Source organism: Salvelinus namaycush, chromosome 7 (assembly GCF_016432855.1).
Source record: "Salvelinus namaycush isolate Seneca chromosome 7, SaNama_1.0, whole genome shotgun sequence".
Lineage (NCBI taxonomy): Eukaryota > Metazoa > Chordata > Actinopteri > Salmoniformes > Salmonidae > Salvelinus > Salvelinus namaycush.
In genome coordinates this window covers 53,350,102-53,494,280 of record NC_052313.1, presented here as the reverse complement: position 1 = coordinate 53,494,280, position 144,179 = coordinate 53,350,102, and the positions used below count along the sequence as shown (strand labels likewise).

The following is a 144,179-nucleotide window of genomic DNA, read 5'->3' as shown; positions in this document are numbered from 1 at the left end:
CATATACCATGGGTATGACAAAACATTTATTTTTACTGCTTAGTTACGTTGGTAACCAGTTTATAATAGCAATAAGGCACCTCGGGGGTTTGTGGTAAATGACTAATATTATTGAAGACTTTGGTGAATATAAATGACCAATATACCACAGCTAAGGGCTGTATCTGATGAAATCCTATCATTATCAATCAGTATGACATGGTGTTTGGACATTGTCTTACGCTCCACGTTGAGTTTGACCTGCGTGCGGTCGTGTAGGGTTTCACAGCGGTAGGTTCCGCGGTCAGAGAGGTTGAGGTTGCAGATGGTCAGGCTGCGTTTGCGTCCGCTCTGGCCCAGGGTGTGTCGGGGTCCTGGCTGGATGACCACACCCTGCCTCATCCACTGGACCTCGCCCGTGTCCAGACTGACCTCTGTTTCCATGGTAGCGTCTCCGTACTCCTCGGCCATCACCGCCTCCATCTTCTTAGTGAAGGTCACCTGAGCTTCTGGATAACGCCGGAAGGACAAAACATGACTGTTAAAGGGATGGTTGACTAAGAATACACATTTGTATGGTAATTCACTTACTTAGGCTTTGTTTAAGTTATTTATGTAGGTATGTTGACTGAGAACACTTTCTCATTTACAGAAACAACCTTGTGAGAGTCGCCTGCTCCCATCTGACACTCAGGTCAAGCTAAACAAGTGCATCTCAAGTATTTGAAAGTATTTGCCATATATATTTGACCCAGGTCTGCTGCGGACTCACCCTGCACTTTGAGGGTGGCCTTGGACACGTTCCCCTCAGCCTCCACTGTGATCTTAGAGGAGTCCAGGACCTGACAGCTCTTGATCACCATGGTGTGACACAGGCCGTTCTGCGTCGCCTGGAAACGGGCACCCATGACGACGAGCTCGCCGTCCATCCCCCACACCAGCTGCACGTCCTCTGGCGACACCACGCACTTGAAGGTGGCGTCCTCTCCCTCTAACACCATGGTGTTGTGGAGCTCTGTCAAGAACTCTACCACGCGGGGCACTGGGGGGAGGAGGGGAAAGGGAGAGAAGGAAAGAAAAACTAATGAAGGGCTCAAAGGTTTGTTGATTCATTTAATTAGGGGTATTAATTCTGGGCTGGAACCACAACCTGCACCCATTTAGAGGGCTGTACTACTTACTCTCGACTCTGAGCCTGGCGGCGGTGCGGTCGTCCTTGGACTCGCAGGCGTACTCCCCCGTGTCCTCCCTGGTCAGCCTGTGGATGGTCAGGCTGCGTTCCACGCCGTCGGCCCGGATAGTGAACCTCCGGCTGGGGACAATCTCCACGCCGTCCTTCAGCCACTGGACATCCGCCTTGGGCTTACACACCTCACAGCGTATGGTCACCATGCCGTCCGCATGGGCCACGGTGTCGTGGAGCGGCTTGGCAAACTTCACCCTCATCTCTGAGACCACAAGTGAGAGAGAGCTGTTAAGATTGGTGATACCTTCTATCGCCCTCCGAAACCCCATTCATACTGCATTCTTTCAACCCCACGGTGCTTTACAAGACTTTAGTCATTCACAACAGCTTGTCATTCACAACAGCATTTTTCTGTCACCTTTTCTTATTGGGATTTGGCTTATAACATCATATTAATCTCTGTTGGTTAAAGAAACACAGTGCTCCCCCCTGATCTACAGCTACTATATAATTAGATAAAGACAGAATGGGAACATGGAAGTTAAAAACCTTTGACTAGCAGACTGAAATGCATCTCGTCTGTGTTGGCGTCTACTGTGTACTCTCCGCTGTCCGACCGTCTCAGCGGGTCAATGGTGAGGAACCGGTTGGCGCCGTCGACCCCCGTGTGGAAGCGGTCCCCTATGACGGGCGTCCAGTCCTTGAGCCAGCGAACGGGAGCGTTCTCCTTAGACACGACCCCCATCAGCGTCACGCTCTCTGCCTCGTAACCCGTGATGATGTTCACTGCCTTTTTGTCTACGAAGATGACGGGGGAGTCTGGGACAGAGAGAGAGGGAGAGAGAATAAAGAATGAGGTGTAAAAGGTTCACACCCTGTAGTATATAGTATACATTTTAAAGTTAAAGTTCATTCCACTGTAGACAGGGTCTCGTTTTGACTTAAGTTGATCACTCTTTTGTTGCTGAGAATTTTCCTGCACAAAAGGTTTCTAAAGTGTGTAATTTCCACTTTAAAATGTCAGAATTGATTTCCACGAATGAAAAATGTATCAACTCCTACAAAAAAATAATAATAGTTATAATCCACATCATTCACATTTCCTGTTTCTGCAGGATTATTTTCCTGTTGTAGCGAACTGGCTCAAACTAAGATCCTACATCTGTAAGACTGTAAACACCCTTTTGTCCATATAGCCAAGCCAATTACCTTGGATCTTCACCATGGTGACCATCTTGTCATCGATAGCATCACACATGTACTTCCCAGAGTCGGAGGGCAGGATGTCAGAGAGGATGAGTTTCCTCAGCGTGCCGTAGCTCTCGATGTAGGTCCGGTCATCGCTAGTCAGCTGTCTGTCGTTACAGTACCACTGGACAGGGGCATTGGCCCGGGACACCTCACAGGCCAGGATCAGGTCGTCCCCGGCAACCATCTCCTGGTAGTCTGCGTCCTCAGAGTTCCCCAGGATGGTCACTGGAGGCTCTGGAGAAGGAGGAAGAGACTTACGTTTTTTTGTTGATTTAAATCAGATGCAGTTTTCATAGGTATTATCAATATGTTAACAGATCCACCTTGCCCTCTGAAAGGCTAGGAGGAATTATTTTCACCATAGTGCTTAGTTTTACACCTATCCGATCCTCTAAGATCTCTACAAGTACATAGGGGTAAGGGGTAGGGGATGAGAGGTAGAGGTATGGGGTAAGGGTTAGGGGATAGCAGATAGGACTTGATTTGTGATTAAGTGATTCTTTACCTTGCACAGTGACATGGAAGGTGATGTTGTCATCTCCAGCATCAAGGAAGTAGTCTCCGCAATCTTCCAGCTCAGCGTTAAGGATCACCAGGGAGCGGAACGCCCCTTCTTCCTCCTCACAGAACCTCTCGTCCTCGTTTAACCGGCGGCCATCTTTGTACCACTTAGCGACGGCATTGGCCCTGGAGAGTTCACACTCCAACTCGATGTCATTAGAGGGCAGGGACTTGACCTCTGTCTTGACTTCTGACCTATTCACGATCTTCACTGGGGGCTCTGGAGGGAGAATGTTCACATTTGGAGAGTGAATTCCATTTGAATTCAGTCAATTTAGGACATGAAATCCTCACTTCTTCATATATTTTTAAATTTTTGCATTAGTATTTTTATAATCTCCTGATTGAATTCAAATGGAATTTTGTGAAAACAAAGTACCATTCACCTCCAACCATCTCTTACCTGACACCTTGACCTGGAAGTCGATGAGGTCATCTGAGGCAAGACAGGTGTATTTCCCAGAGTCCCCCGGGGCGGGCGTGCGGATGGTGAGGCGGCGGATGAGTCCATCCTCAGTGATGGTGACATCACTGCTCTCCTCCACCTCTCCTCCATCCTTCATCCAGATCACCTCAGCGTTGAACCGTGACACCTCGATCTCCAGGACGATGGGGTCTCCAGAGAAACAGTCCATTACGTCAGACATTGTTTCAGAGCGCGCCAGCTTCACAGGAGGCTCTGAGAAGAGGGGATTTATATGGTTCATTTCTATTCTTTGAACAGAATATTGCAATATGGGAAATTAGCAGACAGCAGAAAGCAATACATCAAAACAGCATAATATAGATACCTAAAATCTAACTTATTTATAAGAAATCATAGTGAACAGTTATATTAATAATATTATGTATGTCCATTCATCTCACATAGTTGAAAAATACAAAATCAAAGATTGAAATACTTGACCCTGACATAACTAAACCTCTTACGCTGAACAGAGTTAGTTCACTGACCACATACCTGTAATAGTGACCAGCCATGTGACCGAGTCATCCTCTGTGTCACACACATACTCTCCTGTGTCCTCCACAGTGGTCGTGGGGATGACCAGTGTCCTGTGGGCTCCCTGGACCTCCAGGATGAGAGAGGCACTCTCCTCCACCTCCAGCCCGTCTCGGTACCACCGTACCTGGGCATCAGGCTGGGAGATCTCACAGCTGAGCTCCAGCCTCTCAGAGGTCGGGCTGGTCAGCTCCAGCTCAGACTCAGTGGGGGAGACGATTCGCACCGGAAGCTCTGAGAAAGGGAGAACAACTTGCATTTAAAAGGAAGAGATTAAAAAATATATATATATTTAAATAGAAGTTTGGATATGAAATAGTCTGACATAAGATTAAATTGTGTAATAGTGTACAAAAGGTAAATTAAATAGTTGTCTTCTGATAAGGGGGATTGGTTTGGTAGGAGACCCCAAAAAATGAAACGATTACACTACCACTCAGAACAAATGAACCAGGAATGGAACCTTGGAGTATCTTACCTGTGATGGTGACCTGGAAGAACACAGAGTCTCCATCCGTGTCGCAGACGTACTCTCCGGAATCTTCTGCCGAGCCGCAGAGGACGGTCAGCCTCCTGTACGGTCCCTCGGACGTCAGCTGGACGTTCTCCATCTCCAGGACCTGAAGGCCGTCCTTAAACCAGTGGACCTCACCGCTGGAGCGGGACAGCTCACACTGCAGCACCACCTGCTCAGAGATATGACCCTCCATAACCACGTCCTCCTTGGGCTCCACGATCATCACTGGAGGCTCTTGGTTTCAACAAGGGAAAAGGAGCATATGAATGAGCATATTCTACCACCAGGATAGGAGAATTGAGGTTTGCATCATCATCAAAGTCTCATCTTTGCTCAACACAATGGAGTCAACTTCACCGGTAACATGACATGAAATGTAGGCTAGTGTACAGTACATACCTTTGATGTTGACAATGAATGAGAGGCTGTTGTCTCCTGATTGACAGCTGTAGGTTCCTGCGTCTGAGGTCTCAGCACAACGGATGATCAGTCTCCTCAGGGTGCCCTCTGTTTGTATGGTGATGTTATCACTGGCCTGGACCTCAATCCCATCCTTATACCTGGAGGAAGGTCATGACGGACAGGACAATGAACCTTCAGTATTCTTGATTAGTTGAATCAGGTGTGATGGTGCTTGGCTGGAACAAAAGCCTGAACCCAACTGGCCAACACGGCTCTCGCAATTGTTGAAACTTCATAATAAGCCTACTTATATTTTTTACAGTCTGAACATGATCAGATCCCACTAAATGAACGATAGTCTAAGCAGAAATGGCATCCAGGATAATGACATCCAGTTTGTGTTTCCTAGCGGTGTGTATGTTAGTTGTGTACCAGGTAGCGTTGGCGTCCTCTCTGGAAACCTCACAGGTGAGAACCACAGGATCCAGCTCCATGGCAGACTTCTGGAGCTCCTCCTCAGGGACCTCACTGAACTGCACAGGGGGACCTGGTGGGAGAGGGGGAGAGGGAGGTTGGATGGTTGTGGTTAGAGTTAGCGTTTGGTTGTGGTTTGGAGGAGGAGGCTTGCTGGGTTGGAGGGGTTGGAGTGAGTAGTGGAGTATTTGTTACAGAGTGATCAAACTAAGCATGCTCTTCAAGAGGTTTGTTCAGATACATATCAAAAAGATCAGGACAGTGAGTGAGAGGAAGGAAATGGGGGTGAAAAACAGGTTAGAGAAGACTAAGACTAAGATTTTTATGAATAATGACTAAAATATGTATACATTTGACTTAGAAATATAACTAAACAGAATACTACTATATTACTGTATGGATGAATGAATCTTATTATAATCATAATGCTGAATATAATCTGTTCCTTGTTAGAAAGAATGGAGTTATCTTCAGACAGGCTGGAATGATGCGTTCCTTACAGGAAATTCTGTCTCTACCCAGGGAGGGGAGAGACCTTGGGTTGGTTGCAGGTTGTTTAACAGGTGGCAGACAGTAATGTGAGAATGCTAACTGTACTGCCATTGTATCCGAGAGGAGGAAGGACATTTTAAAACCTATGACATCATTATTATTATATAACCTGATGTAAATTGTACTATGATCAGTACTCTCGAGAATAAACGCTATTGATTGATTGATTTTGAGACTGGTTTCTGTCCATTTTATGCTAATAAGTATCTTACAAATTCTTATGTATGGGCAGAGTGTTTTAATTGAATTGGTTGCTAACATATAGGAATTAAATTCCTTTAACAATTTTCAAACTTGCATTCGTTTTAGAACAGAAGCCACCACACTGGGTTACAGGACCAAGAGAATCCTGTCAATAACAACAACAACAACAACAACAACAACAACAGAAGATGACTTGCCAGCACAGAGGAAGTACAACACAGTATTAGGATTCCCTCAGAGAAAACACAGAACAACGATCTCCGTTGTTCACCTTTGACCTCCCCCTGAAACACACTGACATCATCAGCTGTCGGACACATGTAAACGCCCGAGTGGGAGAAGTCAGGCGATTGGATAATCAGCATCCTTGTATGCCCATCCTCCTGAAAGTCTACACCAGGCAGGTTGAAGATCTGCTCGCCATCTTTGTACCGGTAGACCTGGGCATACGGGTCTGATAGGTCACAGTGGAGAACGATGGGCTCGCCAGCCTCAGCGGCATTGGTCCTCTCCTCTTCAGGGAGGTGGGAGAACATGGCTCCCGCAGCTAGGAGTGTTATGGGTGATTGGTTAAGGTGGCAGATATGGGATGCTCAGTTAGCTTGGGTGATCGTCAGCGTGAATCAGTATGACATCATGGCTGATGGTTGAATAAATTCATGTGAAATTGTGAATTCAAAGAGATGGTCAAATTCTGAAAAACCTCCAGTATAGAAAGTTGATGTTTATATGGAAAATGGAACATTTCTGGTTGAGAGTGCATGTTAATGATCTCCATGACGACCAAACATGACATACAGCAACTCACCTTCAACCTCCACGTTGAATTTGATGACATCACCCATCGTCTCGCATGTGTACACGCCAGAGTCGGTGAACTCAGCCGATTGGATAACGATCCTCCTCATGTTGTCTTCTGATTGGATGTTGAGGCCGTCTGTCACCTGTAGCTCCACCCCATCCTTGAACCAGCCCACCCTGGCTGAGGGGTGGGACACCTCACAGTACAGGACCACAGGGTTACCAGTCTCCACCCTCTTGTTACTGTCTGACTCTGACATTGGGCTGAACTTCACCACCGCAGCTGGAATGGAATCATTACCAAAAGATATGTACAAGCAGTATTCAGTATTCTAATATCATGCAATTGCATATCATTACAGTACAAACAAGCCTAATGTAAATGTTAAAACAGTCCTTGTTATAAGGCCTCCTCAATACAGATTGTCTAGCTTGACGCCATTATCATGTTATTTCTCTTTACACTCCACCGTTCTCCAACACCTACCTTGAACCTTGAGAACCGCTGAGTCTCTGACTCCGTTGGCGATGAAGGTGACCTCTGCCTCGTGGTCTTCCACCTTGGTGCTGTGGATTACCAGGGAGTGCTGTGTCTTGGCCTGTTGGATAGAGTAGTGTTGGGTATCCTGTAGCTGGGTGCTGTTCAGGAACCAGGTGCCCGTCACCATCACTGACAGATCGATGGAGAACAGGGCGTCCTCCCCCTCCGTCACCTCACAGCCCCGGAGAGGGGTCCTGATCTTGGGACCTGGCACTGAGAGGTGAGAGTTCAAAACTAGTGACATCCAATGAATTTCCATAGCTGCAGGGTACACAAATACCCTAGTGCATGACAGCCTTTCATCCCTGATCACATCAACATGGTTTCTCTCCAATTCAGCACTCACCAAGATGGACGACTTTAGGGAACTCCACGTGTCCACTACGACCATACTTATTGATGCAGCAGACGCGGAAGCGGTAATCGCCCTCGCACGGCACGCTGTCGCCCATGACCTCTGCGGAGGTCGCCATGTCGGAGGTCGCACACCTCAGCCACTCCTGTGATCCCACTTCCTGTCTCTCCAGGACATAGACGGAGCGCGTGGTGGTCTGGCTGGTGGGGGCCGGCTCCCAGGAGAGGAGCACGCTGTTGGGCCTGTCCACATCCATCTCCACCCCCACTGGACAGATGGGAGGGCTGTGTCTGGCAGCTGTGGAGAAAACCGAAACAGGGGGAAAGGTAAAAAGTAGGTGAGCAACGGTTACCGTAATGCTTGTAGCCTGTCGTACGTTTGTTAGTCTCTAGCAGCTACATTAGGATATGTTGCACAGTATAGCTGGAGTTTTCACCATACTGCCGTTCTAGTCCTTTCGGATCTACATGGGTAAATCCCCCAAAAAGTTAACTGTAAACTGTGTACGTGATGATAAACGTTGATTTGATTTGGAAAGTCCCTAAGTAAGGGGCCATGGGTCACTTTGGTCGACATCCACCTTACCTTTGACTCTGAGCCGGGATGTGGTCTTGGATCTTCCCACAACGAAGGTCACGACCCCAGTGTCCCCGTGGCAGACGTTGACGAACACCAGGATGTGGGTTTTACCAAAGGACTTGAGGATAGTCTGGTGGCTCTCGCGTAGCTTCAGGCCATCTTTGAACCAGTGGACATCCATGTTCTCCTCCTCTACCTCCACACAGAACACTGCGTTCTCCCCCTCCAACACGTCTAGTTTTCGAGGAAGTTTTTTAACAATTGTGCCTGTGGGTGAGAAAGAGAGTTGAGGGTCATGTACTGTATGGCTGTATATCCTGGAGAAAAATCATTGGGTTTATAGAAAATAATTTCAAAACATAAAAAAAAACAAAAAAAACTTTTTTTTCAATAGTTCTGATGCTCAAAAATGTCTTTCCTAGACTGTATTAAATGAGTGAATGATACACTGCCATACTTCTTCCATACTATAAGACGCCTACCTACCTTTGACGGCCAGCTCAGCGATACTCTTCCCTCCATCAGGCATCTCACAGAGATAGACCCCATCGTCGTCTGCTCCTACATCTCGGATAGTGAGCCTGCGCCTGGTTCCTTTCTGCTCTATGCCGTATTTACCTCCTGGCTGCAGTCTCTGGTCCTCCAGGTACCAGGCAGTAGGGATGCCCTCATTAGGTACCTCACACTCCAACACAGCCATGCCTCTCTCTTTCACCTCCACGTCTTGCAGTGACCGCCTGAACCGCACCGCTGGAGCTGCACACGGGTGGAAAGGGAGGTAGTTGTGGATTGGTTTATACACTGTCTGGAAAACATATTGCGCTATGTCTCTGTGTAGTATTTTTTCAGTGCTTTAGGCACATTTTAGGTTGTTTTTACAATGCTTTACACACATTTTAGGTTGTTTTTACAGTGCTTTAGGCACATTTTAGGTTGTTTTTACAATGCTTTACACACATTTTAGGTTGTTTTTACAGTGCTTTACACACATTTTAGGTTGTTTTTACAGTGCTATAGGCACATTTTAGGTTGTTTTTACAGTGCTATAGGCACATTTTAGGTTGTTTTTACAGTGCTTTAGGCACATTTTAGGTTGTTTTTACAGTGCTTTAGGTACATTTTAGATTGTTTTTACAGTGCTTTAGGCACATTTTAGGTTGTTTTTACAGTGCTTTAGGCACATTTTAGGTTGTTTTTACAGTGCTTTAGGTACATTTTAGATTGTTTTTACAGTGCTTTACGCACATTTTAGGTTATTCCAGTCATTGGTTGACAAGGTATAACACATTTCCTGAGCTCATGAGCACATTTCATGAGCACATTTCATGACTTATGCTATGATTGACTGCAGGATTTCAACAAACAGTAATTTCAACTACATTTCAAGTAAACTTTTAGGGTTATTTCTACCAATCTATCGACATTGCTGTGGACTTTGGCCATGGTCAACATGGTCAACATGGTTAACAACACAGCAGAAAATCTGTATTCAGGACACATACAGGACACATACCTCAACTCATGATTCAGTCTCTAAATATAGGGACACACGGAGGCAGTGGGGTGGGCAGGGGAGACATGCAGGAGGTAGGGAGAGAAGGAAAGCCAGGGGGAGAGGGGAAGAAGGGAAGCTAGGGGAAAGAGACTGGGGGGAGGTAGGGACACACAGAGGCATTGGGGTGGGCAGGGGAGACATGCAGGAGGTAGGGGGAGAAGGGAAGCTAGGGGGAGAGGGGAAGAGACTAAGGGGGAGGTAAGGGTAGGAAGAGGGAGGTAGGGTTAGGAAGACTCGTGTTTATCTCCCCCTATCAAGACTCTATGGCAATAGCTCCCTGGTAGATTGGGGATGTGGATGCCTAGACGAGACAGATACCATTTAATTTACATAGCCAGCTGACTCAGTGTGCTGTGCTAGGGCTGGATCACCCTGGGATTATCCTATAATGATGACTAAACAATTACCAATTACGAGGGTGACTCAACTGGGATCTTTTAGCAATGCATGTCCACAATCTACTGAACTCTCTATAGAGCAATTAGTTGTGACAGCTGAAGATCTAACTCTCTCTCCATGGCATTTCTATGACGTAAGTAACATTGTGGCAAACCCTCATGCTAGATGAGGGTTTGCCATAATGTTATTCCTTCAAAATGATGATCAAATTAGGCAGGTGAGAGCATGCTTTCATCGTCTCAATCAAACCTGATTGTTGATCATCATGGCGAAGGAATTAATTAAGGAAAGAATGATGGTACAGACGTAGGATCTTAATTTCTTTAACCTTCATTTAACTAGGCAAGTCAGTTAAGAACAAATTCTTATTTACAATGACGGCCTAGGAACAGTGGGTTAACTGCCTTGTTCAGGGACAGAACGACAGATCTTTACCTTGTCAGCTCAGGGAATCGCTCTAGCAACCTTTCGGTTACTGGCCCAACGCACTAACCACTAGCCTACCTGCTGCCAAACTTTTGACCACCCTGTTGCAGGAGAACTTTCCAACAATGCAGGAAATTAAAAACTTGTAGTGTATTTGAGGTTTAAAAAAGCTTCTGAAGTTTGTAATTTCCACTTTGAAATTCAAGACTTGATTTTTCCTTATGAAAAATGGGTCATCCCCGACAAAAATGTCCATTAATTATAATCCACATAATAATTCACATGTCCTGTTGCTGCAGGATTATTTTCCTGCTGTAGCAAACTGGCTCAAATAAAGATCCTACATCTGTAAGAAAGAAAAGAAAAGAGAAGTCCTGAAACACTGCTAAAGCCCTACCTTTGACCGTCAGGTAAACTGAGCTGAGGGTGTGTCCCAGAGCGTTGGACGCAGCACACACGTACAGCCCTGTGTCCTGATGTTTACAGTACATCACTTTGAGCGTGTAGTAACCCTCTCTGTCCTCAAACAGAAGGTGACGCCTCCCAGCCTCTAGGGGCGCTCCGTCTTTCTTCCAGATGATCTCAGGCTTAGGTTTCCCTGTCACGAAGCAGCGGAACTTAGCATGTTTCCCTTCTGACACCGTAAATTTCTTCACATTGGCAGAGTTCAGATTGGGCTCGTCTGGCTGTCTCGACAAACCGTGTCTTCCCATCCTGTGCCTCATACTACGAGGTGATGTCTGCCCGTTGCTGTACCCATTTGACGTGGACGCCCCGCTCTCCTGCCGTTCCGGGACGAGCTCCACAAGCAGCACCGCGCCCGCCAGCGCCCCTCCCTGATTGTTATGGGCTCTGCAGGTGTAGACACCCCCGTCGGGCATCCGCGTCCGAAAGATCTTCAGCTGGAACCAGCCTCCGTCCTGGCTGCTGACGTTGAAGTGGGCGCTCTCGAAGATGTCGCTCAGCTTCTTCCCATCCTTCTCCCACACCACCTGGGGCAGAGGGTTGCCCGACAGCTTACAGGAGAAGGCTGCGTCCTCGCCCCGGTCCAGCCTCAAGGAGAGGGGCTTGATGAGGAAGTGAGGTCTGTCGTCTGACAGCAGGGGCTCCCCTTCATAGCGCTGCTTCTTTTTCTCCCGCTCACTCCCCTCTCCCTTTTCCTTCTCTACCTTTCCGCTCTGTTGGTCTACCTCTCCACTCTGTTGGTCTACCTCTCCGCTCTGTTGGTCTACCTCTCTGCTCTGTTGGTCTACCTCTCCGCTCTGTTGGTCTACCTCTCCGCTCTGTTGGTCTACCTCTCCGCTCTGTTGGTCTACCTCTCCGCTCTGTTGGTCTACCTCTCTGCTCTGTTGGTCTACCTCTCCATTCCTCTGCTCTACCTCTCCATTCTGTTGCCCTCCATACTCCCTGTTCTGTTTCCTTCTAAACTCCCCATTCCGTTGCCCCCCTAACTCTCCATTCTCCAGCCTGGTTTGCTGCACCCTATTGACCTCTGTCTGTTTCTGTACCCCTTCCCGCTCCTGACTGTTCCCCTCCACCTTCAGTGTGGCAGGGGCGCACGTCTCACCGACGGTGTTACTGGCCTTGCAGATATACTGGCCTGCGTCCTCCAGCCTGACCCCAGTGATGTGTAGGAAGTAGGCCTGGCCCTCCTCCGACAGCCTGTAGTGTCCCTCTGACAGGATCTGTACATTCTTCTTCTCCCAGACCACCTCAGGACGAGGGTCGCCACCGATCTTGCATTGCAGGACGGTGTCCGTGCCACACTGTGCCGCCACGGGGCGCGAGTAGCCCAGTACACGGGGGGCACCACCGAATATGTCCATGTTGGCTTCCTGCGTCTGTCTCAATCCCTTCTTCTCACTCTGATGGGCAAAACAAATGGGGTCCGTAGTAGAAGTATCTTGTTGATTGTGTCACACGGTTGTCTCTACTGCATATCAATCTGCAGAGAAGATATGAGTCGTAGTAAATTAATAATACAGTTACTACATAACTCTCACACTGTATCTAGTGATGTCTTTTATACGTAATTTAGCAATAAGGCCCGAGGGGGTGTGGTATATGGCTAATATACCACAGCTAAGGGCTGTTCTTACGCACGACGCAACGCGGAGTGTCTGGACACAGCCCTTAGCCGTGGTATATTAGCCATATATCACAAACCCCTGAGGTGCCTTATTGCTATTATAAACTGGTTACCAACGTAATTAGAGCAGTAAAAATAAATGTTTTGTCATACCCGTGGACCTTACAGTCTGATATACCATGGCTGTCAGCCAATCAGCATTCAGGGCTTGAACCACCCAGTTTATAATGCCTTATATACATCCCATCAGCTTTGTCTTGCAAGAAGTACTATAGCCTTTCACTCTGAATGTTCTGCATCTAGTGGACAATGTATTCACTGCTTTGTGATAACAGAAGGACATTGAATACAGCTCCAAGCTGAAGGACAGTGCTTTCTCCTCAGTCTAGTGGTGTTGACCCAGTAAAACAACCCATGATAATGCCTCTGAGAGTAAAGTGGAGGTTTGAATTGACAGTAAAGTAGCGTCTCAGTCAGAACCGAACAGACCACAGCCCTCCCAGCTGGTGCTGTAGCTCAGCCAGAGGAGTATTTCAAGTAGTCTGTCCAAATAAAGACCCTGCCTGGAGGCCTTGTGTCAGATAACAGAACATCCACACAGTAACATGCAGTATGTACACCTTTACTCTCCAACATAAGAGTTACTATATACTAAAGGGAAAATATGATACCTCCTGGGATTTTTGGATTACTGTTGATGTGCTACCTTACCTGAGTCACAATCTGAATGCCCACAGGGATTGGTATCAGGAAAAGGGAACTCTAGAAATGCCTAATACTTGGTGTCATTGTTGCTATACTAGTAACCCCATATCAGGTTCAGCTGTAGCCTTACAGATGCATTGTGGTGCAGTTGATGCTCTTATAGTTTGTCTGTAGCAGCTGTAGGGTTCATCTCTGGCAGGCAGGGGCTATTTCCCAATACGGAGATAACTCTCTCTCTCTCTTACATGTGAACACATGGCATTTGAGACTGCAGCCAATGTGTCTAGGTGCTGCAGTATATTCCCTCCAAAAGGCTGTCCCACAGTACATTCTACTGCATCATTGCCATTGACCCAGTTATTTATTTGGTTACCATGGGGGCAAAGATCCTGTTGATAAAGAAACTCTTTTATCGACTTCCAGTGTTCTCCAAGAGTTGCTGAATTTCCTCTTCACTCTCATAGGTGAGGTGAAATGATACACAATCCGCGTCGCTTAAATAATGATACAATCGTACAAACTATGATAATCAGAAACTTACCAGTGATTCCAGAGTGACACTTCCTCTGTTCCACATTGACAATATAGCCCACAAATTAAAGCCACTCTTCAGAAACTCCTCCTGATTGGAATGACTTTTGACCCAGGTGTAAGTCTGGTTCAGCGTCCCTTAAAATGGCCGCCGTCTGCTCGGTCCGGTAGGGATATGTTTCCCGCTCTCAGTGGTTTGCTGCAGTCCTGCTCTCTCACTAAGACAAGAATGTCTCTCAAGATGTCCTTACTTAATAAAAGCTAAACGAGTGTCTTGATCAACTTCAATCCTCTGTTCCAAACAGCATCAAACAGATCCACAGCTCTCAAGGCTCGTCCTGTTGCTGTATCTGTCCATCCAGTGAGTTGGCTGTGGCTTCTGGAACTGGTGGGGGTCTGGAGCTCCTGTACAGGGACCACACAATCCACTCTGACTGCCTGGTGGTTTGTGTCACCCGGTCCTAAGGCGCCCGGTGTGTCAATGTCAGGGAGAGAGGGAGAGAGAGAGAGAGGGGGGAGGGAGATGAACAACCGTTAAATGCTTGTGCAGCTGCTACCCTGCCGCTGCTAACCGCCCCTAAAAATACTACAGGTTTTGATGACAGCCAGTCAGATAAGTCTTGGCCCTCCATTCACAGACCCTACAGGAGCTAAAGATAGACAGAAGCACTGAGCAGCACTGCTCTGTGACTGATCAATCAGCTTCCTAGAGATCCTCTGTTTAATCTCCACAGAGGACACCCCACCTGCCAAGACAGTGACTCCCGGCATCAAGCACACTAGCTCATCATCCGTAAACACAGATGATGTATGATGTGTCATAGACATAGATGTTTAAATGTACATTCTGGAAGGGCAGTTGATAATTGCTGAGCTCAAACTCTGCTTATAAACTATTTGTGAAGCATTTAACCTTTCACTGCAGTGAAAATCAGGGTCACACAGAGTGTTTCTTGGTAGTCTTAAACAAATCTACTTTGAAACAAAAGTATACACCTCACACACATGGTTATGGGCTTAAAAAAAGAAGACACCTGTACCATGTCAGATATAGAGTTGAAATGTATTACATTTTGAGTTTGCATCTCAATTTGACACTTTATATACATCACAGAAGACTGAAATATAACAAAACTGTTATACATAGAAACACAAGTTTATTAATTATGAAAAATATGAAAAACATTCCAGCCAGGAGGCCACTAGGTCATTAGACTGCAGGAAAAGCTACGTAGGCCTACATAAATAACTAGACATATAGACAGTCAATCATTACTAACACCGCATATGCTATGGTAATGGCCTCCCCTATCAGTGTCTGTCAGCCCCCACGCCCCCACGCCCCCCATCACCAGCCCCCCTGCCCCAGCCCCAGCCCCATGCCACCTCCTGCCCCCCCAGCCCCAGAGCCTCTCTCTGGGTTAGCAGACATAGACTAGAGGGTGCTTGTAGGATAGTGTTGTTCGTCAAAACCCATTACCATCCGGCATATCAGAACTTCACCACCACCAGAGTGACCACCCGAGTCACCACCCGAGACTGCCATGACATCTGTTTCATAGAAACACAATACATACAGCTGGTGTTGTTTCATGGAAACACAATAAATAAAACTGAGGTCAGTGAAGCACTTTGAATTGTTGAAGTAGCTACAGCTTAACTACTACAACACGTACTAAGGTACCACCACAGACATATCAAATATGTTCTATTGCACTACGGATGAGTCCATGAAAGTCTACATGGCATGGAGAATCCTGTTTGTTTTACACATTAAATTTATATAGGAGCAACAATGGGACTTTCCTTTCTTCTGTCCCATTCATGCCAAAATCAGTAAACTACAAACTCTATGCTTGTATGTGAGTGACTGGGCCCATTACAACAGTTTGACTACAGTTTGTATGGTGAGTGACTGTGCCCATTACAACAGTTTGACTACAGCTTGTATGGTGAGTGACTAGGCCCATTACAACAGTTTGACTACAGCTTGTATGGTGAGTGACTGGGCCCATTACAACAGTTTGACTACAGCTTGTATGGTGAGTGACTGGGCCCATTACAACAGTTTGACTACAGCTTGTATGGTGAGTGACTGGGCCCATTACAACAGTTTGACTACAACTTGTATGGTGAGTGACTGGGCCCATTACAACAGTTTGACTACAGCTTGTATGGTGAGTGACTGGGCCCATTACAACAGTTTGACTACAGCTTGTATGGTGAGTGACTGGGCCCATTACAACAGTTTGACTACAGCTTGTATGGTGAGTGACTGGGCCCATTACAACAGTTTGACTACAGCTTGTATGGTGAGTGACTGGGCCCATTACAACAGTTTGACTACAGCTTGTATGGTGAGTGACTGGGCCCATTACAACAGTTTGACTACAGCTTGTATGGTGAGTGACTGGGCCCATTACAACAGTTTGACTACAGCTTGTATGGCGAGTGACTGGGCCCATTACAACAGTTTGACTACAGCTTGTATGGCGAGTGACTGGGCCCATTACAACAGTTTGACTACAGCTTGTATGGTGAGTGACTGGGCCCATTACAACAGTTTGACTACAGCTTGTATGGTGAGTGACTGGGCCCATTACAACAGTTTGACTACAGCTTGTATGGCGAGTGACTGGGCCCATTACAACAGTTTGACTACAGCTTGTATGGCGAGTGACTGGGCCCATTACAACAGTTTGACTACAGTTTGTATGGTGACTGACTGGGCCCATTACAACAGTTTGACTACAGCTTGTATGGTGAGTGACTGGGCCCATTACAACAGTTTGACTACAGTTTGTATGGTGAGTGACTGGGCCCATTACAACAGTTTGACTACAGCTTGTATGGTGAGTGACTGGGCCCATTACAACAGTTTGACTACAGCTTGTATGGTGAGTGACTGGGCCCATTACAACAGTTTGACTACAGCTTGTATGGCGAGTGACTGGGCCCATTACAACAGTTTGACTACAGCTTGTATGGTGAGTGACTGGGCCCATTACAACAGTTTGACTACAGCTTGTATGGTGAGTGACTGGGCCCATTACAACAGTTTGACTACAGCTTGTATGGCGAGTGACTGGGCCCATTACAACAGTTTGACTACAGCTTGTATGGCGAGTGACTGGGCCCATTACAACAGTTTGACTACAGTTTGTATGGTGACTGACTGGGCCCATTACAACAGTTTGACTACAGCTTGTATGGCGAGTGACTGGGCCCATTACAACAGTTTGACTACAGTTTGTATGGCGAGTGACTGGGCCCATTACAACAGTTTGACTACAGCTTGTATGGTGAGTGACTGGGCCCATTACAACAGTTTGACTACAGCTTGTATGGTGAGTGACTGGGCCCATTACAACAGTTTGACTACAGCTTGTATGGTGAGTGACTGGGCCCATTACAACAGTTTGACTACAGCTTGTATGGTGAGTGACTGGGCCCATTACAACAGTTTGACTACAACTTGTATGGTGAGTGACTGGGCCCATTACAACAGTTTGACTACAGCTTGTATGGTGAGTGACTGGGCCCATTACAACAGTTTGACTACAGCTTGTATGGTGAGTGACTAGGCCCATTACAACAGTTTGACTACAGCTTGTATGGTGAGTGACTGGGCCCATTATAACAGTTTGACTACAGCTTGTATGGTGAGTGACTGGGCCCATTACAACAGTTTGACTACAGCTTGTATGGTGAGTGACTGGGCCCATTACAACAGTTTGACTACAGCTTGTATGGTGAGTGACTGGGCCCATTACAACAGTTTGACTACAGCTTGTATGGTGAGTGACTGGGCCCATTACAACAGTTTGACTACAGCTTGTATGGTGAGTGACTGGGCCCATTACAACAGTTTGACTACAACTTGTATGGTGAGTGACTGGGCCCATTACAACAGTTTGACTACAACTTGTATGGTGAGTGACTGGGCCCATTACAACAGTTTGACTACAACTTGTATGGTGAGTGACTGGGCCCATTACAACAGTTTGACTACAGCTTGTATGGTGAGTGACTGGGCCCATTACAACAGTTTGACTACAGCTTGTATGGTGAGTGACTGGGCCCATTACAACAGTTTGACTACAACTTGTATGGTGAGTGACTGGGCCCATTACAACAGTTTGACTACAACTTGTATGGTGAGTGACTGGGCCCATTACAACAGTTTGACTACAGCTTGTATGGTGAGTGACTGGGCCCATTACAACAGTTTGACTACAACTTGTATGGTGAGTGACTGGGCCCATTACAACAGTTTGACTACAGCTTGTATGGTGAGTGACTGGGCCCATTACAACAGTTTGACTACAACTTGTATGGTGAGTGACTGGGCCCATTACAACAGTTTGACTACAGCTTGTATGGTGAGTGACTGGGCCCATTACAACAGTTTGACTACAGCTTGTATGGTGAGTGACTGGGCCCATTACAACAGTTTGACTACAACTTGTATGGTGAGTGACTGGGCCCATTACAACAGTTTGACTACAGCTTGTATGGTGAGTGACTGGGCCCATTACAACAGTTTGACTACAGCTTGTATGGTGAGTGACTGGGCCCATTACAACAGTTTGACTACAGCTTGTATGGTGAGTGACTGGGCCCATTACAACAGTTTGACTACAGCTTGTATGGTGAGTGACTGGGCCCATTACAACAGTTTGACTACAGCTTGTATGGTGAGTGACTGGGCCCATTACAACAGTTTGACTACAGCTTGTATGGTGAGTGACTGGGCCCATTACAACAGTTTGACTACAGCTTGTATGGTGAGTGACTGGGCCCATTACAACAGTTTGACTACAGCTTGTATGGTGAGTGACTGGGCCCATTACAACAGTTTGACTACAACTTGTATGGTGAGTGACTGGGCCCATTACAACAGTTTGACTACAGCTTGTATGGTGAGTGACTGGGCCCATTACAACAGTTTGACTACAACTTGTATGGTGAGTGACTGGGCCCATTACAACAGTTTGACTACAGCTTGTATGGTGAGTGACTGGGCCCATTACAACAGTTTGACTACAACTTGTATGGTGAGTGACTGGGCCCATTATAACAGTTTGACTACAGCTTGTATGGTGAGTGACTGGGCCCATTACAACAGTTTGACTACAGCTTGTATGGTGAGTGACTGGGCCCATTACAACAGTTTGACTACAGCTTGTATGGTGAGTGACTGGGCCCATTACAACAGTTTGACTACAGCTTGTATGGTGAGTGACTGGGCCCATTACAACAGTTTGACTACAGCTTGTATGGTGAGTGACTGGGCCCATTACAACAGTTTGACTACAGCTTGTATGGTGAGTGACTGGGCCCATTACAACAGTTTGACTACAGCTTGTACGGTGAGTGACTGGGCCCATTACAACAGTTTGACTACAGCTTGTATGGTGAGTGACTGGGCCCATTACAACAGTTTGACTACAGCTTGTACGGTGAGTGACTGGGCCCATTACAACAGTTTGACTACAGCTTGTATGGTGAGTGACTGGGCCCATTACAACAGTTTGACTACAGCTTGTATGGTGAGTGACTGGGCCCATTACAACAGTTTGACTACAGCTTGTATGGTGAGTGACTGGGCCCATTACAACAGTTTGACTACAGCTTGTATGGTGAGTGACTGGGCCCATTACAACAGTTTGACTACAGCTTGTATGGTGAGTGACTGGGCCCATTACAACAGTTTGACTACAGCTTGTATGGTGAGTGACTGGGCCCATTACAACAGTTTGACTACAGCTTGTATGGTGAGTGACTGGGCCCATTACAACAGTTTGACTACAGCTTGTATGGTGAGTGACTGGGCCCATTACAACAGTTTGACTACAGCTTGTATGGTGAGTGACTGGGCCCATTACAACAGTTTGACTACAGCTTGTATGGTGAGTGACTGGGCCCATTACAACAGTTTGACTACAGCTTGTATGGTGAGTGACTGGGCCCATTACAACAGTTTGACTACAGCTTGTATGGTGAGTGACTGGGCCCATTACAACAGTTTGACTACAGCTTGTATGGTGAGTGACTGGGCCCATTACAACAGTTTGACTACAGCTTGTATGGTGAGTGACTGGGCCCATTACAACAGTTTGACTACAGCTTGTATGGTGAGTGACTGGGCCCATTACAACAGTTTGACTACAGCTTGTATGGTGAGTGACTGGGCCCATTACAACAGTTTGACTACAGCTTGTATGGTGAGTGACTGGGCCCATTACAACAGTTTGACTACAGCTTGTATGGTGAGTGACTGGGCCCATTACAACAGTTTGACTACAGCTTGTATGGTGAGTGACTGGGCCCATTACAACAGTTTGACTACAGCTTGTATGGTGAGTGACTGGGCCCATTACAACAGTTTGACTACAGCTTGTATGGTGAGTGACTGGGCCCATTACAACAGTTTGACTACAGCTTGTATGGTGAGTGACTGGGCCCATTACAACAGTTTGACTACAGCTTGTATGGTGAGTGACTGGGCCCATTACAACAGTTTGACTACAGCTTGTATGGTGAGTGACTGGGCCCATTACAACAGTTTGACTACAGCTTGTATGGTGAGTGACTGGGCCCATTACAACAGTTTGACTACAGCTTGTATGGTGAGTGACTGGGCCCATTACAACAGTTTGACTACAGCTTGTATGGTGAGTGACTGGGCCCATTACAACAGTTTGACTACAGCTTGTATGGTGAGTGACTGGGCCCATTACAACAGTTTGACTACAGCTTGTATGGTGAGTGACTGGGCCCATTACAACAGTTTGACTACAGCTTGTATGGCGAGTGACTGGGCCCATTACAACAGTTTGACTACAGCTTGTATGGTGAGTGACTGGGCCCATTACAACAGTTTGACTACAGCTTGTATGGTGAGTGACTGGGCCCATTACAACAGTTTGACTACAGCTTGTATGGTGAGTGACTGGGCCCATTACAACAGTTTGACTACAGCTTGTATGGTGAGTGACTGGGCCCATTACAACAGTTTGACTACAGCTTGTATGGTGAGTGACTGGGCCCATTACAACAGTTTGACTACAGCTTGTATGGTGAGTGACTGGGCCCATTACAACAGTTTGACTACAGCTTGTATGGTGAGTGACTGGGCCCATTACAACAGTTTGACTACAGCTTGTATGGTGAGTGACTGGGCCCATTACAACAGTTTGACTACAGCTTGTATGGTGAGTGACTGGGCCCATTACAACAGTTTGACTACAGCTTGTATGGTGAGTGACTGGGCCCATTACAACAGTTTGACTACAGCTTGTATGGTGAGTGACTGGGCCCATTACAACAGTTTGACTACAGCTTGTATGGTGAGTGACTGGGCCCATTACAACAGTTTGACTACAGCTTGTATGGTGAGTGACTGGGCCCATTACAACAGTTTGACTACAGCTTGTATGGTGAGTGACTGGGCCCATTACAACAGTTTGACTACAGCTTGTATGGTGAGTGACTGGGCCCATTACAACAGTTTGACTACAGCTTGTATGGTGAGTGACTGGGCCCATTACAACAGTTTGACTACAGCTTGTATGGTGAGTGACTGGGCCCATTACAACAGTTTGACTACAGCTTGTATGGTGAGTGACTGGGCCCATTACAACAGTTTGACTACAGCTTGTATGGTGAGTGACTGGGCCCATTACAACAGTTTGACTACAGCTTGTATGGTGAGTGACTGGGCCCATTACAACAGTTTGACTACAGCTTGTATGGTGAGTGACTGGGCCCATTACAACAGTTTGACTACAGCTTGTATGGTGAGTGACTGGGCCCATTACAACAGTTTGACTACAGCTTGTATGGTGAGTGACTGGGCCCATTACAACAGTTTGACTACAGCTTGTATGGTGAGTGACTGGGCCCATTACAACAGTTTGACTACAGCTTGTATGGTGAGTGACTGGGCCCATTACAACAGTTTGACTACAGCTTGTATGGTGAGTGACTGGGCCCATTACAACAGTTTGACTACAGCTTGTATGGTGAGTGACTGGGCCCATTACAACAGTTTGACTACAGCTTGTATGGTGAGTGACTGGGCCCATTACAACAGTTTGACTACAGCTTGTATGGTGAGTGACTGGGCCCATTACAACAGTTTGACTACAGCTTGTATGGTGAGTGACTGGGCCCATTACAACAGTTTGACTACAGCGTTGACATATAACCACCACATTCTCAGACCATAGCGGAATGTCCACCACAGCCAATTCACAAACACTCGTCATCAGAGGAAGATGACCCCCGGAAGGTCACATGCTGTAGCTTCAGGATCCACTCATTTCATTAGGATGACGATTGTTGAGTGACACACTTGACAACCCTCTCCACGTTGACCCTATTGGGTCTAAATGGATCCACCATCATCATCATCCAGCTATTCCCTGATGTCTGTCTTTAGGGGTCTTTAAAGGTTGGCCTAGATCTTGGTTCTATATCTTAGTGATATCTACAATGTGGTATATGATATAATGTGGGATATGATATAATGTTGTATATGATATAATGTGGGATATGATATAATGTGGTATATGATATAATGTGGGATATGATATAATGTTGTATATGATATAATGTGGGATATGATATAATGTGGGATATGATATAATGTGGGATATGATATAATGTTGTATATGATATAATGTTGTATATGATATCATGTGGGATATGATATAATGTGGGATATGATATAATGTTGTATATGATATAATGTGGGATATGATATAATGTGGGATATGATATAATGTTGTATATGATATAATGTGGGATATGATATAATGTGGGATATGATATAATGTTGTATATGATATAATGTGGGATATGATATAATGTGGGATATGATATAATGTTGTATATGATATAATGTGGGATATGATATAATGTGGGATATGATATTATGTGGGATATGATATAATGTGGTATATGATATAATGTGGAATATCATATAATGTGGGATATGATATAATGTAGTATATGATATAATGTGGTGTCATGACGTTGGCCTGTGGGTAAGGTTTATGACCCCCCCCCCCCCCCCCCATAAATACCTTTCTCCCTTCCCTCTCTCTCTGACTCTACTGAGGGACTCATGAATAGCCTTTGTTAAACATAGAGAGTCTGGGAACATCAAACAAGTGGAGGGAAAGGAACCATATTTCGGTAATATAACCAGTTGAAAATATGCATTGGTACTTAATGAATATGATGTCAGTTCGGTTGTCATCTGAGACATTATGACTGATGACAGGATGACATAAACTGTATCTGGGAAAGTCTACACATTATAGTTATCAGTTTCACATGGAATTGTTGTGCAATTTAAATGCAATTTAAATGAAACTATTTGTGAAAAGATTAAATGTAATTTTAGCTTCCAAATGAGAGAATTGGGTTTTCATAAGATTAGAGCTCTGCTCAATCAGTGGCCCGCCCCTGTGAAGAGACATGGGTTATAAACTATGAAACACACCCTTCTCTCCCTCCACTATATAAGCCCTTGACGAAAATGCAACCTTCTGTTCCGGGTACATTAGAACGACGGTCCGATGTCAGAAGGATTCAGATAATAACTACAGAACGAAGCCAACCTCAGCGTGAGCTTTGGTTGCGAATGGTATGAACTTTGAACTCTTATTCGCTACAGAAGTGATACCTCCTAGCCGTTGAGTTAGCAGCGGCCGCTGTAAACGTGGGATAGGAGAGGACAGACAGAGTATCCCGTCTACCACACAACGACAACACTACAACGTATCCCGTTCACCACCAGAGACACTCTTCAAAGGACAAAGGACTCTGTTGGGCAACACGGCCAGCGGCTCCTGACTGACGGACGGCTCTGGCGGCTCAGGACAGACGGGCGGCTCAGATGGCGCTGGGCAGACGGGCGGCTCAGATGGCGCTGGGCAGACAGGCAGCTCAGATGGCGCTGGGCAGACGGGCAGCTCAGATGGCGCTGGGCAGACGGGCAGCTCAGACGGCGCTGGGCAGACGGGCAGCTCAGACGGCGCTGGGCAGACGGGCAGCTCAGACGGCGCTGGGCAGACGGGCAGCTCAGACGGCGCTGGGCAGACGGGCAGCTCAGACGGCGCTGGGCAGACGGGCAGCTCAGACGGCGCTGGGCAGACGGGCAGCTCAAACGGTTCTGGGCAGACGGGCAGCGCAGGCGGCGCTGGGCAGACGGGCAGCTCAGACGGCGCTGGGCAGACGGCAGACTCTAGCCTGCTGAGGCGCACAGTAGGCCTGGTGCGTGGTGCCGGAACTGGTGGTACCGGGCTGGGAACACGCACCACTGGGCGAGTGCGGGGAGCAGGAACAGGGTGTACAGGGCTCTGGAGACGCACAGGAGGCTTGGTGTGTGGTGCCGGAACTGGTGGTACCGGACTGGAGACACGCACCACTGGGCGAGTGCGGGGAGCAGGAACAGGGCACACTGGACTCTCGAGGCGCACTATAAGCCTGGTGCGTGGTACCGGCACTGGTGGTACCGGGCTGAGGGCACGCACCTCAGGGCGAGTGCGGGGAGAAGGAACAGTGCGTACAGGGCTCTGGAGACGCACAGGAAGCCTGGTGCGTGGTGTTGGCACTGGTGGTACTGGGCTGGTGCGAGGAGGTGGCACCGGATAGACCGGACCGTGAAGGCGCACAGGAGCTCTTGAGCACCGAGCCTGCCCAACCCTACCTGGTTGAATGCTCCCCGTAGCCAGGCCAGTGCGGCGAGGTGGAATAGCCCGCACTGGGCTGTGCTGGCTAACCGGGGACACCATGCGTAAGGCTGGTGCCATGTACACCGGCCCGAGGAGACGTACTGGAGACCAGATGCGTTGAGCCGGCTTCATGGCACCTGGCTCGATGCCCACTCTAGCCCGGCCGATACGAGGAGCTGGGATGTACCGCACCGGGCTATGCACATGTACAGGAGACACCGTGCGCTCTTCCGCATAACACGGTGTCTGCCCGTACTCTCGCTCTCCACGGTAAGCACAGGAAGTTGGCGCAGGTCTCCTACCTGACTTCGCCACACTCCCCTTGTGCCCCCTCCCAAGAAATTTTTGGGGCTGCCTCTCGTGCTTCCTACCGCGCCGTCGTGCTAACCTCATTCGCCGGTATCCCTCCTCGCACTGCTCCAGCGAATCCCAGGCGGGCTCCGGCACTCTCTGGATCGATCGACCAACTGTCTATCTCCTCCCAAGTGGTATAATCCAGATTCTGCTGCCGAGCTAGCTCCTCAAAATGCCACCTCTCTGCTTTCGCTGCCTCCAGCTCTGCCTTGGGGCGGCGATATTCCCCTGGCTCTGCCCAGGTTCCTTTTCCGTCTAACTCGTCCTCCCAAGTCCATTTTTCCTGACATCGCTGCCTCTCCTGCTCCTGCCCGTTGCCACGCTGCTTGGTCCTATTTTGGTGGGTGGTTCTGTAACGGCAGATTTCCTCCTCTTCGTCTGAAGAGGAGGTGTAGCAGGGATCGGACCAAAGCGCAGCGTGGTTAGTGTTCATCATGACTTTAATTAAGACAATAAACGTGAACACTACAAAATACGAAAACAACAAATGTGAAAAACCGAAACAGTCCTATCTGGTGCAAAGACACAAAGACAGAAGACAACCACCCACAAAAACCCAACACAAAACAGGCTACCTAAATATGGTTCCCAATCAGAGACAATGACTAACACCTGCCTCTGATTGAGAACCATATCAGGCCAAACATAGAAACGGGAAAATAAGACACACAACATAGAATGCCCACTCAGCTCACGTCCTGACCAACACTAAAACAAGGAAAACACAAAAGAACTATGGTCAGAACGTGACAATAATGTGGTATATGGATATAATGTGGGATATGATATAATATGGGATATGATATAATGTGGGATATGATATAATGTGGGATATGGATATGGAGATATGAGATAAAGAATGTTTATTTTTACCTATCATTGTTGCATGTAGGAAATATCTATCTGACAAAAGGAGAAACCATAGTTTATATGATTTTGCTTGTTTGTTAAAACAATGACCCACCTGTCCATGTAAGGGGGCTGGTCCCTCTGACATTCTCCCTCATGCAGTCATCTCTAACCAGCTGCTGGGTAAGAGGACAGTCATAGGAATGAAAAGCATAGTGTTAGATTCTGTTCTGAGATTCTATTTCAATATCAAACAGCAGTATGAAGGTTCATCTCTTCACAGGTCAGTCATGATCCCCTCCATCCAAAATCAACAGCAGTCAGGGATGTAAATTAACTTTCTTAAATCGGGAGCACTGAATAGTGCTCTAAACTTTAAAAAGTTAGGAGCAAAAAAAAGAGAAAAAGAGATTGATTTCAAATAATGAAGATCTACCATTTGGCCATGAATTATCTGAGTTTGTTTGGCTTGACAGCAATGGAGTAGGCAAGAGCACAAACAGATCTGGGGCAAGGCTGCCGCTAGAGACAAGTGGTTTTCTGCATTTACAGGTGCAACCATAACTTTCGCAAAGATGTTGTTCTCTAGTATGTGGTACTCATTCTGCATTCATAACCAAGTGGGAAGGTGGTATTTACCACATAAGACTGGAAAAAATCCAACTGGTAGTTAAAACTGCAATATGTAACTTTTTGGGCAACCCGACCAAATGCACATAGAAATGTGTGTTATAGATCTGTCATTTTCATTGAATATGTTCTATGTGCCCTATTTCTATGCTCCCATTCTTCATTTTCGTTGTTGTGTCTTTTACTTTTTGTTTTGTACACAAGCTTCAAACAGCTGAAAATACAATATTTAGGGTTATGGAAAATATATTTCACAGAGGTTTAGATGGTACAATGATTCTCTACACTATACTTGATTGTTTGTCACATAAACAAAAGTTTAGCTAATTATTAGAATTTTAGCAACCAGGAAATGGCAGAGCGATTTCTGCAAAGTGCATCTTTAAATACTAGTGGTAAACTGATCTATCATCTCTGAGCTCTGACTTCTCCCACATGCTGAACTCTGACGTCACCTACTAAAGAAATTACCTCAATAACAGTATTTTCGACAGTTAAATGCAACAACAAAACATTATTTATAAATAGCAATCTATTAATATGGTTTTTGAACACTACAATTTGTTTACAAGCATGATAGCTATACTTTTAGTTTATGATTGATGCAGCTTGTTGGCCATTAGCAAATCGCCATTTCTCAGCGAGTTCAAAGCAGGTGAATGCATCCAACTAATATTTACGACTTCACAACTGGTAATTACCACCTTCCCACTTGGTTATGATTGCAGCATTAGAGACTGTGGTAGGCCTAACGATGCCTAATCAGCCTTGCCAGTGCTCATGGTTGTCATAGATGCAAAGAGACCACTGCTGCAGCTACCTCGCTCTCCAACCAAGGTGCATGAAATGAGGGTCAAACATAAGTGAAGAGGAAATTCAGCAACTTTCGGAGGACAATGGATGTTGAGAAAAGTGCTTATTTTTATTTTTAATGTAAAAACTTGTTTTGGCCCTTCCCTCTTTGTTTAGAGATAATGTGTGAATTTAAGTATGCTAACGTTACCTCTAATTCTCTCACTCTCCCTCTCCCTCCCCTCCCAGAGGACCTGAGCCCTGGGACCATGCCTCAGGACTACCTGGCCTGATGACTCCTTGCTGTCCCCAGTCCACCTGGTCGTGCTGCTGCTCCAGTTTCAACTGTTCTGCCTGTGGCTATGGAACCCTGACCTGTTCACCGGACGTGCTACCATGTCCCGCTGTTTTTGACTCTCTCTCTCTACCGCACCTGCTAACTCTGAATGCTCGGCTATGAAAATCCAACTGACATTTACTCCTGAGGTGCTGACCTGTTGCACTCTCTACAACCACTGTGATTATTATTATTTGACCCTGCTGGTCATCTATGTACATTTGAACATCTTGGCCATGTACTGTTATAATCTCCACCCGGCACAGCCAGAAGAGGACTGGCCACCCCTCAGAGCCTGATTCCTCTCTAGGTTTCTTCCTAGGTTCCTGCCTTTCTAGGGAGTTTTTCCTAGCCACCGTGCTTCTACATCTGCATTGCTTGCTTTTTGGGGTTTTAGGCTGGGTTTCTGTATAGCACTTTGTGACATCGGCTGATGTAAAAGGGGCTTTGATTGATTGATTGACATGAAGGAGGCCTGTAGATATTTAAAAATGGCCTCCCGTGATGTGATTACCAATCACCTCAGGTTTTGTATCCCCATTGTGATTGGTCCCTGAACTCACCGGAGGCAATTTTGAAATATATAAAAACCTCACCTTCATTTTCTTCTGTAAAAACCAAAGAGAGTCAACCTTGATGAAGGTTAGGTCTGAAACCCGTAGGTTTTATGTTTGACAACAAAGAAACTATTTTATCAACATCCAGTGTTCTCCGAGAGTTGCTGAATTTTCTCTTTACTCTCATAGGTGAGGTGAAATTATACAACGTATCACCTTTGCACACAATGTGCGCCGCTTAAATAATGATACAATCGTACCGGACACGAAACAACTATATGATACTATTAAACTTTTCTTGCTAGCAAATGGCAAAAAATATAATTTTATAATTCAATGTTTTATCATGACTATTTTTCTAGGCAGAGTTGGACAGGTGTGCTAAACACTCTATCCCCACTGGCAGCCTCATTCTAACTACACTTGTCAGAAAGAGATACTATGGCTATACTTCTGGCAGAAGCACAGAGAGGGTCTCCTCACTTCCCTGTAGTGAGAGAGTTATAGAACTGCTGTCCTTATCTGTGCAATGTTTGAAATAAAAGACATGTCCAGATCAGGTTTTCCTTTCTGTTAGCCTCTTGTTCAAAATTCCTTTGGTAGTTCTTGATTGAGTTAACAGAGTCAAAGCATATAGACCCCTTATTTGATTGTAAAATAAAATGCCTTTCACTCGGGACATGTCCCGCCACACACATTCTGAAATTGCATTTTTGTCCCCCCCAGTTTTATCATTGGAATGTGATACAAAACGAGGCAACGATGTGCTTTAGGACCATGTGGACGCCTCCGAGCGGTCGGGTAGGCTGTTTGGAATGTTTATCCTACTGGATAAAAAAATATATATATTATACGTTATACTAATAACGTTCATATGCAGTCACAGATTAAGTGGCACCTTGAAAATGTCACTTCCTGTGCTTTGACTGCCCAAGTTTTGGAGGAAGATGGATGGAGTCTGGCTCTGAAATGAAGGCCCTAGAAACACAACGCCTAGATACACACCTCCAGGCTACATAGCTGAGCAGCGTGGTGAAATCTCTCTGAAAGACGAGTGGACCTGCCTGTCTACGTGTGTGGACAAGATTGAGGTCGAAATGAGGTACCCGGAGACTCAGAGTTTCAGACGTGCAAGCTATCTAACCTAACACAGGAGTAGACTAGTCATTTAAAAACTCATTGTACATGGTTCACCTCTCAGAAACGTCAGGCATGTTCTGGCAGCACTCTAAGATTACATGATGACCTTGACATTTTGTGTGAGTTTCGTTGGCTTACTGAACTAAATGACAGGCGAGGAAAATTGGCTGCGTTTCGAAATACCTGACTTGTTAACAACCGTGACTGTGTTGACCCTCCTCCTGAGAGGAGAGTGAGAGTCATTATGGCTGTCAGTTATGTGTCTTGTTTCCTGCACTTCCCTTTGGGATAAGATAACTATTCCATTCTATTCTATTCCATTCTATTGTATTCTATTCCATTCTATTGTATTCTATTCCATTCTATTGTATTCTATTCCATTCTATTGTATTCTATTCCATTCTATTCCATTCTATTGTATTCTATTCTATTCTATTGTATTCTATTCTATTCTATTCCATTCTATTGTATTCTATTCCATTCTATTGTATTCTATTCCATTCTATTGTATTCTATTCCATTCTATTCCATTCCATTCTATTGTATTCTATTCCATTCTATTGTATTCTATTCCATTCTATTCCATTCCATTATATTGTATTCTATTCCATTCCATTCTATTGTATTCTATTCCATTCCATTCTATTGTATTATATTCCATTCCCTTCTATTGTATTCTATTCCATTATATTCCATTCAATTCTATTGTATTCTATTCCATTCTATTCTATCCTATTCTATTGTCTTCAATCCTATTATATCCTATTAAATTCTATCCAATTTTATTCTATTCCATTCCAATCCATTCTATTATATTCCATTCCATTCTATTCTTTTCCATTATATTCTACTCCATTCTATTATATTCTATTCTAGCAGCTCAAGCCAAGCCAAGGGTAGGATTGCCCTCTACTGACGAAGAAACGCCATCACTGATCTATTGGTCAGCAGATCTGACCACACCACACATAGTACTGTAGCTAGCAGTGCAAGGCTGAACTACGCAACCTGCATACAAACTACATAATGTACAATTAATAACATGGGCATATGATGTCCGTTGACATAACATGAACCATATTTAAAATTTGCTTGAACCACATCAATCAATGCCACTCTTTAGGGATTGGGAACTCCCTCTTGAGGAGCAATTCAACTGGCCATACAGTGCCTTCGGAAAGTATTCAGACCTCTTGACTTTTTCCACATTTTGTTATGTTACAGCCTTATTCTAAAATCGATTAAATAGTTTTTTCCCCCTCATCAATCTACACACAATACCCCATAATGACAAAGTAAGACAGGTTTTAAGAAATGTTTGCTAATTTATAAAAAATAAAACCGGAAATATTATTTACATAAGTATTCAGACCCTTTACTCAGTACTTTGTTGATGCACCTTTGGCAGTGATTACAGCCTCGAGTCTTCTTTCGTATGGCACTACAAGCTTGGCACACCTGTATTTGGGGAGTTTCTCCCATTCCTCTCTGCAGATCCTTTCAAGCTCTATCAGGTTGGATGAGGAGCGTTGCTGCACAGCTATTTTCAGGTCTCTCCAGAGATGTTCGATCAGGTTCAGGCTCTTGCTGGGCCACTCAAGGACATTCTGAGACTTGTCCTGAAGCCCCTCCTGCGTTGTCTTGGCTGTGTGCTTAGGGTTGTTGCCCTGTTGGAAGGTGAACCTTCGCCCCCAGTCTGAGGTCCTGAGCGCTCTGGAGCAGGTTTTCATCAAGGATCACTCTGTACTTTGCTCCGTTCATCTTTCCCTCAATCCTGACTAGTCTCCCAGTCCATGCCGCTGAAAAACATCCCCCACAGCATGATGCTGCCACCACCATGCTTCACCGTAGGGAATGTGCCAGGTTTCCTCCAGACATGACGCTTGGCTTTTAGGCCAAAGAGTTTTATCTTGGTTTCATCAGACCAGAGAATCTTGTTTCTCATGGTCTGAGAGTCCTTTAGATGCTTTTTGGCAAACTCCAAGTGGGCTGTCATAAGTGGGCTGCCACTCTATCATAAAGGCCTGATTGGGGGAGTGCTGCAGAGATGGTTGTCCTTCTGGAAGGTTCTCCCATCTCCACAGAGAAACTCTAGAGCTCTGTAAGAGTGACCATCGGGTTCTTGGTCACCTCACCGACCAAGGCCCTTCTCCCCCGATTGTTCAGTTCTGCTCTAGGCAGAGTCTTGATGGTTCCAAGCTTCTTCCATTTGAGAATGATGGAGGCCACTGTCTTCCACTGTGTTCTTCAATGCTGCAGAAATGTTTTGGTACCCTACCCCAGATCTGACACAATCCTGTCTCGGAGCTCTACGGACAATTCCTTCGACCTCATGGCTTGGTTTTTTCTCTGACATGCACTGTCAACTGTGGGACCGTATATAGACAGGTGTTTGCCTTTCCAAATCCTGTCCAATCATTTGAATTTACCACAGGTGGACTCCAATCAAGTTGTAGAAACATCTCAATGATGATCAATGGAAACAGGATGCACCTGAGTCTCATAGCAAAGGGTCTGAATACTTATGTAAATAAGGTATTTCTGTTTTGAATTTTTTATAAATTTGCTAAAATGTATAATAACCTGTGTTCACTTTGTTATTATGGGTTTATTTTTTATTTAACCTTATTTAAGTAGGCAAGTCAGTTAAGATCAAATTCTTATTTTACAATGGTGGGCTGTAACATAGCAAAATGTTGAAAAAGTAAAGGGGTCTGAATACTTTCTGAAAGCACTGTATGTCTTCATTAGAGAATATTGGTTTCCACATGTAGGCTTTAACAGTATGGGTGGGTTGATTTAATGCTAGAGGGACAGACTCACTACACACTGCACACTGTACACTCACTGTCTGTCAGCTAAGCAGCTTTTCCTTTCTCTCTGGGTGGAATGCAGGGTTTAGGGGCATGTGTTATATGCCATCATGTCTCAACATGGGGACATGTATAAGCCAACTAAATGCTGATAATACAGTTTTCCTGCAGCCTTTGATTAGGTTTAGTCAAATGAGTCTTGGTGTACAGAAAGCTAATTGAAGAACTTGCATATTGTGTAAATAATTGTTTGAATGTGCCCCAGGTTAGCTTACCTGATTTTGAAAAGTATGTGGATATCATGAAGTCATAAAAGGCGCCAAATGTCAGTGTGTACATTATGTATTTTAGATTGGACCTGTCAGTCACGGAGGTTTGGATGAATCTACCAAATCGTAGGACGCTTAGGACCCAGGGGAAAATCCCGTGGATAAATTTAGGTTTTGTCCATAGCGCCCGCGAACTAACGTTTTACTGTAGATTATACTGTCAATTCTGTTTCGGTACTCAAGGTTCCGTGCGCAGGCAGAGAACTCACCTTGGAACTGTGCAAAGGCTGCGTAGCGTACCTGCCATTAATTCCAACGACACTGTTCTAGGACGGAGACAGAGATGCCCAAATGTGCATGAACCTTTTAGCTTTTTGCCTACCAAACAGAAGGACTTATTTTACGCAAATAAGCGGAAAAGCATGCCTTGTGTTGACAGGTGGTCGTTGGGTCTGCATACCTGCGTACTTCTGCTGGTTGTCACACGGACAGAAACTCAAAGGACAGGTAAATATGTCGGATACATTTTCGCAATTTCTTCGAAATGTACAGGCAAAAGTTAAGCCTTTTGAGACTTTAACTGCAAGTGACTTTGTAAGTGAATACTATTGCATCTCTAGTTGGTAATTACAACATAAAATAACAGCCTACTATGTTACATTTTGTGAATAAAAACATTTTACATCTGCGCTTTAGGGGATTATAGATTTTATTTTAAACCCTATTGAACATTAGTTCATTACAGCTACTCTTGATGGCATACCCATTGTAGACCATATAAGGAAAACATTTCGGTTTCTATGACACCTATGCTGTGGACTGTTCTGGGCATAATCAGGTATAGTGATATTTGATCCATCACTCAAGGGAGGAATGAACTGTGGTGGTTGTGCTAATGGTAATGTATGTCTAGGCTTGTCCGGAACTATGAATAGCTAAAATCGCAAAGACAATCTTCCAACACCAACACCAATAGCACATTCAATAGTTGCATTGGAATAGAAAGCTCAGTTTCCACCTCATTTTGTGGCCAATGTGCACATAGCCTGTCTTCTCTTGAGAGCTAGGTCTGCCTACGGCGACCTTTCTCAATAGCAAGGCTATGCTCACTGAATCTGTACATAGTCAAAGCTTTCCTTAATTTTGGGTCAGTCACAGTGATCAGGTGTTCTCTGTTTAGGGCCAAATAGCATTCTAGTTTTCTCTGTTTTTTGTTAATTCTTTCCAATGTGTCAAGTAATGATCTTTTTGTTTTCTCATGATTTGGTTGGGTCTAATTGTGTTGCTGACCTGGGGCTCTGTGGGGTCTGTTTGTGTTTGTGAACAGAGCCCCAGGACCAGCTTGCTTAGGAGGCTCTTCTCCAGGTTCATCTCTCTGTAGGTGATGGCTTTGTTATGGAAGGTTTGGGAATCGCTTCCTTTTAGGTGGTTGTAGAATTTAAAAGCTATTTTCTGGATATTGATAATTAGCCGGTATTGGCCTAATTCTGCTCTGCATGCATTATTTTGTGTTTTATGTTGTACACAGAGCATATTTTTGCAGAATTCTGCATGCGTTGTCTCAATTTGGTGTTTGTCCCATTTGATTAATTATTGGTTGGTTTAGCGGACCCCAGACCTCACAAACATAAAGGGCAATGGGTTCTATTACTGAATCAAGTATTTTTTGCCAGATTCTAATTGGTATGTCAAATTTTATGTTCCTTTTGTTGGCATAGAATGCCCTTCTTGCCTTGTCTCTCAGATCGTTCACAGCTTTGTGGAAGTTACCTGTGGTGCTGATGTTTAGGCCAAGGTATGTATCGTTTTTTGTGTGCTCTAGGGCAACGGTGTCTAGATGGAATTTGTATTTGTGGTTCTGGCAACTGGACCTTTTTTGTTACACCATTATTTTTGTCTTACTGAGAGTTACTGTCAGGGCCCAGATCTGGCAGAATCTGTGCAGAAGATCTAGGTGCTGCTGTAGGCCCTCCTTGGTTGGGGACAGAAGCACCAGATCATCAGCAAACAGTAGACATTTGACTTCAGATTTTAGTAGGGTGAGGCTGGGTGCTGCAGACTGTTCTAGTGCCCTCGCCAATTCTTTGATATATATGTTGAAGATGGTGGGGCTTAAGCTGCATCCCTGTCTCACCCCCCGGCCCTGTGGAAAGAAATGTGTGTGTTTTGTGCCAATTTTGTGTACATGGATTTTATAATGTCGTATGTTTTTCCCCCAACACCACTTTCCATCAATATGTATAGCAGACCCTCATGCCAAATTGAGTCAAAAGCTTTTTTGAAGTCAACAAAGCATGAGAAGACTTTGCCTTTGTTTTGTTTTGTTTTGTTTGTTTGTCAATTAGGATGTGCAGGGTGAATACGTGGTATGTCGTATGGTCATTTGGTAAAAAGCCAATTTGACATTGGCTCAGTAGAGGAAATTTACATTTCCTTTCACTGAAGAAATGTACAAGTCTGGTGTTAATGATAATGCAGAGGATTTTCCCAAGGTTGCTGTTGACGCATATCCCACGGTAGTTATTGGGGTTAAATTTGTCTTCACTTTGTGGATTGAGGTTATCAGTCCCTGGTTCCAAATATTGGGGAAGATGCCAGAGGTGAGGATGATGTTAAAGAGTTTAAGTAAAGCCAAGTCTGTCTGTCTGTCTGTCTGTCTGTCTGTCTGTCTGTCTGTCTGTCTGTCTGTCTGTCTGTCTGTCTGTCTGTCTGTCTGTCTGTCTGTCTGTCTGTCTGTCTGTCTGTCTGTCTCTGTCTGTCTGTCTCGCTCTTGCTCTCTCTCTCTCTCTCTCTCTCTCTGTGTGTATGTGGTGTGTGCGTGTGCAGCATTGTTTGTGCCCTCCAGGCTGGTGATTGATGGTGTGCTCAGACTTTCCCTTCTCCAGGGAGGGTTGAGGGTTGGCCAGGCCAGTCTTTCCAGGGAAACAGATGCCAGTTCATCTTGTGGCTCCTGACTTCATCTGTCTTTGTTTCCTTCTCTTGTTGACCATGCCAGGGTGGCAGTGAACACAGTGTCCTTCAACCCCGCTGACTCACATAGAGGTCAACTCTGTTGGAACGCTGTGTCTTTTGTATGGGCTTACAGACAATTCATATCATCAGGGGTTTCAGAAATTCCATGAAAATTCTTTTTAGCAACATTTCCACATTTCCACATAGAATAGATGTGGCATCCCTGTCCATGTTACAGTAGGTGTCTTGGAAATGATTGGTTGTATTGGAGCTGTGGTCTTGTTCCTTACAGGATGTTTCTGAGTGGAAAGGCAGTGGAAAGTTGATGTATTGAGGGTAGCTTCTATCTCATGCTGTAATTATAATATCAACTCTGTTGTTTCAGCCAACTTTTGTTTCATAGGGCTTCAAAAGATCTGTGTCCTTTCCTGGATCCACAGCTGTTCCAGCAACCTGCATGAACATGAGGTCCCAAACGCTGTCATAATCATACCAGTGTAACACCGTAGCAGCATAATGTTTTGTGTTCGTTGATTGATGGATGGTTGGGTCTTGTGGAACTATATTATTAACACATATTGGGGGAAGATTATATGATGAATGTCTAAGTAACATACACATTTTATTTCTGCTAATGTAGTAAAATAGATTTCACATAACTATTACCAAACTATCAAAAAATGTATGACCATACTTCTGAGGTCTTTCTGCAGGCTAGTTCAACTGGGCTCTAGGCCCAGACAGTGGCTTGGAATGTGACGTTGGATGTTTGAAAGACGTCCCTTCAACTTGAAAATTGCACTGCTCATTATACTGTGCAGACCTATAAGCTGTGCTTAAACTATGATGAAGAATCTACCCCTCTGGGGTTTGGCTGGAAAACATGTCTGCTTCAGTTCTGAACTAGAGACAGGAAGGTTGTTCTAGTCTGTAGCTAGCTACTGTTCTGCCATATAGTTCTGAACTAGAGACAGGAAGGTTGTTCTAGTCTGTAGCTAGCTACTGTACTGCCATATAGTTCTGAACTAGAGACAGGAAGGTTGTTCTAGTCTGTAGATAGCTACTGTACTGCCATATAGTTCTGAACTAGAGACAGGAAGGTTGTTCTAGTCTGTAGATAGCTACTGTACTGCCATATAGTTCTGAACTAGAGACAGGATGGTTGTTCTAGTCTGTAGCTAGCTACTGTACTGCCATATAGTTCTGAACTAGAGACAGGAAGGTTGTTCTAGTCTGTAGATAGCTACTGTACTGCCATATAGTTCTGAACTAGAGACAGGATGGTTGTTCTAGTCTGTAGATAGCTACTGTACTGCCATATAGTTCTGAACTAGAGACAGGAAGGTTGTTCTAGTCTGTAGCTAGCTACTGTACTGCCATATAGTTCTGAACTAGAGACAGGAAGGTTGTTCTAGTCTGTAGCTAGCTACTGTACTGCCATATAGTTCTGAACTAGAGACAGGAAGGTTGTTCTAGTCTGTAGCTAGCTACTGTACTGCCATATAGTTCTGAACTAGAGACAGGATGGTTGTTCTAGTCTGTAGATAGCTACTGTACTGCCATATAGTTCTGAACTAGAGACAGGAAGGTTGTTCTAGTCTGTAGATAGCTACTGTACTGCCATATAGTTCTGAACTAGAGACAGGAAGGTTGTTCTAGTCTGTAGCTAGCTACTGTACTGCCATATAGTTCTGAACTAGAGACAGGAAGGTTGTTCTAGTCTGTAGCTAGCTACTGTACTGCCATATAGTTCTGAACTAGAGACAGGAAGGTTGTTCTAGTCTGTAGCTAGCTACTGTACTGCCATATAGTTCTGAACTAGAGACAGGAAGGTTGTTCTAGTCTGTAGCTAGCTACTGTACTGCCATATAGTTCTGAACTAGAGACAAGATGGTAGCTCTAGTCTGTAGCTAGCTACTGTTCTGCCATATAGTTCTGAACTAGAGACAGGAAGGTTGTTCTAGTCTGTAGCTAGCTACTGTACTGCCATATAGTTCTGAACTAGAGACAAGATGGTAGTTCTAGTCTGTAGCTAGCTACTGTACTGCCATATAGTTCTGAACTAGAGACAGGAAGGTTGTTCTAGTCTGTAGCTAGCTACTGTACTGCCATATAGTTCTGAACTAGAGACAAGATGGTAGTTCTAGTCTGTAGCTAGCTACTGTACTGCCATATAGTTCTGAACTAGAGACAGGAAGGTTGTTCTAGTCTGTAGCTAGCTACTGTACTGCCATAGAGGTCTATCATGATCTCTGTGACACTTTGGTGAATTGTGTTTTGAGTTGGGTGTGACTAGGGGCAAATGAAAGGGAGCTGACAAATCAACCAGCTTTACCTGTCACTGTCTGACTCATCAAAGGACTCTGGTGTTGGGCAGGGCTCAGGTTCAATAAGAGGGACAGGAGGACAGGACATCTGTGTTGGGCAGGGCTCAGGTTCAATAAGAGGGACAGGAGGACAGGACATCTGTGTTGGGCAGGGCAGGGCTCAGGTTCAAGAGTCATGGTGGACATATTGTTAGGACAACAATGGTGGAAGAGTCATGGGGACATGCTGTTAGGACAACATTGGTGGAAGCGTCTTGGTAGACTTGTTGCTCTTAGTGGTCATGATGAAAAGAAAACCAGAAAGGAGACTGTATTGCTATTTGGGACAAACAGGTCAAATCCTGAACTACACATCTGTCCTGTCCAGGGAAGTAGTACGAACTCTGTCCTGTCCAGGGAAGTAGTAACACCTCTGTCCTGTCCAGGGAAGTAGTAACACCTCTGTCCTGTCCAGGGAAGTAGTAACACCTCTGTCCTGTCCAGGGAAGTAGTAACACCTCTGTCCTGTCCAGGGAAGTAGTAACACCTCTGTCCTGTCCAGGGAAGTAGTAACACCTCTGTCCTGTCCAGGGAAGTAGTAACACCTCTGTCCTGTCCAGGGAAGTAGTAACACCTCTGTCCTGTCCAGGGAAGTAGTAACACCTCTGTCCTGTCCAGGGAAGTAGTAACACCTCTGTCCTGTCCAGGGAAGTAGTAACACCTCTGTCCTGTCCAGGGAAGTAGTAACACCTCTGTCCTGTCCAGGGAAGTAGTAACACCTCTGTCCTGTCCAGGGAAGTAGTAACACCTCTGTCCTGTCCAGGGAAGTAGTAACACCTCTGTCCTGTCCAGGGAAGTAGTAAGACCTCTGTCCTGTCCAGGGAAGTAGTAACACCTCTGCTCTGTCCAGGGAAGTAGTAACACCTCTGTCCTGTCCAGGGAAGTAGTAACACCTCTGTCCTGTCCAGGGAAGTAGTAACACCTCTGTCCTGTCCAGGGAAGTAGTAACACCTCTGTCCTGTCCAGGGAAGTAGTAAGACCTCTGTCATGTCCAGGGAAGTAGTAACACCTCTGTCCTGTCCTGGGAAGTAGTAAGACCTCTGTCCTGTCCAGGGAAGTAGTAAGACCTCTGTCCTGTCCAGGGAAGTAGTAACACCTCTGTCCTGTCCAGGGAAGTAGTAAGACCTCTGCTCTGTCCAGGGAAGTAGTAACACCTCTGTCCTGTCCAGGGAAGTAGTAACACCTCTGTCCTGTCCAGGGAAGTAGTAACACCTCTGCTCTGTCCAGGGAAGTAGTAACACCTCTGTCCTGTCCAGGGAAGTAGTAACACCTCTGTCCTGTCCAGGGAAGTAGTAAGACCTCTGTCCTGTCCAGGGAAGTAGTAAGACCTCTGTCCTGTCCAGGGAAGTAGTAACACCTCTGTCCTGTCCAGGGAAGTAGTAAGACCTCTGTCCTGTCCAGGGAAGTAGTAACACCTCTGTCCTGTCCAGGGAAGTAGTAACACCTCTGTCCTGTCCAGGGAAGTAGTAACACCTCTGCTCTGTCCAGGGAAGTAGTAACACCTCTGTCCTGTCCAGGGAAGTAGTAACACCTCTGTCCTGTCCAGGGAAGTAGTAACACCTCTGTCCTGTCCAGGGAAGTAGTAACACCTCTGTCCTGTCCAGGGAAGTAGTAACACCTCTGTCCTGTCCAGGGAAGTAGTAACACCTCTGTCCTGTCCAGGGAAGTAGTAACACCTCTGTCCTGTCCAGGGAAGTAGTAAGACCTCTGTCCTGTCCAGGGAAGTAGTAACACCTCTGTCCTGTCCAGGGAAGTAGTAACACCTCTGTCCTGTCCAGGGAAGTAGTAACACCTCTGTCCTGTCCAGGGAAGTAGTAACACCTCTGTCCTGTCCAGGGAAGTAGTAACACCTCTGTCCTGTCCAGGGAAGTAGTAAGACCTCTGTCCTGTCCAGGGAAGTAGTAACACCTCTGCTCTGTCCAGGGAAGTAGTAACACCTCTGCTCTGTCCAGGGAAGTAGTAACACATCTGTCCTGTCCAGGGAAGTAGTAACACCTCTGTCCTGTCCAGGGAAGTAGTAACACCTCTGTCCTGTCCAGGGAAGTAGTAACACCTCTGTCCTGTCCAGGGAAGCAGTAAGACCTCTGTCATGTCCAGGGAAGCAGTAACACCTCTGTCCTGTCCTGGGAAGTAGTAAGACCTCTGTCCTGTCCAGGGAAGTAGTAAGACCTCTGTCCTGTCCAGGGAAGTAGTAAGACCTCTGTCCTGTCCAGGGAAGTAGTAAGACCTCTGTCCTGTCCAGGGAAGTAGTAAGACCTCTGCTCTGTCCAGGGAAGTAGTAAGAACTCTGCTCTGTCCAGGGAAGTAGTAACACCTCTGTCCTGTCCAGGGAAGTAGTAAGACCTCTGTCCTGTCCAGGGAAGTAGTAACACATATGTCCTGTCCAGGGAAGTAGTAACACCTCTGCTCTGTCCAGGGAAGTAGTAAGACCTCTGTCCTGTCCAGGGAAGTAGTAACACCTCTGTCCTGTCCAGGGAAGTAGTAAGACCTCTGTCCTGTCCAGGGAAGTAGTAAGACCTCTGTCCTGTCCAGGGAAGTAGTAACACCTCTGTCCTGTCCAGGGAAGTAGTAACACCTCTGTCCTGTCCAGGGAAGTAGTAACACCTCTGTCCTGTCCAGGGAAGTAGTAACACCTCTGTCCTGTCCAGGGAAGTAGTAACACCTCTGTCCCGTACAGGGAAGTAGTAACACCTCTGTCCTGTCCAGGGAAGTCAAATCAAATCAAATTTTATTGGTCACATACACATGGTTAGCAGATGTTAATGCGAGTGTAGCGAAATGCTTCTAGTTCCGACCGTGCAGTAATATCTAACAAGTTCTCTAACGATTTCACAGCAACTACCTTATACACACAAGTGTAGAGGAATGAATAAGAATTTGTACATATAAATATATGGATGAGCGATGGCCGTGCAGCATAGGTACGATGCAGTAGATGGTATAGAGTACAGTATATACATATGAGATGAGTAATGTAGGGTATGTAAACATTATATAATGTGGCATTGTTTAAGTGACTAGTGATATATTTATTACAACCAATTTTTTATTATTAAAGTGGCTACAGATTTGAGTCAGTAAGTTGGCAGCAGCCACTCAATGTTAGTGATGGCTGTTTAACAGTCTGATGGCCTTGAGATAGAAGCTGTTTTTCAGTCTCTCGGTCCCAGCTTTGATGCACCTGTACTGACCTCGCCTTCTGGATGATAGCGGGGTGAACAGGCAGTGGCTCGGGTGGTTGTTGTCCTTGATTATCTTTTTGGCCTTCCTGTGACATCGGGTGTTCTGGAGGGCAGGTAGCTTGCCCCTGGTGATGCGTTGTGCAGACCGCACTACCCTCTGGAGAGCCTTACGGTTGTGGGCGGAGCAGTTGCCGTACCAGGTGGGGTTACAGCCCGACAGGATGCTCTCGATTGTGCATCTGTAAAAGTTGAGTGTTTTCGGTGACAAGCCAAATTTCTTCAGCCTCCTAAGGTTGAAGAGGCGCTGTTTCGCCTTCTTCACCACGCTGTCTGTGTGGGTGGACCATTTCAGTTTGTCCGTGATGTGTATGCCGAGGAACTTAAAACTTTCCACCTTCTCCACTACCATCCCGTCGATGTGGATGGGCTCCCTCTGCTGTTTCCTGTAGTCCACGATCATCTCCTTTGTTTTGTTGACGTTGAGTGTGAGGTTATTTTCCTGACACCACACTCCGAGAGTCCTCACCTCCTCCCTTTAGGCCGTCTCGTCGTTGTTGGTAATCAAGCCTACCACTGTAGTGTCGTCTGCAAACTTGATGATTGAGTTGGAGGCGTGCATGGCCATGCAGTCATGGGTGAACAGGGAGTACAGGAGGGGGCTGAGCACGCACCCTTGTGGGGCTCCAGTGTTGAGGACCAGCGGGGTGGAGATGTTGTTTCCTACCCTCACCACCTGGGGACGGCCCGTCAGAAAGTCCAGGACCCAGTGGCACAGGGCGGGGTCGAGACCCAGGGTCTTAATGACGAGTTTGGAGGGTACTATGGTGTTAAATGCTGAGCTGTAATCGATGAACAGCATTCTTACATAGGTATTCCTCTTGTCCAGATGGGTTAGGGCAGTGTGCAGTGTGATTGCAATTGCGTCGTCTGTGGACCTATTGGAGCGGTAAGCAAATTGGAGTGGGTCTAGGTAGGGTGGAGGTGATATGATCCTTGACTAGTCTCTCAAAGCACTTCCTGTCCAGGGAAGTAGTCCCGTTCCTCTTTGTTCCTAAGTGTTTCTGTAGACAGCTCTTAGCATGTTAATACCTGTGTTTTGTCCCACTCGTAACTATAATTACTACTTTACCCTTGTGTAGCCTAGTTGACCAAACCCATCTAGACTTTTAACTTTTAAGTCACTCTAGGTAAGGTAGTAGAGACTGCCCCTAACCACAGCTATGGGATCTGATTACCCTACCACGAGTCTTAACATAAAGCCATTTGGTTAATAACAAATATCTGACCCCGGACCAGCAGTTAGTGAAAACGTCAACGACAATCCCAGGATGCTTTGGAGAGCCACAGGAAGTGTAATAATAGTGTAATAGTAACATACATGGATGATCTAACAGGGAGAAGAGGATGTTTTCATACCCTCTGCCACCTTTCTTTGTGTTTATATCAGCTCGCCCATCTAAATTGGTCTTTGAACAGAATAGGTCCTGTTTGATGGTACGGAATGCAATGTTTTCCCATCTGCAGAGTCAGATTGGGCAGGCTGCTTTGAGGTGGTGCTAGGGGTGATGGTGGGGACAGGGGAGACCGCAGGCTGGGGCTTGCATCACCTCCCCTGCTCCTCACGACATGGCCATATTAACATAGCTTAATTGTCATGGAAACCATTAAGAAAACATGTAATAATACACTGAGTGTACGAAACATTAGGAACACCTGGTCTTTCCATGACATAGACTGACCAGGTGAATCCAGGTGAAAGCTATGATCCCTTATTGATGTCGCTTGTTAAATCCACTTCAATCAGTGTAGATGAAGAGGAGGAGACAGGTTAAAGAAGGATTTTTAAGCCTTGAGACAATTGAGACATGGATTGTGCATGTGTGCCATTTAAAGGGTTAATGGGCAAGACAAAATATTTAAGTGCCTTTGAACGGGTTATGGTAGTAGGTGCCAGGACCATCGGTTTGAGTGTGTCATGACCCGCAGCACTTCTTTTTTTATGCTCAACAGTTTCCTGTGTGTATCAAGAATGGTACACCACCCAAAGGGCATCCAGCCAACATAACACAACTGTGGGAAGTGTTGGAGTCAACATGGGCCAGCACCCCAGTGGAACGCTTTCGACATCCTGTATAGTCCATGCGCCGGCGAATTGAGGCTGTTCTGAAGGCAGTAGGGGGCTTAATAATAAACATCAGGATTCACTTGTATGTATACTTCATTGAATGGTTAACAGACTATTTAATGGTTAATAGGTAGTTCACACACCACTGCACATATATTGCTGTGAACAAGCAGCCACTCAAAACATAGAAGGCATTTACCCTGAATTCTCTTCTTTGCTAGTCAGTCACTGTATCAGAGAAACCTCTATGTGTTGAGTGACTCACTGGTCATGGAAAGCCGGTTTCTAAAGCGTTTGATCAACACAGAACAAGACAATTGTCTGAGCTGCCTGTATTCAGTATAGTGGGAAAGGAACTCAGATAAGATAGCCTAGTGTCTAACGTTTCCACTGGAGGATCTATTGTGTTGTGGGTACTCTACGTCTCATCAGGCCTGGTGGAAAGGGGAATGGAAGAGGATGCTCTCATTCACTTCCCACATGGTGGCCAGATGGCATGGTGCCCAATTCAACTTCAACCAGAACAACTAACTGGATCCTAGCCGACTGGGGCCATTGTCCATTTAAGATACAAGTGCTAGATTCACACGGCTATTTGTCGCCATGAGCCTAAAGGGTAGAGGGTGGGGCTTAGATTTACTCCCTAGGGATTAATCATTGGAGTTGTATTTTTCGGGGGGGTGAGAAACTGCAGATTAGTTTAAAACAAACAATGTAATACTGTTTATATGCATTTTATAAACAGAATGTCAGATTAATTGTGATGGTACCAATGACTATGTATGAATAGACAAAGCCATTGATCACGTGACACCATTAATTCCTATGTGAAGGCTCAATAGCGCATTAAAGCCAAATTAAGTCAGTTAAGATGGCTTCTCATGGAGGCATAACGTGCAGTTTGAGCTACTCCAGGAAGTGACGTTGCAGGCTAGCTCAGTGCTGCCCCCTCTCATTGAGTAACTCAATGTGAAGGCCGACCGGGGTACTGCAGGCTGCCATTAGCAACTAAATTACCCCTATAACTTATTCTGTGTGCGATTTTAAAATAATTGTTTCTATGACATACACCTGGTGCATTAGAAGCAATTATTATTAGGGTACTACGAGGTAACTAGCCCCCCCCTAAGAACAATGTCTACTTGCTAACACAAAAAGCAACGTTTGGAGAAAAAAATTGGTATGTGGATGAAGATCATGCTTAGGCGAATAAAGTATAAAGGGAAATAATTGGCTACAGTTTACACTTTTAGTTATTTCATGAAATGTTGTTTATAGAAAAGGGGCGTTTTTTTAAAGTTCCCGGGGTAACTGGCCGATTATGGCATAGGGTTTCACACAAGTGTGTTAAAATCAATTTAATTTGTTTTATTTAGAAATTATTTAGTAAGTAATACTTAAAAGCTAAGTCTAGTTGTCTTATTTTAATGATTAAAATAAAATATGGGGGAAAAAGGTGTTGCACATGTCACCATTAATATCTGCACTATGAGGAGATTTGATGTAAAGTCCCTCTTTTTAACTCACCTGCACATTCATTTTCTTTGTGGTTCCTTTTCCAAACAATCCATTATGTACATTGATTTTAAATCCCAGCAGTCTTTAAAATTGCATTCGGCAGCAAAAGGTTTTCAATAGTTGTTTTTAATTAATAAAAAATTCATTGGAATATAATATTGGAATGGAATATAAATAATAACATTAAATAACATTGGAATATAACATTTAATAACAACTAATTAACTCCGTGTAACATTGATGTGGCAACTCTCTTATGCTCGCTATTGCACGATTCTAATTTGTACCTGTAGGTCACAAACAAATAACTAGCCCCCAGGGGAAAGTTTCCCCCTAGTAGGGGGAGGGGGGAGTTGCCCCCAACACACTCATCAAACATATTACTACTTTACTAAAACATTATCAACAATTTTCTCTCTAAACAAGTGGATTATTTATTTTAAGGCTTTCCTATTTATATATTTAAAAACATTTTTAAATTTTATCAACTTTTTGTTGAATTATCTCCAAAAGTTGTGATGACACAGAGGACATTTTTTCGCGGTGACAACCAGGGAAAGTGTTGGGTGACATCTTGTGGTATTTGGGGGGGGAGCAGTTACCCCAGGGGGATAGTTACCCGCTACTACCCTAACATGGTTGTCTTCAAAACAAGTTTTTATTTACACAAAGATTGACCACAAAGATCGCCATTTTTCCATTCACTATAATTGGGGATCCTGTTTTCTGCTAACAATGTCTGCAGTACCGTGGTCGGCCTTGAACTTCCGTGGCTTCAATGAGAGGGGGCAGTCATTCTCCCCTGGATGGTATATACGATGTATTGAACCAAGAACTTTTCTTAGATCGAAACTACAGGGTTTGTTTGGCACCTTTTGGCCCGTTGTTTGCTTGTAAGCTTCTCGTCATCCAGTCCAATCCACCTCAAACCATCACTGATTAAACATCTGTGGTGAAACGCCCAGTGAGTCAACTGTGTCATGTTAGCTGTGTCAGAGTACATTTTTTCCAAAATGTGTCTGACCCCTGTTGACCAGCATCACAGTCACCTCTCTGTCTGTCTCCGTCATCTCATCGTTTCTCTCCCTGATCCTGAAGTATTTACCCTGGTCCAAAATCTGTTTGTGCTGTCTTGCCAAATCCTATGGTCGTTTCTTTAACCTGGTCCCAGATCTGTTTGTGCTGTCTTGCCATTTGCCAACACCAATGGTCGTTGTTGGCAAGACAGAACAAACAGAGCTGAGACCAGGCTAGAAGTCTGAGCCTGTGACTGGGAACTTAGTGTGAATTGATGTGTTGTGACACATGCTGCAAGGGAAAAGGCCCATCTCCGGAGGAATGTGATCGCAGTATTGAGCTGCAGCTCTATGGCCCGTGGGTCTTGGTCTTTCCACTTGACTTTGATGTCACATCCCCCTAGAGTCTCACACTAAAGACAGCAGTGTCTGTCAGATGAACAGTAGCCTATAGCAGGGTTTCCCATCTACAGCCCTCCAGTACCAGCAATGGAGGAGAGAGGTATTATGACGTTTAACTCAATACGTATGTATAAAAGAGGGAATAAAAGAGGACTTAGATGCTTTGTTTTGGTCTCATATTTCATATTTCAGTAGGTCAACGGAAATATAAGAATCGCAGCGTCCCTCCGAGAGAATAATTGTTTTATCTCCTATTCATGTGGCCTGCTGTACTTCATGTTGTTGTCAGCTACAGGTGCGGCCCTGGTATTATAAAGTTACACCATTCAACATACTCTCGTCCTAGATACTGTAGGTAGTCATTTCTAAAGCTCCACTTGCTCTTTGGCTGTGTGTGTTTACAAAATGCACTCATAATTGTAGACAAGAAACAGTGTTTAGTCGTGTCTTAAACTAACACCATTTTCCCAGTCTTTCCTTGAAATAACCTGATTGTAGACTAATTAAAACAGTGGGAAATTACAGACAGCAGAAAGGAGACCTGAAAGCTTTTAACGGTGCAACCAACACCCAATATCCTTCTTCCCTGCTTAGGGAGTGAATGTTATTTAAAATCTGACTTCTCTGAAATGGAAATGGATAGAAATGCCTTTTCTTCAGCAAAATATATTTTACCTAAAAAACAAGTGACCCTCCCCTATACCCAAAATAATAATGAAAACATAAAGTGGATAGCAGAGAACATGCCTACCGTTTACCGTCACTTTTTGGACACACCAGAGCCTTAGATATGCCGTTCTGGAAACTGTTCTTTGTCCTGTAAGCATTAGGCCTATAAGGCAACGCAGGATTTTTTTAATAGGGCACAGGGCTGCGGGCCAGACAGTTGTAGGTTCACAGACCACCATGGACAAGAGTTAGAGTAGAGGTGTAAAGATCTCCTTTATAGTAAAAACATTGCATGAATCTGTCACAGGATTTGCAGGTCTGAGAAAAAATAGCCTTTTATAAACATTTCATGCAATTCTATGTCATTTTACATATTAGCAGAGTCTTTTTAAATACCACACACGTTACTGAAATTACAGATTCGGAATGGACAGAGAGATAGGCATATGTGTTCATCTTATCATATTTCTCCAAGGCCAAATCAACGAAACTGTCCCTGTTTGCAAATAATGAAATCTGAGACATCATTAGGAATCTAAGCATGGTACTTTAAAAAGTTAGGCCTACCTTTCCACCTCAGACGGAGTAGTACTATCGACGCAGAAACATTTAAGCTTTAACTGCTGGCTACTTTTCTTCCATGGCTAAACCCAGTGAGAGAAGGTCACACGTGTTTCCCTAAAAGCTGTCTGGGTTTAAACATCTTCTATTGCACAGAAAGTGAATAGCTTAGTCAATTGAAAGTGACAGAATTAGATTACTTCTCAAGCAAAGTAAATTATTTGTCTCCCTGGCTATAGAAGGTTGTGAATGCCAAAGAAACGAAACAATGATATCCCCATATGCATCGGAGTCACGTCTTTCCCGGGTATTTTACAACTTGTTTCTAGCATAAAGCATCAGGGACCAAAGCACTGTTATAGATCACTTTACATAATCGGATCTGTACATTTTTTTCAACATCTTAAGCTGACAAGGGATAGGCCTGTGCTTTTTGTTGTGTTCTTCTGACCACTGCTCTAACAGTCATTGAAGTCATGATTCCACTACCATGTTTTTGAGCCAGGTCGTTTGTGCCAAAAGCTATGGGCACAGTACTCCCCCTTTATCCTGAGCAGAATACCAAAGTGTTGGGACTACTTAACTTTTTTTCTTGTGTCTCTTCTACTGAGTTGGGGAATGTCAATATATTTGTGGTTGATGACAGTAGATAAGCTAAATATGGAATATCTATAGACGGTTGTTTTTTATCATACAATATGTTGACAGATCTCGACAGATTTCTTTCTGCTGTTGCCTGAAACCAAGGTCCTCTTGTACTCCAATTAAGATACTTTACAACAAGCATCTTATTGTGTTGCTTTCCTCTCCTCCTATCTCCTGTCTTCTCTAATGAATCAGGCATTGATACTTGAGAAAAAAGACAGTGTCTTTCAGTTTTACACCCTCTTCTCTGAATATTCCCTGCTTCGCTCTCTGAAAAAAATCTCATTTCGAAATCCCACTGTGGGTTCAACCTCCAAACACAACCACAGACGGTTGTGTTTGGGGGGAGGGCATTGTGTTCGAGGGGGGCAGTGTCACACAGACGGTTGTGTTTGGGGGGAGGGCATTGTGTTCGAGGGGGGGAGTGTCACACAGACGGTTGTGTTCGGGGGGAGGGCATTGTGTTCGAGGGGGGGAGTGTCACACAGACGGTTGTGTTTGGGGGGAGGGCATTGTGTTCGAGGGGGGGAGTGTCACACAGACGGTTGTGTTCGGGGGGAGGGCATTGTGTTCGAGGGGGGGAGTGTCACACAGACGGTTGTGTTCGGGGGGGGGGAGTGTCACACAGACGGTTGTGTTCGGGGGGAGGGCATTGTGTTCGAGGGGGGGAGTGTCACACAGACGGTTGTGTTTGGGGGGAGGGCATTGTGTTCGAGGGGGGGAGTGTCACACAGACGGTTGTGTTCGGGGGGAGGGCATTGTGTTCGAGGGGGGGAGTGTCACACAGACGGTTGTGTTCGGGGGGAGGGCATTGTGTTCGAGGGGGGGAGTGTCACACAGACGGTTGTGTTCGGGGGGAGGGCATTGTGTTCGAGGGGGGGAGTGTCACACAGACGGTTGTGTTCGGGGGGAGGGCATTGTGTTCGAGGGGGGGAGTGTCACACAGACGGTTGTGTTTGGGGGGAGGGCATTGTGTTCGAGGGGGGGAGTGTCACACAGACGGTTGTGTTTGGGGGGAGGGCATTGTGTTCGAGGGGGGGAGTGTCACACAGACAGTTGTGTTCGGGGGGAGGGCATTGTGTTCGAGGGGGGGAGTGTCACACAGACGGTTGTGTTCGGGGGGAGGGCATTGTGTTCGAGGGGGGGAGTGTCACACAGACGGTTGTGTTCGGGGGGAGGGCATTGTGTTCGAGGGGGGGAGTGTCACACAGACGGTTGTGTTCGGGGGGAGGGCATTGTGTTCGAGGGGGGGAGTGTCACACAGACGGTTGTGTTCGGGGGGAGGGCATTGTGTTCGAGGGGGGGAGTGTCACACAGACGGTTGTGTTCGGGGGGAGGGCATTGTGTTCGAGGGGGGGAGTGTCACACAGACGGTTGTGTTCGGGGGGAGGGCATTGTGTTCGAGGGGGGAGTGTCACACAGACGGTTGTGTTCGGGGGGAGGGCATTGTGTTCGAGGGGGGGAGTGTCACACAGACGGTTGTGTTCGGGGGGAGGGCATTGTGTTCGAGGGGGGGAGTGTCACACAGACGGTTGTGTTCGGGGGGAGGGCATTGTGTTCGAGGGGGGGAGTGTCACACAGACGGTTGTGTTCGGGGGGAGGGCATTGTGTTCGAGGGGGGCAGTGTCACACAGACGGTTGTGTTCGGGGGGAGGGCATTGTGTTCGAGGGGGGCAGTGTCACACAGACGGTTGTGTTCGGGGGGAGGGCATTGTGTTCGAGGGGGGCAGTGTCACACAGACGGTTGTGTTTGGGGGGAGGGCATTGTGTTCGAGGGGGGCAGTGTCACACAGACGGTTGTGTTTGGGGGGAGGGCATTGTGTTCGAGGGGGGGAGTGTCACACAGACGGTTGTGTTTGGGGGGAGGGCATTGTGTTCGAGGGGGGGAATGTCACACAGACGGTTGTGTTTGGGGGGAGGGCATTGTGTTCGAGGGGGGGAGTGTCACACAGACGGTTGTGTTTGGGGGGAGGGCATTGTGTTCGAGGGGGGGAGTGTCACACAGACGGTTGTGTTTGGGGGGAGGGCATTGTGTTCGAGGGGGGCAGTGTCACACAGACGGTTGTGTTTGGGGGGAGGGCATTGTGTTCGAGGGGGGGAGTGTCACACAGACGGTTGTGTTTGGGGGGAGGGCATTGTGTTCGAGGGGGGGAGTGTCACACAGACGGTTGTGTTTGGGGGGAGGGCATTGTGTTTGAGGGGGGCAGTGTCACACAGACGGTTTCTGCCACATTACTGCCAATATAATGCCTGAAGAAGGTCCTCTATTTTGCTCTTCATCACTTTTGCATGTCCATCAGGGCACTCTGCAAGTAGACCATGGCCCAGTTCCATTTCAGTCCCTACTCCCTAGCCCCCATCCCTTCAGTCTTCACAAATCTGAAGGGACTGGACAGATATACAGTTGAAGTCAGACGTTTACATACACCTTAGCCAAATACATTTAAACTCAGTTTTTCACAATTCCTGACACTTAACCCTAGTAAGAATTCCCTGTCTTAGGTCAGTTAGGATCCCCACTTTATTTTAAGAATGTGAAATGTCAGAATAATAGTAGAGAGAATGATTTATTTCAGCTTTTATTTCTTTCATCACATTTCCAGTGGGTCAGAAGTTTAAATGCACTCAATTCGTATTTGGTAGCATTGCCTTTAAATTGTTTAACTTGGGTCAAATGTCTTGGGTAGCCTTCCACAAGCTTCCCACAATAAGTTGGGTGAATTTTGTCCCATTCCTCCTGACAGAGCTGGTGTAACTGAGTCAGGTTTGTAGGCCTCCTTGCTTGCACACGCTTTTTCAGTTCTGCTCACAAATTTTCTATAGGATTTAGGTCAGGGCTTTGTGATGGCCACTCCAATACCTCGACTTTGTTGTCCTTAAGCCATTTTGCCACAACTTTGGAAGTATGCTTGGGGTCAATGTCCATTTGGATGACCCATTTGCGACCAATCTTTAATTTCCTGACTGATATCTTGAGATGTTGCTTCAATATATCCACATAATTTTCTTTCCTCATGATGCCATCTATTTTGTGATGTGCACCAGTCCCGCCTGCAGCAAAGCACCCCCACAACATGATGCTGCCACCCCCGTGCTTCACGGTTGGGATGGTGTTCTTTGGCTTGCAAGCCGAACATAACGATGGTCATTATGGCCAAACAGTTCTATTTTTGTTTCATCAGACCAGAGGAAATTTCTCCAAAAAGTACAATCTTTGTCCCCATGTGCAGTTGCAAACCTTGGTCTGGATATTTTATGGCGATTTTGGAGCAGTGGCTTCTTCCTTGCTGAGCGGCCTTTCAGGTTATGTCGATATAGGACTCGTTTTACTGTGGATATAGATACTTTTGTAACTGTTTCCTCCAGCATCTTCACAAGGTCCTTTGCTGTTGTTCTGGGATTGATTTGCACTTTTCGCACCAAAGTACATTCATCTCTAGGAGACAGAACGCATCTCCTTCCTGAGCAGTATGACGGCTGTGTGGTCCCATGGTGTTTATAGTTGCGTACTATTGTTTGTACAGATGAACGTGGTACCTTCAGGTCTTTGGAAATTGCTCCCAAGGATGAACCAGACTTGTGGAGGTCTACAATTTTTTTCTGAGGTCTTGGCTGATTTCCCCATGATGTCAAGCAAAGAGGCACTGAGTTTGAAGGTAGGCCTTGAAATACATCCACAGGTACACCTCCAATTGACTCAAATTATGTCAATTGGCCTATCAGAAGCTTCTAAAGCCATTACATAATTTTCTGGAACTTTCCAAGCTGTTTGAAGGGACAGTTAACTTAGTGTATGTACACTTCTGACCCACTGGAATTGTGATACAGTGAAATAATCTGTCTGTAAACAATTGTTGGAAAAATTACTTGTGTCATGCACAAAGTAGATGTCCTAACCGACTTGCCAAAACTATAGTTTGTTAACAAGAAATGTGTGGTGGTTGAAAAACAAGTTTTAATGTCTCCAACCTAAGTGTATGTAAACTTCCGACTTCAACTGTATGTGAGTATTAGTTGAACTCATGAGTGAAATAACACACACACTAGACACAGTTAATGCAAAATGTGAACCCTCTTAATTAGCTTTTTCCTCATCTCAGTGTAGTGTGTGTAGTCCATTCGACAGTAGATGGCAGCATTTCATGCATTTTTGTTAATTTATTTGCACTCAGATTCCCAAACCCCTCTCCATAATGATGGTGCCGAAATGCAATGGTTCCCTCTTCAATGCTCCGCTCTACTGGTGGCTGTGTTTATTGTAATCTCTTTAGAGTAAATCAACTTCTCATAGCTATAACCCACAAGTACATCAGTGGAGGCTGCTGAGGGGAGGACGGCTCATAATAATGGCTGACATGGAGTGAATGGAATGGTATCAAACGCATGTTTTGGATACCAGTCCATTCACTTCACTCCAGACATTATTATGAGCTGTCCTCCCCTCAGTAGTCTCCACTGAAGTACATGGACAATTCATGGGCTACAAATCAATCAATTAATCTACTATTTATTGTCCCATTGCCAATCTCATCTTGTGAGGTGCTGTTGTAAATTATACTGTGTTCTCTGTTGGGGTAAGGGTGAAATATAAATACAGTACAAAGTAGCGTGCTGAGCTGTCTGTGTGAGGCTCTGGATGGCCTGGGAGTGCTGAGCTGTCTGTGTGAGGCTCTGGATGGCCTGGGAGTGCTGAGCTGTCTGTGTGAGGCTCTGGATGGCTGGGGCGTGCTGAGCTGTCTGTGTGAGGCTCTGGATGGCTGGGGTGTGATGAATTGTCTGTGTGAGGCTCTGGATGGCCGGGGTGTGCTGAGCTGTCTGTGTGAGGCTCTGGATGGCTGGGGGCATCTGTGAGCTGTCTGTGAGGCTCTAGATGGCTAGGGTGTGCTGAGCTGTCTGTGTGAGGCTCTGGATGGCTGGGGGCGTGCTGAGCTGTCTGTGAGGCTCTGGATGGCAGGGGTGTGCTGAGCTGTCTGTGTGAGGCTCTGGATGGCTGGGGTGTTAGAAAGTGCTGTGTTGGGTCCAATGGCGGACCGGCCAGAACTGGAGATGGTGGTCAGTTCAGAGTCAGACTCAGAGCAGGAACCTTCAGGTACAACTTAAAGGCACAAACCTAAACATGTAGGCTATGATTTTAGATTAATATGTGCTTTATTTATGAGATTATCAGTAGGACTGTAATCGGGGGGCATACCTTGTACATTTGTATGTGCTATGATTGGTGTATTCCTAGTGAGTTTTTGAGGGTGCACCCATAGCCATAGCATACCTTGAAAACTCAGTGTTCAGATAGGCTACTTGTTGGTCAGTCCCAAATGTTTGTATTTTGTAATGTGGATAACTTTCTTCCCAGATGAACATAGTGGCCAAATGTATAACTAGTTTGGTACCCGTTGCATCAACAAATAGGGTTATCCTACACAATTAGCGGTCTGGTGGTTTGCATGAACAGGGTGGCCTGGGATGGAGTCAAATTCCCGGCCTGAATGATTGTTTCAGTCCGCCCCTGGTTGGGTCCATACAGCTGTGGTGGGGGTATTTAAGAATGTGGGGTCCTGGCATGCTCTCACTGTAATCCCCTTCCATAAACCTTAACTAATTATTTGGCAGATCTCTACAGTCCTCTAGTATTGTTTGCCAAGGACTAGAGGATGTGTGTGTGCGTGTGCGTGCGTGTGTGCTTGCGCATGTGCGTGAAGGAAATTAGCTTTTAAACAGCATTTTTTTTCTCTCAGCTCCATGGCAAAATGTGTAGATGTGCAGGAAATTACCTTGAAAACAGCAAAATGTCTTCTCGCCTACCAAGATGGAGGCCTCTAAAATGTTATTTCCATGTAGAACCCTAGCTAGGCAGTGTCAGTTCTTTAACCATGTAGACCCCTAGCTAGGCAGTGACAGTTCTTTAACCATGTAGACCCCTAGCTAGGCAGTGTCAGTTCTTTAACCATGTAGACTCCTAGCTAGGCAGTGACAGTTCTTTAACCATGTAGACCCCTAGCTAGGCAGTGACAGTTCTTTCCCCATGTAGACCCCCTAGCTAGGCAGTGACAGTTCTTTCCCCATGTAGACCCCCTAGCTAGGCAGTGACAGTTCTTTAACCATGTAGACCCCTAGCTAGGCAGTGTCAGTTCTTTCCCCATGTAGACCCCTAGCTAGGCAGTGACAGTTCTTTAACCACGTAGACCCCTAGCTAGGCAGTGACAGTTCTTTCTCCATGTAGACCCCTAGCTAGGTAGTGTCAGTCTTTAACCATGTAGACCCCTAGCTAGGCAGTGCCAGTCTACCTGTCTGATGAGGATGACCATCAGTCTGTCCATCCTGGTCTCAGTGGTCCCAGCTGTCCCTGTTACCAACACACAGTGTCTTTGAGACAGGACCACCTGGTTGGCCCTGTGGTTATGTATCATGTTTCTCTCCCTTTGTTGTGTTTTGGTCAGTTTCACTATTCACACAGTACAAACACTCACATAGTCCTGACTGGACCATTTCCCTCCATCTACGTATATGCATTCACACGTGACTATAGGAATACTCTTATGCATTCACACATGTTACTATAAGAATACTCAGCGTGAGAGACGTGTGTGTGTGTGTGTGTGTGTGTGTGTGTGTGTGTGTGTGTGTGTGTGTGTGTGTGTGTGTGTGTGTGTGTGTGTGTGTGTGTGTGTGTGTGTGTGTGTGTGTGTGTGTGTGTGTGTTACATATGCATGTGTGCCTAACCTGTCAAACTGTGTAGTGGTCTACCAGCTGCTTCTACTCATCACCTCTCACTACTCTTAGTCGCTGAACCATGATCCTCCAGTTTGTTTATTTACCCTTCTAATACCCCAGTCCAGGTCAGCATGCTTGGTTGACTAACGTAGATGAAATGGGTTTGAACTATCAGGTCAGAGAATAGCACAGACAGGGAGGGAACAGAAGGGAGGGGATGGAGAATGTCTGTGGGAGGTTGTGGAATGCTCATAAAGTCATATTGATACACTGACTATAGATGTTCATTAGGAGCGCGTGTCTCTCTGCTCTCTATGTAAAGGGTGGGGTTTTAATCTACTGTAGATTGGGTATAGAGTACTTGCAGGTACCATTACCAATGAACAAGCAGCAAAGCACAACCAAACAATCATATTTTCTGTTGTCCAGTGCTACACTCTTAGTAAAAAAAAAATCCAAAAGGGTTCTTCGGCTGTCCTCATAGGAAAAACCTTTTTGGTTCTAGGGAAAAACCTTTTTGGTTCCACTTAGAACCCCTTTGGGTTCCATGTAGAACCCTCTGTGGAAAGGGTCCTACATCTACCTGGAACTAAAAAGGGTTATTCCAAGCGCTCTCCTATGGGGACAGCTGAAGAAACCTTTTATGTTCTAGATAGCAAAAACAATTCTAAGAGTGGAGCAATGTTTATTATGTGGTTTACCCTTCTATCTGTGCTCTAGCTACAGAATAAAGCTGAATGTCATGGAAGATGTTTGGACTGTTTTTTATTTATTTATTTCACCTTTATTTAACCAGGTAGGCTAGTTGAGAACAAGTTCTCATTTACAACTGCGACCTGGCCAAGATAAAGAAAAGCAGTTCGACATATACAACAACACAGAGTTACACATGGAATAAACAAACATGCAGTCAATAATACAGCAGAAAAAAAAGTATATATACAGTGTGTGCAAATTAGGTAAGATAAGGGAGGTAAGGCAATAAAATAGGCCATAGTGTCGAGGTAATTATGATATAGCAATTAAACACTGGAGTGATAGATGTGCAGAAGATGAATGTGCAAGTAGAGATACTGGGGTGCAAAGGAGCAAAATAAATAAATAAATACAGTATGGGGATGAGGTAGTTGGATGAGGGGTGTTAAGCATGTCCCAGTTTAGGTCACCTAGCAGCACGAGCTGCCAGGTGGGGGGCAATCAATTCACATATGGTGTCCAGGGCACAGCTGGGGGCAGAGGGGGGTCTATAGCAAGCGACAACGGTGAGAGACTTGTTTCTGGAAAGGTGGATTTTTAGAAGTAGAAGCTCGAATTGTTTGGGCACAGACCTGGATAGTATGACAGAACTCTGCAGGCTATCCCTGCAGTAGATTGCCACTCCGCCCCCTTTGGCAGTTCTATCTTGTCGAAAATGTTATAGTTAGGGATGGAAATTTCAGGGTTTTTGGTGGTCTTCCAAAGCCAGGATTCAGACACGGCTAGGACATCAGGGTTGGCAGAGTGTGCTAAGGCAGTGAATAAAACAAACTTAGGGAGGAGGCTTCTAATGTTAACATGCATGAAACCAAGGCTTTTACAGTTACAGAAGTCAACAAATGAGAGCGCCTGGGGAATAGGAGTGGAGCTAGGCACTGCTGGGACTGGATTAACCTCTACATCACCAGAGGAGGAGTAGGAGTAGGATAAGGGTACGGCTAAAGGGTATAAGAACTGGTCGTCTAGTACGTTCAGAACAGAGAGTAAAAGGAGCAGGTTTCTGTGCGTGATAGAATAGATTCAAGGCATAATGTACATGGCAGGATGGCAGGATGTGAATACAGTGGAGGTAAACCTAGGCATAGAGTGACGTTGAGAGAGATATTGTCTCTAGAAACATCATTTAAACCAGGTGATGTCACCGCATGTGTGGGAGGTGGAACTGAAGGGTTAGCTAAGGCATATTGAGCAGGGCTAGAGGCTCTACAGTGAAATAAGACAATAATCACTAACCAGAACAGCAATGGACAAGGCATATTGTCATTAGGGAGAGGCATGTGTAGCCGAGTGATCATAGGGGTCCAGTGAGTAGTTAAGCTGGCTGGAGACACGGCGATTCAGACAGCTAGCGGGCCGGGGCTAGCAAGCGTGCAGAAGGGCCTTAGAGGTACGTCACGACGGAAGAAGTCTGTTGTAGCCTCCTCGTGCGGTTCCATCGGCAGACCAGCCGTGATGGATTAGTAGGGTTCCGTGTAGTAAAGGTGCCCAGTCCAATTGGCAAAATAAGCAGGTTGTTGTGAGCAGGTTGTTGGGTAGCATCCAGCCATTTTAGCTGCTGTGACTTCATAAGGAAGGTATTCACTCCGTTCCATGGATGATTTACCCTGAGAGGAGAGGGTTACCTGGGCACCATGTCAACTCATAGAGGGAGGGAGAGAGCGAAGGGAGAAAGCGAAGGGAGGGAGAGAAGGGAGGGAGAGAGAGAGCGAATGGAGGGAGCGAGGGAGGGAGCGAGGGAGGTAGGGAGAGGAGGGAGGGAGGTAGGGAGAGGAGGGAGAGAGGTAGTGAGAGGAGGGAGGGAGGGTGGAGAGAGAGAGAGAGAGAGAGAGACAACTTTGGTGTCCATCTTAGCTATGAATTCAGCTGGATTTTGTAAACGCTATTGTACAATTTGAATGTGGTTTACTGGTAAGTGGAATAGAACAGAACGATTGTATTATGCCAATCAGATTGAGAAACTTCTCTGGGTTTACTTTTGAACCAATAAATCAACTTATTTTTGACTCCATTGGAAATGAACAGTGTGAAAACCCAAGACCGGTGGAGAGAGGCCCATGCCAGACTGGCAAGCCAGAAGAACATCCATTTAATTACCATTTCAAACCAGTCCAACTGAACCATAACAACCTACAGTTATCATCACACCAGTTCAAACCAGTCCAACTGAACCATAACAACCTACAGTTATCATCACACCAGTTCAAACCAGTCCAACAGAACCATAACAACCTACAGTTATCATCACACCAGTTCAAACCGGTCCAACTGAACCATAACAACCTACAGTTATCATCACACCAGTTCAAACCAGTCCAACTGTACCATGACAACCTACAGTTATCATCACACCAGTTCAAACCGGTCCAACTGAATCATAATAACCTACAGTTATCATCACACCAGTTCAAACCAGTCCAACTGAACCATAACAACCTACAGTTATCATCACACCAGTTCAAACCAGTCCAACAGAACCATAACAACCTACAGTTATCATCACACCAGTTCAAACCAGTCCAACAGAACCATAACAACCTACAGTAATCATCACACCAGTTCAAACCAGTCCAACTGAATCATAACAACCTACAGTAATCATCACACCAGTTCAAACCAGTCCAACTGAATCATAACAACCTACAGTTATCATCACACCAGTTCAAACCAGTCCAACAGAACCATAACAACCTACAGTTATCAACACACCAGTTCAAACCAGTCCAACTGAACCATAACAACCTACAGTTGTCATCACACCAGTTCAAACCAGTCCAACGGAATCATAACAACCTACAGTTATCATCACACCAGTTCAAACCAGTCCAACAGAACCATAACAACCTACAGTTATCATCACACCAGTTCAAACCAGTCCAACAGAACCATAACAACCTACAGTTATCATCACACCAGTTAAAACCAGTCCAACAGAACCATAACAACCTACAGTTATCATCACACCAGTTCAAACCAGTCCAACAGAACCATAACAACCTACAGTTATCATCACACCAGTTCAAACCAGTCCAACAGAACCATAACAACCTACAGTTATCATCACACCAGTTCAAACCAGTCCAACTGTACCATAACAACCTACAGTTATCATCACACCAGTCCAACAGAACCATAACAACCTACAGTTATCATCACACCAGTTCAAACCAGTCCAACTGTACCATAACAACCTACAGTTATCATCACACCAGTTCAAACCAGTCCAACAGAACCATAACAACCTACAGTTATCATCACACCAGTTCAAACCAGTCCAACTGAACCATAACAACCTACAGTTATCATCACACCAGTTCAAACCAGTCCAACAGAACCATAACAACCTACAGTTATCATCACACCAGTCCAACTGAACCATAACAACCTACAGTTATCATCACACCAGTTCAAACCAGTCCAACTGTACCATAACAAGCTGCAGTTATCATCACACCAGTTCAAACCAGTCCAACTGAACCGTAACAACCTACAGTTATCATCACACCAGTTCAAACCAGTCCAACTGAACCATAACAACCTACAGTTATCATCACACCAGTTCAAACCGGTCCAACTGAATCATAACAACCTACAGTTATCATCACACCAGTTCAAACCAGTCCAACAGAACCATAACAACCTACAGTTATCATCACACCAGTCCAACTGAACCATAACAACCTACAGTTATCATCACACCAGTTCAAACCGGTCCAACAGAACCATAACAACCTACAGTTATCATCACACCAGTTCAAACCAGTCCAACAGAACCATAACAACCTACAGTTATCATCACACCAGTTCAAACCAGTCCAACTGAACCATAACAACCTACAGTTATCATCACACCAGTTCAAACCAGTCCAACAGAACCATAACAACCTACAGTTATCATCACACCAGTTCAAACCAGTCCAACAGAACCATAACAACCTACAGTAATCATCACACCAGTTCAAACCGGTCCAACAGAACCATAACAACCTACAGTTATCATCACACCAGTTCAAACCAGTCCAACTGTACCATAACAACCTACAGTTATCATCACAACCAGTTCAAAACCAGTCCAACAGAACCATAACAACCTACAGTTATCATCACACCAGTTCAAACCAGTCCAACTGAATCATAACAACCTACAGTAATCATCACACCAGTTCAAACCAGTCCAACTGAATCATAACAACCTACAGTTATCATCACACCAGTTCAAACCAGTCCAACAGAACCATAACAACCTACAGTTATCAACACACCAGTTCAAACCAGTCCAACTGAACCATAACAACCTACAGTTGTCATCACACCAGTTCAAACCAGTCCAACGGAATCATAACAACCTACAGTTATCACATCACACCAGTTCAAACCAGTCCAACGGAATCATAACAACCTACAGTTAGCATACACACCAGTTCAAACCAGTCCAACAGAACCGTAACAACCTACAGTTATCATCACACCAGTTCAACCAGTCCAACAGAACCATAACAACCTACAGTTATCATCACACCAGTTCAAACCAGTCCAACAGAACCATAACAACCTACAGTTATCATCACACCAGTTCAAGACCAGTCCAACTGTACCCATAACAACCTACAGTTATCATCACACCAGTCCAGTGTGTGTGTGTGTGTGTGTTGTGTGTGTTGTGTGTGTGTGTGTGTGTGTGTGTGTACATATGCATGTGTGCCTACCCTGTCAAACTGTGTAGTGGTCTACCAGCTCTTCTACTCATCACCTCTCACTACTCTTAGTCGCTGAACCATGATCCTCCAGTTTTATTTATTTACCCTTCTAATACCCCAGTCCAGGTCGCATCTTGTTGACTAACGTAGATGAAATGGGTTTGAACTATCAGGTCAGAGAATAGCACAGACAGGGAGGGAACAGAAGGGAGGGGATGGAGAATGTCTGTGGGAGGTTGTGGAATGCTCATAAAGTCATATTGATACACTGACTATGATGTTCATTAGGAGCGCGTGTCTCTCTGCTCTCTATGTAAAGGGTGGGTTTTTAATCTACTGTAGATTGGGTATAGAGTACTTGCAGGTACCATTACCATGACAAGCAGCAAAGCAACAACCAAACAATCATATTTTCTGTTGTCCAGTGCTACACTCTTAGTAAAAAAATTTTCCAAAAGGGTTCTTCGGCTGTCCTCTAGGAAAAACCTTTTTGGTTCTAGGGAAAAACTTTTGGTTCCATTAGAACCCCCTTTGGGTTCCATGTAGAACCCTCTGTGGAAAGGGTCCTACATCTACCTGGACCTAAAAAGGGTTATTCCAAGCGCTCTCCTATGGGGACAGCTGAAGAAACTTTTTGTTCTAGATAGCAAAAACAATTCTAGAGTGGAGCAATGTTTTTATGTGGTTTACCCTTCATATGTGCTCTAGCTACAGAATAAAGCTGAATGTCATGGAAGAGGTTTGGACGTTTTTTATTTATTTATTTCACCTTATTTAACCGTAGGCTATTGAGAACGTTCTCATTTACACTGGCGACCTGGCCAAGATAAAGAAAGCAGTTCGACATATACAACACCACAGAGTTCCATGGAATAAACAAACAGCAGTCAATATACAGCAGAAAAAAAAGTATATATACAGTGTGTGCAATTAGGTAATAGGGAGGTAGGCAATAAATAGGCCATAGTGTCGGGTAATTATGATATAGCAATAAACACTGGAGTGATAGATGTGCAGAAGATGAATGTGCAAGTAGAGATACTGGGGTGCAAAGGAGCAAAATAAATAAATATACATATGGGATGAGGTAGTTGATGAGGGGTGTTAAGCATTTCCCAGTTTAGGTCACCTAGCAGCACGAGCTGCCAGGTGGGGGGCAATCATTCACATATGGTGTCCAGGCACAGCTGGGGCCAGAGGGGGGTCTATAGCAAGCGACAACGGTGAGAGACTTGTTCTGAAAGGTGGATTTTTAGAAGTAGAAGCTCGAATTGTTGGGCACAGACCTGGATAGTATGACAGAACTCTGCAGGCTATCCCTGCAGTAGATTGCCACTCTCCGCCCCTTTGGCAGTTCTATCTTGTCGAAAATGTTATAGTTAGGGATGGAAATTTCAGGGTTTTTGGTGGTCTTCCAAAGCCAGGATTCAGACACGGCGTGACATCAGGGTTGGCGAGTGGTGCTAAGGCAGTGAATAAAACAACTTAGGGAGGGAGCTTCTAATGTTAACATGCATGAAACCAAGGCTTTTACAGTTACAGAAGTCAACAAATGAGAGCGCCTGGGGAATAGGAGTGGAGCTAGGCACTGCTGGACTGGATTACCTCTACATCACCAGAGGAACAGAGAGGATAGGTAATAGGATAAGGGTACGGCTAAAGGGTATGAACTGGTCGTCTAGTACGTTCAGACAAGGTAAAGGAGCAGGTTTCGGTGCGTGATAGAATAGATTCAAGGCATAATGTACATGGAGATGGCAGGATGTGAATACAGTGGAGTGACCTAGCATAGAGTGACGTTGAGAGAGATTTTGTCTCTAGAAACATCATTTAAACCAGGTGATGTCACCGCATGTGTGAGTGGAACTGAAGGGTTAGCTAAGGCATATTGAGCAGGGCTAGAGGTCTACAGTGAAATAAGACAATAATCACTAACCAGAACAGCAATGGACAAGATATTGTCATTAGGGAGAGCAGTGTAGCCGAGTGATCATGAGGGTCCAGTGAGTAGTTAAGCTGGCTGGAGACGGCGATTCAGACGGCTAGCGGGCCGGGCTAGCAAGCTAGCAGAAGGGCCTTAGGAGTACGTAGAAGGAAGAATCTGTTGTAGCCTCCGTGCGGTTCCATCGGCAGAACCAGCCGTGATGTGTAGTAGGGTTCCGTGTAGTAAAGGTGCCCAGTCCAATGGCAAAATAAGCAGGTTGTTGTGAGCATGTTTGTTGGGTAGCATCCGCCATTTTAGCTGCTGTGACTTCATAAGGAAGGTATGTATCACTCCGTTCCATGGATGATTTACCCTGAGAGGAGAGGTTACCTGGGCACCTGTCAACTCATAGAGGGAGGGAGAGAGCGAGGAGAGAAAGCGAAGGGAGGAGAGAAGGGAGGGAGAGAGAGAGCGAATGGAGGGAGCGAGGGAGGGAGCGAGCGAGGGAGGGAGAGGAGGAGGGAGGTAGGGAAGGAGGGAGAGAGGTAGTGAGTAGAGGGGGAGGGTGAGGAGAGAGAGAGAGAGAGAGACAACTTTGGTGTCCATCTTAGCTATGAATTCAGCTGGATTTTGTAAACGCTATTGTACAATTTGATGTGGTTTACTGGTAAGGGAATAGAACAAACGATTGTATTATGCCAATCAGATTGAGAAACTTCTCTGGGTTTACTTGAGGCCAATAATCAACTTATTTTTGACTCCATGAAATGAACATGTAAAACCCAAGACCGGTGGAGAGAGGCCCATGCCAGACTGGCAAGCCAGAGAACATCCATTTAATTACCATTTCAAACCAGTCCAACTGAACCATACAACCTACGTGTGTGTGTGTGTGTGTGTGTGTGTGTGTGTGTGTGTGTGTTTGTGTGTGTGTAACTTTTCCAGCAGAATGAGATATCAGTGCTTCTCTAGGAGTCCATCAGTCATGTGGTTGGGGTGCATTAGGGGTTTAGTAGGGGTGTAGCAGGGTTGTGGGAGGTCTTTCTGTGTCAGGAGGAATGTGCCACAGCTGGATAGTGAAGGCGGACAGGGACGGGGGTGACGGGGTACGGGGGCATCAGGGGCACCCAGGACTGAGCCAGGCTGTGGGAACCATGGAGCGGGGCAATTACTGGACGTTTTTCTCAGATGAGGCTATGGGCTGGCTGTTTGGCCCCTGGGGGCCGAGAGCTTAAAACATCTATTGAATCAGATACGCTCCTCCTGAACCTCTCCGCTCTCAGCTGTTCTCCCTCGTTTTCTTCATCCCTCGCTCTGTCTCAGTCGGTCGGTCACTCACTCACTCACACAGCTGTAAAATAATGAATCACCTCAAAGGTATGGCCAGTTATGTAATATATTTTTACAAGAGCTGTGAGTAGATGATGGAGTTCACCAACCTATTCACATTTGTAATGGTAGTGGTGGCTCTCTCTCTCTCTCTCTCTCTCTCTCTCTCTCTCTCTCTCTCTCTCTCTCTCTCTCTCTCTCTCTCTCTCTCTCTCTCTCTTTCTCTTTCTCTTTCTCTTTCTCTCTCTCTTTCTCTCTCTCTCTCTCAGTCCCCTTTCAGCCCAGGGGGAGTATTAGGGTTCTATGAGTCAAACCTTCCTCAAGAGAGCTCTTCTCACAATATCGCTAACTTGATTGATAGTTAATTAACTGTAATACACTTTCTGACTGGAGTAGTGTTCCGTAGACAATGAGGAGTAATCACAACATTATTTTTGGAGCTGTGGACTCTTTTTATTTGATTTTGGAAACATTGATTGAACTGCTTCATTTGAATATCAACCAGTCAGCAGAGACTGTTTAGTGTTCCCTATCAAACAACCCAGAGATTTTCCTTCTAGGGAGGGAGTGTGTGTGTGGTGTGTCTTCTGTCTGGGTGTGTGTGTCAGTGTGCATGTTCTCTTCATTGAGGACTGTGTGTCTGAGGGGACCCACTCATCAACCTAGCAACAGGTGGGAGGGTTCAGAATGTGAGGGAGAAATTCATATTTACCAATGAAGCCCCTCTCCAGCACAGTAACCCCGCCTCCTCATGTGGATTTCCCTGTGTGTGTGTGTGTGTGTGTGTGTGCCATAACAACCTACAGTTATCATCACACCAGTTCAAACCAGTCCAACTGAATCATAACAACCTACAGTTATCATCACACCAGTTCAAACCAGTCCAACTGTACCATAACAACTTACAGTTATCATCACACCAGTTCAAACCAGTCCAACTGAACCATAACAACCTACAGTTATCATCACACCAGTTCAAACCAGTCCAACTGAATCATAACAACCTACAGTTATCATCACACCAGTTCAAACCGGTCCAACAGAATCATAACAACCTACAGTTATCATCACACCAGTTCAAACCAGTCCAACTGAATCATAACAACCTACAGTTATCATCACACCAGTTCAAACCAGTCCAACTGAACCATAACAACCTACAGTTATCATCACACCAGTTCAAACCAGTCCAACTGAATCATAACAACCTACAGTTATCATCACACCAGTTCAAACCAGTCCAACTGAACCATAACAACCTACAGTTATCATCACACCAGTTCAAACCAGTCCAACAGAACCATAACAACCTACAGTTACCATCACACCAGTTCAAACCAGTCCAACAGAACCGTAACAACCTACAGTTATCATCACACCAGTTCAAACCAGTCCAACAGAACCATAACAACCTACAGTTATCATCACACCAGTCCAACAGAACCATAACAACCTACAGTTATCATCACACCAGTCCAACTGAACCATAACAACCTACAGTTATCATCACACCAGTTCAAACCAGTCCAACTGTACCATAACAACCTACAGTTATCATCACACCAGTTCAAACCAGTCCAACAGAACCATAACAACCTACAGTTATCATCACACCAGTTCAAACCAGTCCAACAGAACCATAACAACCTACAGTAATCACATGCATATGCTCATGCAGAACGACGAGAGAGACAAGTGTGTGTGTGTGTGTGTGTGTGTGTGTGTGTGTGTGTGTGTGTGTGTGTGTGTGTGTGTGTGTGTGTGTGTGTGTGTGTGTGTGTGTGTGTGTGTGTGTGTGTGTGTGTGTGTGTGTGTGTGTGTGTGTAACTTTTCCAGCAGAATGAGATATCAGTGCTTCTCTAGGAGTCCATCAGTCATGTGGTTGGGGTGCATTAGGGGTTTAGTAGGGGTGTAGCAGGGTTGTGGGAGGTCTTTCTGTGTCAGGAGGAATGTGCCACAGCTGGATAGTGAAGGCGGACAGGGACGGGGGTGATGGGGTACGGGGGCATCAGGGGCACCCAGGACTGAGCCAGGCTGTGGGAACCATGGAGCGGGGCAATTACTGGACGTTTTTCTCAGATGAGGCTATGGGCTGGCTGTTTGGCCCCTGGGGGCCGAGAGCTTAAAACATCTATTGAATCAGATACGCTCCTCCTGAACCTCTCCGCTCTCAGCTGTTCTCCCTCGTTTTCTTCATCCCTCGCTCTGTCTCAGTCGGTCGGTCACTCACTCACTCACACAGCTGTAAAATAATGAATCACCTCAAAGGTATGGCCAGTTATGTAATATATTTTTACAAGAGCTGTGAGTAGATGATGGAGTTCACCAACCTATTCACATTTGTAATGGTAGTGGTGGCTCTCTCTCTCTCTCTCTCTCTCTCTCTCTCTCTCTCTCTCTCTCTCTCTCTCTCTCTCTCTCTCTCTCTCTCTCTCTCTCTTTCTCTTTCTCTTTCTCTTTCTCTCTCTCTCTCTCTCTCAGTCCCCTTTCAGCCCAGGGGGAGTATTAGGGTTCTATGAGTCAAACCTTCCTCAAGAGAGCTCTTCTCACAATATCGCTAACTTGATTGATAGTTAATTAACTGTAATACACTTTCTGACTGGAGTAGTGTTCCGTAGACAATGAGGAGTAATCACAACATTATTTTTGGAGCTGTGGACTCTTTTTATTTGATTTTGGAAACATTGATTGAACTGCTTCATTTGAATATCAACCAGTCAGCAGAGACTGTTTAGTGTTCCCTATCAAACAACCCAGAGATTTTCCTTCTAGGGAGGGAGTGTGTGTGTGGTGTGTCTTCTGTCTGGGTGTGTGTGTCAGTGTGCATGTTCTCTTCATTGAGGACTGTGTGTCTGAGGGGACCCACTCATCAACCTAGCAACAGGTGGGAGGGTTCAGAATGTGAGGGAGAAATTCATATTTACCAATGAAGCCCCTCTCCAGCACAGTAACCCCGCCTCCTCATGTGGATTTCCCTGTGTGTGTGTGTGTGTGTGTGATGATTCTGCAGTGGGCCGGTGCATGGAGTGAAACAGTGAGCTGTGATAGAGGGAGGGTCAGTGTGTGTGTGCATGCTAACAGTGTGCCTTATGGACAGAGGGGCCTTGAGTGGCTGTTGACTAGCCGGCTAGTAGGTGGAGGAACAGTAAGAACACAGACAGAACTCTGTGCTTGTTGGATCCAGTGTTTGTTGTGGAATCTATACTCTCAGACCAGGAGGTTCTGGGTGACGGTGGGTTGAAGGAGCGGGATGTCTAAGATGACGTTGTGGTTGGGCCTTCTCCTGGCTCTCAGCGCAGGTCGTCTGGATGCTTGGTTCTGGAACAAGGACCCTGATCCTACTACCCACGCCCCAACGAAGGCTCCGCCGCTGGGCAAGGCAGGAGGACAGCCTAAGAGAGGTGAGGAGAACCTGGCAGGGGTTGGGGCAGAAATCATTAACGTGGCTGATGGGATCCGTAAGTTTGTGCAGATGTGGGACGCGACCCCAACCACTTGGACTGACGGAGGAGTGGCGAGCCCTACCACACAGACGGTTAATAAAGAGGAGTCTGGGTCTGGGGAAGGATCTGGGTCTGGGTCTAAGGAAGGATCTGGGTCTGGGGAAGGGTCTGGGTCTAAGGAAGGATCTGGGAAAGGATCTGGGTCTGGGTCGAAGGAAGGATTTGTGTCTGGGTCTGGGGAAGGATCTGGGTCTGGCGAAGGATCTGGGTCTGGGGAAGGATCTGGGTCTAAGGAAGGATCTGGGGAAGGATCTGGGTCTGGGGAAGGATCTGGGTCTAAGGAAGGATCTGGGGAAGGATCTGGGTCTGGGGAAGGATCTGGGTCTAAGGAAGGATCTGGGTCTAAGGAAGGATCTGGGTCTGGGGAAGGATCTGGGTCTAAGGAAGGATCTGGGTCTGAGACGGGTTCAGGATCAGGGTCTGGTTCAGCATCTGGTGTAGGGTCTGGGTTTGGATCGGGGGCTGAGTCTGGTGTAAGTTTAGCGACCAGCTCGGGTTCGGGGTCAGGGCTTGGAGAAAGGAAAAGCTTGGTTCTCCCCACTAACCTAACAGGGGTGGTGGAGGATGACCTCACAGGGGTTGAGGGGGTGAAACAGGGTGAACCAAAGACCAACCTCTCTGACATCACTTCTCATGACCACAATGGAACCTGCCAACTCGTGCCCTCTGATTGGCCGATCTGCATATCAAGGGGGTCGAAGCATTTCTCGCTGCCCAACTTCCTGAACCACACCTCTGTGGAGGAGGTTGGCGTGGCCCTGAGAGAGTGGGCGTGGCTGGCCAAGGCGGGGTGCCACCATGGAGCCGAATGGTTCCTCTGCCTCCTCCTGGTGCCTAGGTGCCCGCTGCCTGGCCAGGTGCTCGCCAAGGTTCCCCTTCTGCCCTGCTGCAGCTTCTGCCAAGTCCTGCAAGACAGCTGCTGGCCAGCCCTGGATGACGGGCGACTTCCTATAGAGTGTAATTTGCTGCCCGACAGGGATCAGGAGGCGGGGTTGCGCTGTCCGCCATGCGTGTCAGTTAGTAATCGGAAAGGTAAAACCACGGGTTAGAATGTATCCTGTTTGGAGATACATTTTGAATCCGGTTGTCCGGTTGTCTGGTTGTGTGTGTGTGTGTGTGTGTGTGTGTGTGTGTGTGTGTGTGTGTGTGTGTGTGTGTGTGTGTGTGTGTGTGTGTGTGTGTGTGTGTGTGTGTGTGTGTGTGTGTGTGTGTGTGTGTGTGTGTGTGTGTGTGTGTGCATGCGCACGTGTGTTTAACACACCTTTGTGAAGCAGCATAGACACGCGTTATCCTCACATTTGAGCGAGTTGAAAATGCTTGGCGGCGGTGGGGACTTTCAGTCAGGGACTGCTGATGATTGTACCTTGTTTTGGGGTCAATCACACTCCACTGCACGTGCTCAGAAGTGTGACATGAACACAAGCATGACTGACCGCCACTATAGACCACCGACCTGGGAGCATTTGCATGTTGTGTATGAATGTTAACGTTAATAATAATGTTTTGTCTGCATAGAGTGGAGACAACCCATGAAATATACATGAAGCATTGGACAAAATCATGCTACAGCATGTTGTTTTCCGACAGTGGAAAATTATTTTCCTGCATTCTTCCCAATGCAGCATTTATGAGTATTCAGATATGCTCGTACTGTAGGGTGGACTTGTGATTCATGTGATGCAGTAAAGATGCATATGGAGAAGTGGAAAATGCACACTGTTTAGAATCTGTTCTCCAGACTTCTATAAGCTCTACCTGGGCTTTAGCTCGGCAGGCTATGGCAGCTCAATAAATCATTCCCTGCTGGGTATGCATGGGACAATTGATTGTCTGAGTTCAGAGTCACAGCACATAAAACGCATCAAGCCATATTTATCACACAGCTGTTTTCCCATGGGGATTTGTAAGTGCTCAGGTTTCTTAGCATGTTATTGAAAACGTGTTGTATTGTCCGTGTTAACTTTTACTTTTACCAAGTAGGGTAGGAGTTTAGATAAAGTCCTATAAAATAGGGGTCAGGCTGTAAAGCCACTATTTTTGGAAGGCTCATTTAAAAGAAATGCATAGCAGTGTAGCAGTATACATAAATGTCACTGTTTTCCTTTAGTTGTAACACATGACAGAATAGGTGTACTCATTTCATCGTAGTTTGCACTCGTCGTGTTTTTGCCAGACAAGATAAATTACTTCAGCACATGTTCATTTGTGATTTACTTGGTGCTTCTGTTTGCCAAGCAAAGCTGTGGAACAGCACCGTGCTTGTCAGCATGTCCTTCTCTTCTGGGATGCATTCCTAGACTTGTACATACACACTGAATCAAACACACACACACACTCAGATGCACACACACACACAGTGCACTCTTTCCTTTGTTTCCTTGAGTTCACTTGTCATTTGAGATGGGAGTTTAAATGGAAAGTCCCTGTTTTGTTGTGGAGTTGACGTTAGTCTGTTTTATGGGGACTGTCCCTTAGGCCTCTCTACCACTGATGTGCCTTTTTCTATTCCAGTATCCTGTTTTCCTGAGTTCACTAAGTTTGTCCTATCAGCATGAGAGGTGGAGATGGATGAAGGGATGCATGGGTTGATGAGTAGGCCGATGATGGACCTATAGGTAGAAGGATGGAAACAAACTATTACTAACAGCCATCTTAAGATTTGACTCAACTATCTGGCTGAAGAGGGTCAACCATCTTGTCTCTGTCAATCTACAAAGCATTTTCACGCCACTATCTGTACCAATGGAATTCGGCTTGGTGGGCGACAATCAATCCGACCCTTATCGAGATTCGCCAGCTTCCTTTCATTGCCATCTTTATATTACACAGCCTCCATACTGTATTCTAGTATTTCTGGGACTCAATCAATGTCTGAAATCAATGAGCATGAGGATTGGAATGTAGAATGTTTCTAGGAGTGGATGATGCCTTCTCAGCAGAGCAGACCACTGCAGTCTGAACAATGGGTTCATCTCATTCACACTGGTGCGGTTATGGACAGTCTGGGGTGCGTGGCTGGGGGTGGTAGATTCATGGACAATGATCTGCTCTGGGGAAGAGTGTGGCGATTGTGCCCTCTGGTTTGGGAGAAAGGGTGAGGGTGTCTTTGCGTGCCCCCTTCCAACAAGGAGCTGTCTGATTCGGACCAGACCGGGGCACTGAATCTCCACGAGGGGTCATGAGTCGCACCCACATTTTTACACAGTCTGTCAGTGACAGTTGGATGTAAAGGGTTGAAATTAGTCAATGAAACGTCCGGTCATCCATGTGAAGAAGAGTAAAGAGAAAAACAAGGAGAAAGAGAGAGTCGTTTGTGTCGGGGATTTACCAGTTCATTACATGTGAAGGTTCACGTTGGTTCACTGGGAAACAAGTGGGTGGTATAGCATTCTTGTTGCCCGCATTGATGTTATCATGCAGTGGATCTTGTTTCGTAATAAACAAGTCTTGATTTTTGTAATATCTGTTATTTAAATGGATGTTATAGGTACTGTATGTAGGTAGCAAAACCCTTGCTCTACAGTATACCAACTCAAATCACTGCAGACAGTTGAATTCCCAGAGGATTCCAAGTATGGGCAAAATCTCTGAAAGATGGGCCCTTGCCAGAGAAAACCTAGCTGCTATGGCGCCAAATGTTATGTTATGTTTGACCAATCAAACCATTAGCTTGAATAGCAGAATGGGGCTGATTTTCAGCCAATTGAGCCAATGTACAAGGTTGGATTTAGTGATGTCATCTTTGTGGAGTGCTCTGCTTTCTTGTTTCCTGTTCCACCATCAGTCATCTTTAACTGACCATACCCGGGGTTTGGCCAAATATGGATTAAGGGCTGACCTGGGAACAGTGGAAATGCCATATATGTCACAGCTGTGTTGCCTCACTCTGAAGTGTTAACTGATGGCCTTTCAGTTCTGGCACTGCTCCCCCTTTCTGTAGCTCTCCAGGTCCAGTTGGTCTGGTCCCCTGGGATGTGTCACAGCTGGAGAGGTTGGACCATTCAGACTTTCTAACAGGGGGGTCCTTGGAGAGGATGGAAAGTGGCGTTAGATACTTTATATCTCAAACACCAGCTGACATCTGTCTGTTTCTGGTACAGCAAGATCAGTGTTTCACATTACAGCCTGTTCCAATGGTCGTTGATGGGCTAGTCACCACTTGTAACAAGCATTGCAAGTTAGCACCAATAAACAATGATGATGGTTTCACTTTTGGCTACTTACGTTTATTTTTCCCCCCCTTTCCCCCCCCAATTTACGTGGTATCCAATTGGTAGTTACAGTCTTGTCCCATTGCTGCAACTCCCGTACGGACTCGGGAGAGGCGAAGGTCAGGAGCCATGCGTCCTCTGAAACACAACCCTACCAAGGGTTGCTTCTTGACACAATGCCTGCTTAACCCGGAAGCCAGCTGCACCAACGTGTCGGAGGAAACACCGTGCACCTGGCGACCGTGTCAGGGTGCACTGTGCCCGGCCCGCCACAGGAGTCGCTAGTGCGCGATGGGACAAGGACATCCCTGCCGGCCAAACCCTCCCCTAACCCGGACGACACTGGGCCAATTGTGCACCGCCCCATGGGTTTCCCGGTCTTGGCCGGCTGTGACAGAGCCTGGACTCGAACCAGAATATCTAGTGGCACAGCTGAACGGTCTCGAGGCAATGAAGCCTTTTACAACGAGGTAGCGTTCTGTTAACTTTTTTATTGTTCACTGTGACATACCTAAGTTTATTTAAAACAGAGTGAAACTCAGACATGAGGTAACTAGATGGACTGTAGTTGAGTCAATGTTTGGGTTGCGGGACATTTTAGGTATGCCCTCTTGGCTTGTTATAAGAGGAAGCTCTTTGCTAGGATAACAGAAGTGAAGAGTAGAGGATGAAGATAGGATAGAGAGGCGAGGGGATAAAATAACGTTATACAGTACATACGGAAATTATTCAGGCCCCTTGACTTTTTCCATATTTTGTCAGATTACAGACTTATTCTGAAATGGATTACATTATTTTTTCCCCTCATCAATCTATACATATTACCCCATAATGAGAATGCAAAAACATTTTTTTTTGTTTGTTTTTGTTTTTAACCCAACAGAAAAACCTTATTTACATAAGTATTCAGACCCTTTGCTATGAGAGTCGTAATTGAGCTAAGGTGCATTCTGTTTCCATTGATCATCCTTGAGATGTTTCTACAACTTGATTGGAGTCCACCTGTGGTAAATTCAATTGATTGTACATGATTTGGAAAGGCACACACCTGCCTATATAAGGTCCCACAGTTGTCAGTGCATGTCAGAGCAAAAACCAAGCCATGAGGTCGAAGGAGTTGTCCATAGAGCTCCGAGACAGGATTGTGTCGAGGCACAGATCTGAGGAAGGGTACCAAAACATTTCTGCAGCAATGAAGGTCCCCAAGAACACAGTGGCCTCCATCATTCTGAGCAATCGGGGGAGAAGGGCGTTGGTCAGAGAGGTGACAAAGAACCCGATGGTCACTCTGACAGAGCTCCAGAGTTCCTCTATGGAGATGGGAGAACCTTCCAGAAGGACAACCATCTCGGCAGCACTCCAACAATCAGGCAATTATGAGAGAGTGGACAGACGGAAGCCACTCCTCTGTAAAAGGCAAGACAGCCTGCTCGGAGTTTGCCAAAATGTACCTAAAGACTCTCAGACTATGAGAAACAAGATTCTCTGGTCTGATGAAACCATGATTGAACTCTTTGGCCTAAATGCCAAGCGTCATGTCTGGAGGAAACCTGGCACCATCCCTACGGTGAAGCATGGTGGTAGCAGCATCATGCTGTGGGGATGTTTTTCAGCGGCAGGGACTGGGAGACTAGTCAGGATCGAGGGAAAGATGAACAGAGCAAAGTACAGAGTGCTCAGGAACTCAGACTGGGGCGAAGGTTCACCCTCCAGAAGGACAATGATCCTAAGCACACAGCCAAGACAACGCAAAAGTGTTTTCGGGAAGAGTCTCAGAATGTCCTTGAGTGGCCCAGCCAGAGTCCGGACTTGAACCCAATCGAACATCTCTGGAGAGACCTGAAAATCGCGGTGCATCGACGCTCCCCATCCAATCTGACAGAGCTTGAAGGGATCTTAAGAGGAAAATGGGAGAAACTCCCCAAATACAGGTGTGCCCGAACTTGTAGCGTCATACCCAAGAAGACTTGAGGCTGTAATCGAGTAAAGGGTATGAATACTTATGTAAACGTCCTATTTATTTATTTTATTTTTAATACATTTGCTAAAATGTCTAAACCTTTTTTTGCTAAGTCATTATGGGGTATTGTGTGTAGATTAATGAGAGAATTTTTTTTAAAGGTTGTAACGTAACAAAATGTAGAAAAAGTCAAGGGGTCTGAATACTTTCTGAATGCACTGTATATACAGCTAAATATATCAAATTTCAACATTTACATAAATGTTACTGTTTCTTTTATTCACTAAGGAAGATTGATTAATTCTCAGTGTAATGTATTGTTATGGATATGAATGAATGCAGGTTGGTGTATGTATCGATTGGCAAGCAGGATTTTTGTAGCTACAAGATTTCTCACGTTTTTTCTAGATTGTATTCGTATAGTGCTTTCCACCATGTCTAAAAGTACTTCATACCGTAACTCACCCTCATCCACTAGCACCTACCTGGGTGATACAACATGGCAGCCATTTTGTGCCTCACAGAAACCACCCACCACAAATCAGCTTAGTCACGGTTTGAGAGCCAGTCGTTAGCCCTCGTCCCAAGCCACTTCAGCATGTTTAGACTGGCGGGCCTGTTGTGCTGGGCTCTGGTCCCAGACGCTGGGCACTGTACTTAACAAGCTTATTGGATTCCCACATGGCGCACTTTCACATGCACACACACACACACACACACACACACACACACACACACACACACACACACACACACACACACACACACACACACACACACATCCTTGTTTTGTTCTGGGTTCTTTACTTTGTGCATGACATTCTATGGTCAGTGCATGCATTGTTAAGCCCACTCACTTCACTAAATGATGCTGCCATGTTATTCCAAATATGGAAGTTAATGATATAGCAGGTGACATACAGAGATCAGGTGACTGTCAGGTGAATAAGCTCAGCTGACAGACATACAGTGCATTCAGTATTCAGACCCCTTCACCTTTTCCACATTGCAGTCTTATTCTAAAATTGATTAAATTGTTTATTTTCCTCATCAATCTACACACTATACCCCATAATGACAAAGCAAGAACAGGTTTTAGAATTTTTTGCAAATTTAAAATGTGCACTGTAGACCATGGATGGGAATATATTCCCTATTGGGATGGGACATCTGCAGTACGTAATCGACAGGATATTCCCTTAATCTATGTCTGACTGGGAATCCCTGGAACGCTGTAAGGTTCCCTATTAGTGCAGTGCTGTGGAACGTCTCTGAGCGTTGCCAGGATAGCGTGAAGGATCAGACCAGTGTGGAGAATCATGGAATCATGTCAGATTGGGAACAGGGAAGCTGCCTGCCTGGCCAGCCACCCTGGTCCCATGTGGCTCAGCTGCTAAATGACTGAAATGAAATGTGATCCTGGGTTGTGGTGGTCGTGTTCCCACGTTCTCCTCTGTCAACACGACATCTACCTGCATGGGATTGGGAATCCCCATTCAATGCAGTGCAACTCAGTCCCAGTTGATTTTGTATAGTGCAGTACAAGTGAGTGAGTCAATGGATTCTCTATTATGACATCCATGTTGGCAAAACATGGCTGGTATGTAACTGGCAATACTTTCTGACAGCTATAATGGATACATTCCATATTCCTCTTTTGTTCTGCCTCTCTTATCTTTTTCATTATCGTTCCTTGTTATGTTCGATAGACAGAAATCAGTTACTCCCTGAGGCTCTTTTGTGACTCGGGTTAGTGTTGGGTTAGTGTCTGCGGTAGTGTTGGGTTAGTGTCTGCAGTAGTGTTGGGTTAGTGTCTGCGGTAGTGTTGAGTTAGTGTCTGTGATAGTGTTGGGTTAGTGTCTGCGGTAGTGTTGGGTTAGTGTCTGCGGTAGTGTTGGGTTAGTGTCTGCGGTAGTGTTGGGTTAGTGTCTGCGGTAGTGTTGGGTTAGTGTTGGGTTAGTGTCTGCGGTAGTGTTGAGTTAGTGTCTGCGGTAGTGTTGGGTTAGTGTTGAGTTAGTGTCTGCGGTAGTGTTGAGTTAGTGTCTGTGATAGTGTTGGGATAGTGTCTGTGATAGTGTTGGGTTAGTGTCTGTGATAGTGTTGGGTTAGTGTCTGCGGTAGTGTTGGGTTAGTGTCTGCGGTAGTTTTGAGTTAGTGTCTGCGATAGTGTTGGGTTAGTGTCTGCGATAGTGTTGGGTTAGTGTCTGCGGTAGTGTTGGGTTAGTGTCTGCGATAGTGTTGGGTTAGTGTCTGCGGTAGTGTTGGGTTAGTGTCTGCGGTAGTGTTGGGTTAGTGTTGGGTTAGTGTCTGCGGTAGTGTTGGGTTAGTGTCTGCGGTAGTGTTGGGTTAGTGTCTGCGGTAGTGTTGAGTTAGTGTCTGTGATAGTGTTGGGTTAGTGTCTGCGGTAGTGTTGGTTAGTGTCTGCGGTAGTGTTGGTTAGTGTCTGCGGTAGTGTTGGTTAGTGTCTGCGGTAGTGTTGGGTTAGTGTCTGCGGTAGTGTTGGTTAGTGTCTGCGGTAGTGTTGGGTTAGTGTCTGCGGTAGTGTTGGTTAGTGTCTGCGGTAGTGTTGGGTTAGTGTCTGCGGTAGTGTTGGTTACTGTCTGCGGTAGTGTTGGTTACTGTCTGCGGTAGTGTTGGTTAGTGTCTGCGGTAGTGTTGGTTAGTGTCTGCGGTAGTGTTGGTTAGTGTCTGCGGTAGTGTTGGTTAGTGTCTGTGGTATTGTTGGTTAGTGTCTGCGGTAGTGTTGGTTAGTGTCTGCGGTAGTGTTGGTTAGTGTCTGCGGTAGTGTTGGTTAGTGTCTACGGTAGTGTCTGTGGTATTGTTGGTTAGTATCGTCGGTAGTGTTGGTTAGTGTCTGCGGTAGTGTTGGTTAGTGTCTGCGGTAGTGTTGGTTAGTGTCTGCGGTAGTGTTGGGTTAGTGTTGGTTAGTGTCTGCGGTAGTGTTGGGTTAGTGTCTGCGGTAGTGTTGGGTTAGTGTCTGCGGTAGTGTTGGTTAGTGTCTGCGGTAGTGTTGGTTAGTGTCTACGGTAGTGTTGGTTAGTGTCTGCGGTAGTGTTGGTTAGTGTCTGCGGTAGTGTTGGTTAGTGTCTGTGGTATTGTTGGTTAGTGTCTGCGGTAGTGTTGGTTAGTGTCTGCGGTAGTGTTGGTTAGTGTCTGCGGTAGTGTTGGTTAGTGTCTGCGGTAGTGTTGTTTAGTGTCTGCGGTAGTGTTGGTTAGTGTCTACGGTAGTGTCTGTGGTATTGTTGGTTAGTATCGTCGGTAGTGTTGGTTAGTGTCTGCGGTAGTGTTGGGTTAGTGTTGGGTTAGTGTTGGGTTAGTGTTGGTTAGTGTCTGCGGTATTGTTGGTTAGTATCGTCGGTAGTGTTGGTTAGTGTCTGCGGTAGTGTTGGGTTAGTGTTGGTTAGTGTCTGCGGTAGTGTTGGGTTAGTGTCTGCGGTAGTGTTGAGTTAGTGTCTGTGATAGTGTTGGGTTAGTGTCTGCGATAGTGTTGGGTTAGTGTCTGCGGTAGTGTTGGGTTAGTGTCTGCGGTAGTTTTGAGTTAGTGTCTGCGGTAGTGTTGGGTTAGTGTCTGCGGTAGTGTTGGGTTAGTGTCTGCGGTAGTGTTGGGTTAGTGTCTGCGGAAGTGTTGGGTTAGTGTCTGCAGTAGTGTTGGGTTAGTGTCTGCAGTAGTGTTGGGTTAGTGTCTGTGGTATTGTTGGGTTAGTATCGTCGGTAGTGTTGGTTAGTGTCTGCGGTAGTGTTGGTTAGTGTCTGCGGTAGTGTTGGTTAGTGTCTGTGGTATTGTTGGGTTAGTATCGTCGGTAGTGTTGGTTAGTGTCTGCGGTAGTGTTGGGTTAGTGTCTACGGTAGTGTCTGTGGTATTGTTGGGTTAGTATCGTCGGTAGTGTTGGTTAGTGTCTGCGGTAGTGTTGGTTAGTGTCTGCGGTAGTGTTGGTTAGTGTCTGCGGTAGTGTTGGTTAGTGTCTGCGGTAGTGTTGGTTAGTGTCTGCGGTAGTGTTGGTTAGTGTCTGCGGTAGTGTTGGTTAGTGTCTGTGGTATTGTTGGGTTAGTATCGTCGGTAGTGTTGGTTAGTGTCTGCAGTAGTGTTGGTTAGTGTCTGCGGTAGTGTTGGTTAGTGTCTGCGGTAGTGTTGGTTAGTGTCTGTGGTATTGTTGGGTTAGTGTCTGCGGTAGTGTTGGGTTAGTGTCTGCAGTAGTGTTGGTTAGTGTCTACGGTAGTGTCTGTGGTATTGTTGGGTTAGTATCGTCGGTAGTGTTGGTTAGTGTCTGCAGTAGTGTTGGTTAGTGTCTGTGGTATTGTTGGGTTAGTATCGTCAGTAGTGTTGGTTAGTGTCTGCGGTAGTGTTGGTTAGTGTCTGCGGTAGTGTTGGTTAGTGTCTGCGGTAGTGTTGGTTAGTGTCTGCGGTAGTGTTGGTTAGTGTCTGCGGTAGTGTTGGTTAGTGTCTGCGGTAGTGTTGGTTAGTGTCTGCGGTAGTGTTGGTTAGTGTCTGCGGTAGTGTTGGGTTAGTGTCTACGGTAGTGTCTGTGGTATTGTTGGGTTAGTATCGTCGGTAGTGTTGGGTTAGTGTTGGTTAGTGTCTGCGGTAGTGTTGGTTTAGTGTTGGTTAGTGTCTGCGGTAGTGTTGGTTAGTGTCTGCGGTAGTGTTGGGTTAGTGTTGGTTAGTGTCTGCGGTAGTGTTGGTTAGTGTCTGCGGTAGTGTTGGTTAGTGTCTGCGGTAGTGTTGGTTAGTGTCTGCGGTAGTGTTGGTTAGTGTCTGCGGTAGTGTTGGGTTAGTGTCTATGGTAGTGTCTGTGGTATTGTTGGGTTAGTGTCTGCGGTAGTGTTGGTTAGTGTCTGCGGTAGTGTTGGTTAGTGTCTGCGGTAGTGTTGCGGTAGTGTCTGTGGTAGTGTTGGGTTAGTGTTGGTTAGTGTCTGCGGTAGTGTTGGTTAGTGTCTGCGGTAGTGTTGCGGTAGTGTCTGTGGTAGTGTTGGGTTAGTGTCTACGGTAGTGTTGGGTTAGTGTCTACGGTAGTGTTGGGCTAACCGGGCCACAGCTGTGACTGCCCTAGCGCCCTGTCAGATGGACCAATAGCAGGTGCATCCGATGAGAAGCTGCCTCCCCCTCGCCCTCTCTGCCTCCCACTAATTGTCTGAAATCCCACGGGATCTTCAGCTAAGCTTCGGCTGACTTGCAGGTTTAGAATGTAGAAAGCATAACCACAGTGTCCAGTGAGACCCTAGCTGGCTTAGCAATATGGTGTGGGAGTGAGTACAGACTGTACAGACTAAGTGGTGTTGCTGTGTTAGTGTGTGGAAACATATGTTTGGGATTAGTCCAAAAAGTGTTGAGTCTCTTGTTCCAATTCATCTTAGGATGTAGTACGATAGTCCTTGTGTATTGGTTGTTGTCCAAGGGCTGCACCCAAGTTTTTTTTCCAAAAGTCAAATAAATGCCATTCACACAAGTCACAACTGGAAGTATGATACTAATATGAGACATGATGCATTTTAAAATGTAGGCTTACTCAACCACCTGAAAGGGCATTCATAGATTTAGCCCGTGGTAACTTGTAGAATAGACACTGGCTGGAATGCGATTTTAACCAATCAGCATTCAGGATTTAGACCCACCCGTTGTATAATCTTCATTATAAATTGGGTGGTTCGAATCCTGAATGCTGATTGGCTGACAGCCGTGATATATCAGACCCTATACCATAGATGTTACTGCTTTAATTACATTGGTAACCAGTTTATAATAGCAATAAGGCACCTAATGGCTGTATCCAGGCACTCCGCGTTGCGTCGTGTGTAAGAACAGCCCTTATCCGTGGTATATTGCCCATATACCACACACCCTCGATCCTTATTTCTTAAGTATGATATGATATTGCACTTACTTATGAATGCCACTTTTGGCCATTGAGAAGTTAGATCCCCTTTAGGATACACTATTAGCTATTGGAATAACTCCTCATGGTTCAGTCTAGATCCTCTGACACTAAATGACAGTGTTACGGAGTTCACTTCCCCTGTTTAAGTTTACATCACTGGAGGGATAGGACATCTCAAGTATCTCTGGTTCGTGTGACATTCACATTGTACAGTGTGGGCTTTTCTGTAAACAGCTGTCATAAATCTACTCTGACAGTTCACCCATGAGAGGATGTCTGTCTGTCCAGTGTTTAGTTCCCTAGAGGTGCTATTTCATGTGAATGTGATGGTTAGTCTCATGTAACTATTCCTCATTTCCCTCTAGGCTATTTGAGTCCATGGGAACTGGATTACAGTCAGACGTTTTTCCATGCTAAAACAGCCCAAGTTCATTTGACACAGTCTTTGCCTGCTGAACCCCAAAACTCTCTCCATAAAGCCTTATTTTTGCTTTTATTTTACATCTACTACCTAGCTTGGTCAATCAGGCTTACTGCTGCGCTTGAAAGATAATGTGAGCTGTCACAAGATCTGCTATCGCCCATCATAGAAAAATAGAAGGGTTCATCATTGACTGCATACTGTAGATCCGTGAACGTTTTGACCTGTCCTAGGTGAGGTTGAACCATTAACTAATAGAGTCTGAAGCCCAATAGAGTCTGAAGCCCAATAATGTCTGAAGCCCTATTGAGTCTGAAGCCCTATTGAGTCTGAAGCCCTATTGAGTCTGAAGCCCTATTGAGTCTGAAGCCCTATTGAGTCTGAAGCCCAATAGAGTCTGAAGCCCTATTGAGTCTGAAGCCCTATTGAGTCTGAAGCCCTATTGAGTCTGAAGCCCTATTGAGTCTGAAGCTCTATTGAGTCTGAAGCCCTATTGAGTCTGAAGCCCTATTGAGTCTGAAACCCTATTGAGTCTGAAGCACTATTGAGTCTGAAGCCCTATTGACTCTGAAGCCCTATTGAGTCTGAAGCCCTATTGAGTCTGAAGCCCAATAGAGTCTGAAGCCCAATAGAGTCTGAAGCCCTATTGAGTCTGAAGCCCTATTGAGTCTGAAGCCCTATTGAGTCTGAAGCCCTATTGAGTCTGAAGCCCTATTGAGTCTGAAACCCTATTGAGTCTGAAGCCCTATTGAGTCTGAAGCCCTATTGAGTCTGAAGCCCTATTGAGTCTGAAGCACTATTGAGTGTACTGGGATTGGTCCATGTGGCCTGGGGTTTGTCATTTCACTCTGCAACAGACCTTTGCTGACATTTCACTGACCTTTCGTTAGGTCACGAGTTGGTCCCCACTGGGCACATACTTCAGTTCAACGTCTAGTTTTGATTTACATTTGGTTGAGTTGTTAGCTAACGTGAATTCAACGTGAAATCAACTAAACAATTTACCATGTCATTGGATTTTAGTTAAAAGTTGGGTTAAATAAAGACTAAATTCCCTTACCCTGATGGCTTTTAAAAAATCCAATCAGTTTTCCACTTTGTTTCAACATCACCACATATCATTTTTTTTGTTGAAACGATGTGGAAACAACATTGATTCAACCAGTTTTTGCCCAGTGGCTTTGTTGTTTTCTCCACTGCACATGTATGGGTATGACCTGAGGCACTCATCACGGCTAAGTCACTTGGTGAAGCACAGCACACCAATCGAGGCATGACGCTTTCTAATCTGCTACTGCACTGTGCCCTTGTACCCTTCGGTAACCTCATGTCACTGATAAAGTACTCTGTGTATGCTTACTCTATGCCCTTAACAACTGACTCAGGATCAGTTTGGCTGTTTAGCTGAGGGTTAAGTTTGGGGGTATGGTAAAGGAAGGTGGTACAGGCTTAGAAAAAAGGGAGCTGTCTAGAAGCTAAAAGGGTTATTCGGCTGTCCCCATAGTAGAACCCTTTGAAGAACCCTTTTTGATTCCAGGTAGAACTAGGGTTGCAAAGCTACCAGTAGTTTACCAAAGTTACCGGAATCTTCAGTCATTTTGGGTTATTAACAGCAAATATATGGCAATCTATCATAACTTTGGTAATTTATACTTGAATAACTTTTACAAAATGTATTCATACAGTATATAGGATTATTTTTTCAAATATCTGTGTCCACATTGGCCCCAGGTTTCTAGTATATATACCATCTGGTTCAAGAGAAAATACCCTAAATAATGAAACTCTGCAACTTGTACAACTATTGACTTTTTTCACAACCTCCACCAGTTTGACACTGAAACATTGTCAAAAAATGTATAGTAAAATAAATAAAAGTGTGTAAAAAAAAATTACAAATATATTTCATGCTGTAACCCTCATATTAAACACCAATGATATTCACTAAATTGATGGTTTATATTTTGGATAATGTTTTGCAGCTTTTATATTCAATGTTTTATTTGAAAATCATCTTATTTAATTATTTTATATACTGTATGTTACATGTGGTAAGGTCACACAGCGGGCCAGAGATAATTACAGACACCTGTGATAATCTGAAGTACCCAAAAGGGACACTAGATGTCTTGTGATAGATTAAATAACATCCTTGAAAGATACCAACATTCTGGTAATTTACTGGTAAACTTGTAAAGTTTCCAGTAATATACCCTCCCTTTGCAATGCTAGGTAGAACCCTTTTGGTTCCAGGTAAAAACCCTTCTGGGTTCCATATTGAACCTTTTTCACAGAGGGTTTGTACATGGAACCCAAAAGGGTTATCTTATGGGGACAGCCAAAGAACCCTTTTTGGAGTGTATAGCTGATCCTAAACCAGTGGTTAAGTGCGTAGCGTAAACAGGAGCTGAAAAAAAGGTCTGGTCCAGAAACAACTCAAAGTCCCGAAGCCCTAGGCACTTCATGTAGACTAGTCTGAAAGAAGCCCTGGGCACTTCATGTAGACTAGATCTGAAAGAAGCCCTGGGCACTTCATGTAGACTAGATCTGAAAGAAGCCCTGGGCACTTCATGTAGACTAGATCTGAAAGAAGCCCTGGGCAGTTCATGTAGACTAGATCTGAAAGAAGCCCTGGGCACTTCATGTAGACTAGATCTGAAAGAAGCCCTGGGAACTTCATGTAGACTAGATCTGAAAGAAGCCCTGGGAACTTCATGTAGACTAGTCTGAAAGAAGCCCTAGGCACTTCATGTAGACTAGTCTGAAAGAAGCCCTAGGCACTTCATGTAGACTAGTCTGAAAGAAGTCCTAGGCACAGATCTATAAGAATTGGACAAATCAGAATGCAAGGTGCCATTTTTATTATACTGCTTACAGCTATCCAATGTTTTCAGATCTACACAGTGCCCTGGGACCTAAGTAAGGGCTAGTGCTTTGTTTCTGGACTGGGCCAATGGGACTCCTGTACTGTAAGTGCTGGCTTCGTGTGTGTAACCTCACTTCCTGTCCTGTCTCCCCTGCAGCAGAGAGTGGTGTGACTCTACTGCAGCTGATCGGAGACCTGCCTCCTGATGAATCCCGTGCCGGTCCGGGGGGGAAACCCGCCTACTACTTCGGAGGGCTGGACGGGCTTACTGCTGCGGGACAGCCGGCCCTGGCCCACCTCCCCAACCCCTTCTACAGAGACTTCTCCCTGGTCTTCCAAATCATCCCCTCCAGCCCCGGGGTCCTCTTCTCCATCACAGACGCCTCCCAGAAGTTCATGTATGTGGGGGTGAAGCTGAGCGCCCCGGACGCTGACGGCAGGAATCAGAAGATTCTGTTCTACTACACAGAGCCCGACTCTGAGGCCTCGTACCTGGCCGCTAGTTTCACTGTGCCCTCCCTGGACCTAGTCTCCTGGACCAAGTTCTCTCTGTCCGTGTTCAATGACCAGGTGACCTTCTTCATGGGGTGCGACGCCTCTGGGAAGACGGTGAAGTTGGAGCGCTCGCCGGATGACATGGAGCTGGACAGGGGGGCAGGCATCTTCGTGGGTCAGGCGGGAGGCGCGGACCCTGACAGGTTCGAGGTACAGTATGGATCGCCAACCACACCTCTAATGCTGACCTGACCACACATATTTACCTCTAATTTTATTGTTCCCTCATGTAAAACATCTTTATTGTTCCCTCATGTAAAACATCTTTATTGTTATCTCATGTAAAACATCTTTATTGTTCCCTCATGTAAAACATCTTTATTGTTCCCTCATGTAAAACATCTCCATGGTTCCCTCTTGTAAAATATCTTCATGGTTCCCTCTTGTAAAATATCTTTATTCTTCCCTCATGTAAAATATCTTTATTCTTCCCTCATGTAAAATATCTTTATTGTTCTCTCATGTAAAACATCTTTATTGTTCCCTCATGTAATACATCTTCATGGTTCCCTCTTGTAAAATATCTTTATTCTTCCCTCATGTAAAACATTGGTATAACTCTTCCCTAAAGTCTCTGTCGTTCTGCACCCCCACCCCCAACCCTCGCTCTGGTGTCAAACCCCATGTGACCATCACATGTGGTTAGACGGGTCAGTGACTATGCTGAGGGGTCAAAGTTTAAAGGCCAGACGACAGGACAGGTCAGCAAATAGATTTACTAGAGGGAGGAGGGGTTAGTAGTGCTGTTAGTGAGATGTGACTGGCTGTCTGGCTTTCCTGTTGCCAGTGACACATACCTGACTGAGATTCCTGTGGGAGCGATTAGTGAGGGATTTACCCCCAAACAACGTGTGGGTTTAGGTTTCATCTCACTCACACCTGCTGTTTTTAACAGTGTGTTGAAACGTGCATTCTCATAGTCTAACTCTATCAGGCCCCTGGGAGAGATTTAGAACCCTGTCTGTTGTTTCTGCAAGACTCTGTCTGTTCTGAGTTAGTAAGGCCACGGTCAGTCAGACACATCCTCTTTACATTTTATTGTATATTAATGGCTTAGATCCTGACTGGCATCATTAAATTCATACTGCCCCAATGGCTATACAGTATCTCCTTTCTCACAGTCATCAGTGTGTTTGTCTGTCTCTGTGTGTGTGCCTGTGTGTCTGTGCGTGTTGTGCAGGGGGCGATTGCTGAGCTGAACGTGGTGGGTAACCCTCGAGCAGCTGAGCTACTCTGTGAAGACGATGATGACTCAGACGCTGTGAGTGATTAGACTGTAGAACCAGACACAGTTTAGTAGGAATATGATATGATTCATGTCAACTAACGTTTTCTCAAATGCCTTGACTTGTCTCTGTTTGTCTTGCTGTCTCTCTCTCTCTCTCTCTGTCTCTCTCTCAGGCCTCAGGTGACTTTGGCAGTGGGGATGGGGACAGAAGAGAGACCGGCAAAACTGTAAAGGTATCTTCTTTGTCCTATGTTGTCCTGTTAATCTATTCTGTGATGTGGAATTAGAAGGAAGGATTTACTGTGAAAGTATTGGATCAGGGTCTGTGTCCTTTCTAACCTTCCTCTCCTCCCTCCTGTCAGACCACCCCTCCATCTCTCCGACCGGTGCCAGAGCCCCCTCTGACATCATCAGTGAGCGACAGGCTCTCAGAAACAGGTCAGTGGGCTGAGTCGAACAATGATGACATCATCTGTAAAGTTATCCTCTAAAATATTACTTAGGTTTATTGAAAATGCGCATATAATAGTCAACCAACCAAGCTATATTTAGAGTAACTGCAGTGCTAACAGTGCTAACAAAAACTGTTGATGTAAAAACTGTGAAACTATCTGTCATGCAAATATGTACCTAGTGTAATACCACTACTTGAGAACCTTGTTGCTCGTTAGATACGGTATGCTGGGATATACAGCACACTAGCACCTTCTAGTGGAGAAGGTAGACATTACCTTTAATTTTCCTTCAAGAGTGGCTGATTGTAAAGGAAAAGGAAAGGGGGATACCTAGTCAGTTGTACAACTGAATGTATTCAACGGAAATGTGGCTTCCCCATTTAACCCCTCTGAGGGGGGGGGGGGGGGGGGGGGGCTTCCTTAGTCGACATCCACGTCATCGGTGCCTGGATTAACTACCTTGCTCAGGGGCAGAATGATAGATTTTTAACTTGTCAGCTCGGGGATTCGATCCAGCAACCTTTAGGTTACTGCCCCAACATTGTTGATCATTGTTAGTGTTTTCTAGTGTACGAACTAGGCATGCAGGTAAGTGTGTTTGTGTTGATTGACTGTAGGTGACAGGAATCATCAGACCTCAGTAGAGTCCAGACCAGGGTCAGGAGGTCAACCAGGTAGGTCACTGGAAACTTTGTCTGTCCGTCCGTCCGTCCGTCTGTCTGTCTGGCTATATTATAAACACTCTCCAATGAGGTCCAGTGGAGACAGTATACCCTTACCACTCCATGTCAGAATTCAGGGAAGCTGCACTGGACTAGGTTGATGAGATCTCATCATGCCCTCAGCATGTCCTGTCTGCATGGAACTCTGTGGAGTAGGTTGGCATGGAACTCTGTGGAGTAGGTTGGCATGGAACTCTGTGGAGTAGGTTGGCATGGAGCTGTGTGGAGTAGGTTGGCATGGAACTGTGTGGAGTAGGTTGGCATGGAACTGTGTGGAGTAGGTTGGCATGGAACTGTGTGGAGTAGGTTGGCATGGAACTGTGTGGAATAGTTTGGCATGGAAGGGGAGGACAAAGGTAGTAGGACGCTAACTGAGGATAGAGGATGCTAGTGAAAGTGATGATGACAGCAACATTCATGCCGATGATGACCACGATGTTACTTCTGACGTCTATTCTAACACCCACCTCTCCCTCTCTCTGTGTCTCTCTCCCTCTCTATGTGTCTCTCTGTGTATCGTCAGGCCCTACTGGTTCTAACAGGGAGAAGGGGGACAGAGGGGAGAAGGGCAGTCCAGGGGACAGAGGTCCCGCCGGGCCAAAGGGGGACTCGGGGTCTTTCTCCAGCTCTGCCTCTTCCTCTGGCTCTTCATCAGGCGGAGGAGAACGTGGAGAAAAGGTACTGCATGCTGCCTGGCACACTACTGTGTGTTATACACCCCTTATAACTGATGACCCCCATAGCTGATTACATCTGATTCAGACAGACCTCATACATGCCTCTGAAACACATGTAATACTTCCAACATTACATACAACTTGTCTTTGTCTCCTTTTTCTTTCAGGGAGACACAGGCTTGAAGGTACGTTTTGACTTTGTCCTTCCCAGCTTCTTTTTATTTGACTTCATCTTAGCTAGTCATTGAAGTGATCAGATTAAATAGGTAGTTGATGGTTTTCTTCCCACAGGGCAGTTCTGGGTTCGGTTACCCAGGCTCCAAGGGGGACCGTGGCGTACCTGGTCCCCCTGGCCCTCCTGGCCCTGGGGGGCCAGCTGCCCAGGTTGTGAGGCTAGGGGACGGCTCTGTGGTGCAGCCAGTGGCCGGGCCAATGGGACCGATGGGGCCCCCAGGGGTCAAAGGACCAGCAGGACCCCAGGGACCAGAGGGAGAGGCGGTGAGTTGTACCATACCTTCTGACATACAGTGCATTCGGAAAGTATTCAGACTAAAAACCTGTTTGTGCTTTGTCATTATGGGGTATTGTGTGTAGATTGCTGATTTATTTAATCCATTTTAGAATAAGGCTGTAACGTAACAAAGTGTGGAAAAAGTCAAGGGGTCTGAATACTTTCCGTAGGCACTGTATTCCTGGTAGAGCATTCTCACTTTATTTGGTTTCAGTACTTGTACATTTTCTTTGAATTGACTGTAACAAACCATATCTATTTCATTCCCCAGGGGGATCCAGGAGAGGATGGCAAATTAGTGAGTGTCACTTTCTGATGTTTTATCCCATTGATCTCATGTCATGGTTTTTTATTCATTGTTAATTGTGTGAGGAGAAATACAGTGGTAGTCAGATGTCATTATTGATAAGCGGTGGTGGTCAGTAGCAGTGGTCAGACAGTGTCAGCCTCACTAAGCTGTGTCTTCTCTCTCTGTCCCACCACAACTTAGGGACCTGCCGGAGACAGAGGGTTCCCAGGAACACAAGGAGACTCAGGGGTCAAAGGACAAAAGGTAAAGGCCAGAAGCCATTTATTTAAGAGCATGAGTATTTGAATATTATCGGAGGTGCCCAAAGGTTAAATACTGAGTGTTTTCCCTGTGACCTCTCCAGGGGGATCGTGGTGATGGTCACCCAGGACCCAGGGGTCCTCCAGGGCCACCTGGACACCCAGGCCCAGGGACAGTTGATCGCGCTGTGAGTCAACCACTACAGCATCAGGCCATTCAGCCCATTAATTCATGTGGATCAGACATGAATATACCAATATACCACTTTTAATGTTTCTTCATTTGTCCCTAGACATTTGTGGATATGGAAGGCTCAGGAGGATTCCCAGATTTGGAGAAAATACAGGTATGTTTTAGCTGATGGAGAGATTTTGAGTTTGGCCCAGAAAAACAACTTTTCACAAACTGTATATTGTGAAACCCAAGACTGTTGTGTTGACTGTTTCTTTAGACTCTCCGTGGTTTACCAGGCCCCCCCGGCCCCCCAGGTCCCCCTGGCCCCTCAGCCGGTGGTGTAAGCTCCCATGAGTCAGGCTCTTTCGGGCCCCCTGGACCTCCCGGACAGGACGGGGCCCGTGGCCTACCAGTGAGGACCCTCTCTCTACTATATCTGACATGACCATATGTTTTGTGCCTAGTTAACTGTAGACAGCACAACTACAGCATTGAAATGAATGTCTTGATTTGTTGACCATTATGTATTGATATCATGCTGTGTTTTTCAGGGGCCCGCTGGTCCACCTGGCAGGCCTGGAACCCCAGGACCCAGTAGCGGAGAGAAGGTATGAGACAGGGAGGAGACTTATTTTATTTCAGCTCAAATGATCATACTAAACTCAGCAGAAAAATAAACGTCCTCTCACTGTCAACTGCGTTTATTTTCAGCAAACATAACATGTGTAAATATTTGTATGAACATAACAAGATTCCACAACTGAAACATAAACTGAACAAGTTCCACAGACATGTGACTAACAGAAATTGAATAATGTGTCCCTGAACAAAGGGGGGGTCAAAATCAAAAGTATCAGTCAGTATCTGGTGTGGCCACCAGCTGCATTAAGTACTGCAGTGCATCTCCTCCTCATGGACTGCACCAGATTTGCCAGTTCTTGCTGTGAGATGTTACCCCACTCTTCCACCAAGGCACCTGCAAGTTCCCGGACATTTCTGGGGGGAATGGCCCTAGCCCTCACCCTCCGACCCAACAGGTCCCAGACGTGCTCAATGGATTGAGATCCGGGCTCTTCGCTGGCCATGGCAGAACACTGACATTCCTGTCTTGCAGGAAATCATGCACAGAACGAGCAGTATGTCTGGTGGCATTGTCATGCTGGAGGGTCATGTCAGGATGAGCCTGCAGGAAGGGTACCACATGAGGGAGGAGGATGTCTTCAATGTAATGCACAGCGTTGAGATTGCCTGCAATGATAACAAGATCAGTCCGATGATGCTGTGACACACCGCCCCAGACCATGACGGACTCTCCACCTCCAAATCAATCCCGCTCCAGAGTACAGGCCTCGGTGTAACGCTCATTCCTTCGACGATAAACGCGAATCCGACCATCACCCCCGGTGAGACAAAATCGCGACTCGTCAGTGAAGAGCACTTTTTGCCAGTCCTGTCTGGTCCAGCGATGGTGGGTTTGTGCCCATAGGCGACTCTCTCAGCCTATTGCGGACAGTCTGAGCACTGATGGAGGGATTGTGCATTCCTGGTGTAACTCGGGCAGTTGTTGTTGCCATCCTGTACCTGTCCCGCAGGTGTGATGTTCGGATGTACCGATCCTGTGCAGGTGTTGTTACACGTGGTCTGCCACTGCGAGGACGATCAGCTGTCCGTCCTGTCTCCCTGTAGCATTGTCTTAAGCGTCTCACAGTACGGACATTGCAATATATTGCCCTGGCCACATCTGCAGTTCTCATGCCTCCTTGCAACATGCCTAAGGCATGTTCACGCAGATGAGCAGGGACCCTGGGCATCTTTCTTTTGGTGTTTTTCAGAGTCAGTAGAAAGGCCTCTTTAGTGTCCTAAGTTTTCATAACTGACCTTAATTGCCTACCGTCTGTAAGCTGTTAAGGCTTAACGACCGTTCCACAGGTGCATGTTCATTAATTGTTTATGGTTCATTGAACAAGCATGGGAAACAGTGTTTAACCCCTTTACAATGAAGATCTGTGAAGTTATTTGGATTTCTACAAATTATCTTTGAAAGACAGGGTCCTGAAAAAGGGGTGTTTCTTTTTTTGCTGAGTTTATATATCACTGTATACAGCACACACAGAACTGGACCTTTGTATAGGGATCCTTTTGAGATGATTGTCTCTTTCTCTCTCTGTATCTCTCTTTCCCCATCTTTCTCTCCCTCTCATCCGCAGGGAGAAGCTGGTGATCTAGGTCTTCCAGGGCCCAGTGGAGAGAGGGTGAGCTCTGAAATACACCCATACTATCCCACCTCTAATCTTAAATATAAATATATAGCTATTTTCACTTTGACCTTGTTTCTTTGGTGCTGTTTGGTGTGGGACTTCTTCTAGAGATCGATAGTCTAAACATGATGTTGGTGTGGGACTTCTCCTAGAGATCGATAGTCTAAACATGATGTTGGTGTGGGACTTCTCCTAGAGATCAATAGTCTAAACATGATGTTGGTGTGGGACTTCTTCTAGAGATCAATAGTCTAAACATGATGTTGGTGATGGACTTCTCCTAGAGATCAATAGTCTAAACATGATGTTGGTGGTGGGACTTCTCCTAGAGATCGATAGTCTAAACATGATGTTGGTGGTGGGACTTCTCCTAGAGATCGATAGTCTAAACATGATGTTGGTGATGGACTTCTCCTAGAGATCAATAGTCTAAACATGATGTTGGTGGTGGGACTTCTCCTAGAGATCAATAGTCTAAACATGATGTTGGTGTGGGACTTCTCCTAGAGATCGATAGTCTAAACATGATGTTGGTGTGGGACTTCTTCTAGAGATCAATAGTCTAAACATGATGTTGGTGATGGACTTCTCCTAGAGATCAATAGTCTAAACATGATGTTGGTGGTGGGACTTCTCCTAGAGATCGATAGTCTAAACATGATGTTGGTGATGGGACTTCTCCTAGAGATCGATAGTCTAAACATGATGTTGGTGATGGACTTCTCCTAGAGATCAATAGTCTAAACATGATGTTGGTGATGGGACTTCTCCTAGAGATCGATAGTCTAAACATGATGTTGGTGATGGGACTTCTCCTAGAGATCGATAGTCTAAACATGATGTTGGTGGTGGGACTTCTCCTAGAGATCGATAGTCTAAACATGATGTTGGTGATGGGACTTCTCCTAGAGATCGATAGTCTAAACATGATGTTGGTGGTGGGACTTCTCCTAGAGATCAATAGTCTAAACATGATGTTGGTGATGGACTTCTCCTAGAGATCGATAGTCTAAACATGATGTTGGTGATGGGACTTCTCCTAGAGATCAATAGTCTAAACATGATGTTGGTGGTGGGACTTCTCCTAGAGATCGATAGTCTAAACATGATGTTGGTGATGGACTTCTCCTAGAGATCAATAGTCTAAACATGATGTTGGTGATGGACTTCTCCTAGAGATCAATAGTCTAAACATGATGTTGGTGATGGACTTCTCCTAGAGATCGATAGTCTAAACATGATGTTGGTGATGGACTTCTCCTAGAGATCAATAGTCTAAACATGATGTTGGTGGTGGGACTTCTTCTAGAGATCGATAGTCTAAACATGATGTTGGTGTGGGACTTCTCCTAGAGATCGATAGTCTAAACATGATGTTGGTGATGGACTTCTCCTAGAGATCAATAGTCTAAACATGATGTTGGTGGTGGGACTTCTCCTAGAGATCGATAGTCTAAACATGATGTTGGTGATGGGACTTCTCCTAGAGATCAATAGTCTAAACATGATGTTGGTGATGGGACTTCTCCTAGAGATCGATAGTCTAAACATGATGTTGGTGATGGGACTTCTCCTAGAGATCGATAGTCTAAACATGATGTTGGTGGTGGGACTTCTCCTAGAAATCGATAGTCTAAACATGATGTTGGTGAGGGTTTTCTCACAGATACAGATCTTCTCCCTTATGCTTGTCTCCCTCTAGTAAAACTCTTTGTCTGCCTTCTCCTCCTTTTTGACCAGTATCTTTAGTGAAGGTGATGGGTCACAGGTACTACTGGGTCTCCTGCTATTGGTTCCTTGGTTTCGACTGCATACTATTGGTTCCTTGGTTTCGGCTGCATTCATCACGTGGGGGAATCAACTCACTGAGAAAAACTCTAATTCTCAGTGTGTTCATTATAGGACAAATGGAACATTTGCTTGCTTGTTTGACTTCTGACATAACATCTTAAATAGCATGTCGTTGCTTAAGATATTTTACCATCAGTCTGGATGTTTAATATTGGAACTAAACTATATGCAGTCATTGGTTTTTATAATAGTTTTTTATTATTTTCAATATTGATTTACATTGCTTGTTATAGTAATAATTCAGCTTAAATGTGTTTCCAATTTTGTGGAATGCTTCTTTATTTGTCTGTTAGCATGCTGTGTCAATTATGTCTACATGTAAATGGACTGCTGATTTTTACACACACACACACACACACACTTACAATCTCTCTCTATCTCTGTCTCTCACCTCTTCGCTCCTAACCACCAGGGTTCTCAGGGTGACCCTGGAGTGCCTGGTCAGGCAGGGCAGGGGGGCTTGGCTGGGCTTCCTGGGCCCATGGGACCGATTGGGCCTCCAGGACCACCCGGACCCCCCGGACCTTCCTACCCCGTGCGTTATGTGAGTACTGTACACAACTCCTGCCACCCACCCAGACTACATCAACTACAGCTTAACCTCCCACCCAAAGCTCCCTTCATACAAATTGTTACCCAATTGACTACATACTGTGTATTTGACGACATATATTTTTGTGGAATAGTCTTTTTTGAACTGTATCTGTGTCCTCTCTGTGTAGGGTGACAGGGAGGGTTCCGGAGTGACGGGGGTCAATGGTGTTGCTGGAGTGATAGGGATTCCAGGACCACAGGTGATCTATAAATTGCCATCCACTCATCATTTGGATTGCCTTTACGATCACGTCAACTAATACATAGTCACATATCCATTGTTCTTCAGGGTCCGCCCGGAATCGCTGGCCTTCCGGTAAGAACCAGGAAATCCCTTTGAATATTGCTAAGTTTGATTGGAGGCCATATCTTTGTTATATAGCAATGCTTACTGTATTCCTGTCATCATCCAGGGAAGATCTGGTTTGCCTGGGCTTTCGGGAGAGAAGGGGAGCGAGGGAGCAAGAGGACAGAATGGAACACCAGGGATGGACGGATTCCCAGGAATATTGGTAGAAGATCATTATCCCTCAGCCACCTCCCCAGACTCTATTAGAACATTACTTAGGCTTTAGAGTAACCCACGCAAAGTGCACTAACCTATTCTCTTTTGTTTCTTGTGTATACACAGGGAGACAAAGGGGAGAGGGGAGACAGAGGGGAAAGGGTGAGTTACCTACTCCTGATTACCATATTTTGGTGGTTGATTTTTTAAATTTTATTTTATTGCTTCTTTAATCAGCACAACAGTTTTCAGCTGTTTTCTAATGATCAATTCGCTTTTTAAAATGATCAACTTGGATTAGCTAACACAACGTGCCATTGGAACACTTGAGTGATGGTTGCTGATAATGGGCCTCCTGATAATGGGCCTCCTACACCTATGTAGATATTCCATAAAAAATCTGCAGTTTCCAGCTACAACAGTCATTTACAACATTAACAATGTTTACACTGTATTTCTGATCAATTTGATGTTATTTTAAATGGACAAAACATTTGCTTTTCTTTCAAAAACAAAGACTTTTCTAAATGACCCCAAACTTTTAGCGTAAGTCGTCTATTGATTGTCCCACGGCTCTCATGTTGTTGTGTGTGTGGTGTTGTAGGGTGAGCCAGGACGTGAAGGGGGACCCCCTGGACCTCCAGGAGCCCCTGGCCCACCGGGACAGATCTACCAGACCTCAGGCAGTGTGAGTGTGGCTGTGTACTGTACGGTCTAGTCTGCTCTGGATCATAGTGATGTTTCAGTGACACAACTGACCTACCTGTCTCTGTCTCGTTGTAGTTTGATGGAGTTCTTGGGAATCAAGGCCAGGTGAGAATTTGACTCAGCAGACAGTCACTATGTTACTCTACATGCAGTTTTATAATGTCTTATAATGTTTTATAAAGTCACCCCAACCCTTATTTCCTTTTCTCCAGGGAGGACCAGGTCTTCCCGGCCGGGCAGGATTCCCAGTACGTATCAGTATCACACTGCCAATGAACACACACACAGTGGAGTGGAGACATTTACCTTTACTGTTTCTAAAGATATTTCACAGTTGAAACATACCAAATAGTGTAACGGACAGTTCTGTACTAGACGTATGTTGGAGATTGCGCCAAAAACGATTTTATAACATGTTAATGGAACATTTAAAAAATATATATTTCACAGTTGAAACACCTTAATAGTGCTCCCTAATATTTCAAAAAACAATGCTGTACGGCCTACTAGTTGTATATTGAAAACTGCCTAAAACATGATTTTATACACTAGTTGTATATTGAAAACTGCCTAAAACATGATTTTATACACTAGTTGTATATTGAAAACTGCCTAAAACATGATTTTATACACTAGTTGTATATTGAAAACTGCCTAAAACATGATTTTATACACTAGTTGTATGTTGAAAACTGCCTAAAACATGATTTTATACACTAGTTGTATATTGAAAACTGCCTAAAACATGATTTTATACACTAGTTGTATATTGAAAACTGCCTAAAACATGATTTTATACACTAGTTGTATGTTGAAAACTGCCTAAAACATGATTTTATACACTAGTTGTATATTGAAAACTGCCTAAAACATGATTTTATACACTAGTTGTATATTGAAAACTGCCTAAAACATGATTTTATACACTAGTTGTATGTTGAAAACTGCCTAAAACATGATTTTATACACTAGTTGTATGTTGAAAACTGCCTAAAACATGATTTTATACACTAGTTGTATATTGAAAACTGCCTAAAACATGATTTTATACACTAGTTGTATATTGAAAACTGCCTAAAACATGATTTTATACACTAGTTGTATATTGAAAACTGCCTAAAACATGATTTTATACACTAGTTGTATATTGAAAACTGCCTAAAACATGATTTTATACACTAGTTGTATATTGAAAACTGCCTAAAACATGATTTTATACACTAGTTGTATATTGAAAACTGCCTAAAACATGATTTTATACACTAGTTGTATATTGAAAACTGCCTAAAACATGATTTTATACACTAGTTGTATATTGAAAACTGCCTAAAACATGATTTTATACACTAGTTGTATGTTGAAAACTGCCTAAAACATGATTTTATACACTAGTTGTATGTTGAAAACTGCCTAAAACATGATTTTATACACTAGTTGTATATTGAAAACTGCCTAAAACATGATTTTATACACTAGTTGTATATTGAAAACTGCCTAAAACATGATTTTATACACTAGTTGTATGTTGAAAACTGCCTAAAACATGATTTTATACACTAGTTGTATATTGAAAACTGCCTAAAACATGATTTTATACACTAGTTGTATGTTGAAAACTGCCTAAAACATGATTTTATACACTAGTTGTATGTTAAAAACTGCCTAAAACATGATTTTATACACTAGTTGTATGTTGAAAACTGCCTAAAACATGATTTTATACACTAGTTGTATGTTAAAAACTGCCTAAAACATGATTTTATACACTAGTTGTATGTTGAAAACTGCCTAAAACATGATTTTATACACTAGTTGTATGTTAAAAACTGCCTAAAACATGATTTTATACACTAGTTGTATGTTGAAAACTGCCTAAAACATGATTTTATACACTAGTTGTATGTTAAAAACTGCCTAAAACATGATTTTATACACTAGTTGTATGTTAAAAACTGCCTAAAACATGATTTTATACACTAGTTGTATGTTAAAAACTGCCTAAAACATGATTTTATACACTAGTTGTATATTGAAAACTGCCTAAAACATGATTTTATACACTAGTTGTATGTTGAAAACTGCCTAAAACATGATTTTATACACTAGTTGTATATTGAAAACTGCCTAAAACATGATTTTATACACTAGTTGTATGTTGAAAACTGCCTAAAACATGATTTTATACACTAGTTGTATGTTAAAAACTGCCTAAAACATGATTTTATACACTAGTTGTATATTGAAAACTGCCTAAAACATGATTTTATACACTAGTTGTATGTTGAAAACTGCCTAAAACATGATTTTATACACTAGTTGTATGTTAAAAACTGCCTAAAACATGATTTTATACACTAGTTGTATATTGAAAACTGCCTAAAACATGATTTTATACACTAGTTGTATGTTGAAAACTGCCTAAAACATGATTTTATACACTAGTTGTATGTTAAAAACTGCCTAAAACATGATTTTATACACTAGTTGTATGTTAAAAACTGCCTAAAACATGATTTTATACACTAGTTGTATGTTGAAAACTGCCTAAAACATGATTTTATACACTAGTTGTATGTTGAAAACTGCCTAAAACATGATTTTATACACTAGTTGTATGTTGAAAACTGCCTAAAACATGATTTTATACACTAGTTGTATATTGAAAACTGCCTAAAACATGATTTTATACACTAGTTGTATATTGAAAACTGCCTAAAACATGATTTTATACACTAGTTGTATGTTGAAAACTGCCTAAAACATGATTTTATACACTAGTTGTATGTTAAAAACTGCCTAAAACATGATTTTATACACTAGTTGTATGTTGAAAACTGCCTAAAACATGATTTTATACACTAGTTGTATATTGAAAACTGCCTAAAACATGATTTTATACACTAGTTGTATATTGAAAACTGCCTAAAACATGATTTTATACACTAGTTGTATATTGAAAACTGCCTAAAACATGATTTTATACACTAGTTGTATATTGAAAACTGCCTAAAACATGATTTTATACACTAGTTGTATATTGAAAACTGCCTAAAACATGATTTTATACACTAGTTGTATATTGAAAACTGCCTAAAACATGATTTTATACACTAGTTGTATATTGAAAACTGCCTAAAACATGATTTTATACACTAGTTGTATATTGAAAACTGCCTAAAACATGATTTTATACACTAGTTGTATATTGAAAACTGCCTAAAACATGATTTTATACACTAGTTGTATGTTGAAAACTGCCTAAAACATGATTTTATACACTAGTTGTATGTTAAAAACTGCCTAAAACATGATTTTATACACTAGTTGTATGTTGAAAACTGCCTAAAACATGATTTTATACACTAGTTGTATATTGAAAACTGCCTAAAACATGATTTTATACACTAGTTGTATATTGAAAACTGCCTAAAACATGATTTTATACACTAGTTGTATATTGAAAACTGCCTAAAACATGATTTTATACACTAGTTGTATATTGAAAACTGCCTAAAACATGATTTTACACACTAGTTGTATATTGAAAACTGCCTAAAACATGATTTTACACACTAGTTGTATATTGAAAACTGCCTAAAACATGATTTTATACACTAGTTGTATATTGAAAACTGCCTAAAACATGATTTTATACACTAGTTGTATATTGAAAACTGCCTAAAACATGATTTTATACACTAGTTGTATATTGAAAACTGCCTAAAACATGATTTTATACACTAGTTGTATATTGAAAACTGCCTAAAACATGATTTTATACACTAGTTGTATATTGAAAACTGCCTAAAACATGATTTTATACACTAGTTGTATATTGAAAACTGCCTAAAACATGATTTTATACACTAGTTGTATATTGAAAACTGCCTAAAACATGATTTTATACACTAGTTGTATATTGAAAACTGCCTAAAACATGATTTTATACACTAGTTGTATATTGAAAACTGCCTAAAACATGATTTTATACACTAGTTGTATATTGAAAACTGCCTAAAACATGATTTTATACACTAGTTGTATATTGAAAACTGCCTAAAACATGATTTTATACACTAGTTGTATATTGAAAACTGCCTAAAACATGATTTTATACACTAGTTGTATATTGAAAACTGCCTAAAACATGATTTTATACACTAGTTGTATATTGAAAACTGCCTAAAACATGATTTTATACACTAGTTGTATATTGAAAACTGCCTAAAACATGATTTTATACACTAGTTGTATATTGAAAACTGCCTAAAACATGATTTTATACACTAGTTGTATATTGAAAACTGCCTAAAACATGATTTTATACACTAGTTGTATATTGAAAACTGCCTAAAACATGATTTTATACACTAGTTGTATATTGAAAACTGCCTAAAACATGATTTTATACACTAGTTGTATGTTAAAAACTGCCTAAAACATGATTTTATACACTAGTTGTATATTGAAAACTGCCTAAAACATGATTTTATACACTAGTTGTATATTGAAAACTGCCTAAAACATGATTTTATACACTAGTTGTATATTGAAAACTGCCTAAAACATGATTTTATACACTAGTTGTATATTGAAAACTGCCTAAAACATGATTTTATACACTAGTTGTATATTGAAAACTGCCTAAAACATGATTTTATACACTAGTTGTATATTGAAAACTGCCTAAAACATGATTTTATACACTAGTTGTATATTGAAAACTGCCTAAAACATGATTTTATACACTAGTTGTATATTGAAAACTGCCTAAAACATGATTTTATACACTAGTTGTATATTGAAAACTGCCTAAAACATGATTTTATACACTAGTTGTATATTGAAAACTGCCTAAAACATGATTTTATACACTAGTTGTATATTGAAAACTGCCTAAAACATGATTTTATACACTAGTTGTATGTTAAAAACTGCCTAAAACATGATTTTATACACTAGTTGTATATTGAAAACTGCCTAAAACATGATTTTATACACTAGTTGTATATTGAAAACTGCCTAAAACATGATTTTATACACTAGTTGTATATTGAAAACTGCCTAAAACATGATTTTATACACTAGTTGTATATTGAAAACTGCCTAAAACATGATTTTATACACTAGTTGTATATTGAAAACTGCCTAAAACATGATTTTATACACTAGTTGTATATTGAAAACTGCCTAAAACATGATTTTATACACTAGTTGTATATTGAAAACTGCCTAAAACATGATTTTATACACTAGTTGTATGTTGAAAACTGCCTAAAACATGATTTTATACACTAGTTGTATATTGAAAACTGCCTAAAACATGATTTTATACACTAGTTGTATGTTAAAAACTGCCTAAAACATGATTTTATACACTAGTTGTATGTTGAAAACTGCCTAAAACATGATTTTATACACTAGTTGTATGTTGAAAACTGCCTAAAACATGATTTTATACACTAGTTGTATGTTGAAAACTGCCTAAAACATGATTTTATACACTAGTTGTATGTTGAAAACTGCCTAAAACATGATTTTATACACTAGTTGTATGTTAAAAACTGCCTAAAACATGATTTTATACACTAGTTGTATGTTGAAAACTGCCTAAAACATGATTTTATACACTAGTTTTATGTTGAAAACTGCCTAAAACATGATTTTATACACTAGTTGTATGTTGAAAACTGCCTAAAACATGATTTTATACACTAGTTGTATATTGAAAACTGCCTAAAACATGATTTTATACACTAGTTGTATATTGAAAACTGCCTAAAACATGATTTTATACACTAGTTGTATGTTGAAAACTGCCTAAAACATGATTTTATACACTAGTTGTATATTGAAAACTGCCTAAAACATGATTTTACACACTAGTTGTATATTGAAAACTGCCTAAAACAGGATTTTATACACTAGTTGTATATTGAAAACTGCCTAAAACAGGATTTTATACACTAGTTGTATGTTGAAAACTGCCTAAAACATGATTTTACACACTAGTTGTATATTGAAAACTGCCTAAAACATGTTAATGGAACTCTCTTTTAAAAATATACACACACAAGGTTGTTATTTATACTGATCACAACTTCTTCTGTAGGGGCCTATGGGACCAAAGGGAGATACAGGAGAGCCTGGACAGCCAGGATACGCAGCTAAGGTCTGGTAATAACTTAATTCCTTCATATCTTGTTTTCTGTACAGTACAGGGAAAATTGCATGAAGTATTGACATGTCTCCACCCTGTGTCCTGTCCAGGGGGAGAAAGGAGAACCTGGTATTATCATGGGGCCTGATGGAAGACCCATGTACCTGGGAGGGCTGGGGTCTCAACCGGTGAGAAAAACCACACACTAGATTTATAGTTGGTAGAAAAACTATGTATGCTATTATGTATTTGTCCATCTCTTTTATATGTGCCATGCCACATAACATTTTTATACCCTTTGACCTCTGTGTGTGCAGGGAGAGAAGGGACTCCCGGGACCTGAGGGACCTCCTGTAAGTACTCTCCTTTAACAGTGACATGCTTTGTTTCTGATTAGCCATCGATAACCATGGATGTACTGTATATAGTTCTGTCTCTATAGGGTCCAGCTGGTAGATTTATATTGTTCTGTCACTATAGGGTCCAGCTGGTAGATTTATATTGTTCTCTGTCTCTATAGGGTCCAGCTGGTAGATGTATATTGTTCTGTCACTATAGGGTCCATCTAGTAGATTTATATTGTTCTCTGTCTCTATAGGGTCCCTATGGTAGATTTATATTGTTCTCTGTCTCTATAGGTTCCAGCTGGTAGATTTATATTGTTCTCTGTCACTATAGGGTCCAGCTGGTAGATTTATATTGTTCTCTGTCACTATAGGTTCCAGCTGGTAGATTTATATTGTTCTCTGTCACTATAGGGTCCAGCTGGTAGATTTATATTGTTCTCTGTCACTATAGGGTCCAGCTGGTAGATTTATATTGTTCTCTGTCACTATAGGTTCCAGCTGGTAGATTTATATTGTTCTCTGTCTCTATAGGGTCCAGCTGGTAGATTTATATTGTTCTCTGTCTCTATAGGGTCCATCTGGTAGATTTATATTGTTCTCTGTCTCTATAGGGTCCCTATGGTAGATTTATATTGTTCTCTGTCTCTATAGGGTCCCTATGGTAGATTTATATTGTTCTCTGTCTCTATAGGGTCCATCTGGTAGATTTATATTGTTCTCTCTCTCTATAGGGTCCCTATGGTCCAGCTGGTCTAAAGGGAGATATAGGCATGCCAGGTAGACCGGTAAGTATCTCTGTTCAGCTATCAGCCAAGTGGTGGTCCTCTGTAGCTCAGTTGGTAAAGCATGGCGCTTGCAATGCCAAGACAGTGAGTTTGATTCCCAGGACCACCCATATGTAAAAATATATGCACACATGACTGTAAGTCGCTTTGAATAAAAGTGTCTGCTAAATGGCACTGAAGTGTGACTTAGAAAGAATCCAAGTGTGCTATTTCCCATTCAGTATTAACAAACTGGTGATGTACTGCTGCTGGATCTAAAACAGTGTGTTGGTTACAGGGTCGTCCTGGGTTGAATGGTGTCAAAGGAGAGAGGGGGGATTCAGCTGGAGGGACTGGAGGATATGGAGTAAGTATGACACCGCTGGTTGGTGATTGATGGGATTCATACATGTAAGACTGTTGGGATGCAACCCAGAGGTCAGCATGTCAAATCATTCATAAAAGCAGTGGTGTGGTTAGACCGTCATGACCCAGACAGGGCATCAGTTTAACCCAGATTGATCCATGTTTTTAGGGTCCTCCAGGACCACCTGGCCCACCCGGACCCCCCGGGCCAGCAGTACCTCTGGACAGGTTCAATGTGAGTAGATGTCTGATCCAGTATTGTATCTTTCCCAGACGTTGGTGTTGTGATAGTTATATGCTGTAGTCAGTCAGGTTGTTAAAACCCACAGAGTCACTAATGTGGGTTAACAAATTGATCTGGTCTCTTTCCAAGGTACAGTAGTGTAACTCTTCTCCCCTTTGTTCTGTTTCACACTCAGAGGTATGATGATGTCTCACGGTTATATCCTGGTAAGTCAACTCATTCTCATTGGCCAGTCTCACACCATGACACAAAACGTTACATGTAAAACGATGTCATGTGTTCGCTTACATGTTGGCCTTTTTCCTCCACCCATCAGACTCCAAAGGAGAGAAAGGTGATCGTGGAGTACCAGGAATACCTGGGGTACCAGGTACAGTAAAACCAGCTAGTTAGTACACCTAAGGGCAGCGGTAGTAAATAACACATGAGATTGAGCTGATTGAACTCACGTTCTATCGTCTCCACTCTAGGTCTCACGTCCAACTTTGACATCTACACCTTCAAGGTAAGTGACGTAACTACAAAGGCGATCTACACTCACAACCCGCCATGCGTCTGTATGTGTTTGACGTGAGGTCAAATGACGTGGTGTGTGTGTGTGTCCCTGCAGAAGGAGATGACGGGAGAGAGAGGAGACTCGGGGATGAAGGGGGAGAAGGGCGAGCCAGCCGGAGGATATTATGGTGGCGGTTACAGTGGACAGGGTGGTCAACCTGGACCTCCAGGACTTCCAGTAAGAATAACCACTGAACAACAACAGCCATTTTATTTTACTGCATTCTCCACGTTTTATCAGTGCCTTGCATCAAAAGACATGTAGAATGGAGTTCAATCAGAAAGTTTTAATGAGTAAGACAAATATCTATCTAATCTATCGATCTCCAGGGGCCAAAGGGAGAGTCCATCATCGGTCCTTCAGGGCCCCAGGGCCCTCCAGGTAACCCAGGAAGAGGGTACGAAGGCAGGCAAGGGAACCCAGGCCCACCGGGGCCCCCCGGACCTTCAGGATCATCCTCCTCACCTGGAGCCTACAGGCCAACACAGAGTGAGGCGTACTCTCTCGCACACTCATACATACATACAGTACATAGGCAGAAACAACTTTCTGGTGACATGAAGTGCAGTAGCGCCTTGGTTAACAGCTTCAATGAATGTGATCTTTTTACATCTCAGCTATCAGCATCCCTGGACCTCCGGGCCCTCCTGGCCCACCTGGAACTGATGGACACTCCTCTGGGGTGAGTCTGTTAACCCCTCCATTCCTAGTGTAGGGTCTAGGAGGTTAGGGCCTGTTTCTGGACGGGGCCTCACTGTGATGATTTATACACCACTTCCAGGATGTGGCATCTTTTAGCTCCTTGTCGTCCACGTTTGAACAGGTGATGGTGCTGAGGTCATATGACACGATGACAGCCACGGCCAGACGACAGGCAGAGGGGACGCTGGTGTATCTGGTCGACCAAACAGACTTTTACATCAGAGTACGAGATGGCTTCCGGCAAATCCAGGTGCAGTGTTTACCAGTGTAATGAATGCAAGCCACTATATTTATAAAACACTTTCATCCTTTGTTAATGTTTACATGATTAACTTGGAAGTTTTACCTTTCAGCTTGGACCATACATAGCTTTACCCCCTGACCAGGTAAGTCGTTGGAAATGTGCACAATACACTATTGTGACAGTGAGGGAATCACTTAATGAAGTTATTAATCACATTAGTGAATCTTATTGACATGATTTCTCTGTCTGTATCCATCTGCAGGGTAATGAGGTAGCAGCTGTCGACCCTCCTCCAGTGGTCTACTACCAGCCAGATCATCCCTCCAACACGGCCACAGAGCAACCCCCCAGACAGCTAGACCCCCACCAGCCACAGCCTGAGGGACAACACCCTACTTACCCCGACCCACATTACCCGACTCACCCGGATCCACGCTACCCAGCCCAGCCGGATCCACGCTACCCAGCCCAGCCGGATCCACGCTACCCAGCCCAGCCGGATCCACGCTACCCAGCCCAGCCGGATCCACGCTACCCGGCCCAACGCTACCCGGCCCAGCCGGATCCACGCTACCCAGCCCAGCCGGATCCACGCTACCCAGCCCAGCCGGATCCACGCTACCCAGCCCAGCCAGATCCACGCTACCCAGCCCAGCCAGATCCACACTACCCCTCACATTCAGACCCCAGATACCCCTCACACACTGATCCACGGTACCCCAGTTATACAGACCGCCAGCACAACCCTGACCCTGTTCAGCCGGTCCAGCCCCAGCCAGCCCCTGTCCCACAGAACCCGGTTTACTCAGACACCCGCTACCCTGTAACCCCACAACGCAGACCCAGACCCCTTGAGACCCCCAGCCACCAACACACGTCAGGCCCAAGCGTGAGTAGCCAGTGATTTAAATGTTATAAATGTAACCTAAAAACATGCCACTGCTGAAATACTTCTGATCGTGGATGTGATGGGAAGCACGTTTTTAAAAGCAGACTTTTCTTCTTCTTCTTTCCTTCTGCAGATTCACCTGGTCGCCCTGAACGCCCCCCAGGGGGGTAACATGCGGGGTATCAGAGGGGCAGACTTCCTGTGCTTCAACCAGGCTCGGGCCATCGGGCTGAAGGGAACCTTCCGGGCTTTCCTCTCCTCCAAGCTCCAGGACCTTTACAGCATTGTCCGCAAGTCAGACAGAGACCGCATGCCCATCGTCAACCTAAAGGTACTGTCGGCTAAGACTGAGATGCATTTTCAGCATCATTCAGAATCCCAGTATCATTCCATATCATTTAAGTAATTGGCAGCAACCGTCCCTAACCATTTGTCTGTCTCCTCTATAGGACGAGGTCCTGTTTGACAGTTGGGAGGCCATCTTCAGTGACTCAGAGGGCAGAGTGAAGGACAATGTACCCATCTACTCCTTCGATGGCAAAGACATTTTCACAGACGGCACATGGTGATAAACTACACTTCTACATATCACTCACAATACACAAAATATCAAAACCTCTCTTTTTACAACATCCATAAGGAGGCATTGATAAGTTATGTAAAGTTAACAGCTGAGAAAGTGAATGGAAGCAAAGATATGATGATTCATCCCTTCATCTCGTTCTCTCCCTTATTCCCTCTCCTCACCCAGGCCAGACAAGATGATATGGCACGGTTCGACCAGCAGGGGGCACGGCCAGGTGGATAACTACTGTGAGACGTGGCGTATAGGGGAGCAGGCGCTGACGGGCATGGCCTCCTCTCTACAGGGGGGCCAGCTCCTCCAACAGAGAACCAGCAGCTGTCACAGCTCCTACGCCGTGCTCTGCATCGAGAACAGCTACATCGAACAGTTCAAGAGATAGGACTGACCGACCAAACGCACACACACACTACAGCCAGATCAAGAGATAAGCCTAATGAAACACACACACAAACACATCAGCCAATCCAGGAGGCCTAACAAAACGTACATACCAGTGGAGGCTGGTGACTTAAAAAATGTATGAGGATGGTAGACCCAGGGTATAGGCGCGGAACGCACGGAGACAACAAAGTGTGTTTCAAAAATCGTCAATGACTAATTATTTTAACCTAAAGCATTTAATAAAGACATTTATAGTACACTATTATGGGGAATGGGAATGAGAGGGCTACTTACAGTGTTGGAAAGTAATCACAGCAGTGATTGTATGAGGCATGAGTTGAGATGTTCAGCGGCTTGACCAGTGCAGAACAGGATTTGCCTGGAAAGACAAACAATAACACAACACACTACACAGTTAGACAAAAGAGCTCAGAATGAGTTAGTCCAAGCAAAGAGTAATACTCATTGATGTGTAATAATGTGATTGTGTATGTGATTGACTCTTCATACAGTAATGAGAGAAAATTGATAGGGGGACTCACAGAGCTTGGAGAGGAAACATTCAACGTGCCAGTGGATGAGCGGGCACATGAGACGTGGCTTCAGTTCATGTCAGGAGAGAGTTGGTAATGGTAATGGAGTGGAGTAGTCATCACCTCTTAGGGAACAGGAGGGGACTTAGCTGGAAATACAAATAGCAGATACATTCCATTACAGCTGCGCCATCATAGGTTTGGACAAGTTTCTCTATGAAGTTAAACTCAGACATGTCAAAATTCATTAAGTCAAACAAAGACTGGGCATCTCGCCCACTTGACACATCAAAGTAGCCCAAGACACGTTCCTGAATAAAGCCCTGATCATACACATAACTGACCATAACTGACAACTGCAAGCAGACTGGTGGCACCGTAGGTCCCAGAGCAGTGGTGCAATTTTTACCCCCTGGGGCCTGGAGTTTTTCCTTATACGTTAACCTAACTAGGAAAACTCTGGACCCTATAAGGTATGCCAGTGATTAATTAGTTGTAAAAAGGTTTTATATGGGCTATGAAGGGACCAGTTTTTCCTAATCAGGTTACATGTTGTTTTTAAACTCCTGGCCCTGGGGGGGATGAAACCCCTGTCAAACTGCAGCTACCTTACACCTGTTCATATGAATGATATTTAGACTAGATTAGTAGGGGGATTTCCTCTACCCAGACAAATAGACAACTGGGCTGAGCTTGCTTTATGCATGTTTGCATCATGTAGGCCTATGCAACTGTAGGCCTTATAAAACATTTACTCACATCTATCATCGCTATTATGTTGATTAATAAGTTAATAAGCCTAGCCAGCCCAGTTTTGAATATAAACTAAATTTGATCACATTCACATTTTCTCCTGACACACAAATGGACTATAAATACATAACATTACCAATCAGTTTACCCGGGCCAGATGGACAGGGTGCATAGGCTATATGCAGCTGCTCTTATTAGGAGCCTACAGTTGATCAGACTGAAATATAGTCTCGTTTTCATCCCATACAGCATGTCTGATTTCTAGCGTTTGGTGTAGCCTAGGCTGCTGCAACATTTATGTCATGAGTTTTTGCTTGTGTCTGTCCAGAGTGATTGTGTTATCATCTTTGCTAAATAAATACCGGAGGAAAGTGGAAAGCTTACTTGAGCGCGCTGTCAACCTCTCTCTTTAATCGAAATGTTTATGGATGATGCAATGAAGCTATCAGATCATTCTGAATTGTTTTCGACATCCTAGAAACGACAGTCGAAAGTTCGATATGTTCAGCAAGTAAAGCATCGTAACGAGCAATTACCTCTGTAAGCTCCTTGTAGTTGCCCTTGTTGGCGGGAACTTTCCCTCTCGTCATGTCCTCTTATCGATGCAATTTTTTCCCAGAAGCTTGAATGTGATGTCGGCATTTATATGCTCCCTGCTTTTGGTTTGCCGTTTAGCTGAACGATCGATGTTCTTCAGGTCACTGTACACACCTTTCGACCAAGGCTCAGACTTTCCCAAAAGCAGGCAAGGCCAGCAATACAGGCAGCTTGATAAAAGGCTCCCTGTTACCAGCTTTACTTTTGATACCAGTTGGTATTGAACGCCCTCACCTTTTCATCTTTCTTCATGAAACTGATCTCAGGCAGAGGTCGACCCTCCCTTTTCCATGTACCCCAGAGAATGAAAGGGGTTCTTCAACAAAGTCCACAAACTGCACACTCACGCTGGTAGATAGCCTCGCTAACTTCAGTAGCTAGCTAACTTTTAAAAATGTTAAATCAATTGCACTAACTGGACACAAAAATTAAGCTACACCATGGTGCTACCCCAGACAGTGCTGTTGAATTTACTGTAGATCATTGCAAAACAATGTATTTTAATCAATTATTGTGACATATGAATATATTTAGTATAGTTAATATCTAAAAAGTATAACTTGAATGTTTCTAATGTTTACATTTTTATGACATTTCACTGAGGATGGTCCTCCCCTTCCTCCTCTGAGGAGCCTCCACTGGTACGTACACACACAATGGTGCTTTGTATATAACAGCTACATTCCCCTTCTCCAATACACTCAGTCCAGCTGGCCAAATAGGACCACATGTCCATAATATGGGGTTGATCAAGAACAGCAACAACCAGGCTAAGAGATGGACCCCCCTAAGCCCCAATCCACCCCCCTTTATACACTGATTGCAGCTGACCAAACAGCCCACCACGACCCCCTGCACATACGTCTAAATCACTGTTCTGTAAACACCTCAACACTGCAGTTTTCAGTAGAGTTTGTATTCATTCCACTTCTCCTTTCACTGTCCACTTCAGAAAGCCATGTTCATTGGGGGTTAGAGGACAGACTATCAATGTACATTTATTTTTTTGTGGTCTTACCCTCAAAAGCATAATACCTGCATTGTATAAAGTCTATAGCCTTTTAACAGTTTGCCCTAGAATCAAACCACACCACAGACCACACCTACAGATTAAACAGGAGACTAATTCTGTTCTCTATGAGTCCAACAAGCTAATTGTTGCAGTATTGTACATTAAATGTTTATTATCCAATGTTGTAATTTTTTATTCACTTTACTTTTTTGTTGTAATCAGTACATATAACCAGTTTTTGAAGCACTATAACATTGTCGTAAATGTTGGACGGTTTTATTTTGCTAGCGGACATCAAAGGGAACAGGATATTTTAAACGTTTTGATAACAAAAGGAGTATTTATTTTGCGATTAACATTTTTTAAAGTAGTTTTAACATTCACACTTTTCAGTAATGGACTCCATGGATCTATGTAGTGACAGGAATAGATGAGTCTGGGCCAAGAATCATGACATTTTGTATCAAAAATCAAATTACTATGTTTTTGTTTTGCAATGTCCTTTTGCGTTTCAAAATCCTCAAAAGTGCTCTTAAGTGTTTTTCATGTCTATGCACTGTCATAGAAATTAAATAAAGCTTTTTATCCAAAATCCAAAGACGAAAGCATTGCAGCTCACTGAATTAACCGGTGTATGACACTGACGAGGAGTTTCCTGAGATGACATGTACTGTGCCATTTCTCTCAATGTCATCAACGTTTATTGCAAACAAACAAATGCTACATTGTTTTTCCAAACTGATTTATTTGTAAATCAAAAATAAAATGTTGACATAAGTCTGTTTTTTTACAGCAACAAAATAGGTTCACAGTCATTCACCCAAAGTGTATATTCGGCATTGATTGAAGTCAGTGTGACAATAATAAACATGAACAATTCTGACAGTTAACGTTACAAATCTTATCCTATACTGATATCCAATACTGAACTCGTTGGCTAATATAATGCACGGCATATAGACCATTAGGTGCAATTCATCTGATACCTTTGTATTTGTTTGAGGCCATATGACCATGTAAAAATCATTGTATACTCTACAACCTCATCACTATAGGCTGAAACCTACCGTAAGATATGCCCTTTTAAATCAATTAGAGAATAGTGCAAAGTTCAAGTTGCGTATCTCGTGTTCCGGACCCATTGTACATGTGTTCTCAAGTTAAGTGCTTGTATTGTTCACGCACATCTTTTATCCACCCTACATGTAATTAATAGGCACTCAACTACTATAGTCTATATTCTGACATGATTTCTCAGTTTTGTATGCGTTTTGTAGTAAAATGGTTCTAAGATTACTCAAGGGGACAGGAATTCAGCAAACCACTTCCTATGCACAGCAATTAAATTAAAGGCAACTTCAAAAAAAAATTGGGTAGGTGTAATCTGCATTTATGGGCGTACTTTAAGTATGGTATAAACACACTTAGAATGTAAAGGGTACACCAGACATGAGATTCCAAAGAATAAACATATAAGCCTAAAAGATATTTAAATTTTTTCAACTTCATTTTGCATTTTATTTCCTCAGTGCCAAACATTTAAGAAAACCCAATTTCACTCTTACGCACACAGATAAATATATTGTTCCATTAAAACAGTAGTTCCCAAACTGGGATGGGATGCAGAAAAGAGAACAGACATATACATTTTTCAATAATAGCCTATAATCTTTGAGAATTTACAATCAACAAAATAAAAACTAGACAATCAGGCCCCCACCGATATTGTTTGTGCATAAGAACACCACCCATGTCAAAATACACAGAATTGTATGAAATTTGCTTAAAAGCAAACAAAATCTCAGCTCCATGGCAAAATCCACAGAATTGCAGGAAATTGTTTTTAAAATTGCAAAAATATTATTTCAGCTCAATGGCAGGATGTGGAATTGCTTTGAAACTGCAAAATAGTGTGTCCGCTGCCAAGATCATATTTTGTATTTATGCTTTGGTCTGTGTATGCTTTTTTTACCACTCAACCCTTATGGTGGGTCGAGACTCAAAAGACAGCTCAATTGGTGGGTCACGAAGCAAAAACGTTTGAGAACCCCTGCATTAAAACAATACAAAATAGCTAATTCTAAAATTCTGGAAAATAACATGCAGAATAAAGGTCTGCCAGCTCATAGCTAAATCCTCAAACTCATTTGCAGTACTTCATAACAACTATACTCCAGTTTACACATTCACAATCATGTGGGATTCCTATTAGAAAAGATGACAATGAGCATATGATTAGCACTGCTGGGGGAGAAAAGACAAATCTGCATGAAAACATTTTTAAAAAAATAGGGGAGAGTGGGGTAAGTTGAGCCAAAGAGGTAAATTGAGCCACCCTTGTTTCTAGGAAACTATACACAAAATGTTATAATTTGACCAAATATCTAGGAAGAGGTCATCATTTCATGGAGTCTGAAGGAAGAAGCCATATGGAAAAAGTTAAGTAAAAAAAAATATATAAAAAATAAAAGATTTTCACCAAGTCAAATTAATTTCTGTTATAGAGGTTTCATGATGCTTGTATCTAAAACAAAGTAGATAATTTTAAGATTATTCTATACATCAGCATGAAAGAGCTTTATTGTATCTGTGTGTTCTAATATAATCAAAATGTTTGCCTTGGGGTAAAAGTTGAGCCAATGGCAAGTTGAGCAAATTGAAGTGTTTTCTTCCCAGGCATAATGCAAGGCATTATCGCTGGGATATGAGGTAACAGGGCCTGGCCAATGTTAAATATATATATATAAAATACAAAGTGTTTGTTAGGAGTTAAGCCTGTGTTAAAATGTGCTAAATTATTAAAAAGAAAACAAAGCAATTGTGTACGGGAAATAAAGATAGATATAATTTTTTTTTAAAGGTATTGGTAATATTTCATTCAGTAGAGACATTTCTATGCAGCTTAACTTACCCTATTCTGCGGCTCAATTTACCCTATACCCGGGGTAAGTTGTCCCAAGAGACCACTTTTTTTCCCAGACAAACTATGTTTTCAAAACTAAAGTTCACATTAATTCTGATTAATTCCAGGGATACACAACATCCTGAAATATATGTAGATATCTTTGTTAGAAAGAATACTATATATCTTGGAGTGATGCTGAACGTAAAAAATGGCTCAACTTACACCACCCTCCCGTAAGCAAAACTATACACAAAATGGTAGCTAAAACACTTCCTGACAAGGTGCATTGAATTACTCACTGGCAGCAAGCATAACTTGTTCAACTGGCCTACCTGGTTAAATAAAGGTGAAATAAAAAAAGTCCACTGATATTTAGTTTGAAGGCCCTAAAACAATTGGCATCTGCTTTGTTCACAAGCAATCGCTGATTAAACCTAAGACAATGGGAGTGTAGTGAACATACACACAAAGGGCTGATTTAGAAAATCTTTTCACACTTTTCAAAGAAAAATCTTCAGGAAGATTCAGCAGCCCAAAAATGCATCCTGTCACGTGTCTGCTTAATCTAAAGCAATGCTAATGTGATCACATAGAAAACATGATCCTGTGGGGCACATACCGCTCACTGGAGGACTACTATACAGCTAACAATATATACACAGATTCAAAAAGATGGTTTTCGCTAATTAATACAATTGCAGCAATTGTCGAGAATTCCTAATGATCGCAACAGTGAATCATTTGCTGAATATAACAGGCTATTGTTCCATCAGTAGAAGTAGTCCAGTAGAATTAGTAAGACTGTTTCTGTAGACCATTTCATATTGGTCCCCTCTACTTGAGATTATTATTTTCTCAGTCAGTTATGAAAATAAATGTGCTTCAACATTATCAGGGAACATATGATTACTCTGTATTGGGAAACTGTGAACATATTCACCAGTGGATAACACCATTTGGGATGTTTCTGGGATAAGAAGAGCAAAGCAGCCACTACATAGTACATGTCAACAGTCTCTCTGAGAACATTAGGCTGACAACTAGGCCCAAACTCTATTAAAAACAAAACACTGTTTTGAGTGTGAAGTAGGGATTGGTCTAAAGCCGAAAAAGGAAATTCCTTAAATTGACCTACTACAGTAGCTATATGCTGGTCTATTGTACTTCGAAACAATGTTGAGGCAGGTTGCTTAGGATGCAAACCTTCTCAAACAGCCTAATTCATTCTCTAAGAGGTGCTCCCACAATAATGTGATTTGTACCGCATACGAGGTCATGTATTGCTGCTTACAAGCAGTGGTGTAAAGTACGTAAAAATACTTACGTACTACTTAAGAACTATCTGTACTTTACTATTTATATTTTTGACAACTTTTACATCACTACATTCCTTAAGAAAATAATGTACTTTTTACTCCTTACATTTTCCGACACCCAAAAGTACTCGTTACATTTTGAATGCTTAGCAGGACAGAAAAATGGTTTAATTCACACACTTATCAAGAGAACAACCCTGGTCATCCCTACTGCCTCTGATCCGGCGGACTCACTAAACACAAGTGCTTAATTTGTAAATGATGTCTCAGTGTTGGAGTTTCCCCCTGGCTACTGATGAATAAAAAAATGTTATTGTGCCATCTGGTTTACTTAATAAGTCATTTGAAATCATTTATACTCTTACTTTTTAATACTTAAGTTTATTTAAAATCCAAATACTTTTAGACTTTTACTTGAGTCATTTTCTATGAAGGTATCTTTACTTTTAATCAAGTATGACAATTGGGTACTTTTCCCACCGCTGCTTACAAGACCATTAGGCTTGATCGAGTGAGCTTTTTTTTTTATCTTGTAGTAATGTAGGTGGGCCCTGCCTGTAATTCTTTAAACATTGAGAAAAAAAGATGTATTCCATAATAACATCCTTTTGGTGAACTGAATACACGTTGGATATAACAGATAAGGCACTAAGGGCTGAGAACAGTGACTGTTCACTAATACTGGTAAACTACACTCCACCAACACATCCAACGAAGTGTCATGAGGTCTCGACTCACCTCTAAGTCTCATCTGTCCTTGTGCAGTCGTGTGGAAACCGTAGCGAGAGATTCCCAGACCGTTTAGACCACTCAATGTCAGTGTAGGGGGTTTAGGTGTTGATGTAAAGATGACACAATGTTCAAGGGATAGTTGAGGATTTTGGCAATGAGACCCTTTATCTACTTCCCCACAGTCAGATGAACTCATGGATACAATTTTTGTCTCTGCATCCAGTATGAAGGAAGTTAGAGGTAGTTTCGCGAGCCAATGCCAACTAGCATTAGCTAGCGCAATGACTGGAAGTCTACAGGAACAACTTGCATGCTAGCTGTTCCGATAGACTTCCAGTCATTACGCTAACGGCAGTTAGCATTTTGGCTAACGCTAGTTAGCAAATTCCTTCAAACTGCATGCAGATACATAAAAATGGTCTCCACAAGTTAATCTGACTCTGGAGAAGTAGATAAAGGGCTTCATTGCCAACATTCCGGAATATCTCTTTCAGGCCTTCACGTTGTTCCCATTGGACAGAGGTTCCGTCTCCGCGGGGTTTGATGGTACGGAACATAGCTCAGTGGGCGTGGCCTGGTCGGTGTCCCCTCCCCCTCCTGCCGATTGGTTCCTGTAGTGGCGAATGATGACCCAGGCAGCACAGCCCAGGTAGATAACCGTCAGCAAGGCAAAGTAGAAGAAGTAGACCAGGAACTATTGGAGAACAGAACAGCACTCATTAGAAAGCATATGGTGTTCCCATATGGGTGACGTCAGCTTGCAGGAAGTTGTCTGAGCGTGGTCGTAATCAGAGTGTGTGTGACTGACCTGGGAGTGCACGTCTAGTCCCAGACCCTTCTTGTCAGAGACGATGAGGGTGATGATGGTCTTCAGAACGGTCGCCAGGAAAGTGTTGACCCCAAACACCAGGGCACACAGCTCCTTGGTGAGCGACGAGGCGATCTGGAAACTACAAACACCACAACAGGATAGTCAGCAGATTAAATGTACAGCCTAAAGTAAGAAAGACGTGACAGTTCTATGACAATGCATTCATATACTGCACACATCTGAACATCAAAATCCTCAAAATCCCATTATATGTATACAACGACGTTAAATAAAACTAAAGAAACGTACATGGCGATAGGCACGAGGAACTGGTAGAAACCCTTGAAGAGGGAGTAGGCCACATAGCAGACCCAGATGTTGCTGGTGGTCCCCATGAGGAGCAGCAGGCCAGCCTGCAGAGCCGTGATGACACCGATCACCAGCTCAGACCACACGTTCCAGCGGATCTTCACGAAGCCTGCTGCAAACGACGTGATCGCACCTGGGACAGAGTTAACGAGGTGAAGTTAGTCGAAGAAGATAAGCTGACTAAGTTAATGACTGAGTAGGTGATTAAGGCTTGGGGGAACTTCATTTAATAAATGCTGTGTGTGTGTGTGGACTCAGGGTCACAGTTTGACGACATCATATCAAGGCAAACAGAGGGGATTGCTGGTTCAGCAAGCCTTTGTTATTATTATGCATCAATAAAATAATTATACTAAATGACTATGGGGAGCAGCACATTGTCTGGCGTCATCTCCCTGTGTGATCAACATTTAAACCATCGTCATCTTCCACCACCTTTCAACAGAACGTGACTGTTTAGTCTTCTGTTGTCTCACCACATTCTGCTTCATGGGAATTCCTCTTTCTAGATTGATGGGCTTTGTATGTCCCCTGTCCTTGTCAGCTGCTTAGGTCATGTAACTTCAGTCATAATTAAATCATTGGAGAGGGGTCAGTCTAAAACAGGGTTTCCCAACTCCAGTCCCACCCCAACAGTGTACATTTTTGTTGTGGCCCCAGACAAGCACACCTGATTCTACTTGTCAACTATTCATCAACTATTGAATCAGGCGCGTTAGCCTGGGGCTACAACAACGTGTGTTGTTGGGGGTACTGGAGAACTGGAGATGGGAAACCCTGGTCTAAGACAAACTTATTGACCTGACGTCACGTGATGCCGGAGAACTCATTTGACTGAGAAAACATGTACCTTGAAGCATGTTGCCATGGTGGTCTCACTACTACCTCTGCCAACTGCTGTAGGGGTGTTAATATTTTGTAAGAATCATTGACTTGGACAACACAGGCACCTACCCTGTCAGACAGTAAAGACCCAGGTGAATACTACACATTGGTTATTAAAACACTTGTATACCTGGCTTTGGAGGGCCTTTGTACCCAGACTAAAACCTAGGGAAATGGATCCCTCACCCAGTAGTGTGGAGACAGCCTCCACCCCTCCGTTGTAGACGTGTTTGTTCTCCGTGGCGGGGTACACCTTGTTCCACAGGACATGGACGTACAACAGCACCAGGTAGTAGCCAGCGGAGTTGAACACCCACCACAGGCTCCACAGTCTCAGGCTGGGCCTCCGCGGCACGTTCCTCAGCTCCTTCAGCATCTGAATAAACACAGAGTCCCTCCAGGAGGAACCAGAGCTGAGAGGAGCCAGGGAGGGGGTATCACCTGAACCCAAGCCCGCTTCGCCCTGCTTCATCCTGGCCAGCTCTGACTGGGCGGCAGCCTGCTCCTGGAGGTTCCTCTGGGCAGCGTGGTGGGCCCTGTTGAAGAACAGGGACCTCTTGGGCCAGGGCAGGCAGCAGGAGAGCACCAAGCCGAAGGACACCAAGGCCAAGGAGACAGCACTGAGCATGGCGAAGGAGAGCCTGCCCACGGATATCAGCACCTGGCCCAGCACCGAGCTGGCAAACACCCCCATGAGGACGCAAGAGCGCGAGTAGCTGGCCACGCGTTGGTAGAGCTCTGGGGTGACCAGGGAGAAGATATAGGAGGAGTAAGCCACGCGTGCTGCCATGGTGATGCCGTAGAAGAACTCCATGAACTGCATCTCTAAGAGGGAGGAGCCCAGGAGGAGGAGGAGCCAGATGGCCACGTGGCTGAGGCTGGAGAGGACCAGGACGGGCTTGTAACGCAGGACGTCTGTCAGGAGGAAGACTGGCACCAGCACCACCATGTAGGAGTAGGACAGGATCGGGTTGATCTCATTGGTCACCTGGAGGAAGAGAATGGCAGGTATGAGAGGGGGAGACCACATAGAAGAGACAGAGGGCTACATGGAATCTAATTCTCCTTGTAAAAAGTTGTTGTAGCTGAAGGCTATATAAAATGTGCCGGTAGGTGTTCTCAAATTGCATATTTAGGCTAGTTTCCTGTGAGTCCTCGAACACTGACAAATGCACATGCCTCATATGCTGTTCAGAATAACCTTGTCGCTGTGCTGACACCTTTTGCCAATGCAACAACGTTAATCCCCCTCTACAGGAAATGAGGGGAGCAAAAACCTTCACTGATCCCCTTCATTTGAACTAAAGCTACATTGTATGCAAGGACACCTTCCAATGAGTCTGCAGACATCAGGCCATTAGGTTCATTGGTTGATACTGAGCCAGACAAGCCTACAGTAACCAATCAGAAAAAGAGACTGACCTAATTTGTAGGAATGTGAACTTTGACCATACCGAGGAGCGGTTACTGCACTCACACTGTGATAGCCTTATTACAGTCCAGTGGGTTCCATGACTAAGGAACACTGGAAAATAATAAACTGGCACTTTTTTTTCAATTACTTTAGGATTGAGCAGTTGTAGTTCAAGCTCCTAGTATAAATTCAGATGGAACTCGTGTCAGCTGATATAGCTTATATCAGGGTTGTCATTCTACGTGTCATACAAGGCTATAGCCTCCAGCGCAGGACATTGCCTTTCATATCCCTCAAAATCAATTGGGCCTCAGGTTGAACTGACATGCCCTGGCCTTTAAATATATATATCATTTTCTTTTTACATTTAAGCTTTATTTAACTAGGCAAGTCAGTTAAATAAAGGTTAAATACATACTTTTTTTTATTCAGTAGAAGACCGATAGCAATAGTTGACACGACTAACAATATACTTGTTTACTAAGCAAGAGTGAAGATAAGTTTCTCGATCCTTCCTACTAGTGCTCCAAAATGATTGAACTCACATCGTAATCAAAATATTGACATGCAATATCCATATCGCAAGAGATCCATATCGCATTGCAATATTTTGAAACGTGTAATGGACGCCATTTTTTTCTCCTCTTGCGGCTGCTTCCCACCAAGCAGTGCAGTTCCTCCTCCTTGCTGTTAAATTCACTGTAAGTGTGCATGCTATTCTGTTAGGTCAATGCAGTCAACCAATCGTTCCAAACAAGAACAATGCCGCTTTCCACTTTGGTTCTTAATAGCGATGGGGGACAAAATTTAAACAGTTACATATCGGGATATTATTTGTGACTGTATATCATACCACTGACAATATCGCCCCCCAGAAATTGCGCTGTTCTCCATCTTCTATTTTAATAGGGAGCCAATTTGTTTTCAGCACTTTTATTTCCATGACTGATCAAAACTCATTTTCTCATGGCTCTCTCTCGTTCCTCTGCAGCAGACAAATGGTGAGCAATATGTTTGGAACATCGAATCGCAATACATATCGTATCGGCACCTAGGTATCGTGATAATATTGTATCGTGAGGTCCTTGGCAATTCCCAGCCCTACTTTGTAATAAGTTATTCCATTTCTATGATTCCAACAGTTCACCCTAGTATTTTGATCTTTAACATCAAATCGCAACATTTGGTAAGATTTTTTTTTTTCTCAACTCGATTATTCACCCACATCGTGCAGCCCTACCTCCTACACATCTACCCACCCTTAAAAACTGTGGTTAACTTAAGACACACACACACAGATAGTTGCACACACACACTACACACATTGCACTCTCACGCAAAACACAGCACACCAACATTCCAAACTGTTATAGGGGGATGACTGTGCATCACTGACCTGTTCCCTGGTGAAGTTCTTCTCCATGCTGAGCAGGTTTGGTGTTATAAAGGGCTCCCCAGGCTTCAGCTGCACCATAAACCCATAGAAACACAGGAACACCACCGACAACTCCCAGGTCCGGGCTGTCTTGGTCTGGCCGTCTGAGGAGTCCTCGGGTGGGGGAAGAGCCATCTCAGGGTCAGGCTCTCCAGGGGCGTTCTCCTTCAGGTCCAGTTCAGCCTCTTCCTCCACAGCCCTATCCCCACTCACCATAGCGTCTTTGTCCACCATGGTAGTGGCCTGACAGTGGACACTGGAGTCCCAAGTCTACCTCTGACTGTATCAAACGACTAAGTGGTATTGCTATAGTGAAGAGGCTTGCTATAGGAATTTTCATAGAAACCAGAGAGTAGGGCCTAAACCTCTAATTCAGATGTTCTAAGCAGACAATGAGTAGAGATTCCTGTTAGCACTCCTCCCTTACAAGTTCCACAAAGGATCCAGTGTTAAACATTACAGAGGGGGTGAGAGAGAAACCTTTCACAATGACGAACATGGAGTTAAAGTGCTACCTGCAGCCATTTTCATACTGTATGTATGAGAGAATGTCAACCTTTGCTCCATTCCAAGGATTAACAATGATTGAAAGCAAGCTAGTTTACAGCTGGACCTCTGGTCATTGTGAACCTGTAAAATACAAGAATGTTTGCAAATAGTCATTTAAAGTTTGTTTTCTGACAGAGTGCTGTATTCTTCATTATTTTGTGGGATGGTGCTCAACCAAACTCCCTATGTCCAAAGCTGTCCTTTCCAGGCAGGGACATCAAATCACACGTATTATAGTAACAACCATGGTAAACAACAACCCTAACAGATCTGAGCTGTCAGGTCACGAGTATTATTTGGGTGCAGTCAGTGTATTATAATGTTGTTGTTCTCTCTTGGACTGATTTATTAACTTGGGGTTGACACACTCCAAAAATAGATTCACAACGAACGACTTTTGTAACGTCTACCTCTTGACCAGCTATTGCATTTCAGTTTACCATAGTTAAATAGCTTTGTAATTGCAATACTGCATGCATGTGAGACCAGACATAGTTACTTTAAAACGTTTTCGCTAAAACAGGGGTGCAACTTCTGCACGCATGGCTGGCACGAGCCATATTCAATGTTAGCTAACTAGTTACGTTAGCTAACCAGATTCCTGTCTGGAATACCTAACGTCAGTTAGCTAAAGGTAGCTAAGCTTGTCTGGAAGAGGTAGCTGAGCCTATTTTGATAAGCCCCTTGCTAGTGAACAATGTCAGAGAGCTAGCTACAGCTAACATCAACATCAACAATTTAGCTAACTGTCTACAGTAGCTGACATTATCTAGTTAATGTTAACTCCATCATGCGAGTTAATATTATCTTATTGCAGGAAACATTGGTGAACTTGTTATCTAGCTGAAGTTGACACCAATAATTGGGTTTTAAACAATGTACATACAACTTTATAAATTGACAAGGAAAGTAGGTAAAAACCTACCTCTAAATTCTTCCCCGACTGAACTCGTGTGCGCGCTGTTCAGTTGAATGCATTTCAGAGCAACCGAGTCTGTGAGATTTTGCAAGGAACTATGGGGGCTGTAGTTTCTGTTGATTGACCGGAGATAATCCAAAATGCACCTTAAAAGGTATTTAATCAATTAACATTAGTATATCACTCAATGATCAATACTTTTCACTAGTTTCAATATCAATGGCCAATAGGCTACATCATGTATTCCAATATATTAGGACATAATATCACATGAACATTTAATGAATAAAGACAAACACCCTACACAAAACATAGAGCATTCTACTGAGCACGCAACTGAACATTGCCCCATGTATAATCATTGTACGTGGCCGTCGCGTGCTGTGAAACGAGGGAGCTCTATTTTCCTGGCCCGGGTTGAACCGAGCAATGGCGCACCATGTCATCGGGGGAAAGCAGGGAGGGAGGAGCGCCCTCTCAAATCAAACAGCAATCTGCCCCCCTCGGCCAATCGTCCCGAAACATACAACATCTCTTTTCCATAAAAATAAATGTTTGAATGTTCAAACTAGTTTTCATTGGGAAGGCCGATAAAGCGTTTTTATCGCAATCACTTTTGCACAGAATCCGACTCGTCACTAATCCGATTTATCACTCCACGTGCTTAATTACTTCACTTTTGTTTAGAACCGGCTCACGACCGTCAGGCCGCACCTTCACCCGATACAAACTCCTCTCATCGGGGTAACCCGGGCTAGATAAACGAATCCCCTCAGTGTGAACGTCCAAATTAAATCTTTGGAGAGTAGGCTACATGTCGGCGTTACAATGTAACTGAATAAAGTAACGTTGTTATAGTATGAGGAGAAAACGTATGAGAATGTTTGTAAACTTTCTTTTGGCGTCACGTGTGAGCTTTTATATACAAATTTGGAATACATCTAGCAGTATGAATATGCTTGAAAACGCCTGCAACATCATAAACAAACTTCAGCAAACATTTGCAATCTGAGTTTGACCTTTGGTGCTATAAATGAGGGCATAGCAATGGAGTGGCGACTGATGCTCTCCAGTGCGCATGCCACCAAAACCTATTGTGCATTTGCCTACTTATTTTTCAAACTGGGTTCTTTTATGGGATTTGGTAGGGTATTTATAACGTATTTACTACAAGTATAAATAGTTCTCCAAGTATGGCATGACCAATTTGATTATCATGTGGTTGGTTTTAAGTAAAAAACTGTCTCAGGCTACATGGAGAGAATCAGTCCATTGTCACAGCACTTTAAATGTTATGTGATTTAGCCAGTCATGAGATATCTTCTGTGCCCTCAACAGAATCCAAGAAACACATATCTGGGGATTTGGTTGTCATGCAGTTATCCTAAGGCAGTCCAACAGTGTGCCTTGATTTCATGGACATCACAGCCATAGCTGTGAGGAAGGCCTCACTGCAAATTCTGGATCCATCCAACCTTTCCTTTTCTAACCAGGACCTGTCTGCGTCTAGTGCTGTTTCCCAGACAAAACACTTCCTTCTGTGTCACCTCCTTTGAGAACCAGACCCTAATGTGAAAGGATAGCATGCATGCATACATGCATACGGTGGCGGCCATTCTGCTGTATCACTTTCACCCATGAATGTATTCTGTGCTTTCAACTAGGAACTATCCATCTCTTTCAGATCAGTGGTTATAAGGAATCAGACAGATAGGGAAATAAGTCTTAGGACATAATATCCACAATATTATCCTGTTACATTGGTTTGACTGTGGCAATATCCTGTATATTATTCACAGCGACCCACACTCATTTCATGGCAGCTGGTAAACCCTGCCTATACTTCCCCTCTGTGCCCATCTTTCCCCTCCCATTTTCTATGAATCTTTTATAGCATCTCCTGTCCAGTATAGAGGAGGTACATCCTCTACAGCACAGCCTGTCAGCCGTGTTTTATTAGAGGGCTGAAATATTGCTGAATCAGAGGTTTCACCTCTCCTCCCTCTTTAACAATCAACTCTGTACGTGTGTATGCATGCATTCCTGTGTGTGTGTCTGTGTGTGCACGACTGTGTGTGTTCTGTTTCCAGAAATAATGCAACATGTCATGCGTAACCTCCTTTAAGAGGGTAGCCGTACATGAGAATGACTGTAGCATGCAATACAGCACCTGACTGGATCTCAGCTAGTGTTGTAGGGGAGCATGCTGCCTACTGTGTTATCACACTGGTCTAGGTGCATCAGAATCTAATCACTCTAATGTGTCCCAGGTCCAGGTCTTAAATCACTCACACAGGCTAAGTGCACCTTCCTAAATCTGTCATTAAGAGAGAGGGAGGTTCTAAGAGTCCAAAGGCAATTTCTCTGATTGGCTGGATGAGTCATTGCACTTATTGGCCCTGCCTTCAATGTCTCTCATTGGTCGTGCAGTTTTACAGCTGCCTCTCATTGGGCCAGTAGGAGAGAGTGGGCCAGGTCTTACTCTTGCTCTCTGTGTTTGAGTGTCTGTGGATGGGTAAGACACTCTCTCTCCCATCCTGGGAGTAACTGCTTGTGTTAGTTCCTGTCTGTAGGCTGTGTGAGTGTGTGTTTGGGTGTGTGTGTGAGAGAGAGAAAGGGAGAGAGTAGCGTTTACGTTTCCCCTCCCTGTCTCCCTGTTCCCTGTCCTTCCTCTCCTCTCTACTCCTCCCTCGTTCCCTCTCTTGGACTACCCCATTGGGACCTACCCAGACCCCTTCCCTGCCTGGACCCTCTACTCTCCATCCCTTTGACTCTCCTCATCTCTCCATCCCTCCCTCTCCCGGGTCAAGGTAAGCACAACTCTTTCCTATTCAGAAAGGGACTTTATCTAGCTTCCTCTAATTTCCGACGTCTGATGAATTACAACCCTGGATAAGTTTACACCATATTGCTGTTTTCTAATCAAGTGCTGTCAGGTCAGAGATATTCAAGACAGTTGGCATTGCATACAGCCAGTGATCCTGGGAAGCTCTCTTCCATTTTCCTCCTTGGCTGCTGTTGAAAGACGCCTGCTTGCCTGGCCCTTCTTCCTCCATGCAGACCATGGCTCTGGTGAGTCTGCTCAGAGGGACGCAGGGAGGGAGAGAAAGAAGCAGGGGATTAAAATCAGCCAGCAAGGCCATATGGATTTCATCTATCCAGACTTAGCTCAGTCTAAAAGAGCTCCCTTATCTCTCTCCTCTTTGAGGTCTTTAAAACATCGGTATCCTGCTCTCTGGTCATGGCAATGTCACCTCATTTGAAAATGTAAAATAAAAAGTAAATTCATGCTTGGGGTGCAGTGGTGGTTGTTTGTACCAGGCTGACTCGTGTTTTGTTGTTCTTTTAGGCTGTTGTTGTCATAGGCTTTGACCTAATTAGCCCACAGATGCTCCAACAGTAGGTACAAAACAGTATCCCTATTTCCCCTCTTAGAAATGCATTGGCTCCTGTACTGTGGAGGTTGTGGGAGCACCATTAGCTAGCAAATGGAATTATGTTGCACACAGGATAATTGCCTTACCAGATAGTGTAATTACCTGCTAAATTGAATCAAAGCCATGGCCTCACTGCATTCACAACTGTAAACAGGGTTTAGAGGGAAGGCATGCTGACTGGTACTGAGGATGGACAGGATGTGCTCTGCTGGCTGTCTGTTTGGACTTCCTGTTTTGAATCTAGTTTGGAGGGAGGGCTGAGTGTGTTGATGTAGTCCCTCAAAGAAATATTGTTCTGTATACATACGACTGTGCTTTTACTAGCCAGTTAGAACTGGCACATTGTAACTACTGTGACCTGCATGTGATACCGGTTTGTTGGGGTCATCTCGACCAATTTCAAACATATATCAACTGGTGGTGATCATACAAATATTCTCATGGCGTCTTGTTCTATAAGATGCATAGCTATTTGTACTAGAAACAAACAGAGTCAAAATAAATGTTAACTTTTTTTTTCTTACAAGCTTCACACGTCTTTGTTAACAATCCAACGACTGCTGTTTGGAGTAAGAACACCAGAATGCGGTCTCTATGGCTTGAAAAGTCGAGAGACGAAACGGTTCGCCATAGTGTTATTGACGTTGTATTCTTGACTTCTCAGTAACCCTCTGTCTGTACAGTAGGACACTTTGCTGCAGAGTTCAAAAGACATTAAAGATCCAGAACCTGCCATTCAGGCAATACTGTGTCTTATTATTCCATTGTCAACCTCTCAATAGGATGGATTCATGTTTTCTAACGAGTGTGGGAAATGCCGCTCAATAATTTGACATTTATTGAAATCATAAGAATAGTTCAATTGTCATAATAACTCTCTGAAGTGTGCACGTGTTTGCAGTGGAGCCGTATCATGTTGTAATCTATGTTCAGTATCTGCTCTATGCATCCATAGTACTGTAGCTCTGAAACATACCTGCTGTGTACATGCCTCAGGGTTTTGGCAGTTCCATTTACTCCCATATGGCTCTACAACAAGGAGCTGACATGAGCTGTTTTTATCAGGTGTAAGGAGGAAAACTGATGATGATGGCTTATAGAACTCAGGGCCCCAAATGGAACAGAAAACGCAGCCGTATGGAATTTGGAGGACATTTTGACAGATTTGACGTGTAACTGTTTGTGTGTGTGCGTGCTAGCACCTTCTTGTGTACAGTAGGATGGCATGTTGATAAATATGTATTGTCCTGTCAACAATAAGGAAGGAAGGACTTTACTTACCCATTGATGGACATTAGGGATGATACAGTAGCTTCTCATTACCACACCTCTGTGTGCAATAGGCTCATTAGGCTGTATTCTATTCTAAGTCGTCCTGCACCCCTTTGCACCATAACTCATAACAGGATGTAGTGTAAGTGATACTCAGGCCTGAGAGAGAAACCTGAGCCCTCTCTCTGTTCACTGGCCACACAGAGGAGAGTTATGGCCTGGGAAATATAGATATTTTTGTCTCAGAGAAAAACAATCTCTCTCTCTCTCTCTCTCTGTTTGTCTTTCTCTCTCTTCCTCTCTCTTTCTCATCTCTCTATCTCTCTCTTTTTCTTTCTTTCTTTCTTTCTTTCTCTCTCTCTCTCTCTCTCTCTCTCTCTCTCTCTCTCTCTCTCTCTCTCTCTCTCTCTCTCTCTCTCTCTCTCTCTCTCTCTCTCTCTCTCTCTCTCTCTCTCTCTCTCTCTCTCCCTCCTTCCCTCCATAACCTGGTTTGACAACCATTAGTCAGTTTTATGATGTTGACGGGAGGATTATAGATGGCTCACTGTGAGCTCACTGTTTCCTTTAGTCACATTTCCTCTTAAGCGTCTGCAGGTGCAGCACACGGAGTTGAAAGAGCAACTGAGGATTGTCACTGCAGCTTCTTACAGTAAGCCGAGCCACTCTTCTTGATCTCGCTCTCTCTTTGGGAAGGAAGCACAGAATAGTCAGGGGACGAGGATGTGTAAAATATAATTTGTCTTCATCTAATCCGTGATGCTGTTTTGTCATGTGTCTATGCAAGCATTGTCTGTCCCTGTTTGGTACACAAGCATTTCTGGAGAGAATGGATTGTCTGGCCGTCTCGGTTGACACGCACATGGCAAAGTTGTTGTTGAAACAACCTTGTGCAAACCATCTGCACTTCCAGGTTAGCTACAGTACATATGAACTATACACACATATAGATGTAGAATAGGATCAGAGACGAAGGCAGACATCTCAGCACTCTCTTTGAGCTGTTGTATTTCTGACTGTATTATAGAATTAGCTGAGTAGACTGGAACAGGGCATTCGCCTCAGACTGACATGGAAATCATGTTATACACACTATTCAGTCTTATGGAACTCAGTCTCATTTCAAAGCATTGCATTTTGGTTGATACCGCAGCCCTTGTGACTGTTGTTGTCAGAAAGCTCTGGAGGTTTAACAGGGTCATGTTATACTGCAGCCCTTATGACTGTGTGGTTAACATGGTAAAGTTACACACACTAACGGCCATCATTTCAGTACTTAAACCAACATGGTTATTGTCATCACTAATATACTCTTATTAGTGGCCTTTACGGTGTTGATGTCAAAGCAACGTACAATTAGAGAGCAGTGATATTTCTCTAAGCAAGAGGTTGAAAGAGGGAGAAAATGGAGGGATGAAATAAAGAGGTAGATGATACCTTTAAAGGGGCAATCCACAGTTGAAATAATCAAGCATTTTCCCCACTTCTGTTTGGTAAAAGGCTGAGGGATGTGCCTGGAGAAATGTTACCACTTTCAAATTCAAAGCCAGAGATATGGATGCAAGGATCGACCAACCAAGATTTCAAAATGATAGTTTTAAGCATGTTTTGAGGTTATGCACTGTTTGTTTACAAGTACAATGTTTACAAACATTGGAGTAAAAGAAGTTTATATTTTGGGATTCTGATGGAGTTCGGTAGTTGAACTAAGCTCATAAGGAATCTATAAGTTATGTTATTCAAGAATCAATGGGTACATAGCATACATTTATAAGTCCAAAAATGTACAGTTGAAGTCGGAAGTTTACATACACCTTAGCCAAATACATTTAAACTCAGTTTTTCACAATTCCTGACATTTAATCCTAGTAAAAATTCCCTGTCTTAAGTCAGTTAGGATCACCACTTTATTTTAAGAATGTGAATTGTCAGAATAATAGCAGAGAGAATGATTTATTTCAGCTTTTATTTCTTTCATCACATTCCCAGTGGGTCAGAAGTTTACATACACTCAATTAGTATTTGGTAGCATTGCCTTTAAATTGTTTAACTTTGGTCAAACGTGTCGGGTAGTCTTCCACAAGCTTCCCACAGTAAGTTGGGTGGATTTTGGCCCATTCCTCCTGACAGAGCTGGTTTGTAGGACTCCTTGCTCGCACACGCTTTTTCAGTTCTGCCCACAAATTTTCTATAGGATTGAGGTCAGGGCTTTGTGATGGCCATTCCAATACCATGACTTTCTTGTCCTTAAGCCATTTTGCCACAACTTTGGAAGTATGCTTGGGGTCATTGTCCATTTGGATGACCCATTTGCGACCAAGCTTTAACTTCCTGACTGATGTCTTGAGATGTTGCTTCAATATATCCACATCATTTTCTTTCCTCATGATGTCATCTATTTTGTGAAGTGCACCAGTCCCTCCTGCTGCAAAGCACCCCCACAACATGCTGCCACCCCCGTCCTTCATGGTTGGGATGGTGTTCTTCGGCTTGCAAGCCTTCCCCTTTTCCTCCAAGCATAACGATGGTCATTATGACCAAACAGTTCTATTTTTGTTTCATCAGACCAGAGGACATTTCTCCAAAAAGTACAATCTTTGTCCCTATGTGCAGTTGCAAACCTTAGTCTGTCTTTTTTATGGCGGTTTTGGAGCAGTGGCTTCCTCCTTGCTGAGCGGCCTTTCAGGTTATGTCGATATAGGACTCGTTTTACTGTAGATATAGATACTTTTGTACCTGTTTCCTCCAGCATCTTCACAAGGTCCTTTGCTGTTGTTCTGGGATTGATTTTCACTTTTCGCACCAAAGTACATTCATCTCTAGGAGACAGAATGCGTCTCCTTCCTGAGCGGTATGATGGCTGCGTGGTCCCATGGTGTTTATACTTGTGTACTATTGTTTGTACAGATGAACGTGGTACCTTCAGTCGTTTGGAAATTGCTCCCAAGGATGAACCAGACTTGTGGAGGTCTACAATAATTTTTCTTTGCTGATTTCTTTTGATTTTTCCATGATGTCAAGCGAAGAGGCACTGAGTTTGAAGGTAGGCCTTGAAATACATCCACAGGTACACCTCCAATTGACTCAAATGATGTCCATTAGCCTATCAGAAGCTTCTAATACCATGACATCATTTTCTGGACTTTCCAAGCTGTTTAAAGGCAGAGTCAATTTAGTGTATGTAAACTTCTGACCCACTGGATTTGTGATACAGTGAATTATAATTGAAATAATCTGTCTGGAAATAGTTATTGGAAAAATGACTTGTGTCATGCACAAAGTAGATGTCCTAACCGACTTGCCAAAACTATAGTTCGTTAACAAAAACGTTTGTGAAGTGGTTGAAAAACAAGTTTTAATGACTCCAACCTAAGTGTATGTAAACTTCTGACTTCAACTGTATGTAGCAACTGCAGATTGCCCCTTTAAGGTGGTGAAAGTGGGAAGGGGCAGAAGACAGCACAGGATTTCCTTTTAGAAGTCATAAAATATGAAACAGTCTGATTCATCATGTTAGTCTTTGCACAAGAGGCGCTCTGATGTAATAGCATATTGCATTCGGAGCATTTCTGTCCTCAGTCCAACAGTGAGTTGTATTTGAACACAGCGACCCACAGAGGGCACTGTTATCCTGTTGAAACAGCAGCCACAGCGGTAAAATTACTACTTTCCTTTGGCAGTCCAAGCACATTGAACACACACGACTTGTCCTTAACCACCCTCAGAGTGGCAGGTTATCATTGCGTTATGTGCCATTGATGTTGACGACATCCGCTGGCCTCCCACTGACTAGCCGACTATCTAATCAAGATCTAGAGACAACATCATCATCTATATTATGGTCAATTCTATCTAAAGCGTTTCAGCGGCAACAGGGGGTCCAATAGGGGAAATCAGAAATAATCATGGAAAAGCGGTTGATTGAGATAGTCAGTGTTCAATCAAAACTCACATTTAACCCCTGCCTGCAAATGTTTTACTCTTTCTCTAGTCTCCGGGTGGATCAGAAGTGGAGAGGTGGAATCTTCCATGGTATTCTGGAATGTGGGATAAGACAGGGTCCCATGACATGGAGGAGAACAGCAAGGAGATTTCCTGGACCCCTCTTTGGTAAGAACAGCATGATCTTCTGACATTACCCATTAGGCTAATAATCAACACACACACACACGCACACGCACACACACGCACACGCACACGCACGCACACACACACACACACACACACACACACACACACACACACACACACACACACACACACACACACTCACACACACACACACACACACACACACACACACACACACACACACACACACACACACACACACACACACACACACACACACACACACACACACACACACACACCAGACACAAATACACGCATACACCTTTTCACACAATATAAGGAGGCTGCTGTTTTCAGCTGCAGCAGAAGAGAATGCTACTAATTTGAGTTTTTGTTGAGTTTACTAATGATGAAAGCCATTTAAGCATACACTAATGGTGTAGGTCCACATATGGTGTTTGTTCTGCCTTTTAGCCAGGGGCGGACCGACCATCTGGCATTTCGGGCAAATGCCAGATGAGCTGGTCCAGTTTTAGCCCATTGGGCCTGTCTAACTTGGGTTTGTTGTGCAAAATTATCTTTTTCTGAATAATATAGGGGGCCTCAAGGAATAAAATGGGCCGTTGTGGGGCCTCAAGAAAAAAAATGGGCCTTCATGGGGGCCTCAAAGAAAAATATGGGCCAATATGTTAGAAATGCCAGAGCCGATTTCGGGCCCCAGTTGTATTATCTTAGACCTAGAAGTGGAGGCTTTCACCTACTGGAGAAATACTAAAAGATTAGATGTTCCATAACCTGTAGGTAGGCAGGAGTGGTTCTGAACGGATAGTTAATCGCTTCTGCTCTTGTTTATAACCTGTAAGAAACACTATATATGGTCGATTCTTGGCATGTAGGTTTCTTACTAATGGTTGGCACAAATTGAGAATGAATTACTGTAGTATTTACTGTAGTGATTTTGCTGACTTTAGTATACTGTAGTATTTACTATAATATTCTACGATGTACTACAACATGATATAGTAATACTACACATGATCGAGGCATACTTCAGTGTGTAGTATAGTATTCTACAGTATACTACAGTTTACTACAAAATTATATAGTAAGTACTGTAGTACTCTCTAGTAAACTGAAGCATTTTTACATGTGGGCTGAAATGATTTATTTTACAGTATGCTCTGTTTTACAGTACTGCGTTTCAGTCATGTATATTCAAATATATCTGGAATAAAAAAAAAAAAGGTGGTAACAGTTTGAAATGTATTCTTAATGGTTCTTATGTTTTCCTCCTCTCTCTAGAATGGGTTGATGCTGGTCCTGCTGGAGCTGATGATCTGAACCAGTCTGTCAGCCACCTAGCTCCCCCTCCTCCAAACACAACCACTGCCCATGTCCTGATCCCAGTGGTCCAGCTTGTCTGTGGTAAGTCCCTCCCCTGCCCTCCCCTGCCCTCCCTCCCCTGCCCTCCCTCCCCTGCCCAGCCCTACCCTTGCCTCTTTAGTTTTTTTCAATTAAAAACACATTAAGTCTATGCTTAACTAAAGACGTCCAGTGCAGTCCTCTGCAGCCTACACCCAAGCTGCTGCAGAGTTTAATGTGTAGTGCCAGGGTTGCAAAGGGCCATCTCTGAGGGTCTGGTGACTTTCTTTGCCTCTCGCCTCTGTCTGCTTGTTGTGCCACTGTCAACACACACACACACACACACACACACACACACACACACACACACACACACACACACACACACACACACACACACACACACACACACACACACACACACACACACACACACACACACACACACACACACACACACGGGGCTAAGGCCACTCTCTCTCTGACACCCAGGGTAACTTGTGTCCTTTGTCACCGCAACTGGGGCAGCTTTAGCTTACAGCCAGTCAGTGCAGGAGTGTGCAAGTGCAGGCATTTGTGTGTCATTTCTTGTGCATTTGGTATCTGTGTGTGTGGTCTGTAGCCTACTTGACAGGGATAAAAATGTGTCCCAGTCTCCAAGCTTTAAGTGCTCACTGTGCCACACAAGTGGGTGGTGAATGGTGATACATACAGTATGATTAGAAGCCTCTTACTTGGGCCCTTTTGTGATGTATTCTACAGTGTTTGTATAGTCGTCCCTGTAACCAAGCTATGAGATTGAAAACGCTGGCGACCTACGGGTGAGAACGCGCCACCTCCCTCTGTACATGTGGGTGACTTGCTCTGGGTGCCAGTTCAACTGGCGTGATCAAGTTCAAGTTATATCACACTAATGTATCGGCAGTATTAGACAAATTGTTTCTATTGCCCCCTGCACCAACAGCGCAGGTATAAACAGGCACACATACACACACATCTCTCTCGCAACTACTAGCAAAATGTACACAGTCAGTAATCATCTCAAAACAAGTGATGTATGCTTCAGATACCCTACGAGAAGACAGTCAAAGAGAGAGAGGGAGGAGAAAAAAGAGAGAGAAGAGGGAAAGGAGAGAGTAGAACACAGAGAGAGAGAGACCCTAGAGCATGGTACATGTAGCTTTATCCATCTAAACACAAAGGGAGACGAAGTCTCCTCTCTCTTCTGTGCCCTGTGCAGATCCTTAATGGAAGAGACAGACATTACAGACTTCCACTAGTGCTTCCACTAGCTGCACCCTGCAGTACTTTGGCTGGTTATAATCCCTGTCCTGTATCCATGGTGGTGCAGTACTCTGGCTGGTTATAATCTCTGTCCTGTATCCATGGTGTTGCAGTACTCTGGCTGGTTATAATCTCTGTCCTATATCCATGGTGGTGCAGTACTTTGGCTGGTTATAATCTCTGTCCTGTATCCATGGTGGTGCAGTACTCTGGCTGGTTATAATCTCTGTCCTGTATCCATGGGGGTGCAGTACTCTGGCTGGTTATAATCTCTGTCCTGTATCCATGGGGGTGCAGTACTCTGACTGGTTATAATCTCTGTCCTGTATCCATGGTGCTGCAGTACTTTGGCTGGTTATAATCTCTGTCTTGTATCCATGGTGCTGCAGTACTCTGGCTGGTTATAATCTCTGTCCTGTATCCATGGTGGTGCAGTACTTTGGCTGGTTATAATCTCTGTCCTGTATCCATGGTGCTGCAGTACTCTGGCTGGTTATAGTCTCTGTCCTGTATCCATGGTGGTGCAGTACTCTGGCTGGTTATAATCTCTGTCCTGTATCCATGGTGGTGCAGTACTCTGGCTGATTGTAATCTCTGTCCTGTATCCATGGTGCTGCAGTACTCTGGCTGGTTATGATCTCTGTTCTGTATCCATGGTGGTGCAGTACTCTGGCTGGTTATAATCTCTGTCCTGTATCCATGGTGCTGCAGTACTTTGGCTGGTTATAGTCTCTGTCCTGTATCCATGGTGCTGCAGTACTTTGGCTGGTTATAATCCCTGTCCTGTATCCATGGTGGTGCAGTACTCTGGCTGGTTATAATCTCTGTCCTGTATCCATGGTGGTGCTGTACTCTGGCTGGTTATAGTCTCTGTCCTGTATCCATGGTGGTGCAGTACTCTGGCTGGTTATAATCTCTGTCCTGTATCCATGGTGGTGAGGTACTCTGGCTGGTTATAATCTCTGTCCTGTATCCATGGTGCTGCAGTACTTTGGCTGGTTATAATCTCTGTCCTGTATCCATGGTGCTGCAGTACTTTGGCTGGTTATAATCTCTGTCCTGTATCCATGGTGGTGCAGTACTCTGGCTGGTTATAATCTCTGTCCTGTATCCATGGTGGTGCTGTACTCTGGCTGGTTATAATCTCTGTCCTGTATCCATGGTGGTGCAGTACTCTGGCTGGTTATAATCTCTGTCCTGTATCCATGGTGCTGCAGTACTTTGGCTGGTTATAATCTCTGTCCTGTATCCATGGTGCTGCAGTACTTTGGCTGGTTATAGTCTCTGTCCTGACCTACATGACTTATGTCATCACATAGCACTAAACCGTATAACCCACATGTCTGATATCATCACTAATCCTAACCATGGATGGATTTTCCATCAATGTGGTCATTTGATTGGATTAGTGTAACTTGTACTGTATAGGATATGTTATTTAAGCAATAACGCCCAAGGGGTGTGTGGTATATAGCCAATATATCACGGCTAAGGGCTGGTCTTATGCACACCGCAGTGCGGAGTGCCTGCGTACAGCCCTTAGTCGTGGTATATTGGCAATTTACCACAAACCCCTGAGGTGCCTTATTGCTGTTATAAACTGGTTACCAACGTAATTAGAGCATTAAAAATAAATGTTTTATCATACCAGTGGTATACTGTCTGATATACCATGGCTGTCAGCCAATCAGCATTCAGGGCTCGAACCACCCTGTTTATAATGACTTATAGAACACTGACAAATCTACAAATCGCGCGTTGAGAAATGATGTCGCAAAAACACCAATCTATTGAGGAGGTGAAGAGCGTCAGTGAATGTTGCGTTTGATTAGAAGTTGAAAGGACTATACCTCTGTATATACGGACACTGGCATTACTAAAGGAAGACCACATACCGGAATGTGACAAAAGAGACAGACCAACACGGTTAAAGTTCCATTTCAGACATTCACCCCATTCATTATTGGTTTTAGCTGCAAGGCAATGTGGACCCATTACTGGCTGCATTGACCACATCAGTGGAGAGGGTCAGGCCATATTTTCCATTAGGGGCTGGGATTGTTGTTGTGGATTATGGGGCTGTGGGGGCACAGAGGGGAAGGGGAGGCTTTTAGAAGGGGAGGGGAGAGGAAGCTGCCTGGAAGAGGAGGTCTGTTGTTTTGACTGAGACAGAAAGAAGTGCCGTGCACTCTTATCCCCACAAGCGTATAATGCTGATCATTGGGATGAAAAGATGGTCAAAGATTACACGACTCTATTCTAGGATCAAAACCGGACATCAGGGCCCAGTTTTTCTAAAGCGATGCGCAGAAATATAAAATGCCTAGAAATAGAATGAATAGAGAGGGAGTCCCCATTCAAGTCAATGATATGTCCGTCCTATTCATTCTATTTCTATGCATTTAATCCTATCCAATAGGCGAAATCCAGATAGATAACTTTAGAAAAACTGGGCCCTTGTTAAACTTGTTAAAGCACCATTCTGCCTGGCTGTAAAGTGTGTTGTAAAACAAATCTTATTCAGTGTCTGTTTGTTAGGTACTGTAGACAATGCATGGGACCAGGGGCATGTGGCTTGTGGCTTCTCCGCAATCAATAATGACGTTTTTAATGATCCTGCAGCCCAGGATACATCAGTTGGTTGCATAAAAAGTATTGAGTATTGATATAAAATGTTCATTGGGTCAGGGGAAGTGCTTAGATAATCACCTCCCCAAAAAGTCCCTTTGTGACCCCCCCCCCCCCCACACACACACACACACACACATAGACATAGACACACTCACACAACACTCGTTATTTGGTCAGCCCCGCCTCCTTCAGTCACCACGTCAACAATCACTGGCGGGATCGACTGTTCCCCCTGATCCCTCTCTCCCTCGCTCCCTCTCTCCTTCACGCCCTTCTGCCTTCATCAGGCCTGCCTGTTCCTGACAGGGGACTGGGGTGGCTTTGGGGAGGGTGCTTCTCCCACCGAGGGCCAGTCTGGGTTGGGCTGGTCACCTTGCTGGAGGCTATGAGGGCAAGTTTACATATAGAAGCAGGCCAGCCAGCCCATACCTCAGAGTGTCCGTTGTCCTCCATGTTTGTCTGGTCCCAAACTGAACCTCCATCTCCTCCTCTGGAACTTTCCCTTCATCTGAACTGGTAAGATACTGTATACTGCCTGACCATATGAATACTACTAGGTAAAGAGGCCTTCTATAAGACTCGCTCTGGACCTTTTGCATGGACTTGAGATGTAAATATCCTTGCCATCTCAAGTGCATAATTAGTATGTGTGGTTGCTATAGGGGTTTGTATATGTTTATTGCAAAACATGCACTGTGACTGCCTTGGGATATGGAGGAATACATTGGCCACGTCCCAATACTCTCAAATGTATTTCTTTCCTTATTTCCTTTCCTTCATGAGCACTGATAGGTGCAACGACTGGGACAGGTTTCCCAGTTCCACAATATCACTTTCACCTATCAAGTCCTTTCAGATCAGTGGGCCCTAAGGGAAGGAGACAAGGAGAGGACGCTGTCTAAAACTATGGGGACAAGGCCTTACATGGTAATAACTTGAGGAAAAACGGTAAAGTTCAAGTCTGTGTCTGTGGGGCTTCCACCATGTACTCTTGGTTTTGAAGGAGAGCCAACAGTGTTATTTGAATATAAAGTAGATTCCCTGTGACACTGTGCCTCTCTCAGCCTCTTGTGATTCAATGTGGAGCAAATTTAATGCTCTATTTGTGGTATTCTCCCATGGGCCAATCGACAGGCGGGGCGGTAGGGCGGCTGTGGGGATCATTCTGTGTTTTTGGGGGGGATAGATAGATAGATGTTGAGTGTTTAAGAGGACATATTTAAACCGAGATATGCTTCTTGCTTCCCTCTGAACAATTTAAATTTAGGTGGGACACGCTCCTCATTGTTTGTGTTGTCCCTAATCCAATGCCTGTACCCCCGTCGCCCACATCACCCCCCCTCAAACCCTCCACCCCCTAAACCCTACATTCTGTCTGTGCTGCTGGGGTCCCTGCACAACTGTTCATCTGACACAGGGTTGGATTTTAGCTGGATTGGATAATCTGGACGGGAGGCCTCTAAAGCTCCCTGTAATTCCACAAACACACACACACTCACACACACACACGCAGATTAAAAGCCAGCAGGGAGGAGCCCGGGTGGTTCGAGGGCTGCTGGATGTTACGACAGACATGTGATGTGGGGTTTGGGCTTTGACCTCTGCATCGCCATCCCTCTACCAGCCTCATCCTCCAGGGCACACAGACCACCACCCCAACCCACAAACCAACCACTAACCCTGGTAGTCCCTTGTCACAGACGTTGGGGGTCTGTGGGTTTGTGCTGGTGTTCCTTGGCGGTTGTTGTATCTGAAAATACTTTGGGTGTTGTGTTCGTGATCAGCTAGAGAAGAAGGCGGTGGGTTGGTAGGTTGGTGGGTTGGTGGGTTGGTGGGTTGGTGGGTTGGTGGGTTGGTGAGTTGGTGGGTTGGTGAGTTGGTGGGTTGGTGGGTTGGTGAGTTGGTGGGTTGGTGGGTTGGTGGGTTGGAACAATTGACCTACAGGACAGGCGAGTGCCTGGGGGTGGCTATGCAGACTTTGATACCCCGCCTCCGTAGACATGCCCCAATGCCAGTGTGCCTCACTAGGCACCCCCTTTGTTTTCTGTTTGGGGGTCGGGGAGGGGGGATGGTGACCCCATCCAGCCTCATCATACAGCCTATTTACAGTAGACCACAACATCGTCAGTGTAGTCAGGGTATCACACTGCCACAAATTGTTCGGCTAGGATGCAAGGCTGTTTCATTTCGTCATTTTATTTAGAGAGGGGTCACGGGTTCTCTGTCTCGCCCATGTGATTTGGCCTTTCCAACCAATCAGATATCCCGATCCAGACTGGGCATAGCAAAGGGGAGAGGGAAAAAATAATTTTCATTCTGTGTTTTTTTAATCTTTTGCGAAACGTCGAAAGTGGTCGCCATCTGTTTTACGCTGCACGAAGGTAATGCCTATTTTTCAGCTTCTAGATCAGGTTTGAGGAAGGCCTCTGAGTCCAGTGGTCATAATGCTACTATTTAAATATGTATTTATTTTTATAAACATATCTGGTGGAAATGTAAAATAGTGCAACTGACTGTATCATATGTACGTACAGTAGGCTAGTGGTTGGACCATTTGTAAGAAAGGCTTCATGGGTAGTCTCCTGGCTTTAAACTGGCAGCAGGAGATATTGGCCAATGTTGAGTTGGGAAATGTCTTCAATAATGAATGAATGTCTGTAGAGTTATCGTTAAGTGGCGCGGGAACAGCAGCCGTTGACATGTTGCCAGTTTATTATCTCAATCCCATCGTTATTTGAAGCCCCTTTGTTTTGTAATACAGTGGACATCGATCTGACTCCATTGTTTTAGCCGTTGCTCTTAGTGTGTCCTTCATTAGGCAAATACAAAGGGTGTTGCGACCCCATGTGTGTGCTGTGAAAGTATTTCTGTATTCCCTTGAGAATCGCCGGTTAGCTTGTTGGTTGGTTGGACCCCTCTCTTTGTGCTCCATGTTCCCTGCTATTGACTCACCCTTGTGATCGTATACATTCGGGCTAATTGTTTAATGGAATTATCAGTTAATTGTTCCTTTAAGGTGGGTTCTAATGACATTGTGATGTTTTGCAGATCAGAAGTGGCGTCGTTCTATTGCGATAGGTTCCGCTGACCTTGTCCACACTGAATGGTAACAGAACCTGATAGCCCATGAGATGGATGTATCTAGTCTTCACGACCATTATCCCAATCATCCTTACTATCATATCAGCTCTCTTAATGGTGTTCTTGGTCTGTAGGAACAGTCAACGTGTCATTTGGCATTATCACTAATTCATGTGAACCGTGGGATTGAACTAAGGAAGCACCAAATCGTTGGAATGTACGTTTCCTCCGTAATGGTTAAGACAGGTTTTAACATCATTGTTAAAATATTGCATAATCGACGTCTCAAATAACAATACCGAAGGCTGGCACTATTTTTTGTTGTTGAAATGATCAAATTAATATTTGTATTGGAATTTAGAAAACTAAATATCATTGTAATCTATCAAGGAAGTAAAAATACTACGATCAAAAATGATATTATGGAATTTCAAAATTATTTAAAAAAAGATATGTGTTTACACTCGACCCATTTAACAAGACTGTGATCTGTAAATCCATGCATGCTCATTCAGCGGAGCCTTGACTTAGTGACAAGCTGTGATCTCATGTACATTTGTGGGAAATCTAAGATGGCCGACCACACGCTCTTCTTTTACCACCAACAGCCACAGTACAACATGGTATGCTACAACGCAAAACGGGCTCTACATTCTCTATCCCGTCGTAGGCAATGGCACATTTTACAACACCATTTTGTGATTGGATTCTAATTAGGGGACAGTGACAAGTGTTTTTGGGGCCACCCATGCCCCATCCCTCTCTTCTCTCCAGTGTTGCCTGACCTGGTGAGGGCACTACTCAGTGAGAGGGAGTGAGTGGTCGCCCCCGTTTTGACTGTGATGTAGGCTGAGGTCTCAGCGCGGAGGCGGCTGATCTAGAGTGACAGCTCTAGAGTGTACTGTCACAGCCGGGTAGAGGAGAGGACGCCCCCCCCCAATCACACGGCAACAAAAGCCTAGTTAGTGTCAGATGAGACCAGAGCTGCTGCTCACATCTCAGTGTCCTGCATCTGCAACACATTCTATTCTTTTCTATTCTATATTCATTGTCCCCCATGTAAGTATTTCTTTTTCAAAGGAAGATCTGACAACTTGGATGGGTGCAATTCTGTCTCTGGCCACTTTGGTACAACAACAAGTATATTTGGTTATTTTATTTTCCAACAGCAACTCAAGTTCAACTTGAATATCTAATATCAACATGTACTTCTCTGCTGTCCACTGTGGCCCTTACTTACTGACAGCAGGCCATTTTGAATCCAGCATTCCAATCTATTAGAAGTAGAATGATGATTTTAGTGACAGGCTCAGTCATGCAGGAGACGGTTCTGCCTGAGTCATGAAAGTAGATAGAGTTCTTCATATGGGGTTTCCTTCTGTGACGTCCTCATGGTATTGAGGATACATAGGACATCCTTAAGGCACAACATAGGCCGTCTAAAAGGTTAGAGGTGAGAGGTCAACGGTGATTGAGGAGGCATATCGGTGCTATTTGAGGGTGCTGACTTGCTTTTAGTGAGTAGTTCCCTGCAGCTATTTTCCTAATGAAAAGTCTGTTTAGTGCGTTCAGAATGTAGAATGGACTGGATCCTCTGGCTGACATTTCTCTTGGCTCCTCATAACAGATTACAATGTTGCGTCACTCATCTCTTATCTTTGCCAGCAAACGTGGCCAACCAAAGAGAATACAGCTACGATTTGTGTGCCATGTGTAACATATGTATTCCCTTTTCTAGTTTGCTTGTGTGTTAACTCATGTTCTATTAATTACACTATGATTGAGCTCAAAGGTCATTTGTAGAATCAGGGTCAATTTGAGTCGGAGCAGGCAAACATACAGAGTATATGAATGTGGGGTGCACTGCTTGTGAACGTCTTGAGTCACCCTCAGTCTCAGTTTAGTGGTCTCCCTCTCTCTACTGCTTTGGCTTACAAGTGTATGCTTATGGAGGGTTTATATCAAAATCATAACGACATATCTCTAGCTCGGTGGATTAAAATGGAACAGATGACAGGGCTTTGGCCTAGATTATACTGCAAGTTTTGTCCTCCATTTTCCCATTCCTCCAGATCTCAGTCTTTTTCTCACGTGCGCTGTAAGAGCCTTTGGGTTGATGTTTCATATAATCAGCCTCTGACTTTGTGGAGATTTTCAAACAAAACACATTTTCCAACACAATCTCCAATCTCTAATAAGGAATTCTTAAAGATGCTGATTGCATGTTCTCTTTGGTCTAAGCTTGAGCAAGCATACAGTACACACATGCACATGCACCAGCTCACACACAGCTGACCGGAAGCAGAGAAGGGCAGCGGTGAGGCCAGATAAGGTGAGGCAACACTGCAGAGATAATTGCTGTCTCATTTCTACAGTGCATGATAAGACTGCAGTGCTGATCCACTTCCAGTCAGTGCGTTCCTTTCTGTAGCCCAGCACTAATCAAGGCATCTGGACAGCCTCTGTCTGTCATTCCCGGGTGATGTCACCCAATTCTCCCAAATATCTTTCTCTCCTTTTCTTCTTTCCTTCCTGACTGCTGACAGAATAATTTCAGGTGATCAGTGATGGCGTCACTTCTATTTAAGTCTCACCTGTCTCAGTGAGGGGGCCGTGACTGTACTCACTCAGAGCTCTATCCTGCCCACCCTCTTCAGATACTGAAGACAGCTATCTTTTCATATTTAGTAAAGTGTTCTCGGTCACTCACAGTCCAGTGGGCCTACATAAGAGGAGTCATCCTCCATTGTTAGCTCTACATTAAAGAGCCAAGGAATGAAAAGAAAGACAGGCAGATGTAAAGTGGGGCTTCTTCTCCAGGAGTGATGCTGCAGCCTGCTGTCTCTTCTGTACTGGGCTGAGGGCAGGCAGGGCAGCAGACGAAGGGAGAGATGAAAGAAAAGGAAGAGCCATTTTGTGCGCGGTGTTGTCCACCCGAGCGTAAAGCGTGATTAATTCAATAGCAGAGCACCATAGAGGAGGAGGCCAGCAGCTCTGCAGCTCAACATAGCTCTCTCTGACCCACTTACTAACTACATCAGATGTCACGAGAAATACTGCTCTCTCTCTCTCTCTCTCTCTCTCTCTCTCTCTCTCTCTCTCTCTCTCTCTCTCTCTCTCTCTCTACCTCTCTACCACTTTCTCTCTCTCTACCTCTTTCTATCTCTATCGCTCTCTCTCTCTCTACCTCTCTCTCTCTCTCTACCACTTTCTCTATCTCTATCTCTCTCTACCTCTTTCTATCTCTATCGCTCTCTCTCTCTCTACCACTTTCTCTATCTCTATCTCTCTCTCTACCTTTCTATCTCTATCGCTCTCTCTCTCTACCTCTCTCTCTACCTCTTTCTCTCTCTATCTCTCTTTTTCTCTCTCTCTCTATCTCCCTTTTTCTTTATTTCCAACTTGTTGATGTAATAACTCTGTTAACAAAGGGGATTGAGCATGGTCAACACATACATTGTCCAGAGCACGGAAAATATACTTGAAAACACTATTGGTCGAATGCAGACAATTGGTTTTGATAATGTAGCGTTCGGTCGGACGCATTTATTAACCTTCGCTCTGTTGCCTCACTCTTGAATACAGCGGTATTGTGTCCTAAATTGCATACCCTACTAATAGATTCTAATACATAACTGATTGTGCTCAGATTCAAATGTTAACCGTTTGGGATTAAATGAAATATTATTCAACCAATGGACACAATAGGCACATTTGGAGATAAAACAGGATTTTGGATTTTAAATGTCTTTTTTTTATGCTGCCGCTGACTCAAATAGAGTTCCGTCTGAGAATGGTGCCTAATATTTAGCAGTTGAAATAAAAAGCAAGTTGACTGGAAGGCATGGATGGGGCATGGATGAATCATGAGTCTGTGACCTAATTCTATTGTGCTGCAGTGGATGAGCGAGAAGGTGGTGGATGGTAGGAGAGCTATTCAAACACACCACCAGGCACACGAGAGAAAATACATTCTCATTTCAGCCACACATGATGGCTCTCAGGAGGGATGGACCCAATTGGAGTCTATATGATTTGTTTTCTGCATGCCGCCTTTTGAAGGATGCTTCAAATACCCAACCCAATTCGAAGGCATTTCCATCACCATGTATGCCTTCACGAAGACCAGAAGTGGTAGCTACATATACACCAGTATTTTTATTACAATACCACAGAGAGTGTTTGCATCCTCTCATCTAGTTCTATCACCAAAGTACCCAAAATAACCCCGGTAACCCCTGGCTCCAGCAGTCCATTGTGCTACGGTCCCAGCCAGCCTACCACACCCCATGTGCATCCCCCCCCCCCAACCCCCCTCCTGCACTTGATTTTAGTGGGTTTATTTCTGTCCCTGCCCAGGCCCTGTGGCAGACCTGCACCACTGGCCTGGCTCTTAAACCCGGATTAAGGCTTTTTATGTAATCTGACCTCTGGGAGATTGGAGAGAGACAGCTGGTTGCAGAACCCTTTCCTCCCTTATCTCAGAGACCTCCCGTGGCCTCCCACTCTCTCCGTTTGGCCTATCATACCTCTTGTGATTGGTTGAGATGTGTTCTAAGCCATACACAAACTGTTTAGCAGGGGTAAGCCTATGACGTAAAAATGGGCATCTTGCTTTCTGTTCCATCTGAGAAATCTCTACGCATCTAGTGTCTCATCAGCCCAGCCAGCCAATTCATTAACTTGGTTTCCACTGTAAAAAGCATATTGACATTTTTTCCCCATGTTTCTAGCCTAACATTTGGGTTTTATAACAACAGGGGTTTGGCCAAACATCGCTGTCTGTCTGTCGACATTTGCAACATTGTTTCCATATTGACATTCGATCTCCACTGTCCTGTTAAGAATGAGGACGAGACGGACATCTGTTCTCAGCCAGTCGAAATCAAACATCGTTTTTATGGATATATACAAAGAAATTGAATGCAGCAACATTGCTGTTATTCTAGCTGCACGGTTTGACGTGACTGTGTTAGTCGTAGTTGGCTAGCAAGCAAGGGATAAGAACGTTGCCAGCCATCATGGCAACGGAACATTTAGAGTGAATGACTTCCCACTAAATCCATAGATATAGAACGGGAATCTTTTCTCAGCCAGTCGAAATCATGAATCAGTATCCTTTGTATGGATATAAATAAAAAAGGTCAAACAACATGAAATGGAGCTACAACTAACTCAGGAAATGCAGATGAGTTTCGTAATTTAAATGAATTCACTGAAAACCCACACAAACACACACTTATATTAACAGTATTGCACTTTTCATGTATAGGATACTTTTGGCCAGCTAATAGCCTAACCACTGATCAAGCAACATTATGGGTTAAACATTCAAATCCTGTTGCTGCAGGATTATTTTGCTGCAACATTATAGGTAAAATTAAGATCCCAGAGTTAAAGATTGTCCTCCAGAGTTAAAGCACTGTCCGCCACTCACACAGTCTATAAAACGTTTCCTGTCTGAACAGAACTCGAATGGTATTCATGAGCAGGTTCATTCAAAGATGATATCCATCAATGTTATCCAGTGGTAGTTTGGTACATCTGTTTCCAGTGGGCCTAATATTGAGTGGCCTTCTTGTCTTGCAGGTGACTGGTTGGCTGGCTGTTCCATCACACTCTCATTGGCCCTGGGACTCCTCTTTTACGTGACCACACCCCTTCCTTCACATCCAATCCCAACATGGAACCACCCAAGGTGCAGCAGCCAGGCGAAGGAGGCCTCAACGTCACCCTCACCATCAGGCTTCTGATGCACGGCAAGGTACAGTACACACCGGCTGGGTTCCAATACTCTCAGATAGTTTCCTTTACTTTGGTTCCAATACTCTCATGTGGTTTACTTTCCTTATCTCCTTATCTCCTTTCCTTCGCGACCACCGTTGGCTGAATGGGCTGGATAGGTTACTGTCTATCAAGTGTTTTTAGATCTGTGGTTGTGAGGGAGATGAGGAGAGGTCACTTTCCAAGGTTTTTGGGATAGTTTCTGTCATGTATTGAATTGGACGTTGATGCTAACTGTTGTTGAACCTCTGTTTCTTTGCAGGAGGTTGGAAGCATCATTGGAAAGGTAACTATCATGTTCATAAACACATCACAATCATATGAATATTACAAAACTGTTTTAAGATGAGAATATTTGTTTAATGTGACATCTCTCCGATGTTTTAACTGTCGTCTGTCTGTCGTCTGTTTCTTGTCTGTCTGTTGTCTGTCTTTTCAGAAAGGAGAGACAGTGAAGAAGATGCGTGAAGAGGTAAGTGCAGTATGTATCCCATAATGCACCTTACCCAGTTTAAGAATGCGTATTAAATGGATAGTATTCTATTTAGTACTTCATGATCTACTTGATTTATCTGTGTCCACTGTTTAATCCACAGAGCGGTGCACGCATCAACATCTCTGAGGGAAACTGCCCAGAGCGGATAGTTACCATCACCGGACCCACAGATGCCATCTTCAAGGCCTTCGCCATGATCGCATACAAGTTTGAAGAGGTATCTAGCATTCATATTTCCCTCAATCTCCTCTTGGTCATGCTTCATTTTACAACGGCTGTTTACAATTCTGTGGCTGTTTCACAATTCTGTTACACCAGGTATTTTAATACAATACTATTATACTAATATGATCTTTATGGTTTCTTCCCAGGATATAATCAACTCTATGAGCAACAGTCCAGCCACCAGCAAGCCTCCTGTCACCCTGCGTCTGGTGGTCCCAGCCAGCCAATGTGGCTCCCTCATAGGGAAAGGAGGCTCCAAGATCAAAGAAATGAGAGAGGTAAAGGGCATAAGTAGTGATAATGATTAATTGAATTTACTTGACAATTTATTCGTTAGTTAATGATTAATTGGCAAAAAATGCATATACAGCCATTACATTCTTATTAGTAGTTTGTTTAGGAATCGTTCCTATCCGGCTTGAGGACCAGCTATTATTCATTGCACCTTACACAGTACACATGCTCAATAACAGTCTTCCCACTTCAGTCCACAGGTGCTCAGGTACAGGTCGCAGGGGACATGCTGCCCAACTCCACTGAACGAGCAGTCACCATCTCAGGAGCCCCGGAAGCCATTATCCAGTGTGTCAAGCAGATCTGTGTTGTCATGCTAGAGGTAGAGTATGGAGGGATGAAGGAGGAGGGTCTGATTCAGTCCTCCCGGGAATACACAGGAAAAATACATTCACACAGACCTTAGGAATCAGCTAGACCGTACAACGTGGATGTACAATTGTTTTTACCGTCTTAAACATCTAAGGAAGGAATTAGGATCTTGGTCGGTATAGACCATGGGACAAAATGATTATAACAATGTTGTAGATGATGGCTTCCCAGGTTGCAATGATATAGCCGACCTATGAGGTAAAATCATGTGATTTCAGTTGTCAGTGTGCTCTTATACACAACACCTATCTCATGTCACTGCATGCATCCACAGTAAAGAACAATAGTATGATGTAGTGAGTGTCACAGACTGTCTTCTCCCAAGGCACTGTCCCTCAGTCTACAAAACCTCTTCCTGTCTTCTCTTCTCTCTCTCTCTCTATATCTCTCTCTCTCTCTCTCTCTCTCTCTCTCTCTCTCTCTCTCTCTCTCTCTCTCTCTCTCTCTCTCTCTCTCTCTCTCGCTGTCTCTCTCTGTCTCTCTCTCTCTCTTGCGCGCTCTCTGTCTCTCTCTCTCGCACGCTCTCTGTATCTCTCTCTCTCGCTCTCTGTCTCTCTCTCTCTCTCTCTGTCTTTCTCTCTCTCTCTGTCTCTCTATCTCTCTCTTTACTGTATCCCTCATCCCACTGCTCTAACACTCTCTCTACCCCTCTTCCCCTCTCCTCCCTCTCCTCAGTCCCCACCGAAAGGTGCCACTATCCCCTACCGCCCCAAGCCTGCCTCCACCCCCGTCATTTTTTCAGGTGGCCAGGTAAGAGCCGACCCGCTGGGGGCCTCCACTGCCAACCTCAGCCTCTTACTGCAGCACCAGCCACTGCCTGTTAGTGTCACTTCCAGGTTTTATCACTCACCTCCTCACCACTGCCACTGCCTCTGCTAGCATGATATCATCACCACTACCATCACCACTACCACCATCAGAACTGGGCTAGCTGCCATTTCAGCGCCAGTTGACTCAGGACATGATCCTAAACATGATCCAAAAATATGTTGGATGTTGGATGGAGTTGCTGTGCTGTCTGGTGTTGAAATGAAATTCAGCCCAATACTGACCCCATTATCACGCTGTGAACCCCGATGAGCACACATCAATTAGGTCCGATCACATTCCCCTGACAGTGGGTCCTCGACTCCTTCCTCCAATCACATCTCTCCCCAGCCCTCACCGTAGCCACTCCCACCTGGCTGTTCTCAGCCAGTGAAGTTAACCTGAACCTGATTGATGTGAGGGGTGAAGAACTAGAGAGGGAGTCTAGAGGACAATGGAGGAGCTTGCAATATGATTAAAGAGAGCAGTTATTATTGTAAATAAAATACGAAAAAAATAAGTTCTA

At 44.3% G+C, this 144,179-nt stretch overlaps 4 protein-coding genes across 5 annotated transcripts in view; 2 read left to right on the top strand and 2 right to left on the bottom strand.

Annotated features, from left to right (window-relative positions):
• The window catches only part of LOC120050836 (obscurin-like protein 1), a 16,029-nt gene extending 3,418 nt beyond the window's left edge, over positions 1–12,611 (bottom strand). Inside the window, exons 1-16 of the mRNA XM_038997365.1 lie at positions 12,276–12,611; positions 11,183–12,017; positions 8,892–9,161; positions 8,412–8,672; positions 7,818–8,123; positions 7,418–7,684; positions 6,938–7,213; positions 5,332–5,446; positions 4,897–5,057; positions 4,459–4,731; positions 3,939–4,214; positions 3,381–3,656; positions 2,922–3,197; positions 2,375–2,650; positions 752–1,021; positions 222–488 (exon numbers count right to left, since the gene is read on the bottom strand). Coding sequence (XP_038853293.1) covers positions 222–488; positions 752–1,021; positions 2,375–2,650; positions 2,922–3,197; positions 3,381–3,656; positions 3,939–4,214; positions 4,459–4,731; positions 4,897–5,057; positions 5,332–5,446; positions 6,938–7,213; positions 7,418–7,684; positions 7,818–8,123; positions 8,412–8,672; positions 8,892–9,161; positions 11,183–12,017; positions 12,276–12,611 — 4,741 coding nt within the window. The remainder of the gene's footprint in view (positions 1–221; positions 489–751; positions 1,022–2,374; positions 2,651–2,921; positions 3,198–3,380; positions 3,657–3,938; positions 4,215–4,458; positions 4,732–4,896; positions 5,058–5,331; positions 5,447–6,937; positions 7,214–7,417; positions 7,685–7,817; positions 8,124–8,411; positions 8,673–8,891; positions 9,162–11,182; positions 12,018–12,275) is intronic.
• Positions 12,612–32,842: 20,231 nt separating this feature from the next.
• LOC120051446 (collagen alpha-1(XVIII) chain-like) lies at positions 32,843–107,958 on the top strand. The gene is made up of 41 exons (XM_038998308.1): positions 32,843–33,106; positions 82,438–82,985; positions 84,016–84,096; positions 84,237–84,296; positions 84,426–84,501; positions 85,764–85,918; positions 86,085–86,102; positions 86,209–86,415; positions 86,700–86,726; positions 86,919–86,981; positions 87,082–87,165; positions 87,271–87,324; positions 87,430–87,564; positions 87,704–87,760; positions 89,360–89,404; positions 91,674–91,805; positions 91,984–92,055; positions 92,145–92,171; positions 92,269–92,367; positions 92,487–92,522; positions 92,965–93,048; positions 93,144–93,173; positions 93,281–93,316; positions 99,181–99,240; positions 99,339–99,416; positions 99,546–99,581; positions 100,307–100,360; positions 100,638–100,706; positions 100,875–100,940; positions 101,125–101,155; positions 101,266–101,319; positions 101,420–101,454; positions 101,560–101,682; positions 101,835–101,994; positions 102,123–102,187; positions 102,329–102,457; positions 102,561–102,593; positions 102,714–103,340; positions 103,474–103,671; positions 103,790–103,905; positions 104,092–107,958. The coding sequence occupies exons 1-41, from the start codon at positions 33,022–33,024 to the stop codon at positions 104,303–104,305; spliced, it is 4,359 nt and encodes a 1,452-aa protein (XP_038854236.1). The 5' UTR covers positions 32,843–33,021; the 3' UTR covers positions 104,306–107,958.
• Positions 107,959–112,398: 4,440 nt separating this feature from the next.
• LOC120051445 (reduced folate transporter-like) lies at positions 112,399–118,644 on the bottom strand. The gene is made up of 6 exons (XM_038998307.1): positions 118,544–118,644; positions 117,031–117,699; positions 114,407–115,208; positions 113,276–113,468; positions 112,964–113,105; positions 112,399–112,849 (listed from the first exon to the last, which is right to left on the bottom strand). The coding sequence occupies exons 2-6, from the start codon at positions 117,301–117,303 to the stop codon at positions 112,646–112,648; spliced, it is 1,614 nt and encodes a 537-aa protein (XP_038854235.1). The 5' UTR covers positions 117,304–117,699; positions 118,544–118,644; the 3' UTR covers positions 112,399–112,645.
• Positions 118,645–141,358: 22,714 nt separating this feature from the next.
• LOC120051433 (poly(rC)-binding protein 3-like) overlaps positions 141,359–144,179 on the top strand; it is a 5,758-nt gene continuing 2,937 nt past the window's right edge. For both annotated transcript variants that reach the window (XM_038998300.1, XM_038998299.1), the window contains exons 1-7: positions 141,359–141,439; positions 141,722–141,745; positions 141,899–141,931; positions 142,056–142,172; positions 142,327–142,458; positions 142,668–142,796; positions 143,522–143,665. In XM_038998300.1, the coding sequence (XP_038854228.1) occupies positions 141,359–141,439; positions 141,722–141,745; positions 141,899–141,931; positions 142,056–142,172; positions 142,327–142,458; positions 142,668–142,796; positions 143,522–143,665 (660 nt within the window). The remainder of the gene's footprint in view (positions 141,440–141,721; positions 141,746–141,898; positions 141,932–142,055; positions 142,173–142,326; positions 142,459–142,667; positions 142,797–143,521; positions 143,666–144,179) is intronic.

Excerpts from the sequence above, each read along its gene's own strand:
- LOC120051446 (XM_038998308.1), top strand. The coding sequence starts at position 33,022 with ATGCCTTGTGTTGACAGGTGGTCGTTGGGTCTGCATACCTGCGTACTT. Across the intron at positions 102,188-102,328 it reads CTGATGGACACTCCTCTGGG|GTGATGGTGCTGAGGTCATA; the intron begins GTGAGTCTGTTA and ends ACGTTTGAACAG. Across the intron at positions 103,672-103,789 it reads TGCCCATCGTCAACCTAAAG|GACGAGGTCCTGTTTGACAG; the intron begins GTACTGTCGGCT and ends TCTCCTCTATAG.
- LOC120051445 (XM_038998307.1), bottom strand. The coding sequence starts at position 117,303 with ATGGTGGACAAAGACGCTATGGTGAGTGGGGATAGGGCTGTGGAGGAA. Across the intron at positions 113,469-114,406 it reads GGCTGTCTCCACACTACTGG|GTGCGATCACGTCGTTTGCA; the intron begins GTGAGGGATCCA and ends ACTCTGTCCCAG. Across the intron at positions 112,850-112,963 it reads GACTAGACGTGCACTCCCAG|TTCCTGGTCTACTTCTTCTA; the intron begins GTCAGTCACACA and ends GTTCTCCAATAG.